At 39.0% G+C, this 144,179-nt stretch overlaps 1 pseudogene; it reads left to right on the top strand.

Annotated features, from left to right (window-relative positions):
• Positions 1-103,707: 103,707 nt before the first annotated feature.
• LOC149211346 (pumilio homolog 12 pseudogene) lies at positions 103,708-104,849 on the top strand (annotated as a pseudogene).
• The last annotated feature ends 39,330 nt before the right edge of the window (positions 104,850-144,179 follow it).

The following is a 144,179-nucleotide window of genomic DNA, read 5'->3' as shown; positions in this document are numbered from 1 at the left end:
AAGGGAAAAGAAAATACATGCATTGTGCATTTTGCATTTGACTGTTTGCTTGACGATTTAGGAAAAATTTGCATTTAGTGTGTGCTCTATGATCTGTGTGAAAAGATTTGCCTTTCTTTTCCCTCAGTAGTTAAGGTTTTCAAAGTTGAAAGATTGAAAAGTTTGCTTCTCATCTTAGACTGCATTCAGGAATTTGTTACATACATCTCGTGGTGATCCTTAAAGGCAAACTGCTAAGCAAGATCAACATTAAAATAAATCCAATTTACATAACAACGCTTTGTAACATAACGCAAACACATAGAGGTCTAGGTAGAGACGTGTTCCGGCGTCGTTAAACATAGTGACTGTCGATCTCTACGAAGGTGGGTGATTCCTCCTGAGAGTCGATGGCACTAATACGGACTTTTGCTCCCACGTACCGTCGCGTATATATTGGGAGACCCCTATAGGCAATTATCCTTTATCCATAGGAAGCCGTGTCGGCCGCCCTACTGATCGCGATGCAGTGAACACAACATTCGCGAAGATCGACCACCCGTACCGTAAAACGTATTCTGTGGTTTCGCGAAAAGTTTGGCACACCCTCTGCCTAGAACTCCAGAGAAGTTTCTTTTGGCCTTTTTCAAACTCTATAACTGAAAAAGTCCATCCGAGCATTTGTCACTTCGGGCTCGTTAAAACATCGAAGGCGACTAGATTCATCTTTAGCTTTTTCTCGACTCTTAAAACATGAAAAAGCAAGTTTGTGTCTAAAAGCGTCGTTAATAAAATTTATTTTAAACGGAACATAATCACCTGTTATTCCCACGTTGATCTTTCAGTTGAAAAGTATGGAGCCCACCAACCAAGGAAGTAACCTTGGTGGAAGTCCAAATCCCTTCTCCTCTTGGGGAGATGTTGGTGCACCTCATATGGCCACATTGTCACTTCCAGGATTGAAAATTGGCCTACCTGTATGGCTCTTTTCAACTAATGTAGTTCAGATCGCCACTAATTCTGAGCAGTCGAATCAACAGTCAGACCAGTCTAGAACTACCCACCAGCCTTCCACTTCTTACAATTCTTCCTCTGATCCTTCATCTTCACAAGGTAGAGCCGGGAAAAGTCAGCCTCCCATGGAGAAGAAGGAAAAGAAGAAAAGAGAAAAGAAGCAGAAGGGGCCTATGGCGAAGGCGACTGGGGGCAAGCAAAAGACAGCTGACAAAAATCCACACACTGCACCGACCGGGCCTAAATCGCCATGTGTCATTTGCAAAGGGGCCCACTTCCATCGTGATTGTCCTTGTATTCCCCGGATACTAAGGGACTGGTCCCCAAGGTTGCACAATCCGGTAGCATCAACCTCTGGTAGTCATGTTGATTGCAGTTCGTAAACTAGCGAGAGTGAAGGACGAAGAGGGAGACCAAGATCACCCTGTATGTTGTGTGAAGGCGATCATGCCATCCACCGATGTCCATTCTTAGATGAGGCAAAGAGAGTTTTGGAAGATCGTCCGGTTTCACCGTTACGACTTCCTCCTGGATACCAAAAACTCGCACCTAATCCCTCGATAGTTGAAAATCCAGCTGACCCGCTCAAGTGGTCGGCTGAAGTGTCGGTCATTGAGAATGAACCTACTGAATCTAGACCAGACGAAAGTCTAAAGGTCGAAACGGCAGTTGACCCGGTTCTTCCTTCAGAGGTTTCATCCTCCAATGACTCCGTCATTGAAGACCCATCTTCAAATGACACCCTCACTGAAGAGGATAAGGATGACACCGTCCATATTCTTTTCATCAACACAGACTCTGATGAGCATCAGGGCAATGCGCCCATTCCTTTATCGCAGGAAGGAACATCGTCAGGGTCGTATCCGGCCGTATATTCGGTCCCACCACCAAGTAACCTAGTTGTATCCTTTGATTGGAATCAACTAGGCAGACCCCGGTTACCAGCCAGTATCCCATTCAGAATCGTAGTCCAAATCTACAGAATGGTGATGGCTGGAACTATCATTGATGAAGGGGCATCTGTGAGTATCCTTTCCTCTATTGCTTGGAAAGCACTGGGTTGCCCGGCGCTTTTACCTGAGATGAGAAATCTATCAGGTTTTGATAAAGGAACCAGTCACCCGTTAGGGATTCTCCCCAATGTACCAATTACATTGAAAGGGAAAACAGTTCATATGAACATCATGGTCGTCCAGGGACCCTTGGTTTATAACTTACTCCTTGGACGAGACTATATATATTGCATGGAGGCAATAGTGTCCTCGCTCTTTAGAGTCATGTGTTTTCCGCACGAAGGAAGAATGGTCAAGCTCGTAGACCAACTTTCATTTCCAGGATCACGCATTGCAAATAGTCAAATACCATCCCTTAACGGTTTATTCACTCAAGGAATGCCTCCAACCCCGGTTCTACTTCCCGATGAATGCGAGTAATTCAGAAAGAAAGAACTGGGACCCAGGGGGCATGCACCCTGGCCTGCCTTGGGCAGAGAAAACCTTGGGTATAAAGTTAATTTCCGCAGAAGAATGGACTAGTCCGTACCCCGTCCGAAAAAGGAAGAGAGGGTTGTTCTAGGATAAAATTCTTTTGTCAAAGTTATGTGAGCGAAAAGATCGACTCCCTTTGTCTAAAAAAGTAGGGGCAGTCTTCAAAGAAAGAGATGAAATTGCTGCAACAAGTAGTCACCATCCTTAGCAACCTAATGATAGACATCGCCGAACGGAGATTTTAGTTTGCGGCAGCAAACAAAACCATTTTTCGGATAATAAGTAAGAGGACAGAATCTCGAAATTATACTTTATACCTGGGGGCATGCGAACCTTTTGGAGTGCAAGCACAAGACGACTATTTATTTTTTAAATTTTTAGGTCCTGCCTTTAAACCTGTAGGTCTAACCCGTTAAACTCATAGGATTAGCCGTTTCCAGCTTGCATAAAGAAAGGATGTGAGGCAAAAGTTAAAACCTGCCGAATTGGAGTAATTAGTGAGGTATCGCTCCTTAAATAAGATTACCTCACCTGAGGCATTCCTTGTATTAAGACTGGTATAATCGAGCAGTTTTAGCAATGTTCATGCTCGTTAAAAAATAAACGCAAGAATCGAGCAGTTTTTGTATAGAGTTCATGCTCGTTAAAAAATAAACATAAGTTGTGAGCAATCTTTCCCTAGCAGTTCAAGCTCACCCAGAAAAAATGAACCGGTACATAACCTTGAGAAATGTAACCTTTGAAAGCCATATTAAAGCCCTTGGTCGTGTTTATATGCCGTCACCTCCATCCGTTCATTTGGCCAATCGTTCATCTCCATATGTTTGTTTACCCATTTTGAGGAACAGCTGCGAAGAGTGATTTCACTTAGCCATCCTTGTGACACTGCCGTGATTGGAAAATTCCAACCTGTACCTGGAATCTGCTGCTATCCCTGTTTATCACTCGTTCCTCAAAAGACGAGTCTTCTTTGAGCTCTTTTCACTGACTCGTAAAATATGAAAAGTTTGCCGAGTTTTGGCCTTCCAGCTCGTTAAAAGGACCGGAAGAGCTATCCCTCTCTAGATTTTAATCTTTTTGGACCTGAGGGATTATTGCACAAAAAGATCGAGTGCTTGTTTTGTTCGGCTCGTTAAAGAAATCGAAAATTCATCCCTTTTGTATTGTTTTATACTTTTTCGGACTTAAGGGATTAGATGACGAAAAAGGAATTTTGGAGTTAACTTTCTGTACCTTTTCAGACTCTATAAAAATGAAAAGGACCGAGTTTTCCTTGTCGTTAGACTCGTTAAAATGATTAAATAGCGACAAACTTGTCTTTAGACGAGAACGAGTTTCCCTATCGCTAGGCTCGTTAAAACATAGCGATGGGCTTGCCCGAAGGGCAGGTTATATAACAAGCATATGTTATCCTCCTCAAGCTTGACAAAAATAAAGAGGTACTGGTCAGCAATGACTGGGTAAAAATTGGGAGAACCTCACAGCATTAATGGTAGCAACTCGCTCTTGAACATGACACTTTGTCCTCCGTATCACATCGGGTTGGGTTGTTTCATTCACCGGTCTCATAGCCATGGTCCTCGCCACACCATCCACATTTGGGGTAATGCTACCAATCCATCACATCAGTGTCGTTATATGTTCAAGAGATGTGGTTCTCCAAAGAGTCAACCGTGTCCCATCCACTGCCATACATTATCCTTCATCCATTTCATGACCGCCACCCTGAATCATACATCACAGTTTGTTTTCACCTCATCACAATCACTAGCTCCGTTCCGTGTCACTGATGTGGGATTCATTAAGGCCCTCCTTTGACGGATCGCTCCTTGTCGACATCAGCTCATTATCCAAGGAGTTGATCTAGGAACACCCCCTTCAGTACTTTGAAGCTTGCATGCCTCAATGGCAAGTTTCTCACTTCCGGCGACAGGTATACATCAATGACCTTCGACCAGAAGATTTTGCATGGTGGTCAACGCCAAGTCCTTTATTCCCACCATGTGAATTGTATTGCCGTACCTTGAGGGTCATCATCATTATCGGTGATTCCTCTCGCGCTTGTTAACGGTTTACATCATTGACCGGTAATCAAGCGATGTCTTTCCATGTTCGACTTCAAGAAATTCTCACATGGATCGACTTGTACATCGAGTGAAGATCGGAAGATATCGAAGACCCCGGATCTAGTTTCATCCATCCGGGCTGCGATATATATTCAGGACATAAAGACATTTGATATGTACATCATTACAACAGATGATCATCCTTCTCAAAGGATGATAATTTCAGCAGAGAATTATCGGTCTACAATCAGACGATCGTCTGTTCTATGTACCAAAATGTATTTATAAAGCTGAGCATGGGAATGCCCGCCTCAGCTAGATCATGAAAATGTATGAAAGATAATGTATTGTATTGTATCTTATTACAGGACACTTCTCAGCAGATTGAATGAACTTCGGATCCTCTCAATAAAGCATTTCACCCGATAAACGACCTCATACTTTAGGGGGCATCTGTTATAGACAATTTTGTGCCTTACAGCAACAGGCATGAATTGTCAATAATCCAAGGGATCCAAAGTTCCCTAAACATGATGTTCCTACCCCTAGAGGAACAAGGTCAGCAAACCAACAGCTCTCAGATCAGTTCTCCACCTGAAAACACTCAAAAACAAGCAATCCTGAAATCAAAGCAGGTGCTCCACTAGGCTTCTGCGCTGAAACTCAGCTGCTCCATGGTGTAACTGCGTTGCAAAGCAAGGGGAACAAAGGCCACCTGTGCTGAGCGAGATGGGACAAGTGGCACAATGAGTCATTGCTCTGGAATCTTCCAAAAATGACACTTGGATCAGGGATTTCACCTTGTGATGAGTCAGAGGCTCTGTTTCTCCAAGTGGAAGCAAGGTTCTCCAAGTGGACTCAAGAACTGAAGATCAACTAAAGATTAACTGAAGAGAGAGAGGACACAAGGCAGCTACACATCAGTTGCAAGCTGACTCATCCTTTCTCAATTCATCTATATATTGAGCTCTCTCCTATGAGCTCAAGAGGCTGGAATTTTGTGCAAAGTAATGATATGCTGTTGGTTTCACTATAGAGCTATTGGGTGATTGCTTGAGGGAGGTGAAGAGGAGAAATTCTTTCTGCTGGGAGGTGTTGCTGGATTGGAGCCTTCAATGGTTGTAACACTCTCAGAACCTTTACTTCTTCATTAATAAAAGCTATTGAGGTTCTTCTATATGCTCTTGTTTCAATGATATATTGTGATAATTGTATATTTGATTTACACTAATCCCTGAATCAGTTATGATTGCATGTTGCTTGTAGTTTCCTTCTTTGCTATTTTGCAGGATCTCATTGTAGCTGGGCCAGCAATAGAGCAAGGCGCTGGGAGCAAGCAGCCATAGAGAAGAGTTTGGATTCGACATTAAGCGCAAGGCAACGGTTAGTGCATCCTTTCATTCTCTTTTGCTTTCATAAAGAAGTAAACCTTCAGTAGTTTCCTTTACAGTTGTTGCTGAGGTACTATCACCCTTAGAGTGGGATAGGGTCATCTGAGTCGGATAATTTTCCCTACAACAAACTGGCGACTCCACTGGGGAATCGTATCCGTTTGATTGTGTTTGTAGTATTTTTCTATTCATTTCCTGAACAAAAGAGTACCAAATCGAAAAGCTTTTGACTATATCAAAAGCGAAGTAGAGGGCAGCTACTCTAGCTCATTTCTGAGCAAGTTCATGATTTGAAGAGCTGATCTACAAGGATCCTTGTAAGCTCTTAGTGATAGATTTTCACCTTCCTTATCATCCCTTTGAGTGTGCTTGACTGATTGCTTCTGATTTGAGCAAAAACTGTGCATTTTTGGGAAAATTGTGACCCAGAAATTGTGAAAACGCAACTTTCGTTTTCCAAAGCAGGTAGTACACAGGCTACCTGCTTTGCAACGCAGGTCCCGAAGGGGCTACCTGCGCTGAGAGGCAGACTGGCTGTGCAGCACCTGCGTTGGCCCAATTTTGCCTAGTGCTGTTGGGGTTTCCTCCTTTTCTCTTGCCTGTTTTCACTATAGATTTGGCAGCCAGTTACCAGTCTTGCACCTGTTCTGAAACCAACATTACTTGCCATCATTCTGCCTCTATTATATAACGAAATTGTACTTGTTATTTTTTATTTCTTACTCATTTACAATTTCCCATAATGAAGAGTAAACTAGTCTTGCTTTTGGCCTCTTAGATCTGAACCTGTGTTAGGCATTTTGCTGGTCTAAAGAGTTAGCTTGTTTGCTGTCCATAGCTGATTAGTCATTTTAATTTCGTCATTATGGTTTGATTTCATGTATTTCCAGTGATTAAACAAGTGAATCTTAAGGTGTCTTTTGATTTTGGACAAGCTTGTTTGTTTTCACTTTAAATCGAAATCAAAGTTATATAACAACTTTCTTTTTGTAACCCATCTACATTAAGAAAGGGAAAAGAAAATACATGCATTGTGCATTTTGCATTTGACTGTTTGCTTGACGATTTAGGAAAAATTTGCATTTAGTGTGTGCTCTATGATCTGTGTGAAAAGATTTGCCTTTCTTTTCCCTCAGTAGTTAAGGTTTTCAAAGTTGAAAGATTGAAAAGTTTGCTTCTCATCTTAGACTGCATTCAGGAATTTGTTACATACATCTCGTGGTGATCCTTAAAGGCAAACTGCTAAGCAAGATCAACATTAAAATAAATCCAATTTACATAACAACGCTTTGTAACATAACGCAAACACATAGAGGTCTAGGTAGAGACGTGTTCCGGCGTCGTTAAACATAGTGACTGTCGATCTCTACGAAGGTGGGTGATTCCTCCTGAGAGTCGGTGGCACTAATACGGACTTGTGCTCCCACGTACCATCGCGTATATATTGGGAGAACCCTATAGGCAATTATCCTTTATCCATAGGAAGCCGTGTCGGCCGCCCTACTGATCGCGATGCAGTGAACACAGCATTCACGAAGATCGACCACCCGTACCGTAAAACGTATTCTGTGGTTTCGCGAAAAGTTTGGCACACCCTCTGCCTAGAACTCCAGAGAAGTTTCTTTTGGCCTTTTTCAAACTCTATAACTGAAAAAGTCCATCCGAGCATTTGTCACTTCGGGCTCGTTAAAACATCGAAGGCGACTAGAGTCATCTTTAGCTTTTTCTCGACTCTTAAAACATGAAAAAGCAAGTTTGTGTCTAAAAGTGTCGTTAATAAAATTTATTTTAAACGGAACATAATCACCTGTTATTCCCACGTTGATCTTTCAGTTGAAAAGTATGGAGCCCACCAACCAAGGAAGTAACCTTGGTGGAAGTCCAAATCCCTTCTCCTCTTGGGGAGATGTTGGTGCGCCTCATAGGCCACATTGTCACTTCCAGGATTGACAATTGGCCTACTTGTATGGCTCTTTTCAACTAATGTAGTTCAGATCGCCACTAATCCTGAGCAGTCGAATCAACAGTCAGACCAGTCTAGAACTACCCACCAGCCTTCCACTTCTTACAATTCTTCCTCTGATCCTTCATCTTCACAAGGTAGAGCCGGCAAAAGTCAGCCTCCCATGGAGAAGAAGGAAAAGAAGAAAAGAGAAAAGAAGCAGAAGGGGCCTATGGCGAAGGCGACTGGGGGCAAGCAAAAGACAGCTGACAAAAATCCACACACTGCACCGACCGGGCCTAAATCGCCATGTGTCATTTGCAAAGGGGCCCACTTCCATCGTGATTGTCCTTGTATTCCCCGGATACTAAGGGACTGGTCCCCAAGGTTGCACAATCCGGTAGCATCAACCTCTGGTAGTCATGTTGATTGTAGTCCGTCAACTAGCGAGAGTGAAGGACGAAGAGGGAGACCAAGATCACCCTGTATGTTGTGTGAAGGTGATCATGCCATCCACCGATGTCCATTCTTAGATGAGGCAAAGAGAGTTTTGGAAGATCGTCCGGTTTCACCGTTACGACTTCCTCCTGGATACCAAAAACTCGCGCCTAATCCCTCGATAGTTGAAAATCCAGCTGACCCGCTCAAGTGGTCGGCTGAAGTGTCGGTCATTGAGAATGAACCTACTGAATCCAGACCAGACGAAAGTCTAAAGGTCAAAACGGCAGTTGACCCGGTTCTTCCTTCAGAGGTTTCATCCTCCAATGACTCCGTCATTGAAGACCCATCTTCAAATGACACCCTCACTGAAGAGGATAAGGATGACACCGTCCATATTCTTTTCATCAACACAGACTCTGATGAGCATCAGGGCAATGCGCCCATTCCTTTATCGCAGGAAGGAACATCGTCAGGGTCGTATCCGGCCGTATATTCGGTCCCACCACCAAGCAACCTAGTTGTATCCTTTGATTGGAATCAACTAGGCAGACCCCGTTACCAGCCAGTATCCCATTCAGAATCGTAGTCCAAATCTACAGAATGGTGATGGCTGGAACTATCATTGATGAAGGGGCATCTGTGAGTATCCTTTCCTCTATTGCTTGGAAAGCACTGGGTTGCCCGGTGCTTTTACCTGAGATGAGAAATCTATCAGGTTTTGATAAAGGAACCAGTCACCCGTTAGGGATTCTCCCCAATGTACCAATTACATTGAAAGGGAAAACAGTTCATATGAACATCATGGTCGTCCAGGGACCCTTGGTTTATAACTTACTCCTTGGACGAGACTATATATATTGCATGGAGGCAATAGTGTCCTCGCTCTTTAGAGTCATGTGTTTTCCGCACGAAGGAAGAATGGTCAAGCTCGTAGACCAACTTTCATTTCCAGGATCACGCATTGCAAATAGTCAAATACCATCCCTTAACGGTTTATTCACTCAAGGAATGCCTCCAACCCCGGTTCTACTTCCCGATGAATGCGAGTAATTCGGAAGGAAAGAACTGGGACCCAGGGGGCATGCACCCTGGCCTGCCTTGGGCAGAGAAAACCTTGGGTATAAAGTTAATTTCCGCAGAAGAATGGACTAGTCCGTACCCCGTCCGAAAAAGGAAGAGAGGGTTGTTCTAGGATAAAATTCTTTTGTCAAAGTTATGTGAGCGAAAAGATCGACTCCCTTTGTCTAAAAAAGTAGGGGCAGTCTTCAAAGAAAGAGATGAAATTGCTGCAACAAGTAGTCACCATCCTTAGCAACCTAATGATAGACATCGCCGAAAGGAGAGTTTAGTTTGCGGCAGCAAACAAAACCATTTTTCGGATAATAAGTAAGAGGACAGAATCTCGAAATTTTACTTTATACCTGGGGGCATGCGAACCTTTTGGAGTGCAACCACGGGACGACTATTTATTTTTTAAATTTTTAGGTCCTCCCTTTAAACCTGTAGGTCTAACCCGTTAAACTCGTAGGATTAGCCGTTTCCAGCTTGCATAAAGAAAGGATGTGAGGCAAAAGTTAAAACCTGCCGAATTGGAGTAATTAGTGAGGTATCGCTCCTTAAATAAGATTACCTCACCTGAGGCATTCCTTGTATTAAGACTGGTATAATCGAGCAGTTTTAGCAATGTTCATGCTCGTTAAAAAATAAACGCAAGAATCGAGCAGTTTTTGTATAGAGTTCATGCTCGTTAAAAAATAAACATAAGTTGTGAGCAATCTTTCCCTAGCAGTTCAAGCTCACCCAGAAAAAATGAACCGGTAAATAACCTTGAGAAATGTAACCTTTGACAGCCATATTAAAGCCCTTGGTCGTGTTTATATGCCGTCACCTCCATCCGTTCATTTGGCCAATCGTTCATCTCCATATGTTTGTTTACCCATTTTGAGGAACAACTGCGAAGAGTGATTTCACTTAGCCATCCTTGTGACACTGCCGTGATTGGAAAATTCCAACCTGTACCTGGAATCTTCTGCTATCCCTGTTTATCACTCGTTCCTCAAAAGACGAGTCTTCTTTGAGCTCTTTTCACTGACTCGTAAAATATGAAAAGTTTGCCGAGTTTTGGCCTTCCAGCTCGTTAAAAGGACCGGAAGAGCTATCCCTCCTCTAGATTTTAATCTTTTTGGACCTGAGGGATTATTGCACAAAAAGATCGAGCGCTTGTTTTGTTCGGCTCGTTAAAGAAATCGAAAATTCATCCCTTCTGTATTGTTTTATACTTTTTCGGACTTAAGGGATTAGATGACGAAAAAGGAATTTTGGAGTTAACTTTCCGTACCTTTTCAGACTCTCTAAAAATGAAAAGGACCGAGTTTTCCTTGTCGTTAGACTCGTTAAAATGATTAAATAGCGACAAACTTGTCTTTAGACGAGAACAAGTTTCCCTATCGCTAGGCTCGTTAAAACATAGCGATGGGCTTGCCCGAAGGGCAGGTTATAGAACAAGCATATGTTATCCTCCTCAAGCTTGACAAAAATAAAGAGGTACTGGTCAGCAATGACTGGGGAAAAATTGGGAGAACCTCACAGCATTAATGGTAGCAAGTTGCTCTTGAACATGACACTTTGTCCTCCGTATCACATCGGGTTGGGTTGTTTCATTCACCGGTCATAGCCATGGTCCTTGCCACACCATCCACATTTGGGGTAATGCTACCAATCCATCACATCAGTGTCATTATATGTTCAAGAGATGTGGTTCTCCAAAGAGTCAACCGTGTCCCATCCACTGCCATACATTATCCTTCATCCATTTCATGGCCGCCACCCTGAATCATACATCACAGTTTGTTTTCACCTCATCACAATCACTAGCTCCGTTCCGTGTCACTAATGTGGGATTCATTAAGGCCCTCCTTTGACGGATCGCTCCTTGTCGACATCAGCTCATTATCCAAGGAGTTGATCTAGGAACACCCCCTTCAGTACTTTGAAGCTTGCATGCCTCAATGGCAAGTTTCTCACTTCCGGCGACAGGTATACATCAATGACCTTCGACCAGAAGATTTTGCATGGTGGTCGACGCCAAGTCCTTTATTCCCACCATGTGAATTGTATTGCCGTACCTTGAGGGTCATCATCCTTATCGGTGATTCCTCTCGCGCTTGTTAACGGTTTACATCATTGACCGGTAATCAAGCGATGTCTTTCCATGTTCGACTTCAAGAAATTCTCACATGGATCGACTTGTACATCGAGTGAAGATCAGAAGATATCGAAGACCCCGGATCTAGTTTCATCCATCCGGGCTGCGATATATATTCAGGACATAAAGACATTTGATATGTACATCATTACAGCAGATGATCATCCTTCTCAAAGGATGATAATTTCAGCAGAGAATTATAGGTCTACAATCAGACGATCGTCTGTTCTATGTACCAAAATGTATTTATAAAGCTGAGCATGGGAATGCCCGCCTCAGCTAGATCATGAAAATGTATGAAAGATAATGTATTGTATTGTATCTTATTACAGGACACTTCTCAGCAGATTGAATGAACTTCGGATCCTCTCAATAAAGCATTTCACCCGATAAACGACCTCATACTTTAGGGGGCATCTGTTATAGACAATTTTGTGCCTTACAGCAACAGGCATGAATTGTCAATAATCCAAGGGATCCAAAGTTCCCTAAACATGATGTTCCTACCCCTAGAGGAACAAGGTCAGCAAACCAACAGCTCTCAGATCAGTTCTCCACCTGAAAACACTCAAAAACAAGCAATCCTGAAATCAAAGCAGGTGCTCCACTAGGCTTCTGCGCTGAAACTCAGCTGCTCCATGGTGTACCTGCATTGCAAAGCAAGTGGAACAAAGGCCACCTGCGCTGAGCGAGATGGGACAAGTGGCACAATGAGTCATTGCTCTGGAATCTTCCAAAAATGACACTTGGATCAGGGATTTCGCCTTGTGATGAGTCAGAGGCTCTGTTTCTCCAAGTGGAAGCAAGGTTCTCCAAGTGGACTCAAGAACTGAAGATCAACTAAAGATTAACTGAAGAGAGAGAGGACACAAGGCAGCTACACATCAGTTGCAAGCTGACTCATCCTTTCTCAATTCATCTATATATTGAGCTCTCTCCTATGAGCTCAAGAGGCTGGAATTTTGTGCAAAGTAATTATATGCTGTTGGTTTCACTATAGAGCTATTGGGTGATTGCTTGAGGGAGGTGAAGAGGAGAAATTCTTTCTGCTGGGAGGTGTTGTTGGATTGGAGCCTTTAATGGTTGTAACACTCTCAGAACCTTTACTTCTTCATTAATAAAAGCTATTGAGGTTCTTCTATATGCTCTTGTTTCAATGATATATTGTGATAATTGTATATTTGATTTACACTAATCCCTGAATCAGTTATGATTGCATGTTGCTTGTAGTTTCCTTCTTTGCTATTTTGCAGGATCTCATTGTAGCTGGGCCAGCAAAAGAGCAAGGAGCTGGGAGCAAGCAACCATAGAGAAGAGTTTGGATTCGACATTAAGCGCAAGGAAACGGTTAGTGCATCCTTTCATTCTCTTTTGCTTTCATAAAGAAGTAAACCTTCAGTAGTTTCCTTTACAGTTGTTGCTGAGGTACTATCACCCTTAGAGTGGGATAGGGTCATCCGAGTCGGATACTTTTCCCTACAACAAACTGGCGACTCCACTGGGGAATCATATCCATTTGATTGTGTTTGTAGTATTTTGCTATTCATTTCCTGAACAAAAGAGTACCAAATCGAAAAGCTTTTGACTATATCAAAAGCGAAGTAGAGGGCAGCTACTCTAGCTCATTTCTGAGCAAGTTCATGATTTGAAGAGCTGATCTACAAGGATCCTTGTAAGCTCTTAGTGATAGCTTTTCACCTTCCTTATCATCCCTTTGAGTGTGCTTGACTGATTGCTTCTGATTTGAGCAAAAACTGTGCATTTTTGAGAAAATTGTGACCCGGAAACTGTGAAAACGCAACTTTCGTTTTCCAAAGCAGGTAGTACACAGGCTACCTGCTTTGCAACGCAGGTCCCGAAGGGGCTACCTGCGCTGAGAGCCAGACTGGCTGTGCAGCACCTGCGTTGGCCCAATTTTGCCTAGTGCTGTTGGGGTTTCCTCCTTTTCTCTTGCCTGTTTTCACTATAGATTTGGCAGCCAGTTACCAGTCTTGCACCTGTTCTGAAACCAACATTACTTGCCATCATTCTGCCTCTGTTATATAACGAAATTGTACTTGTTCTTTTGTATTTCTTACTCATTTACAATTTCCCATAACGAAGAGTAAACTAGTCTTGCTTTTGGCCTCTTAGATCTGAACCTGTGTTAGGCATTTTGCTGGTCTAAAGAGTTAGCTTGTTTGCTGTCCATAGCTGATTAGTCATTTTACTTTCGTCATTATGGTTTGATTTCATGTATTTCCAGTGATTAAACAAGTGAATCTTAAGGTGTCTTTTGATTTTGGACAAGCTTGTTTGTTTTCACTTTAAATCGAAATCAAAGTTATATAACAACTTTCTTTTTGTAACCCATCTACATTAAGAAAGGGAAAAGAAAATACATGCATTGTGCATTTTGCATTTGACTGTTTGCTTGACGATTTAGGAAAAATTTGCATTTAGTGTGTGCTCTATGATCTGTGTGAAAAGATTTGCCTTTCTTTTCCCTCAGTAGTTAAGGTTTTCAAAGTTGAAATATTTAAAAGTTTGCTTCTCATCTTAGACTGCATTCAGGAATTTGTTACATACATCTCGTGGTGATCCTTAAAGGCAAACTGCTAAGCAAGATCAACATTAAAATAAATCCAATTTACATAACAACGCTTTGTAACATAACGCAAACACATAGAGGTCTAGGTAGAGACGTGTTCCGGTGTCGTTAAACATAGTGACTGTCGATCTCTACGAAGGTGGGTGATTCCTCCTGAGAGTCGGTGGCACTAATACGGACTTGTGCTCCCACGTACCATCGCGTATATATTGGGAGACCCCTATAGGAAATTATCCTTTATCCATAGGAAGCCGTGTCGGCCGCCCTACTGATCGCGATGCAGTGAACACAGCATTCACGAAGATCGACCACCCGTACCGTAAAACGTATTCTGTGGTTCTGCGAAAAGTTTGGCACACCCTCTGCCTAGAACTCCAGAGAAGTTTCTTTTGGCCTTTTTCAAACTCTATAACTGAAAAAGTCCATCCGAGCATTTGTCACTTCGGGCTCGTTAAAACATCGAAGGCGACTAGAGTCATCTTTAGCTTTTTCTCGACTCTTAAAACATGAAAAAGCAAGTTTGTGTCTAAAAGCGTCGTTAATAAAATTTATTTTAAACGGAACATAATCACCTGTTATTCCCACATTGATCTTTCAGTTGAAAAGTATGGAGCCCACCAACCAAGGAAGTAACCTTGGTGGAAGTCCAAATCCCTTCTCCTCTTGGGGAGATGTTGGTGCGCCTCATATGGCCACATTGTCACTTCCAGGATTGACAATTGGCCTACCTGTATGGCTCTTTTCAACTAATGTAGTTCAGATCGCCACTAATCCTGAGCAGTCGAATCAACAGTCAGACCAGTCTAGAACTACCCACCAGCCTTCCACTTCTTACAATTCTTCCTCTAATCCTTCATCTTCACAAGGTAGAGCCGGCAAAAGTCAGACTCCCATGGAGAAGAAGGAAAAGAAGAAAAGAGAAAAGAAGCAGAAGGGGCCTATGGCGAAGGCGACTGGGGGCAAGCAAAAGACAGCTGACAAAAATCCACACACTACACCGACCGGGCCTAAATCGCCATGTGTCATTTGCAAAGGGGGCCACTTCCATCGTGATTGTCCTTGTATTCCCCGGATACTAAGGGACTGGTCCCCAAGGTTGCACAATCCGGTAGCATCAACCTCTGGTAGTCATGTTGATTGCAGTCCGTCAACTAGCGAGAGTGAAGGACGAAGAGGGAGACCAAGATCACCATGTATGTTGTGTGAAGGCGATCATGCCATCCACCGATGTCCATTCTTAGATGAGGCGAAGAGAGTTTTGGAAGATCGTCCGGTTTCACCGTTACGACTTCCTCCTGGATACCAAAAACTCGCGCCTAATCCCTCGATAGTTGAAAATCCAGCTGACCCGCTCAAGTGGTCGGCTGAAGTGTCGGTCATTGAGAATGAACCTACTGAATCCAGACCAGACGAAAGTCTAAAGGTCGAAACGGCAGTTGACCCGGTTCTTCCTTCAGAGGTTTCATCCTCCAATGACTCCGTCATTGAAGACCCATCTTCAAATGACACCCTCACTGAAGAGGATAAGGATGACACCGTCCATATTCTTTTCATCAACACAGACTCTGATGAGCATCAGGGCAATGCGCCCATTCCCAGGGAATGGGAATGCAACTATAGAAGCCCAGTTGAATTCAGTGGTTGATGGCCATTCACAATTTCACACCTGGACAGTACCAGCAATCAAAGAAGCCAAGTACATCAGAAGGATCAATATGCAACTGAGAGCTGGGAATAAGGTTATGAAGAAACAAATTGAAGAGCTGAAGGCACAGTTAAGCCAGCTTAAAGGACCTGCTAAATGAGTTTTCATTTCAAGTAAGATTTTGTTTCAAAAATTTTGATAAGTTTGCTTGATCTTATCTTTCTGAAGAAATCTAAATCCCTATTCGGCCTTTGGAAAGTCTAAAGAAGTTTTTGGCAATCAAGCACTCGATTAATAAAGGTCTCAGGTTAAAAACAAGCTGTTTTAAATAACTTAGCAGTTTCGTAGCGCGCTACGAAACTGCTGAAAGTGATGATTTCAACATAAATCAAGCAGTTTTGAAGTTGAAGTGGGAATTTTGAAAAGGAAATATATATAAGGCATATAAGGCATCATCTGAAACTATTAACATTAAACCAGGACAAGACAGGTGGAGAAGATATGTATTTGAATCCAATTTTAAATTTTTTGTCATAAAGTGAACATATTTACCACAGTTCAAGATATTCCATAACAGCTTGGTGCCTTCACACATGAAAAGGGTGGCCAGCACATCATGGACGTGGCAATCTGTTCTATTTGGGTAATCAAAGATAAAAGGCATGCTTCTTTGGATTCAAACATTTTGAGGCAAACCAAGGACCGACAAACAGGGGTAGTTTCCTATGTTTCAGGGCAATGGAAAAGATGTGTCATTAAAGATCAAACATGGAGCCTTGAACATCCATTACAGCCAAACTAAAGGGGAGCAGATGTCAAAGAACGAGAACCACTGTAATCAAGGCTATTATTAACATAACATGGTGTTAGAATCCTACTTGATTTAGATCTCTAAAAACTCCAGTCAACACTTTATTGTATTTATTAAGTAGTTAGAGTTTAAGATTTGTCAGTAATAGAAGTAGTTTTCGAATTCCCCTCATGCTGGAGGAGGAATCTCGATCAGTTAGAATGAGAGCTCTATATATAGCTGAAACAACAATGTAATCAGGGTTGGAAATTTTATGAAAAAGCTGGTATTTGGCCTATGTAAGACTCATTTTCAGTAATATACATGCTGGACTTTACTTCTCAGGATTCATGAAGGATTTTTTATGTTCAGAATATGTGATGTTTTCCTTTTCTTAATTCTTACAGTGGTATGGATGTATAATCACTCAGAATTCACTGAATGTGCTTTGACTTCCTGTATACATTTATAAACTGTGTGGTCCCATATGAGTTTATGTTCTGAATGTTTAAATGCTGAATGCCCTGACTTCCATGTAAGGTTGAGTTCGTTGTTATATTGAGGTGATGTTGACTCCATAAGCCCAATGGATAGTTTTGTTTAATGTGTTTCCACCATTCATATTTTTCACAGTAGTTCTATAAGAGTTATCCATCTTATCTTTAATCAAAATCATTAATCCATCAAGAGAGATCCCTCTCAGGTTGAGGAGGCTAAGCCTCAGTCTAAAGTCGGTTTGAAATAGTTACTTGAAGTCTTCCTGGTCTGCAGCCTTCCAGGGCCTGATTTTGAGATAACAGAGTGCACCTCATCAGGGGTGAGGCCTCAGTACAACTCTCCTCCCGCTCTTTTGCCTCCACCACCTGCTCAACCTCAACCATTACCTCCTGCTCCACCAAGACAACCCAAAATACCTGCTCAACCGAACCTAAACCCCAATGACAGATAGGTCCAGCAGGTATATAGTGGAAAAACATCATGACCAACCTATGCTGTGGAGATTCAGGAGATTAACCTACGATATGGGAAGGTTATCCCAGATAGCCAACCTCCTCCTAAGGAGGATGAGGAAGAAAAATAGGAAAGTGAACCAAAAGTCATTCCACCCTTTCCCGAGAGACTAACTGGAACCACACAACCAACCCCAAAAGAAACTGAACTTCTGCGAGAATTGAAATAGTTATGTGTAAAAATACCACTTATCCAAGCCATAAAGGATGTGCCTATATACAAAAAGATGTTCAAGGAGAAGTGCTTCAGGAACCTAGGTAGGCGTAAGAGAGATGCTCCAACTATCAATGTCATAGGGCAACTGTCTGACCTGATGTTGGGGCAGGTAATCTGTCTGAAATATCTAGACCTTGGGAGTCTTGTAGTTGATGTCCACATCAATGGCACTATAATCCCCCATACCTTGATTGATCTAGGGGCTGCCATTAATGTGATGACCAGGGAAACTATGCTCAAACTCAACCTTCAGGGTTCCCTGAGAAAGACCTCAACAATACTGCAGTTAGCAGACCGCTTCACCGTGATCCCTGAGGGGATTGTGGAAGATGTAATGGTCTCTATTGATTCCTGGGACTACCCTGCTAACTTCTTGGTTCTCCAACCAAAGGCAAATCTCACTGGGTATCCTCTCATCCTGGGAAGACCTTGGTTGGCTACTGTAGATTCCTACATCAGTTGTCAAGCTGGGAACATGACAATCAAGAACGGGAATATGTCTAAGCAGCTAGTCCTATATCTTCCTGCCCAACCTATGTTAGAACATGATTTACCCCTTTGGTTGGAGAAGGAAGATGAGGATGAAGTCTATTTCGCACCATTGTGTACCATAGAGGCTACCATGGGGGGTCCACAAACCAAGGATGATCTTACTGAAAACTTCATTCAGAATCCACCCCCCAATGTGTTGTCATTAGAAGAGTTGGTGGAAGAAACCCAAGCCAATCCTTTATTTGATCTTTGTGTGGTTGATTCGACCTCTCTCTGAGTTAAGAATGTGGAATTCAGCGCAGAAAGAACCTTGAAGATCAACTCATTCCTATGCACCTCTCAGGAGAAAGAACTGTGTAGCTTATTGAAAAATCATATGGATGCTTTTGCTTGGAGATATAAGGAGATGAAGGGAGTTCGCCCTTCAGTCTATACTCATCACATTTACATTAAAGAAGATTGTAAACCAGTCACGAAGCCTCAAAGGAGGATGAATCCAGCCCTTAAGGACATTGTCAAAGAAGAACTGCAAAAGTTGTTGGATACAGGATTCATCTACCCCATCTCTAACAACGACTGGGTCTTTCCTTTGGTGCTAGTGCCAAAGAAAAATGGGAAGTGGAGAATCCGTGTAGATTATCGGGAACTAAACAAGGCCACCAAGAAGAACCATTTCCCTTTGCCTTTCATAGATCAAGTGTTAGATGGCCTGGCAGGGAAGAAGTTCTTCTCCTTCCTAGATGGGTTTAGTGGGTACAACCAGATCCAAATTAGCTCGGAAGACCAAGATAAAACCACTTTCACTTGTGCTTGGGGTACTTTTGCATACTGAGTCCTTCCTTTTGGGTTGTGCAATGCTCCTGCCACTTTCTGGAGAGCAGTACTGAGCATATTTGCTGAACTAGTTTATGATTCAGTGGAAAACTATATGGATGAATTTACCCCTTATGGTTCTAACTTCCATGAAGCTTTGACTAACCTAGGGAAAGTTCTAGCCAACTGTATTGAAATGAACATGTCCCTCAGTCTTGGAAAATACGAATTCCTGATGACTGAAGGGACTGTGCTAGGTCATACAATTTCTCAGCAAGGATTACAGGTGGATCCCAACAAGATTGCTATCATCCAAAGGGTCCCACCTCGTCAAAAGGTAAGAGATGTTTGGAGTTTTCTAAGCTTAGTAGGGTATTATAGAAGATTCATTAAGGATTTTAGTAAGCTAGCCTTTCCATTGTTTGGTCTTTTGAGAAAAGATGATGAGTTTATATGGATTGACAACTGTCAAGAGGCTCTGGATGCCTTGAAAGGTAAACTGATAACTACCCCAATTTTGAGAGGTCCCAACTGGGCCCTACCTTTCCACATTCACACAGATGCCTCGAACAAAGTGATAGGAGAATCCTTAGGGCAAGTTGATGAGAAGTTTCCTTATTCCATATATTTTTTCAATAAAAACTCGTCCAAGGCAGAATTAAACTACACTGTAGCCGAAAAGGAGCTCGTAGCTGTAGTCCATTCCCTAAATAATTTCAGACACTACATCACCGGCTATCAAACATTTGTACACATCGATCATGTTTCAATTAGGTATTTGATGAATAAACCTGATGTAAATTCTTGTATCATTAGATGGTTACTTTTATTGTAGCAATTTGATTTGACCATTGTTGATAAACCGGGTAAGGAAAATGTTGTTGCTGATTTTCTGTCTAGATTAGATATGGATGTAGGTGAAGAAGGAATGCTGGATGATCAAATGCTAGATGAACACCTATTCTCTATTTCAATACTCTCTCCATGGTTTGCTGATATAACAAATTACTTGGTTTCAACACAATTTCCACACCTGTCCTCAAAAGAGAAGAGGAAGATCATGAGGAAATGTGCCCCATTCACCTAGATTGGGGGAAAACTTTTTAAGCTTGGCCCAGATCAGATTTTGAGGCAATGTGTCAGGGAGGAGGAATTTTTTTACATTCTCCTAACCTATCATGATGGGCCCTGTGGGGGCCATTTTGCAAAAAAAAGGACTGCCTTCAAAATTCTGCAAGAAGGTTACTATTGGCCCACTCTTCATCAAGATGTCAGAAAATATATCAGCTAATGTGACCAATGTCAAAGGATGGGGAAACCTACTCCAAGGGATGAGATGCCCCTCCAACCTCAAGTGGCTTTCAAGCCATTTGAGAAGTGGGGCATGGAATTTGTGGGTCCCATCAACCCTCCTTCAAAACAGAAATCTTACATTATTATTTGTACTGATTATTTGACAAAATGGGTAAAAACAAAGGTGATCAAGGCAGCAATAGAAGAAAAGGTAGCTGAGTTTTTGAGGGAAAATATCTTTTACAAGTTTGGCTATCCAAGAGAGTTAGTTACAGATCAAGGGAGTCAGTTTACCCCTTATCTGGTTAAAGACCTGCTCACACATCGCAAGATTAAGCATAGAACTTCCACCCCTTATTATCCACAAGCAAATGAACACGTGAAAGTCACTAACAGAGCTTTGGAAGGGATTTTGACTAAGGCAGTGAGCAGCAACAAAAAGGATTGGGCAGATTGATTGGTTGAGGCCACCTGGGCCTATAAGACTACCTGGAAAACCACCACAGGGTTCACACCCTATGAGCTGGTCTATGGGAAGAAGGCTTTGTTGTCAATAGAATTTGAATATAACACATTAAGGATGGCAGCTCAGCTGGACCTAGATCTCAGCCATGCACAAAAGGAAAGGTTACTTCAGCTAAATGGATTGGATGAACAAAGATTGCAGGCCCTTCTCCACTCACAGGTAGTCCAACTTCAAAGAAAAATATGGCATGACAGACACCTCAAAGAAAAACAATTCCAGCAAGGAGATTGGGTGTTGCTGTATGATTCAAGATATAAAGATTTCAAGGGAAAACTGAGGACAAGATGGTTGGGACCATACACAGTAGAAAAATGCAATGACAATGGTTCAGTCCTGATCCGGACCATCGATGAAGAATCCATCCCCATGCTTGTCAATGGGCATCAGTTGAAGATCTACAGGAAGCGCCTTTCCAAGCAGGAATTCATTGAGAATCTGGGAAAAATAGTGTTGATAGTGGAGCAGGTCTCTGCCTCCACTCCACCCACACCCTGAGCTAAAAAAAAAAAAAACAAACAAACAAACAGAGAGAAAAAGACAGAAAAAGGAATAAAATATCCCTAGGTGAAAACCTCTTGGAGGCACCCAGGGTAGGTAGTGAGGGTGAAAACCTCCTGGAGGTGCCCCAGTTGTCTCGTAAAACAAAAAAAGAAAAAGGTGCTGAAAAAAAGAGAAAAAAATAGAAAAAAACTAACTTCTTTTGAATGCATTGCAGATTGCAGGAGGGTCACAAAAGGAAAAGGACATGACCAGGGTACATACACCCTTCATAGTTCGTTCCTCCATTGCCATTATCTTTTCCCATGCCTTGGTCTCACCTGTCTTGAAGATTTCGCATCCTATGGGAAACTCTATGCATTCTATAGGAGGCTCCTGTAGAAACTATAGAGATCTCAAAATCAAGTTCAGAGAAGAATCTGAGGGCTAAAAAATTTGTCTAGAAGGCCTGTGGACCTCCCTGCCACCATTCATCCACCTAATTCTCCATTCCATCCCTTCACACCCACATTTCCACTTGCCTTTTCTTCCCTGCACACAAAAAACACACAAAATTATGTTTCTTTTGTTTAAAATAATAATAATAATAATAATAAAATAGTAGAATTCTTCACTTGTTCTTACTTGATGCCTTCTAGCTGTTATTCATTTCATTCAGAATCTTCTTCAACTATCTCTTCAGGCCCCTACTCAAGCATCAACCTAAAATTTTAGAGGGAGAAGCAGCTACAAGAAATCCTGCAAGATTCCTGTAGCAACTGATCCCTTTAAAAAACAAACTCCAGAGATAGGGTCGACATAGCCAAGATGTATGCAACATGCAAGGAGCAGTGCCTAATCAAAAAATCACCAGCAGAAGCTACCAGTTCAGAGGCCACGAGCACCAATAGCAGCAGCAAAAAGAAAAAACAAAGTGCCAAGTTTGACCATGCAGAGCACGGTAGTGACTAACAGGTAAGTGGCTAACCCTATTCCTCTGTTGCATGAATATTATTTAAGAACTGCATGAACATTGAGGTGGTCGTGATCAAATGAAATCAGTGGCTAGCTAACTGGCCACCCTCATTCAGTTCAAATAACCCTCGTTGAGTTCAAATCACCTTCGTTGAGTTCAAACAAGCTTCGTTCCATTCAAACAACAATTGAGATACACAGTCAGCATGTGTTTCACATCAACTCGGGAAGAAGAAACTTAGAATTGGTAGTGGTGTAAGTGTAACGGGAATGATGGAAGTGATGGCTGGTAGGCGACATGAAAAACCATAATGACATTGGCATAGGACCAACGGTCCAGATGGGGATAACGTACCCACCCTGCCACCACACCTCATCACCGCAGATTACGCCATCAGCTTAAGTACATTGCGGTCGAAGCCTCCACCACCTTTTTCTTTCATTTGAGTCGACGAGTTCTTGACTGCAGCACTCACCTACCACCTTCAGAGCAGTGAACCGGGCGTTCTCTGCTAGTTTTTCAAAACCGTCCTGCTTATTGGGCTCTACAGGAGCATTATTGCATTCTACAAGAGTAAGAACACCATCTATAGGAGGCTTTCTATAGGAAGTCCAGAGAGCAGCTCTGCAAAGGAAAAATTCAGAACTTTTGCCAAATTCGAGCTTGAAAAGAGGTAGACTCAGAAACCCACTCTGCATGTGATATATCTATATAAGGTGGTGGAATTAGAAGCACAATATTGGGTTGAAAAAGGAAAGAAACGTAAGCACAAAAGCCTGCCTGTGTTTTTCTGAGTTCTATATAGTCTCTCTGTTTTCTTCTCCGCATTCAAAATCTGTCTTTTTCTTCCTTGTATTATTCTATAAAAAAAGAGATGCAACCATAGAAAATCAAGCCCGGGAAAGAAATGAATTTGCAAGTCTGTTTACTCTGTGAGAAGAAAAAAAACATTGTTTTATATATTCTCTGTTTTGTTAAAATATTGAGTTCCTCCAAAAGCCCGAGAAGTAAATTCAGGTTGAAAACAATTTGAAGGGAGGAAAAATTGCAAATTGATGTTGTGAAAAAATAAGAACATGAGAAATTTCCTCTCTGGTTTCAGAAAGACAAACATCAGCTATTCCTCTATTTCTGGTTTTGAAAGTTGTTGCCTTCTTCCTCACTTGAGCATTTTCAGAAGTCACTAAACACCATGCCAGGAGGTTTTATGATAAAGGAGCCTTTGAACTACAACAAATTGCATGACAACCCAGAAGTGGTGGCCCTCTTCACCAGGGAAAACAGGATGTCTTCCTTTAAGAGAATTCATGGATATGATGAAAAGGTGACCGAGGAATTTTTAATGTCCTTAAGACCCCATTCGAGAACACATGCTACAGTCAGTTTTAGGGGCCTAACCCTAGAGCTTACACCAAAAATTATCAGTAGAATCACAGATCTTCCGCTTCGGCTCCCTTGGAGCAAAGAGGAAAAACCACTGGGATAGGTTTCTAAAAAGACATTTTTCTAGCCTGATGAACATCCAGTAGAAGATAAGAATGGGGTCAAAAGGACAAGTTTACCTCATCCATGGGGTGAGGTTAGCTACCAGATCATGAAATATATCTCTTGTGCAGGAAGATTCGGTATAGTCTATGGTTATCACTTCAGGTTATTGCATGAATTGAGATATGGGATGGACCTACCTGTAGCTAGAAAACTTAGTCTCCCATATTTCCTCCTCCAATCTTGGATAGAATGTGGCACCAAGTTGAATGCAAGGGTCCCAGACCAGCTACCCACCATGGCCTCATTAAATTATTGGTAGAGCATGCCCTACACACATACACCATCCATATAGCCTGGGAAATTTTTAGGAACATGTCTAGAGAAGATGACATCAAAACTCTTACTGATGACCTTAACCAATTTGGCAGTGAAGAGGAGGAGCAGAAAGAGGAACTTGAGAAGGAAATTCATGAGGAGGCACAAAATATTCAAATAGAAGAAGAAAAAGAGGAAAAGCATAAAAAAGAGGAGAAATCGGACAAAACCACAGTTGAACCTAAGACAGAAAAGAAAACAACATCAAAAGTAGAAAAGAGAAAGAGGACAAAAGTTGAGAAGAAGAAGCCTAAGAAAGCTCAGAAAAAGATTGCCACGGGAAAGGTAGAGACTCAACAAGAAAAGGAGAAAACACCACCAAATATAGCAGAGACAAAAAAATAAATAGCAGAAATAGGAAAAACTGCAGAGGATGAAGAAGAAGAACAACAAAAAGAAGTGTCCCCAGAGACACTAGCAAGGGAAGTAGCAGTTATCCTTGTTGCATTGAGCACTCTAGCTAAGAAAAAGGGGAAAATAAAAAGACAGACATATATGTATTTCAAAGCCCAGAGGAGCACCAAGATTAAGGTGGGCAAGCCCTAGCCACCATCAAAAGAACCCATTATCATTGAGGATGCACCTACTGTGAAAAAGGAGGAATCTCCCTCCAAAATCTCCATCACCTACGAAAGAGGGAGTTTGAAGACCTCCACCTAGAAGGAAAGGATCAAATTGATGGACTCCAAAGCAGTCCTACAGGAGGCACAAATCTCTCTACAGGAGACACTGGCCAAGCTCAAAGAAATTGAAAAACTGAAAAGGAAGGCAGAGGAACAGTCCCAAGAGGACTCAGCCTAATTTATCCTCCTATTACAATCTTCTAGAAGGTGGGAATATCATCCCACAAAAATTCATTGTGCCTCTTTTCTTCGAACTAGAAAAAGAAAGAGTCAGGACCCACACCTGGATGCAAATTGCTAAATCTAAAGGAGTTGAAGATATAGGGCACATGGAAGATAACTTGAGAGAGCTGAGTAGGGAGTTGGGCATGGTAAGGCACACAGAGAGCATCAGAAGAGCTCAACTATAGGGAGAAAACGAACTGTTGAAAAAGAAGTTACAAGAATGGGAACCTCAAAGGGGAAATAAGCTGCCAATCTTGGAAGGACCACAACAAAAAGAGGAAACCCAGGTAGATAGTGAGGTAGCAGAGAAATAGCAACAAGAAGGAGAACCACAAACAGATAGTGAAACAGTGATGGAATAGCAGAAATAAAAAGAATCTCAGGTGGAAACTAAAGTGTTTATTTTGAAAAGGCAGCTGCAGGAAAAGGAAGCCCAGATGGCCTGCATGGCCAGCTGGGAAATGGAGGCCTTGCAGTGCAAACAACCAACTATATCCTATGCACTGTATCTTAAAGACCAGTGGCTCCAATTCTAGATTAAGACATTGACCCAGAGGGGCACAATCCCATTCCAAGATTATGGTCATTTTATGCATTTATGTGATCATAGTTCAGCCGAAGATAAAGCAAAACTAGCCGAATTTTACCTACACAACATGGCACTTCCTGACATGAATTTATGGGATCCAAATGTTGCATATCTATGGCTTCTTGGATGAGCCATGAGGAAAAGAGAGCAATGGAAATTCAAAAGATAATGGCAAAAGAGCTAAGTGAGCCCATGATGATAAGGGCCGAACCAAAAGACCCCTTAGCTCTCATCTATGCCCATCAACACCTTGTAGCCAATCCTCAAGTTCTCCTTGATTATGTTGACAGGCAAGCACAAGCTATTGCTCATTTTGAAGATATAGAGAGATTGTTTGGCGATGACTACTTTCATGCATGCATGAGAACGTGGAATGTATTTCCACATAGCTTAAGGATTAGGGAGTATCACACCCCAAATAGAATGAGGGAGGCCATGAGGAGAGTACCCCTATACAAACACTCAATGCAAAACTTGAAATCCAACTGGATTGGTCTTAAGTTCAGTCCTCCACTACTATTAGGTCTATTGGAAGGAGTTAAGGAGCAGGAAGAATAGAAACAATGGGAGGAAGTGGACAGGAAAGCAGGTTTCCATGAAAGGGAGGAGGACATCACATTATAGGCTTTGGATGTCAGGGAATCTATTAGAGCTATTAAAGATGAAGAACTAGATTAGTTGCTCAAAGGATGAGCAACCCATTCAGCAAGGGGTGATGATGAGCCCCATAAATGGGTAACTATATGGGCTCATTCTACCTATTATTTTCATTTAATCCACCATTCTCAATAGTTTTGTGCATTTTTTTGAATATATTTATGTCAGTAGAGTGAATGTGGATAGTCACTTTGCCATGGAGTCTAATGAATATTTATTACAGATTTTTTGGACAATTTTGCACAAAGACGAGGCAATTATGAGCAAAATGGCAGTCAAACTCCAGGAAGCAGGGATGAGAACTTGTAGGAGGGGTGTCTCATTCATTAAATACCCCTTCCTTGAATTATCCATTAGCATATCGGAGTACAAAGGCCCACATTGATGATTCCAAGGGGCAACCGAGCAAGTCAAGGAGGGCTACTGTTAACTTCAGTTCTAGGCAGCCGAGTTCCTTAAGTTTAGGAGGACTGTTGGGAGTCCCCATTTGTATAAGAAGGCTTCAAGCCTCAATAGGTTAGCCATTTATTAGTCTATTTTTTCACTTTGGTGCGGCATTGTACTCAGCTCATTTTCGAGCTCTTTTTGAGACAATTTTTATGTGATGTAATTGCTATATTTTATAATGAAGATGAATGAAGTTTTGAGCTAGCACTGATTTTTTCCTGAGGGCTGAAGCTCTTGGGTTAGGACCGAACCCATGTTGCCTAGCACCTCCTTTGTGTACTTATATGTTTTTTTTTCCATTCATGAGTTAATTTCTGTTGCATATACTCATTTTACTTCATTAGATTAGGTTGTTTTTGATGGTTAGAATAGTTGTTTTTGCTTCAAGTTGCTTAAGTAAGTTGCTGTAGTGATAGAAAAAGATCCAAAAAGGCCAACAACAGGTCTTGATCTCCTTTCTCCCTCCTTGGGACCATGATTTGAGGTCAAGGCACTACTGCTGCCACCAAAAACACAATTTTTGCTCTTCCAATGCAATTGCTAGTGTGATATTTCGAGTTGGAGAAGTTGATATTAGTTTGGATTCACATGCTTAGATCATTTCATGTTCATTTACCATGGTTTCCTCACATGATTTCTGTTCATAAAGTATTGTTCAACATTTTTCTGGTTTTAGGTCAGAATTTAGGTTAAAATAGACAAAACTCTGTTTTTCGGTTCTTGCTTTGGTCAGTTTTGAGAAGTAAGTGTGTAGCTCTCTTGTAGAACATTCCAGCTCATCATTCCTCCATTAAATAGCCAACACCAACTCACTTCTCCAAGATTTCCCCACTCATTCGCCACATTTCACCAATCTGCCCTAATTTCTGCGTTTTTCCATAAAGTTGCTCTTTTGCCCTTTGAACAAATCCAACCATCTCCTTCATTCCTGATCTTCCTTGACAAGTTCTAGACCCCTCAACACCTTCATACAGCCTTAATTTCCCCTTTCCCATCATTTTTCCACCTTCAAATTTCTAAAAACCACTTTCGGCCTCCTCTTGTAGAACCTCTTGTAGATCCCTTGCAGTCTCCTGTAGAACTTCCTGTGAGTGATTTTTCGAAGTCTGATCGCAATGAAAGTCTTCAGAAGGGTACTAGGGGATTCTTAGGACCTCACCATACCTTTCTCACCATCTTCAAAAGCCAACTCCATCTTCCTTTGCCACCGAACCTCTGCATAGTCACAACCAGTCAAATCATAAGCACAATAACTCCACATAAAAATACTCAAAAGTACAAAAGATGATTTCTTCTCATTTCTCTTCAGAATTTGTTTGAATAAATGCAATTTACCTTTTCAATAGTCAATGGCACCCATTTCAATAGTTTCCATCTCTTTTCTTGCAAGTAGGGTTAGTGGGTAAATTAGGGCTTGCTAGGGATTACTAGGGTTTGTGTTTCATTTCAGTTTTCCTTCTCTTTTTGCAAGTAGAATAGTCCCTGTAGAGTTATTTTCCTTTCATCATAGTTAAAGCTTCTTCTGAGAACTCATATAAGTTTTCTTAAGCTCCTAGCGAACTTGCGCCAGCTGATCACGTGACAGCCTACAGTAAGAGCTAGTACTTGTGCATGCAACACCATCGCTTCCATGTTTGTTACAAACTAGCAGGTTGATAAAAGTAATGAAGGAAGCCTCAGGAGTTGTAGCATTATTGTTGTAATATTGGAGCTCACCAAAACCTTAATCTGTTGAAAAAATTAAATGATAGAGAAATGAACCTAGTCAAGTTGCCTAAAGTAAAAAAAAATGAAATCAACCCTATATTCATGCATCCAAAGTAAATCCTATTCTAATTTCAAGCTCCATCAAATGCTTCAAGAAATATCAATGTAACTAGCTCTGTGCTATTGAATTGATGTTTAGGAAATCTAACCCTAATTAGAAAATCAAAATTTCAATGAAAGGAAGGGTTAGAAACGGTCTATGATCTTCCTCAATCTTGTTTCCAAGGCCTAGAATACATTGTGGAGGGTTAAGAACCAAAAGTGAGGCTTAAAGAGAAATTCTAGTAAAGTTCTAGTGGATTTTGTGAGGTGCTACCAAATGCCCTATATTGTTACAAGATTGCATCTAAAATCATTCAAAAGGCTCTAAAAAGGATTTGAAGGTGGGGAAAGATGGTAGAAGGTTGGATAAGGATATGGGAAACCTTTCCAAGATTAATACTTGACCAGGGGGCATCTTGCACAAGGGGATAATGCAAACCAATAGCCTTTAGTAAATATGTGATGCAATTTATGTGTGTAGATAATGTAGAAGAATGGGTGAGAATAGAAGGAAGGTGCTAGGGAATATGGTGGATATACAAATTACAATTATGCTTCTTTTCCTTGCAAGCTAATAGGTATCACCTACACACAAGAGATTTATTCAACTAGCAAACTATCAATATCTAAGGGATGCCAAAATACTAATTGCAAAAAATCAAATTGTAAAGGAAAGGATGAGTTGAATTTTAACCAAGATATAACTATTTCATGAAGAGAAAAAATATATTTTTGTTCTTTCCATTGCAAAACCTACAACCACACCTTCCAATTAAACTAAGTGAAGAAAATAAAATGCATATAAAAAATGTACAAGGGAGAGAGACTGGAATTCTTGGGTTGGACCCTAACCCAAGGGAACTTAGCTATCTTGAAACACACAAATATTGAAGACAACAAAATTCTTTTCTTTTATCGTATAAAGTGTTTAAATACATGACATGGAAATTGAAATGACAAGTAACAAGCTCTAGCTCTAGCAGTCTCTATGATCCTCTAAAAAGTTGAATCCTACTAAGCTCTCGGGATCCTTTATTTATAAAAAAATAAGAGAGAGGGAAACCATCTTGGAGGGAGGTATTTTTTCCCTCCAAAATCCCTGTAAAAATGGATCTAGTCTCTTGAGATCCTTGTAGCCACTGAGTGCAGTAACTACCCAATAGTCAACTGAGTTGTTGGTGAGTTAATGCAAGGAACGAGCCTCCTACATTTCCTCCAGCTGGTCTCCAACATACTTTTCCATGGTAAATGTTCCTTTTCCTGCACATTCAACATGTTAGGCTACATGATATGAAAAGTATTTCTTAATCTCCCTAATGAACATATTATAGACTTCCAAAAATATGTCATCAAATGAAAAGAGAGAGGTAAAAGTATGTTGAAGGATGGCTAGTTGGGCCTTGATTTATACCTATTTAGGAGCCCCATCATTACCCCTACAGAAATTGTTTCTCACCCTCTAAGAAACTTAGTCACTTAATTTCATTTCATTCATGGCCTTGGTGGCCTCCCTGACATCCCAAGGTACCTCAATGGAATTCCTTCTTTGGGGTGGAAACTTGCATTATCTTCTATTTATTCCCATTGTCATTTATTTCCTTCCATGTAGTCCCAATAGTAAAGGAAGGCTAATTTAAGCCCAATCCAATTTATTTTCAACCTCTAAACCATTCTCTTGTACAAGGGTGTCATTTCCAAGGAATTTCTTAGTCTTTTTGGAGAGTGGTACTCCCTAATTCTTAGGTAATGTGGTAAAGAGTGCCACCTTATTTGAAAAGCCTATAAATTCTCACTTCCTAGTAGTTTGAAAATATGTTTCAAAAGTGCAATATATCTCGTTCTTGTTTCTCTATGTAAGATGGTTTCAGTATATAGTCTTCAACAATGTGTCTATGATTGCAAGTGACAAGATGAGGTTCCCTTAGTTCTGCCCTAATCCGTAAAGGTTCATTTGCCTCCCTAGTCATGACCCTTTTGATGTCCTCAACCCTTGCTTCTTCACGAGTAAGCCAAAAGGCTAATGCCAGTAACTATACATCTCACATTCTTGAGTTAGGATCCCAAAATTTCATATTAGTTAGTATCACATTATGCATATATAATTCAACCATTTTAGCTTTGTCCACAACATTGGATTTTTGAAAAAAATCAATGAACTTCTAGTAATATTGAAAAGGGAGAGAGCCATGCTAGGCTAAAATTTTGATCTGGAACTGGGACCATGGTTCCTTCAGGAACATTGAATAATTCTTTGATGGATTCCTGCATTGAATGACATCCATGGCCATGTTTTCCATGGTGGAAAGTTGCTTATATTTCTCCTGCAGTTGGTCCCTTAGTATCGCACTTTCTATTTGTATATGCTCCCTCATATTTGCTTCTATGAATCTCAAATAATCCATCTCCTCTCCCATTTTCTTCATTTTCTCCTCCATTTTCCCTACATCTTCCACTCCTTTGGATCTTGCAATTTTCATCCACCGATGGGTTTTATCTCTTTCTTTTTCCATCTCAAATAGGAGTGGAACTACAAATTTGGAAGGAATTATTTTCCCTGCCTCAAAAAATTTGTATTAGGACCCAAGGCTAGGTTGTGATTCTAGCTCTTGTAGGGTTGGACCTTGCTCTTGTAATCCCTCAGCTCCTTCTCTTAGTTGTGCAACACCTTCCTGCAACATTTATTTTTTGTAGCATTGTTATGCCTTCTTGTAACATGGTAGATTCTTCTTTTAGCTTAAGGTTTTGTTTACTCTTAGTTCCCTTGGTGCTTGGTTTTTTATATGAGGTCTGAGGATACTTTCCTTTGGCTTTGTGGGAGGTTATCTCTTCATATTGTATTATATAGTAATTTGTTGCACTCCCTTTCTCATACCCTGAGTTATCAAAATGTTCCCAAAATGTCGCAAAGCGACAAAAGCTGTCAATGAATTCACCATGAAAAACATTGATCAGAGCATCACTGAAGAAAAGAAGAAGAAATTCCTTGAAGTAATTCTGGAAGAGCTAGTAAAAAAACAAAATTCTCAAGCCCATCACTACTTTTAACAGGCATACTCGTGTTGGTACCCTTTGGTATAACTAGTGGCTAGCACCGATAATGCGACTTTGGATAGGAAAATCCACATTGAACCTCTTCAAGTAGTTTCTCCAAAAATGGAGTAGAAGCTTCTCTTACTAGAAGCCTTGAGAATGACAAGTTGGTTATTGTTGTATAAGGATATGGTCAATTTCTCCTATTTTGAGTTCTTAATCCTACCTTTAGGGATATTCCCCTTAAGATGTGGACCTTCTTTCCCCTTTTTTGGATCCCTAGCTCTCTCTCCTTCCCTATAAAATGCATTCCCTTACACCCTCAAATGGTGGTCAGACTAGATTGGTCATGCTACTGCTAAATTTTGCCTAATTGCTGCCAATTTGTGAAGTAGAAAGGAGAGCTTGAGAAGTCTTAGCTTGGACTGGGAAACCCATCCAGAAGGAGGCTTCGAACATCAAGGTAGTGTTTGTATGTTTTCCTCTTGTTTTTATTATTAATACAATGCATGTTTACTTTCCATAAGTGTGTAAACGATTACTTTCTTAGTATGATGCTCCATGATCTGGCTTATGGTTTACATTAGAATGCATATGCTATGTTTTTCCTTTTTTGTCTTTGTTTGATCTATCTTGCAAGTATTCGTTTGCAATAGAATAGTGAGGATCGAGCTTGGAAGTGAGGAGATCGAGATTGACACCGAAAATAAACCACATAGGAGTGAGGTAGGCCATCTTTCCTTTGTTATGTCATTTAGATTTAAACTAGGATAGTTTTTCATGTATTTGTTTCGATTGTTACTAGATCCACTCATTGGACTAGAGGGATCACTTCTATCCATAGAAGGGATTGCCTATATAACAAATTGGCGACTCCATTGGGGAGCCTATAGCCCTTTCAACCCTCCTTTTACATTTGGCCTTTTTTATTAGTTTGGCCAACCTTTCAATGATCCTTGGTTTTGATTTCCTTTGAGTTTGTACTCTGAGTAGTCGGTCATTTAGGGTATCAGGTCTAGAGTTTTTCTCAAGATCTACTTTTTTTTTCCTAAAATTTCCTCACTCAACACATTTTTATTAGTTACAGTCACACTGACAGCATGGATTTTTCCCAATATAGCTGCCCTGGAAACCCTGTCTGCCACTATCTGCTCGCACTAATCTATTTTGTCATCCAACATGGAATTTTTTGTGTAAACTAGTGTTGCTATCATGGATTTTTCAATGTAAAGTGGAGTTTATGACCCTGTTAGCGCATATTTTCTATGTAAAGTAGTGTTGATCCTTGACATTGAGAATTTTTAGGGTTTTTGCTAAAAATCCTAGTGTGTCCTGATCTTTGAGGTCATCCTCCTACTCCGTGTGCATTGAATTTCCTTTGTTTTGTGTTAGTTCCTTTGTGGTGTGCAAAATTCCCTCCCATTGTTTGAAGTGGTGAAAGTAAATTTTGGTTGAGTCTTTGATTCTTTTAGTCAATTCAAATTGTTGTTTACTGCTTGTAGGTTTGGAAGGAATATTGATTTGCTTTTGTTTGAGAATTAATAGTTCTTTTGAGACCATAAAGAAATTTATTTTGCATTCATTTAGTTTTCATCTCATAATTTACTTTTCGTAAAGTGCATTACATCACATTGAATTGAAAAGTAATTTTTTGAGATTTACCATTGGACATAGGTTATATTGTTTAGTGATTGAAAGTTAAAAGTGCATCGAGTGCATTCTCATTCACTAAAAGAAAAGTTGAAATCATTTCACTTTTGGTGGTTTTATTTGGAAAATGAAAGCAAAATATCTAGGTAGGAAAGCTTTGTTTGCTGCATTCTTCATTGTCTCATTAGTGTTTGAATCTCTTCCCTTACTAGATTAACTTTCATCAAAATGGAAAGAATCATTTTGTCATGATAGTTGCATCATAGGTGTTCAGGTGACATCGTTTTGAGCCTTAAAATTGAAACTTAATTGAAGATCAACTTAAAATTTACCTCAATTAGCCTAAGGAGAATTTGTCATTAATGAAAAACATTTAGAGGTCTAGGCTAGAGACGTGTTCCAGTGTTGTTAAATGTAGAAGATGTCGCTATTTTACAACATTATATCCCGAGGGTGAAATACCTTTCCAGGTATGGAAGTGTATAGGATCGTTCTCCAGTACTTTCGAGTATATAGGAGGCACTCCACGCATGGTAAGTATATGGGAATGTTCTCATCAAAGGGTTATGCATTAGACAACACTACTACAGATTGTACTCCCACATACCATTTCGTATATTTTGGGAACCCCCTATAGGATTCTATCCATCTATAGGTAACCGAGTGTGTTGCCTTGTATACTGTGATACACCAAAAACAATATTCGGGGAGATTATTTGTCATACGTTAAGTCCTTGTTTCACCAAGGTGTATATTGCAGTTCACAGTTGCTTGGTAAACATTTATGCCTAGTTACCCCTTTTTTATTTATTTGCTGTTAATTTCTAAAATTAATTGATTGCGAAGTAAATCCTTCCTGTGGAAATACTCCTTAGTAGATCTTAGGTTGAGACTAATGGAAACAGTTCCTGAGTCTACAAACCAAGGAAACCCCTCTAATGGGAATCCTAGTCCTTTTCCTTCTTTTGGAAATGTTGGTGCTCCCTATATGGAAACGTTGTCTCTTCCTGGATTTACCATTGGTCTGCTGGTTTGGTTATTTTTGACCCCTATAGTTCCAAATGTCCAAACTGATCCTCAACCGGGCTCTCCTCCATCTGAATAGTGTCAAACTTTGGTTGATCCTAAATTTAACTCTTTTCCTTATTCACTTGTTCAATCTTCTTCCTCTTCGTCTAGTGAAAACCTGCAAGCTAGAAACTAGGTGGATAAGAAAAAGAAAAGGAATATTAAGAAGAAGAAAAATAAACAAAGGGCCAACCAAGCGGCCATTGCTACAGAGGCAATTGATGTTGAGAAATATTCCAATCAACCCCGTAAAGTGAAATTCCCTTGCAAGCTTTGTAAGGGTGACCACCTTCTTCGAGATTTCCCTGGTATTCCCAAGGTATTAGAACTATTGTCCATTGGATAAAAACATCATTTGTCATCAGCCTCTGGAGATCATGCTGGTGACCAACCTTCAACTAGTGATAGTAAAGCCCATGGGAAAATGGGAAACGTTAAATTTCCCTATAGGTTATGTGAAGGGAATAATCCTATTCACCTTTGTCATTATATGGATGAATCCTAGAAAGTATTGGGTAACCTTATCACTTCTCAACCTCGTCTTCTGACTATTTATCAGAAGTTTTCCCTTGACCCTCCACTAGTTAATCAAGTGATTGATGAGAGCTCATCTCTGGTCAATCTCACTCTCTCTGAAAGTGAATCCAATGGGTCTGTTCCCAACCAACCATTGGTCAAGAAAGTGGTTGACCCTATTTCTCTTTCGGTTGATCATATCTATCCTATAGAGAGTGAAGTTCATACTGCTCAAGTTCTTCTAGTTTCTTCATATTCCAAAGAATTAGGGGGAAATCCCATTGTTCCCATGGTACAAGGGGGAAATCTTCCTATTCCCATGGTATAGGGGGGTGATCCTCCTATTATTGTAATGCACGAGGGTAGTCCTTCCATTCCGATGGCTCCCTCTGCAAGTAGTTTAGTCAATTTATTTGATTGGAGTCGATTGGAAAGATATAATTTTCCTTCTTATGTTATTTTTCATATCACATTACAGGATTATAATATACCTGTGCCTGGAACAATCATAGATGAAGGCGCATCTATTAGTGTTATGTAAACTACTTGGAAAGCTTTAGGTTCTCGACAGCTTGTGCTCATTGCCGAGAATCTGTTAGCTTTTAACAAAGGAACCATTCAACCCTTATGGATCCTTCTGAAGTTGCCTATTACTTTGGGAGGGTAAAACGTCTATCTCAATGTGATGGTTGTCCAAGGACCTTTGGATTTTAATTTACTCCTTGGTCATGACAATGTTTATGTCATGGGAGCTCTTGTCTCTTCTCTCTTTCGTGCCATATGCTTCTTGCATGAAGGAAGAGTTGTGGCCATTGATCAACTTTCATTTGTTGGTCCTAATTTGACTCCCAATCAACCATCTTCCCTAAATGGTCCATATATGCAATTGGTATCACCCCCGCCACAGGTTAATTATGTGGCCACCCGTTCCATGCCCACATCTATTGATCTAGTTAGTGATATAGTGCAACATGTATTGGGGACATTGGAACCCGATCTCTCTATTAGATCCCTAGACCTGTATCCCTTCCAGAATGTTGTTCTCCCATTTGATGAGAACATATTGGAAGCCATGGTCTCTTATAGTCCATAATCAAGGTGTCACGAGGATAATTATTTTACTATGTCAACCTCGTTAAAAGATGAAATAGGTCCCCATGAGTATAGTTATTTTACTATGCTAACCTCGTTAAAAAATGAAATAGGTGTCATAAGAATAGTTGTTTTACTATGTCAACCTTGTTAAAAAATGAAATAGGTGTCATGAGGATAGTTCTTTTACTATATAAGCCTTGTTAAAAAATGAAATAGGTCCCCATGAGGATAGTTCTTTTACTATGTCAACCTCGTTAAAAAATGAAATAGGTGTCATGAGGATAGTTCTTTTACTATGCCAACCTCGTTAAAAAATGAAATAGGTGTCATAAGGATAGTTCTTTTACTATGTCAACCTCATTAAAAAATGAAATAGGTCCCCATGAGGATAATTATTTTACTATGTCAACCTCGTTAAAAAATGAAATAGGTCCCCATGATGATAGTTCTTTTACTATGTCAACCTTGTTAAAAAATGAAATAGGTGTCATGAGGATAGTTCTTTTACTATGTCAACCTTGTTAAAAAATGAAATAGGTCCCCATGAGGATAGTTATTTTACTATGTCAACCTCGTTAAAAAATGAAATAGGTCCCCATGAGAATGGTTCTTTTACTTGTGTCAAGCTCATTAAAAAATGAAACAAGGTATCATGAGCATGGTTCTTTTCCTGTGTCAAGCTCAGTAAAAAAATGAAACAAGGTGTCATGAGAATGGTTATTTTCTTGTGTAAATCTCATTAAAAATGAAACAAATCCCCTTCCAATCTGAGTCTTTGATTAGATCTTGTAAAATCCCAGTCGAGTATTTCACTTGATCTCGTAAGTGAACCTTCATTCCATCCACTTGTTAGTAACTATTAGTCTGCTTCGGTGAATGAAATGAAGCTTGGGGGGCATGTACCTTGAATTGAGTCATTATATTGGGGGCATGCAAACTCATCTCAAGCATAGTTTATATTTGTTTCAAGCTTGTTTAAACATGAAACCAAACCCAAAAATAGTTTGTTTCTGTTTCAAGCTTGTGTGAAAATGAAACCAAATCCAATCATAGTTTTTTCTCATGTTTAAAGCTTGTGAAAAAACGAAACCATCTTCAAGTATCCTCAATCATAGTTTCCCATGTTTAAATCTTGTGTAAAAATGAAACCATTCCCACTTTACCTCTTGTGATTTTCATCTCTATCAGCATGTTTTTGCTAGATGAGCCTTGGTTTTTTCATTCCATCGTCACCATCTCTTTGGTTGATCATATGCTTTCACTTGGTTATTTTACCTTTTCTTGAGGAACATCTGGGATGAGTGGTCTTATTTTCCAGCCTCTTGACATATACATGTTTTGAGCAGTTCCATCATAACCAGAACTAGGTTTTATCCTTTTATACCACTCGTTCCTCCAGGCGGATTCATCTTTCAACACTTTTCAGACTCCAAAAATATGAAAATATTACCAAGTACTTGTATTTTTGGACTCGTTAAAGTAAATGAAATGACATCTACTCATTATAAGTGGAACCCTTTTCTGGACTGAGATTGACTATTTTATGAAAAAGGATTACCTTGGTCACACATGGCTAAGAGGTTCTCTTGAATATTTTTTTCTATGCTTTCGTATTTGAAAGACTATTTATGAAAAGGGACCTTTTGAGTTTCCTTTTTCCCTCTTTTTCAAACTTTATAAACATGAAAAAGATGTCGAGTTACCCCTTTGTTGGACTCGTAAAACTTAAACGATCTAGGACTTGTCACATTGATGAGACAGGCTACTCCTTCCTAGGGCTCATTAAAGTTACTAGGATGGATTCATCTGAATGATTAACTTATACAATAAGAATATGGTATCCTCTTCAAGCTTGTGATTAAAAATAAAGAGGTTCTTGTCAAAAATAGTGGGGGCGAAATTGAAGTAAATGTGTCTTGTATTCTATATGAAAGGCAACATGTCGATCTTGAACATGAAACTAATTTGAATTTCATGTCAAGTTTGTGATATCCTCACTTAGTCATTTGCTTTCCTGGGTTTGGGAAATCCATTTGCTTCTCATTTGATCGTTACCTATCATCATCATGACCATTGGTCCCATTTTGAGTAAAATGCTACCAAACTTCAGAGTCATGTCGCTAATATGTTCAAGAGAATTTCTATCTACAAATTCAAACCTCTTATACCCCATTTGACCTTCTCTGCTACAAACTTGAATCACTGTCACCAAATTTACAAAGTCCTTTGTTTCATGTCGATGATGTGGGAAAAATTATGGTCCTCCTTCAACGAATCACTTCCTGTTGACTTCAGCTCATTATCTAGGAAGATGATCTAGAAACTCCCTTTCATTACCTTGGAGCTTGCATGCATCAAACCCCCTGTGACCCCCTCCCACTACATAATCGGCGCCAACGAAGGGGGGCTCCACTCCCCCTCTAACCCCCGGTTAACTACGTGGGCTAATCTTGGAAAGAATATAACGCAACCCAACATTCTCCCACTTGTTGTTTTCTTTCTATAGGGGGCCACAAGAGAGCTTAGTCATTTTTCCAGCCCTGAAACGCCCATTGTCTCTCTACACCAAGAGAACTTCTCAGAGCTCACAGATTTTGTTAATGCATCTACAATATTCTTCAAAGTGTCCACCTTTACTAGCAACGCCTTTTTGTCTTCTATCATATCCCTCACAGTATATCCTTATAGCTCCCTATACTACCCCATACTTGAACACAATCTCTGCAAGCAAACTGCTTCCGTGCTTGCATGAGTGGCTGCCATGTATTCTACCTCTGTAGTTGATAGTGCCACTACAAATTGTTTCTTACTCATCCAACTGACTGCACCTCCAAATATGTTAAATACATACCCACTTATAGATATTGTCTGATCTAGATCTCCAACCCAGTCTACATCAACAAAGCCACAAATATCCAAAATTCTATCCAATCCTAATCTTCCTTGGTAGCACAAACCATAATCACTAGTGCCACAGAAATACCTAAAAACCCTCTTCACTGCTGTCTAGTGCTCTTTCCCTGGTTTTGACATAGACCTGCTCAATACTCCCACTGCATGTGCAATGTCTGGTCTAGTACAGACCATTGCATACATCAGGCCACCGACTGCACTTGCATATGTAACACAGTTCATGTCCTCTTCCTCTTCTTGTCTCTTGGGACACTGTTCATCAGATAACCTCACACCTACAAGAATAGGAACCTTCACCAGTTTACTATCCTGCATATTAAACCGCTACAGTATTGTCTCAACATACTTCCTCTAGTTTAACCAGAGCTTCCTCTTTTCCCAATATCTTTTAATTTCCATGCCCAAAATATAGTTTGCAGCACCAAGGTCTTTCATGTCGAATTTGGAGGACAATTGGGTCTTCAAATCCTGGATAATTTCATTGTCATTTCCAATCAGCAACATATCATCCACATACAAGACCAGAGAAATAACACGGTCACCAATTAATTTAAAATACACACAGTGATCTGCTTTGCTTCTGGTGAAGCCAAGTCCCTATACAAATGTATCAAATTTCTGATACCACATCCTTGGTGATTGTTTTAACCCATACAGAGACTTCTTTAACTTGCATACCAGTTCTTTCTTACCCTTTACCGCAAAGCCTTCAGGTTTCTTCATGTATATTTCCTCTTCCATATCCCCATGAAGAAATGTTGTATTCACATCCATCTATTCTACCTCAAAATCAAAAGTAGCAACAACAGATAAAAGTAATCTAATAGAATTTACCTTGGCAACAAGAGAAAAAATATCACCAAAATCAATTCCCAGCACCTGGGAATAACCTTTTGCTACCAACTGAGATTTGTATTTCTCCACCTTTCCTTCTGCATTTGTCTTCTTCCTTAACACCCATTTGCTGCCAATGGGTTTCCTTCCAGCCAGAAACTCCACCAGATCCCAAACCTCATTTTTGTGCAAATATGCCATTTCATCAACCATGGCCTCTTTCCAGAGTTTTCCATCCTCTGAATCTACTGCTTCCTTCACAGTTCTGGGATCATCAGCAGTAATAGATAAAGAAAAATTTGAACAGAAGGTAGATGGAGTACACCTTTCTGGTTGCCTTCTTTCTCGAAATGATCTTCTCACACCTCGAGTTTGTGGCTCTTCATCTTCTGATTCCTACTCTGCTATAGAGTTTGATTCTTCCTCCTTAAGCTCAAACTCTATCTTCTTAGGTTCCTTTGGTTGGACTTCATGTTTAATAACATATTTTACATCTCTGAACACCACATCTCGGTTATACACAACCTTCCGTGTGACTGGGTTCCAAAGCTTATAATCCTTTAAACCATCCTTATACCCAATAAAGATGCACTTTTCAGATTTACTATCCAACTTGGTTCGTTTCTCCTTTGGAACATGTACATATGCATCACATCCAAATACCCTCAGATGTGAAAGAGAGGGTTTCTTACTAGTCCATACCTCTTGTGGAGTCTTATCCTCCAACGCTAATGAAGGTGACCTATTGACTAGGTAACATGCAGTATCCACCGCCTCTGTCTAGAATTCCTGTCCTAAACTGGTACCACTGAGCATGCTTCTTTCCCTTTCCATCAATGTATTATTCATTCTTTATGTAACTCCATTTTGCTGAGGTGTATATGGAGTAGTCTTCTATCGTACTATACCACACTTCTTACAAAATTCTTCAAATTCCTTGCTCCAAAACAATCTACCATTATTTTTCCTCAGCACCTTTATCCTCTTCTCTATCTGATTTTGCACGAGAGCCCTAAATTCTTTAAACCTGTCAAAGGCTTTAGATTTCTTCTTAAGGAAATATATCCATGTATTCCTTGAGAAGTCATCTATAAATGATACATAGTACACAGACTTACCTGGTGATGGAACCTTCACAGGTCCAAACACATCACTGTGCACAAGCTCTAATATTTGTTTCGCCCTCTTACTACTAGAGGGGAAACTCACCTGATTCTGCTTCCCCTATACACTATTTTCACAGAAATCAAAATACAAAGAGCTATTACTCTTACCTTCTACTATACCTTTACCATGAAGTATTCGAAGGCCCTTCTCTCCAATATGTCCAAGCCTTGATGGCACAACATGGACTTTTCTCCATATACCATTAGATTTTCTGCTCCACTTTCAGGAACCACAAAACTGTTGCACCCATCAATAACAATGCTACCTTGCAGCTTGTACAGAGTTCCAATCGGAACTCCCCCGATAAATACCAGTGCTCCCTGAACCATTTTATAGGTATCCTTCTCAAACACTCTTTTTACACCTGCATCATCTAGCTTGCTTACAGAAATCAGATTTCTAGCCAATGCAGGGATATGCAGAACACCCGTAAGTGTTCTAACCCTTCAACCTTGCAACTTCAACTTTAAGTTCCCGCGACCAATGATTCTAGCCTTCCTGTCATCCCCCAAGAAGACGTCACTACCATCGTATTTCTCATACTCGAAGAACCACTCTTTATGGGGAGTGAAGTGAAAGGATGCACCTGAGTCAATCAACCATGCCTCATGATCTACATGTGTACTTGAAGAAGCCAAGTACACATCCCCCCCTTCATCTGAGGTGGTTTTCGCCTCTACAGAAGGAGCACCATTAGATCCCTTTCCTTTATCAGGAGCTTTAGATTTACAGTCCCTTTTGAAGTGCCCTTCCAATCCGCATTTCCCACACACCACCTTTACAGGTTTTCCTGGAGATTTAGATCTCCCTCCTGATGCACTTATCTTCATCTGAAATTTTAATATCAATAGATGCTAACTGACTTACCACAGTACTAAATGCATTCATATGCTCTGTCACCGAGTCTCCATCTTTCATCCTCAGGTTATACAAGATTTTCCACATGAACAGTTTATTCACCAGAGACTTAGATTGGTACAAAGTCCCTAACTTGTCCCACAAATCCTTCGTTGTATCTTCCCCTAATACATTCAGTAATACTGAATCTGAGACACACAATCATATTGCGCTCTTTGCCTTCTGATCCAACTTCTTCCATTCTTAATTGGACACTCTCGTTGGTTTGGTACTCGGATCTACCGCAATCCATTGATCTTTATCCACCAATAAATCCTCCATCTTGAGTTTCCACAACTCAAAACTCTGACCATTAAATTTCTCAATCTCTATATTTCCACTACTCGCCATCTTCTTTCACCACCAGACTTGATCTCGCAGATCTCCCACTAAACAGGGTCTACCACAGGCCTGCACGAAACCCCTTAGCAATAAAGGCCTCCCCTTGAAGCCAAAACTGCTCTAATAGTAAAATTTTCTAGCGTGCTGTCCCAGATCCCATAAAGTGGGGTTATGGGTAAGCTTGAAACCCCCTGTGACCCCCCCCCCCCCCCAATACACAATCGACACAACGAAGGGGGGCTCTGCCCCCTCCTCTAACCCCCCAGTTAACTACATGGGCTAGTCGTGGCCCAACAACTTAAGAGTCGTGTTGTTGATATGTTCAAGAGAATTTCTATCTGCAAATTCAAACCACTTATACCCCATTTGACCTTCTCTGCTACAATCCTGAATCACTCTCACCAAATTTACAAATTCATTTGTTTTGTGTCGATGATGTGGGAAAAATTATGGCCCTCCTTCAACGAATCACTTCCTATTGACTTCAACTCATTATCTAGGAAGATGATCTAGAAACTCCCTTTCATTACCTTGGAGCTTGCATGCCTCAATGGTAGGTTCTTCGTATTCAATGATAGGTTCACATCACTAGCCTTCGATTGAATGATTCTGCGAGTGTTCGACTTCAACTTCCTTGTTCACACTCATGGATTGTGTTGTTGTACCTTGAGAGCCATTGTCACTATTGGTGGTTTCTCTCATACCTATTAATTGTTTACATTATTGATAAATAATCAGGTGGTTTCTACCATGTTCGACTATGACACGTTGATTCACATGGTTATATTCATTCTTTGGTTGGATCAGGACAGAGATGAAGGCCCTGTATTTCATCTAATAAATCCAAGCTGCACGGAGTTATTTAGTATTCATGATTGTATACATGATTCTTTCTAGTTGGATGGGTGCATCCATGTTGTGGATCCATACATATGATCCTTTCTAGTCGGATGGTTGCATCCATGTCGTGGATCCATACATATGATCCTTTTTAGTCAGATGGGTCCATCCATGTTGTGGATCCATACACATGATCCTTTCTAGTCAGAGGGTTTTTCCCATGCCGTGGATTCATGTATTGTTAAATGCCTACGCAAAGATGTCATATATGTTGTATTATGTTTGATTTGTAGGTCTCCTAACAGTAGTTCTCCAAAGCGCTTGCCTTGACTTGTAAAGCATTTCAACCATCACTTCCCATTATGAATTCATGATTTAGGGGGAATTTGTTATACAGTAATTGTTGGAAATAATACTGAGGGGGGGGGGTGAATTAGTATTATAATATCAATAATTTTATTTCCCAAACAGGTTTGTATATGCTACTTTAGCTAAGTGAACTAGTGTGTACACAAGACTGTACTTAAAGCAACCAACGTATATGCATGAAAATTTTGATTTAACCAATTTATCATGCATTTAACTTTAACCAGTATGTTAGATATTTATTAGATAGTGCAGTAAAAGAAGAATAAAGAACCACACATAAGAAACACACATGAACACCAAGATATAAGGTGGAAACCCAATGTGGGTAAAAACCACCTACTGTTGTCGTCTCTATCTTCTTTCAATAATAAGAAAAAAAATTTACAATCTTGTATTGGTGCAGCCACATACCAGTACGCAGGGTTCTACCTGTAGAAGGTTACAACCTTCTCTCGTTCTCTGGCATCTACTGGAAGCGAGCTACATCCCCCTAGCTCTTGTACTAGCCGATATGTTTACTAGTACATAGACGACGATCGATAGAAGGCTACGACCTTCTTTCTTCCTCCAAGGACAACGTTTCATAAATTTTCAGACTGGATCCATCAACAACATCATGACTGCAATACAATCATCAAATACGTCTGCATCTACCAATCATTGAAACTAAATCATCACTTTTTCAATCAACCACAACTAAGTCAATCAATCACTTTGACAACCCATCTTCAAATCAAAATCAATCTAATTATTCAGAATACTGTCACCAGAATAGAGTCACCAGAACCCAAACCAAAACCCAGAACTCTGTGACAACAAACAGAAACAACTAAAACATACTTTATAAGGTATACACTACTTCCATGTGTCGAACCAGCGTGCATATGTGCTTTTATCAAAGCCAGCTAGCGTACACATCTGCAAATATTAATTCATAATTTTGCAGCTATTACAGACTTTAGTTATACCTAGATCATAATGTTTACATAATAACACATGCATCAGTATTCAGATTTAGACTATATATGATCAAACCACATAATGATAATTCATTTCAAGCCTTAAGATCCCAATCCATCACTAGATCTTATCCCTCATCAACCGCTAAGGTTCATTCTTGGTTCAGATCAAGCACAACACCATAAGCCCATAACTTGCATACTATATCTCACACTTTATCAGATATTCGATACTTCACCCTTGGCCTAATGGTATTCTCCTCCTTATATAGTTTTAGGCCTTTCTCAATACCATGGACCAAAACCACTTAGGACGAATACCTTGGACCAAATACCTAGGGTCAATATCTCAGACCAAATACTTTGGACTAATACCTTGGATCAAAATACCTTGGACCCAATACTTAGTTTTCCAAGATATACGCGCTTTTCCTTCTGTTAAAGTGTGTGTGTACTTATATGTGACTTGTGTTCAGTGAACCTGCGTGTATACACAACTTGGTCAATGTGAACCTGTGTATACCTCTTTTTCTTCATTCTTTGTAGTATGAACTGTAATTATTTGCTGCTGACACGTTGCACTGTGATCTTTCATCTGAGTGAGTTGCCATCAAGGACAACACCGGTATCATAATGCCAATAATCTCCCCCTTTGGACTTGATGGCAACAACAACACCAAGTTACTCTCCCCCTTTGACATCAATGGCAAAGGATGGACCAAGATAATTTCTCCCTTTGACATACATTATGATGTTCATGCTCCCCTTGAGTACATACTAAATCCTCTGATTTGAGCTCCCCTTTTGTACATGCTGATATGCATTGAAACCGTCCATTCTCCCTCTGAGCACAAGCAAAGTCTACAAAAAGATTTTCTAAAAGAATAACAAGACTCTATAACTCAACTATGTGAGGATGACCTTCTTATCACCAATGACTCTTACACACATCCATCTCCCAACCAAGTGGGGATATACCAAATTTGAATCATCCACCCAAAAAAGTGGGGATATACCAATTGTTTATACATGACAAAAACAAGAAATATTACATCATACATCCCATGTAAAGTGGGGATACAAATTACATCATTTTTCCAAGAGGACTCATTCAAGACATATCACACCCTATACTTTTACATGACTTGAGTAACAAATGGAAAAAATATCTGAAGCCATAGCTAGAATCGGCAACCATAATGCCAACAATCCTAAATGTACGTGAAGGCTAATGCTCCCCCTGAACCTGTGCTACCTGTGCATTGTTAACAGGTCAATGATCAAGACATCTTTTTCAGTCAGATAAAATTAATGAATAGAGAATATAGACATTAATCATCAATATCGGTCAAAGCACCCATATCAGAGCTTGCCCCACTATTTTTCTTGTCTGAAACACATATACGATCCTTGATCCATAGAAACCCGCATGTGTACGTGACTATAATTCATGAAACCTGCGTATAATAAGATTTCTTTGAAAAAATGGACTCAACAGTAGGATGATGCAGAAACTACTCCCAACTTTTGTCTGAGATATTCAAATGTCTCTATGGGTAGTGGTTTAGTGAATATATCAGCAACCTACTCTTTGGAGGGAACATACTCCAATTTGATCTTTTGTTCAAGCACTTGTTCATGTAGAAAATGGTATTTGATGGGTATGTGCTTAGTCTTGGAGTGCATGATTGGATTCTTTGAAATATTGATGGCACTTGTATTATCACACAAAATGGAGATTGGTGGAGTACATGTGATTTGAACGTCTTACAAGGTTTTCATCATCCAAATTTGTTGTGTGCAACAGTATGTAGCAGCCACATATTCTGCTTCAGCTGTAGATGACGCAATTGAACTTTGTTTCTTGTTGAACCAAGACACTAACCTCGAACCCATATAGAATGCACCACCACTAGTGCTTTTTCTGGCATCAACACTTCCTGCCCAATCTGCATCTGTATATGCATGAAGAGTAAGATATGTATCTATAGGATACCATAAACCAAAGTTCTGTGTTCCTTCAGATATTTGAAAATTATTTTGACTGCCTGAAGCTGTGATTTCTTTGGATTCGCTTGGAATCTTCCAACTATTCCTACTGCATGCTTGATGTCAGGTCGGCTACTTGTTAGATAAAGTAGACTACCAATCATGGATATGTAAGTTGGTTGATGTTCCACTGCTTATTCATCATTTGAGCTGAGATGACATCCTATTATCATTCAGGTACATACAAGTTTAGAATCTTCCATGCTGTACCTTTGTAGGATCTGTTTGAGATATTTGGTTTGTGAAAGAAAAATACCATCTTTATTTTGTTGAACTTGTAGACCAAGAAAATAGGTAAGTTCACCAAGAAATGACATTTCAAATTCTTGCTACGTTACTAAAGCAAAATTATGACTCATGGATTCTCCATTGCTACCAAAAATGATATCATCAACATAAACAACAATAATTAGAAATTTATTAGTGTCAATCTTTGTATTAAATTGCTATTTGTTGACCCTCTTGAAAAACACTGTTAGTGTAGATATTTGTCAAGGCGGTAATACCATGCCCTTGGAGCCTGTTTCAGACCATAGAGAGCCTTTTTGAGTCTGCATACAAGTTTTGCATCATTTCCAAGAATGAATCCTTCTGGTTGTTCAATATAAAATTCTTCTTCTAAATCTCCATTAAGGAAAGCAGATTTTACATCCATTTGGTATACTTTGAATTTCTGAAAGCTGGAGAGAGCAAGAAACATCCTTTTGGCTTCAAGTCTAGCAACAAGTGCAAACGTTAATTCAAAATCTATACCTTTTTGTTGAGCATACCCTTTACAAACAAGTCTACCCTTGCTTCTAATGACTTCTCCATTTTCATTTAGCTTGATTTTGAATATCTATTTAGTTCCTATAATATTTTTATCATGAGGTCTAGGAACTAATTCCCAAGTATTATTCTTTTCAATTTGTTCAAGTTCTTCATTCATGGCCTTGATCCAACATTCATCTTTGCATGCTTCATTTACATTTTGAGGTCCAGTGGAGGATAGTAATGCTAGATAGTATGAGGTTTCTGTAATAATTCTTCTTGTCTGTACACCTGCCTCTTTTTCCCATAAATTTTGAGTTTCTGGATGATTTCTCTTAACATACCTGGACGAAGTCTTTTCTTCTACCGTTATCTCTTCTTCTGGTGCTTCATTAGTTTCTTCTTCAGAATCATTGTGATTTGATGTGGGAAAATAATCCCCATCTTCTTCACTGTCATAATCTTCGGTTTTTATTTGTTTTGGATTTTTTCATGCTTCATCAACTACAACATCATTACTTTCAACAATTTTCCTAGGTCTTTTATTATAACATTTATATCTTTTACTTCGGCAAGAGTAACCAAGAAGAATACATTCATCTGCTCTGGGATCAAACTTACCAAGTTTTTCATCAGTCCTTTTGATATAACATTTGCTTCCAAAAACTTTAAAGTATTTTATAGTAGGAGTCTGACCATACCAAAGTTCATGTGGAGTTTGAGTGTTGTTTACTTGAACATTTGCTTGGTTAAGAATAATTATAGTGGCGAATGCAACTTCACCCTAGAAGGTTGCAGGAGTTCCAGATTCATTTAGCATAGCTCGATCCAGTTGTTGAACAATTCTGTTCATTCTTTCTACCACTCCATTTTGCTGAGGAGTCCTTTTGGCAGAGAATTGGCTTTTTATTTGATGCTGTTCACAAAAGTCAAAGAATTCATCCAAGGTAAATTCCCCTCCTCAATCAGATCTGAGGCATTTGATTTTGCAATCTGATTCTTTTTCAACAAAAGATTTGAAGGCTTGGAACTTTTCAAATTCTTCATCTTTATGCTTTAGAAGACCTATCCAACACATTTTGGAAAAATCATCAATGAACAAAATAAAGTATTCTTTTGCACGAGGTGACTTTTTCCTTGATGGTCCACATAAATCAGTATGGACAAGTTCAAGAGGCTTACTAGCTGACCCTTGTTTTCCAATGAAGTGAGCTCTGGTTAGCTTACCGAATTGACATGGATTTCATATTGTACTTTTATGGATGCTGATATTTGGAATATCACGAACAACCTTGAATCTGCATGCTTTTCTTATTTGAGAAAAGCTTAGATGTCCCAATCTTCTATGCCACTGTTAGTTTTCATCATTTCTGCTTAGATAGAACTATTGTTGTCCTCCATTGAGTATGTATAATTTGTTTGGAGTTCTTGTACCTTTGATCACAGTTTCTCTTGTATCAAGCTCACGAACAACACATCTGTTATAGACATTTTTGGGCCCTACAACCCCAAGCATGAAATGTCCATAAACCAAGGGCTCCTAAGTCCCAAAAAGTGTTGTTCTAACCCCTAAAGGAGCAAGGTCAACAGATTATAGCTTCTCCCAGAAGTTCTCCATGAGAAACTGCTAAGAATTGGTCAAAACAAGATCATTGCAGCTGCTCCACTGGCTAAGTGCGTTGCATCTCACCCAAATACATTGTGAGGGTGTGTTGCATTTCAAAATTCCCTTCTGTGGGGTGCGATGGGTGGGAAATGACAAATGGTAGTGTCATTCCACAAGGTGGAGAGGCAATGGAAGCTTCCATAATCTTCTCCTGTGACACTTGCCTCACTGAATTCGACCAAGGATGAGTAAGAGGCCATTAGTCTCCAAGTGGAAGCAAGAACTATCAAAGAGAAGACACTAATCAAATCACAAGCTGACTCATCCCCCTTACATATATCTATATATGGATCCCTCATCCCAGAGATCCAGGGGCTGGAATTTTGCATATTGTAAGGAATTGTTGTTAGTTTCTTGAGACAAACATCAGATTGTTGGGTGATCTAAGATTTGTTTGAGGTGAAGAGGGGCTTCTTTGTTGGGAGGTTGATGCTGGGTCAGAAAAACTGGTTGTAACTCCTCCTGGCTCTTTTCTTGTTTATCAATAAAAGCTATTTGAGTTTTCCTCCATGCTTTTGTATCATTGATGCTTGTTACATTTGTATGGTTAATTTACATCTGATCCTAGATTTTTTATGATTATAGATCCATGTCTTTGTATAGTGCTATGCTTCTGTGATCTTACAGGTACTTTGTGAAGCTGGGCATGCAAGGGAGTAGGTAGCAAGGGAGCAGGTAGCCGAAGACTATCAAAGAAGAGAGGGATCGAATCAAGAGATTAGCGCAAGATAGAGGTTGGTCTTTCTGTTCCTCTCTATCTATAATTCATAAAGGAAAAACAAAAGTAGTTTTTCTCTGTTTGTTTCTAAGGAAACTGTCACACCTTAGTGAAATAGAGCAGTTCTAAATAGACACTTTTCCCTGTAACAAAATGGTGACTCCACTGGGGAGCTAATTAGTTTGTTTGTTTATCATTCTTTGTTGTCTATTTCATAAACTTACAAGTAGCATTCGAACTGCGTTTTCCATAACAAATGCAAAGTAGACAACTACTACTTCAATCCATCTACTGGATCTGTTTATGATTTAAACAACTGATTCACAAACTATCTGATTTCCTTTGTGATAGCTCTTAGATCCTCCTTAGATCTACCCCTGATTGTTGCATTACTGATTTCTTTTTTCTCGGCCAAAACCCAAGAACTGAACTGCAAACTGTGACCCGGAACCCGAACAGAGTCTCGTTTCTAGCCCAGCGCAGGTACTGTTCAGAGATTCTGAATTTCAGCGCACTTCCCGAGTGGACAACCTGCGCTGCATTTCAGATTCTCCGTGTTATAGGTGCGCTGATCAGACTAGCTCTGTGTAGTTGTGGCTTCTGTGACTCATTCTTTCCAGTTCTATTCCTGAATTTTGCTGCATGTGATCAGTATATGTCTGTTTGAAACCCCTTTTCCTTACTGTTATTCCGCCTCCTTTGTACAAAAGAACTGTAGATGATTTTGTGTGTTTGTTGAGTCATTTACAATTCTCCTTTGCAAAAGTAGCGTAATCGTACTATCGCCCTTTGATTTGAAACTGTCGCAAGTGTCGATTTCAATCGTAGGAAAAAGTTTAATTGTTGTTGATGGTCGATTATCCTGTTACTATTGCTTTTGGTCTGAATTTGTAATTTTCTAGTGTCGAGAACAAGTATTCATTTCAAAATTGTAAGGTGTTGTAATCGTCTCCATTTTTTTGATTTCGAAAAGAAACTTGTTGATATTTGTCGCTTGAAAAGAAATTCAGATTTGTACATCAAATTTCTTTTTAGCATTCATATACTAAGAAAGTCGAAAACAAATACATGCATGTGCATTTGCATATAGACAATCTGATTGGCTTGATTTAGGAAAGTGCATTTAGAGTGTGCTCTTTGCTCTTTGTGAAAAGATCTGTCTTTCTTTACCCTAGTAGCTAGGATTTTCATTGCATAAAGGAGATAAAAAGTTTGTTTATCATCTTAGATTGCATTTTAGGATTTACATCTACATCTCGTAGTGAACCTGAAAGGCAAACTTAATAAACAAGATCAACTTAAAATAAATTCAATGAATCTAACAACGCTTTGGAACTTAACGCACAACATTTAGAAGTCTAGGCTAGAGACGTATTCTGGCGTCGTAAAGCCTGGTAACTGTTGTTCTCACCGATGGTTGGGTGATTCCTCCACTTTGAGATGATAAGTGCCAGTACGGACTTGTGCTCCCACGTACCGTCAAGTATATTTTGGGAGACCCCAATAGGCTTAATCCTTTGTCCATAGGAAGCCGTGTCTGCCGCCCTATCGATCACAATGCACTGAACACCACATTAGGGAAGATTGATTTTCATACTGTAAAAAGTATTCTATAGTTTTGTGATTGATTTGGTAATCCCTCTACCTAGATTTCCAGAGAAGTCCCTTTCGTTCCTTTTCAGACTCCTTAACAGAAAAGGTCCATTTGAGCACTTGTCACTTCAGGCTCATTAAAAATCGAAGGAGACTAGAGTCATCTTTTGTTTTTTCTCGACTCTTAAAAACTGAAAAAACAAGTTGTGTCAAAGCGTCTAAAATTTATTTTAAACGGAATATTCATTACCCTTTCCTACATTGATCTTGGGTTGAGAAAATGGAGTCCACCAACCAAGGAATTCCCCTTGGAGGAAATCCTAGTCCCTTCTCCTCTTGGGGAGATGTTGGTGCACCCCATATGGCCACATTGTCGCTTCCAGGACTGACAATCGGTTTTCCTGTATGGATCTTCTCAACCTCTGTCGTTCAGAACACCACAATTCCTGAACAATCGAATCAACAGTTAGACGAGTCCAGAGTTACCCACCAACCTTCTACTTCCTCTAATTCTTCCTCTCCTCCTTCCTCTTCGCTTGATGGGGCTGGTAAAGCCAAAAGTCAAGTACCTAAGGAGAATAAGGAAAAGAAGAAGAAAGAGAAGAAGAAGAAGGAGCCAAAAGAAAATGGGGGCAAACGAGTGTCGTCTAGCGAAAACCCACACACTGCACCGACCAGGCCTAAATCGCCATGTGTCATTTGCAAAGGAGAACACTATCAGAGAGATTGTCCTTACATCCCTCGGATCTTAAGGGACTGGTCTCCTCGTTTGCACAACCCGGTGTCGTCAACCTCTGATGATCATGTTGAAAACACACCATCAACTAGTGAAAGTGAAGCCCTAGGACAAAAAGGAAAATATAGATTTCCTTGTAAACTGTGCAAAGGCGATCATGCCATCCACCGTTGTCCCTTCTTAGACAAAGCTAAAAGAGTTTTGGATGATCGTCCAGTTTCATCGTTACGACTTCCTCCTGGATATAAAATACTCTTGCCGAGTCCGTCACTAGTTGAAAATCCGGCTGGACAGCTCAGGTGGTCGGCCGAAGCATCTATCATTGAAGATAAACCATCTGAATCCATACCAGGTGAAAGTCAAAAGGTCGAGGCGGTAGTTGACCCGGTCTTGCCTTCAGAGGTTCCATCTTCAGATGATACAGTCACTGAAGAGAACAAGGATGACATCATCCAAATTCTTTTCATAAGCACAGACTCCAACGAACATGGGGGCAATTTACCCGTTCATTTATCGCAGGAAGGAAGTTTGTCAGAGTCGTACCCAATCTTCTATTTCGGTCCCACCTCCAAGCAACCTAGTTGTCTCCTTCGACTGGAATCAACTAGGCAGACCCTGTTTACCAGCTAGTATACCATTCTGAATCATTGTTCAAATATATAGAATGGTTATGGCTAGTACCATCATAGATGAAGGGGCTTCTGTGAGTATCCTTTCCTCAACTGCTTGGAAATCGCTTGGTTCGCCATCACTTTTGCCTGAGATGAGAAATATAACAGGATTTGATAAAGAAACCAGTCGACCGTTAGGGATCCTTCCTGATGTGCCCATAACATTGAGAGGGAAAACCGTTCACATGAACGTAATGGTAGTCCAAGGACCCCTGGATTACAATCTACTCCTTGGACGAGACTATATTTATTGCATGGGAGCAATTGTATCCTCACTCTTTAGAGTAATTTGTTTTCCGCACGAAGGAAGAGTGGTAAAGCTCGTAGACCAGCTTTCATTTCCAGAATCATACAGAGCAAATAGTCATATACCATCCCTGAATGGTCTTTTCACGCAAGAAATGTCTCAATCTCCAATCCGTCCTCCCGATGAGTGCAAGTGATTCGGGGAGACATGAATGAAACCCAGGGGGCATGCACCTTGGCCTGCTTTGGCAGGAAAACTTTGGGTATAAGGTAGGTTTCCGAGAGAGAATATGACTAGTCTGTACCTCCGTCCATGATTGGAAGAGGGGGTTATTCTAGAACAAGATTCTCTTGTCAAATTTATGTTAGTGGAGTAGCATCCTTCACTCATCTTTGTCTATTTCGGTAGACATCGCTGAAGAAGTGTTTTGTTTGCGTTGTAAATGAACAATCTTTGGTAACCTGTAAGACGTAGGCCTCTCTCGGTAAAACAAATGTTTTAACGGACTAAAGAAGGGGTAACCTTGAAACTCTGTTTTATACTTGGGGGCATGCAAGCCTTTTGGCGTGCAAGCGAAGAGCGACTATTTATTTTTTTAAATTTGTAGGACCTCTAACCCTTTAAACTCGTAGGATTGGTTGTCTCCTAACTTGCATAAAGAAAGGATGTGGGGCAAAACTCTAAAAGTTTCCGTTTTATATGAGACATTCTTATCACACAACTGGATTAATCGAGCCGTTTTAGCACATAGTTCAAGCTCGTTAAAAAATAAACATAAGACATGAGCAAATGTTTCCCCCCGCGTTTAAGCTCGTTAAAAAATGAACTATTCCCTGGTAAATAACCATCGTGAATGTAGTACTTCAGTCGTTAAAGCCTTGGTCGTGTTTGCACCGTCACCTCCACTTTTTCATTGGCCGATCATTCACCTCCATTTGATTGTTTACCCATTTTGAGGAATAGTTGCGAAGAGTGATTTCACTAGCCATCCTTGTGACACTGCCGTGATTGGAAAATTCGAAACCTTACCTAGAATCAGCTGCTACCCATTTTATCACTCGTTCCTCAAAAGACGAGTCTCCTTTAAGCTCTTTTCAACTAACTCGTAAAATATGAAAATATTGCCGAGCCATTGGCCTCTCCAGCTCGTTAAAGGGACAGGAAGTGCCATCCCTCCTCTAGATTTTAATCTTTTTGGACCTGAGGGATTATTACACAAAACGATCGAGTGCTTGTTTTGTTCGGCTCGTTAAAAGTATCGAAAATCCATCCCTTCTGTATTGTTTTATACTTTTTCGGACTTAAGGGATTAGATGACGAAAAAGGAATTTTGGAGTTACCTTTACGTTCCTTTTCAGACTCTCTAAAATTGAAAAGGACCAAGTTATCTTTGTCGTTAAACTCGTTAAAAAGATTAATAGCGACAAACTTGTCTATAGACGAGAACGAGTTTCACTATCGCTAGGCTCATTAAAACATAACGATGGGTTTGCCCGAAGGGAAAATTATAGAACAAGCATATGTTATCCTTCTCAAGCTTGAAAAAAATAAAGAGGTACTGGTCAGCAATGACTCGGGAAAATTGGGAAGCAAACTTGAAGAAACTTTGTTCGTAGCAAGTCGCTCTTGAACATGACACTTCCACTCCATTTCCGAGTCGGGTTGGGTTGTTTCATTCACCGGTCACATCACCATGGTCACGGTATACCATCCACATTTTGGGTCAATGCTACCAATCCATCACATCAGTGTCACCGATATGTTCAAGAGAAGTCATTCAGAGAATTCACTTGTGTCTCACCCACTACCATACATTATACTCCATTCTTTCATGACCGCCACCCTGAACCTTATATCACCAGATTGTTTTCATCTCCATTAAAATCATTTGCTCCGTTCCGTGTCATTGATGTGGGATTCATTAAGGCCCTCCTATGACATATCACTTCTTGTCGACGTTAGCTCATTATCCAAGAAGTTGATCTAGGAACACCCCATTCAGTACTTTGAATCTTGCATGCCTCAATGGCAAGTTTCTCACTTCCGGTGACAGGTTTACATCAATGGTCTTCGACCGAAAGATTTTGCGTGGTGTTCGATGCCAAGTCCTTTATTCACACTGCGTGAATTGTACTGCATTACCTTGAGGGTCACTATCATTATCGGTGATTCCTCTCACGCTTGTTAATAGTTTACATCATTGACTGGTAATCAAGCGATGTCTTTCCATGTTCGACTTCAGAACATTTCTCACATGGATCGACTTGTACTTCGACTGAAGATCAGACGAGATTGAAGACCCTGGATCTAGTTTCATCCATCTGGGCTGCGATATATATTCAGGGAAATAAAGACATTAAATGTACATCATTTCTACACAGATAATCATCCACTCAAAAGGATGATGGCTCTATCAGAATCATCAGTCTACACTCAGACGATTGTCTGTCCTATGTACATGAAAATGAATTTATAAAGCTGAGCATGGGAATGGCCACCTCAGCTAGATCATGAAAATAGTATGAAGATAATGTATTGTATTGTATCTTATTACAGGTCTCCTCCTGGCATTGAAAGAACTTCGGATCCTCATAATAAAGCATTTCACTCGACACCAAAAGATTAACGGCCTCATACTTTAGGGGGCAACTATTATAGATATTTTTGGGCCCTACAACCCCAAGCATTAAATGTCCATAAACCAAGGGCTCCTAAGTCCCTAAAAGTGTAACTTGTTCTAACCCCTAAAGGAACAAGGTCAACAGATTACAGATTGTCCCAGAAGTTCTCCATGAGAAACTGCTAAGAATTGGTCAAAACAGGATCATTGCAGCTGCTCCACTGGCTAAGTGCATTGCATCTCACCCAAATACACTGTGAGGGTGCGTTGCATTTCAAAATTCCCTTCTGTGGGGTGCGATGGGCGAGAAATGACAAATGGTAGTGTCATTCTGCGAGGTGGAGAGGCAATGGAAGCTTCCAGAATCTTCTCCTGTGACACTTGCCTCACTGAATTCGACCAAGGATGAGTAAGAGGGCATCAGTCTCCAAGTGGAAACAAGAACTATCAGAGAGAAGACACTAATCAAATCACAAGCTGATTCATCCCCTTACAGATATCTATATATGGATCCCTCATCCTAGAGATCCAGGGGCTGGAATTTTGCATATTGTAAGGAATTGTTGTTGTTTTCTTGAGACAAACATCAGCTTGTTGGGTGATCTAAGCTTTGTTTGAGGTGAAGAGGGGCTTCTTTGCTGGCAGGTTGATGTTGGGTCAGAACAACTGGTTGTAACTCCTCCTGGCTCTTTTCTTGTTTATCAATAAAAGCTATTTGAGTTTTCCTCCATGATTTTGTATCATTGCCGCTTGTTACATTTGTATGGTCAATTTACATCTGATCCTAGATTGTTTATGATTATAGATCCATGTCTTTGTATAGTGCTATGCTTCTGTGATCTTACAGGTACTTTGTGAAGCTGGGCATGCAATGGAGCAGGTAGCTGAAGACTATCAAAGAAGAGAGGGATCGAATCAAGAGATTAGCACAAGACAGAGGTTGGCCTTTCTGTTCCTCTCTATCTATAATTCATAAAGGAAAAACAAAAGTAGTTTTTCTCTATTTGTTTCTAAGGCAGCTGTCACACCTTAGTGGGATAGAGCATTTCTAAATAGACACTTTTCCCTGTAACAACATCCATTTGATCGAAACACCACTTCATTTCCTTGATCACACATTTGACTAACACTAAATAGGTTGAGCATTAGACTGTCATTCCCAGCTTTAACCTTTTCTTTCAAGAAAACAAATCCTTTATCTTTTATGAAAGCAGGAGTGTCATTTCCAAATGAGAAATTCTTTTCCTTTTCTAAGACATTATATGAGTGAATTTTTTCTTTGTCACCTGTCATGTGTTTTGAGCATCCATTGTTGATGTACCATTGATTTTCTTGTCTTTCTGCATATAAGGTTATACCACATCTCTATGTTTGAGGTTCTTTCCTTCTCCATATCTTGGGATTTAATGGAGTCTGCTCCTTTTGAGATGTTTGCAGAATTTTTCTCCTGCATTCAGATTCTTCATGGCCAAATTTGTTACAGATTGAGCATTCTATTTCATTTTCAAGAAGAGAAAAGTTATTATAGGAAATTTTATTTATCCCTATCACATTTGTTTGATTTCGTGCTTCTCTAGTCATGATGGTTTTTTAAGCAACACATTGAGCAGATTTTTGTCCAAAATTATGACATTAGAAAGATTGCTCATTAAAGAAGTTTCTGTGACTATCGAAACTATTGACCTGGTGATTATAGCTTCTATTGAGATTCATCTTTGTAACAAATTGAGTGTGATTTACCTGAGGTTGGTTGTGGCTTCTATTCATCCTTGAAGCAAATTGAATTTGATTTACTTGGTGATCTGCTTGATGCCTTTGCTAGCGATTGTCACACTGTTCGTTGTTCTTTACTGCATCTAGATAGATTTTATTGGAGGTTGATGGCTTTTGTGATTGAGCTGCTTCTTCAATATATCCAAGACCTATCTTTATCAGAGGAGAACACTATACTTTGATAATTTCATTTAATGTTTCTGATCATTTAGAAAATCTAATATTGAGAGATTTCGTTTTCTCAAGCTCCTTTCTTAGACCCACAATTTCACATTTTAGTTTTTCATTGTGTTTTTCTTTTTCAACAAGTTGGTATGTCAAGGTATCTATAATGATATTCTTTTCTTCTAAACATATTTTGAGTTTAGATGTTTCTTCATGGAGGTAATTTTCTTCTAAATCATCCCAAAACTTATCATTGTCATAAGCCACTAGAAGTCTATAGTCATTACTATTTTCATCTTCATCACTATTTGATAAATCATCGCTATCTTCATGAGTATAGTAACTCCTTTTATTTACAACTTGTTTTCTATTCAATTTTTTATATTCCTTCCCTTTTTCATATTTATCTTTATGAGGACATTTGGCAGCATAATGACTGACTCTGCCATAGGAAAAGCAATTGAAGGGTAGCTTACCTCTAAATCTTCTGGAACCCCGTTGAAGCTTCTTGACAAAGTGTTACAGGGAAAAGTGTCTACACAGAACTGCTTATCCCACTAAGGTGTGATAGCTACCTTAGAAACAAGCAAAGCAAAGCTACTTTCGTTTTTCCTTTATGAAGTATAGATGAGAGAAGAACAAAGAAGACCAACCTCTGTCTTGCACTAATCTCCTAGTTCAATTCCTCTCTCCCTTGATAGTCTTTCGCTACTTGTTTCCTTGCACGCCCAGCTTCACAGAGTACCTGTAAGATCATAGTAGCATAGCACTATACAAGAATTAGGATCTATAGTCATAAACAATCTAGGATCAGATGTAAATTGACCATACAAATGCAGCAAACATGAATGACACAAGAGTATGGAGGAAAACTTGAATAGCTTTTATTGATAAACAAGAAAGAGCCAAGGGGAGTTACAACTAGTTGTTATGACCCATCATCATCCTCTCAGAAAGGAAGCCCCTCTTCACCTCATACAAAGCTTAGATCACCCAACAATTTGATGTTGTCTCAAGAAACCAACAACAATTCCTTACAATATGCAAAATTCCAGCCTCTGGATCTCTGGAATGAGGGATCCATATATAGATATCTGTAAGGGAGATGAGTCAGCTTGTGATTTTATTAGTGTCTTCCCTCTGATAGTTCTTTCTTCCACTTGGAGATTGATGATCTCTTACTCATCTTTGGTTGAATTCAGAGAGGCAAGTGTCACAGGAGAAGTTTCTGGAAGTTTCCACGCCACTCCACCTCGCGGAATGGCACTACCATTTGTCACTTCTCGCCCATCACACCCCATAGAAGGGCTTTTTGAAATGCAACGCACCCACACAGTGTGTTTAGGTGAGATGCAACGCACTTTCCCTATGGGGCAGCTGAAATCATCCTGATTTGACCAATTCTGAGTATTTTTTCATGGAGAACTTCTGGGAGAAGCTATAATCAGTTGACCATATTCCTTTAGGGGTTAGAACAACACTTTTAGGGACTTAGGAGCCCTTGGTTTATGGACATTTCATGCTTGGGGTTGTAGTGCCCAAAAATGTCTATAACAGTTGCCCCCTAAAGCATGAAGTCGTTAATCTTTTGATGTCGAGTGAAATGCTTTATTATGAGGATCCAAAGTTCTTTCAAGCTGGGAGGAGACCTGTAAGAAGATACAATACAATACATTATCTTCATAATATTTTCATGATCTAGCTGAGGCGGGCATTCCCATGCTCAGCTTTATAAATTTATCTTTATATACATAGGATAGACAATCGTCTGAGTGTAGATTGATGATTCTGGTAGAGCCATCATCCCTTTGATTGGATGATTACCTGTGCAGCAATGATGTACATTTGATGTCTTTATTTCCCTAAATATATATCGCATCTCGGATGGATGAAACTAGATCCGGGGTCTTCAATCTCGTTCGATCTTCACTCGAAGTACAAGTCGATCCATGTGAGAGATGTTCTGGAGTCGAACATGGAAAGACATCACCTGATTAGCAGCAAATGATGTAAGCTGTTAACAGGCACGAGAGGAATCACCGATAATGATAATGACCCTCAAGGTACTGCAGTACAATTCACGTGGTGTGAATAAAGGACTTGGCATCGAACACCATGAAAAATCTTTCAGTCGAAGGTCATTAATGTAAACCTGTCGCTGGAAGTGAGAAACTTGCCATTGGCGCATGCAAGCTTCAAAGTACTAAATGGCGTGTTCCTAGATCAACTTCTTGGATAATGAGCTGATGTCGACAAGAAGTGATCAGTCATAGGAGGGCCTTAATGAATCCCACATCAATGACACGGAACACAGCAAATGATTTTAATGGTGGTGAAAACAATCTGGTGATATAAGGTTCAGGGTGGCAGTCATGAACGAATGGAGCGCAAATGTATTGTAGCAGGTAAGACACAGGTGAATTCTCTAAATGACTTCTCTTGAACATATCGGTGACACTGACGTGATGGATTGGTAGCATTAACCCCAAATGTGGATGGTGTAATGGGACCATGGTGATGTGACCGGTGAATGAAACAACCCAACCCGACTTGGATGCAGAGTGAAAGTGTCATGTTCAAGAGCGACTTGATACCAACAAAGTTTCTTCAAGTTTTCTTCCCAATTTTTCCCCAGTCATTTCTGATCAGTACCTCTTTATTTTTGTCAATCTTGAGGAGGATAACATATGCTTGTTCTATAATTTTCCCTTCGGGCAAACCCATCGCTATGTTTTAACGAGCCTAGCGATAGTGAAACTCGTTCTCGTCTATAGACAAGTTTGTCGCTATTAAGTTTTAACGAGTTTAACGACAAAGATAACTTAGTCCTTTTCAATTTTAGAGAGTCTGAAAAGGAACGTAAAGGAGACTCCAAAATTCCTTTTTCGTCATCTAATCCCTTAAGTCCGAAAAATTATAAAACAATACAAAAGGGATGAATTTTCGATCCTTTTAATGAGCCGAACAAAACAAGCACTCGATCTTTTTGTGTAATAATCCCTCAGGTCCAAAAAGATTAAAATTTAGAGGAGGGATAACACTTCTGGTCCCTTTAACAAGCTGGAGAGGCCAATGGCTCGCCAATCTTTTCATATTTTATGAGTCAGTTGAAAAGAGCTTAAAGGAGACTCATCTTTTGAGGAACGAGTGATAAAATGGGTAGCAGCTGATTCCAGGTAACGTTTGGAATTTTCCAATCACGGCAGTGTTACAAGGATGGCTAGTGAGATCACTCTTCGCAGTTGTTCCTCAAAAGGGGTAAACAATCAAATGGAGGTGAATGATCGGCCAATACAGAGTGGAGGTGATGGTGAGAACACGACCAAGGATTTTAAAGGCTGAAGTACTACATTCACGATGGTGATTTACCGGGAAATAGTTCATTTTTTAATGAGCTTAAATGCAGGGGGAAACATTTGCTCATGGCTTATGTTTATTTTTTAACAAGCTTGAACTATGCACTAAAACTGCTCGATTAATCCAGTGGTATAATAAGAATGTCCCATTTTAAAAACGGCAATTTTTAGATTTTTGCCCCACATCCTTTCTTTATGCAAGTTAGGAAACGACCAATCCTACGAGTTTAAATGGTTAGGGGACCTACAAATTTAAAACATAAATAGTCTCTCTTCGCTTTCATGCCAAAAGGTTTGCATGCCCCCAGGTATAAAACAGAGTTTCAAGGTCACCTTTCAAATCACCAACAAAACATTTGTTTTATCAGGAAAGGTATACCTCTTTCAGGTTACCAAAGATTGTTCTATTCACACCGCAAACAAAACACTTCTTCGGCGATGTCTACCGAAATAGTCAAAGGTGAGACAATCCACTCACATAGCTTTGACAAAAGAATCTTATTCCAGAATAACCCCCTCTTCCAATCACGGACGGGAGTACAGACTAGTCATATTTCTCTCGTGGAAACCTACCCTATTCCCGAAGTTTTCCTACCGAAGCAGACCAGGGTGCATGCCCCCTGGGATTCAATCATGTCCCCCGAATCACTCGCGCTCATCAGGTGGATGGACTGGGGATTGATGAGACATTCCTTGTGTGAAAAGACCATTCAGGGATGGCATATGACTATTTTCTCTGTGTGATCTGAGAAATGAAAGCTGGTCTACAAGCTTGACCACTCTTCCTTCGTGCGGAGAACACATTACTCTAAAGAGTGAGGAGACAATTGCTCCCATGCAATAAATATAGTCTCATCCAAGGAGTAGATTATAATCCAGGGGTCCTTGAACATTACGTTGATTTGAACTGCTTTCCCTCTCAATGTTATGGGCACATTAGGAAGGATCCCTAACGGTCGACTGGTTCCTTTGTCAAAACCTGTTAGATTTCTCATTTCAGGCAAAAGCGATGGCAAACCAAGCGCTTTGCAAGTAATCGAGGAAAGGATACTCACAGAAGCCCCTTCATCTATGATGGTACCGTCCATAACCATTCTATATATTTGAACAATGATGCAGAATGGTACACTAGCCGGTAAACGGGGTCTGCCTAGTTGATTCCAATCGAAGGAGACAACTAGGTTGCTTGGAGGTGGGACCGAATAGACGGTCGGGTACGACTCTGACAAACTTCCCTCCTGCGGTAAAGGAATGGGTAAATTGTCCCCATGTTCATCGGAGTCTGTGCTTACGAAAAGAATTTGGATGGTGTCATGCCTATTCTCTTCTGTGATTGTATCATCTGAAGACGGAACCTCTGAAGGCAAGACCAGGTCAACTGCCGCCTTGACCTTTTGACTTTCGTCTGGTATGGGTTTAGATGGTTTGTCTTCAACGATAGATGCTTCAGCCAACCATCTGGGCGGGTCAGCTAGTTTTTCAACTAGTGATGGACTCGGAAAGAGTTTTTTACATCCAGGAGGAAGTCGTAATGGTGAAACTGAAAGATCGTCCAAAACTCTTTTTGCCTCATCTAAGAAGGGACAACGGTGGACGGCATGGTCGCCTTCGCACAATTTACAAGGAAATATATATTTTCCTTTTTGTCCTGGGGCTTCACTTTCACTAGTCGACGGTGTGTTTTCAACATGATCATCAGAGGTTGACGACACCGGGTTGTGCAAACGAGGAGACCAGTCCCTTAAGATCCGAGGGATGCAAGGACAATCTCTATGATAGTGGTCTCCTTTGCAAATGACACATGGAAATTTAGGCCTGGTCGGTGCAGTGTGTGGATTTTCGCTAGACGACGCTTGGTTGCCCCCTTTCACTTTTGGCTCCTTCTTCTTCTTCTCTTTCTTCTTCTTTTCCTTCTTCTTCTCAGGTACTTTATTTTTGGCTTTACCAACCCCATCATGTGAAGAAGAAGGAGGAGAGGAAGAATTGGAGGAAGTAGAAGTTTGGTGGGTAACTCTAGATTCGTCTAGTTGTTAACTTGACCGTTCAGGAATTGCGGTGTTCTGAACGACAAAGGTTGAGAAGAGCCATACGGGCAAGCTGATTTTCAGTCCTGGAAGCGACAATGTGGCCATATGTGCTGCACCAACATCTCCCCAAGAGGAGAAGGGACTAGGATTTCCTCCAAGGGGAACTCCTTGGTTGGTGGACTCCATTTTCTTCAACCTAAGATCAACGTAGGAAAGGGTGATGATTATTCCGTTTAAAATAAATTTTAGACTCTTTGACACAACTTGTTTTTTCAATTTTTAAGAGTCGAGAAAAAACAAAAGATGACTCTAGTCGCCTTCGATTTTTAATGAGCCTGAAGTGACAAGTGCTCAGATGGACCTTTTCCGTTAAAGAGTTTGAAAAGGAACGAAAGGGACTGCTCTGGAAATCTAGGTAGAGGGATTACCAAACCAATCGCAAAGCTGCAGAATACTTTTTACGGTACGGTAGTCAGTCTTCCTGAATGCTGTGTTCAGTGCATTGCGATCAATAGGGTAGCAGACATGGCTTCCTATGGATAAAGGATTAAGCCTATTGTGGTCTCCCAAAATATACTCGATGGTACGTGGGAGCACAAGTCCATATTGGCACTTATCATCTCAAAGTGGGGGAATCACCCAACCATCAGTGAGAACAACAGTTACCAGGCTTTACGACGTCGGATTACGTCTCTAACCTAGACTTCTAAATGTTGCGCGTTAGGTTCAAAGCGTTGTTAGATTCATTGAATTTATTTTATAGTTGATCTTGTTTATGAAGTTTGCCTTTCAGGTTCACCGCGAGATGTAGTATAATTCCTAAAATGAAATCTAAGATGATAAACAATATTTTATATTCTTTGTTCAATGAGAATCCTAGCTACTAAGGAAAGAAAGACAGAATTCTTTCACAAAGAGTAAAGAGCACACTCTAAATGAACTTTCCTAAATCAAACCAATCAGACAGTCTAAATGCAAATGCACTGCATGTATTTGTTTTCGACTTTCTTAGTATGTAAATGATAAAAGGAAAGTTGATGCACAAATCTGAATTACTTTTCAAGCGACAGTTATCAACAAGTTTCTTTTCGAAATAAAAAATGGAGGCAATCACAACACCTTACGATTTGGAAATGAATACTTGTTTTCGACACTAGAACAATTACAAACTCAGACCAAAAACAATAGTAACAGGATAATCGACTATCTACAGCAATCAAACTCTTTCCTATGCCTGAAAACGACACTTGCGACACTTGCGGAATAACAGCAAAGAAAAGGAGTTTCAAATAGAGGTATACTGATCACAAGCAGCAAAATTCATGAATATAACTGGAAAGAATGAACCATAGAAACCAAAACTGAACAATTCCTAGTCTGATTAGCGCACCTGTAACACATGGAATTTGAAATGCAGTGCACCTACTACTCTCGGGAAGTGCGCTGAATTTCAGATTCTCAGAACAGTACCTGCGTTGGGCCAGAGACGAGACTTTGCTTGGGTTCCGGGTCACAGTTTGCAGTTCAGTTCATGGGTTTTGGTCGGGCAAATGGTAATCAGTAATGCAACAATCAGGGGTAGATCTAAGGAGGATCTAAGAGCTATCACAAAGGGCAATCAGAGAGTTTGTGAATCAGTTGTTTAAGTTATAAACAAATCCCGGAGATTGACTGAAGCGGCATTTATCTACTTTGCATTTGCATAACAAATGCAGTTCGAAAGCTACCTGGCTCGACTTTAGGCTCCGTCTGTAAGTTTATAAAATAGACAACAAGGAAGATAAACAAAAAAACTAATTCGTCCCCAGCGGAGTCTCCATTTTGTTACAGGGAAAAGTGTCTACACAGAACTGCTTATCGCACTAAGGTGTGATAGCTACCTTAGAAACAAAAAAAGCAAAGCTACTTTCATTTTTCCTTTATGAAGTATAGATGAGAGAAGAACAAAGAAGACCAACCTTTGTCTTGCGCTAATCTCCTGGTTCGATTCTTCTCTCTCTTGATAGTCTTTCGCTACTTGTTTCCTTGCACACCCAGCTTCATAGAGTACCTGTAAGATCACATTAGCATAGCACTATACAAGAACGAGGATCTATAATCATAAACAATATAGGATCAAATGTAAATTGACCATACAAATGCAGCAAACATGAATGACACAAGAGTATGGAGGAAAACGTGAATAGCTTTTATTGATAAACAAGAAAGAGCCAAGGGGAGTTACAACTAGTTGTTCTGACCTAGCATCATCCTCTCAGCAAGGAAGCCCCTCTTCACCTCATACAAAGCTTAGATCACCCAACAATCTGATGTTGTCTCAAGAAACCAACAACAATTCCTTACAATATGCAAAATTCCAGCCTCTGGATCTCTGGGTTGAGGGATCCATATATAGATATCTGTAAGGGAGATGAGTCAGCTTGTGATTTGATTAGTGTCTTCCCTCTGATAATTCTTTCTTCCACTTGGAGATTGATGATCTCTTACTCATCCTTGGTCGAATTCAGAGAGGCAAGTGTCACAGGAGAAGTTTCTGGAAGTTTCCATGCCTCTCCACCTCGCAGAATGACAATGCCATTTGTAACTTCTCGCCCATCGCACCTCATAGAAGGGCTTTTTGAAATGCAACGCACCCACACAGTGTGTTTAGGTGAGATGCAACGCACTTCGCCTATGGGGCAGCTGAAATGATCCTTTTTTGAACAATTCTGAGTATTTTTTCATGGAGAACTTCTAGGAGAAGCTGTAATCAGTTGACCTTGTTCCTTTAGGGGTTAGAACAACACTTTTAGGGACTTAGGAGCCCTTGGTTTATGGACATTTCATGCTTGGGGTTGTAGTGCCCAAAAATGTCTATAACACAAAGTTTACCTCATCTTCTTCTTTTGAAATATGTCCTGATTCATTGTGTTCTTCCTTTCCTTTTGTTGAAGATTTAAATGTAGCTTCTCTCATATATGATGGACCTCATTTTCTCATCTCAAAGCAAGTTAAAATTCCATGACACTGTGTCATAGTGATAGTTTGTAGATCCTGTTTTTCTTTTATGGCAGACACTTTTGATTCAAATTTAGTAGACAAGGATCTCAAAACTTTCTCAACTAAGGTAACTTCCTTCATATCTTCACCCAGATTCTTCATACAATTAATAAACCTCATCTATATTATGTAAGAAGTAACTAGCTATACTTTCATCACTATGCATCTTAAGAGTTTCATACTGAATTCTGAAAGTTTGAAGTTTAGCACGTTTTACCTGAGAGTCTCCTTCGTAGCTCATAATGATTTTGTCCATTATTTCTTTGGTTGATTTGATCTGCATGAATTTGACAAACTCTGATTGTGCAGAATTCCCAATAAAGTATTGACAGCCCTGACATTGGTTTTATATTTCGTTTTACCTACCGTATTTGTAGGAATTGTTGTTGGAAATGTGTATTCTCCTTCCACAATTTCCTAGACATCCGTTCCAGGTAATTGTAGATAGGATGTGGTTCTTATTTTCTAATAAACAAAGTTTCCCCCATCAAATATTGGTGGTCTGATGGATCCCATGCTTTCTTGATTACTCATGATGATGGATCTCCCTTCAAGCGATCAAGCTTCTTCTGAAGGACTTGCTCTGATACCAATTTTTGGAAATAATACTGAGAGGGAGGTTGAATCAGTATTATCAGATCAATAATATTATTTCTGAAACATATTTGTATATGCTACTTCAGCTAAGTGAACTAGCATGTACATGCGATTGTACTTAAAGCAACTAACATATATGAAGAGAACTTTTGATTTAACCAATTTATCATGCATTGAACTTTAACCAGTATATCAGAGATTACAGAGCAGTAAAAGCAGAATAAAGCATCACACATAAGTAACACACATGAACACCAAGATATAATGTGGAAACCCAATGTGGGTAAAAATCACCTACTTCTGTCGTCTTTGTCTTCTTTTAATAATAAGAAAATCTGTTTACAATCTTGTACTAGTGCAGATTCATACCAGTATGCAAGCTTCTAACTGCAAAAGGTTAAAACCTTCTCTCATTCTCCAACTTCTACTAGAAGGGAGCTACAACCCCCTAGCTCTTGTACTAGCTGATATGTTTACAAGTATGTAGGCGACAACCTACTGAAGGCTATGAATTTCTTTCTTCCTCCAAGGATCACGTTTCACAAATTTTCAGACTGGATCCATCAACAATATCATAACTCTAATACAATCATCAAATACATCTGCATCTACCAATCACTAAAACTCAATCATTACCTTTTGAATCAACCACAACTGAATCAATCAATCACTTTGACAACCCATCATAAAATCACCATCAATCTGATCATTTAAAATACTGTCACCAAAATACAGTCACCAGAATCCAAAACTCTACAACAACAAATAGAAACAACTAAAACATACTTTATAAGGTATACGCTACTTCCATGTGTCAAACTAGTGTGTATACGTGCTTTTATCAAAGCCAACCAGTGTACACATTTGCAAATATTAATTCATAATTCTGCAGCTATTCCAGACTTCAGTTATATCCAGATCATAATATTTATAGAATAACGCATGCGTCAATATTCAGACCTAGGCTATATATAATCATACCACATAATGATAATTCATTTCAAGCCTTAAGATCCTGATCCATAATTAGATCTTATCCCTCATCAACCGCTAAGGTTCATCCTTGGTTCAGATCAAACACAACACCACAAGCCCATAACCTGCATACTAGATCTCACACTTTATCATATATTTGATACTTGCACCCTTGACCTAATGATCTTCTCCTCCTTATATAGTTTTAGGTTTTTCTCAATACCAAGGACCAAAATCACTTAGGACCAATACCTTGGACCAAATACCTAGGTTCAATACCTCAGACCAAATACCTTGGACCAATACCTTAGATCAAATACGTAGTTTTCCAAGATATACAGAGTTTTCCTTTTGTGAAAGTGCGTGTGTACGTATACGCGACTTGTGTTCAGTGAAACTGTGTGTATACACAACTTGGTCAATGTGAACATGCGTATACCTCTCTTTCTTCATTCTTTGTAGTATGAACTGTAATTCTTTGTTGTTGACATGATGTACTATGTTCTTTCATCTGAGTAAGATGCCATCAAGGAAAACACCTGTATCATTATGCCAACAATATCCTCCTTTGGACTTGATGGCAATAACAACACCAAGTCACTCTCCCCCTTTGACATCAATGGCAAACGATGGACCAAGATAATTTCTCCCTTTGACATACATTATGTTGTTCATGCTCCCCCTCAGTACATGCTGAATTATCTGATTTGAGCTCCCCTTTTGTACATGCTGAGATGGACTGAAACTATCCATGCTCCCTCTGAGCACAAGCAAAGTCTACATAAAGATTTTCTAAAAGAATAAAATGACTCTATAACTCAACTATGTGATGATGACCAATGACTCTTACATACATCCATATCCCAACCAAGTGGGGATATACCAAATTTGACTCATCCACCCAACTAAGTGGGGACATACCAATTGTTTATACATGACAAAAACAAGAAATATTACATCGTCCATCCCATGTAAAGTGGGGATACAAATTACATCATTTGTCCAAGAGGACTCATTCAAGACATATCACCCCCTAAACTTTTACATGACTTGAGCAACAAATGGTAGAAATATCTGAAGCCATAGCTGGACTCCATGACCATAATGCCAACAATGCTGAATGTACGTGAAGGCTAATGCTCCCTCTAAACCTGTGCTACCTCTGCACTGTTAACAGGTCAATGATTAAGACATACTTTTCGGTCAGATAAAATTAATGGATAGAGGATATAAACATTAATCATCAATATAGGTCAGAGCACCCATTTAGAGCCTTCCCCACTATTTTTTCTTGTCTAAAACTCATATACGCTCCTTGATCCACAAAAACCCACATGTGTATGCAACTATACTTCATGAAACCCGCATATAATAACCTTTCTTTGAAAAAATAGTTTTAACAACAGGATGATGCAAGGACTACTCCCATCTTGTGTCTGAGATATTCAAATGTCTCTCTAGGTAGTGGTTTAGTGAATATATCAGCAACCTATTCTTTGGAGGGAAGATACTCCAATTTGACCTTTTTTTCAAGCACTTGTTCACGTAGAAAATGGTATTTGATGGGTATGTGCTTGGTCTTAGAGTGCATGATTAGATTCTTTGAAATACTTATGGCACTTGTATTATCACATAGAATGGATATTGGTGGAGTACATGTGATTTGAATGGCTTGCAAGGTTTGCATCATCCAAAGTAGTTGTGCGTAGCAGGATGCAACAACCACATATTCTGCCTCATCTCTAGATAACACAATTGAACTTTGTTTCTTGTTGAACCAAGACACTAACTTCAAACCCATATAGAATGCACCACCACTAGTGATATTTTTGTCATCAACACTTCCTGTGCAATCTACATATGTATATGCATAAAGAGTAAGATCTGTATCTCTAGGATACCATAAACCAAAGTTCTATGTTCCTTGAAGATATTTGAAAATTCTTTTGACTGCCTGAAGGTGTGATTTCTTTGGATTCGCTTGGAATCTTCCAACTATTCCTACTACATGCATGATGTCAGGTTGGGTACTTGTTAGATTAAGAAGACTAGCAATCACAGATTTGTAAGTTAGTTGATGTACTATTGTTGATTCATCATTTGAGTTGAGACTGCATCCTGTTATCATTGGGGTACATACAGGTTTAGAATCTTCCATGCCGTACCTTTTTAGTCTCTGTTTCAGATATTTTGTTTGTGAAAGAAAATTACCATCTTTATTTTGTTGAACTTGTAGACCAAGAAAATAGGTAAGTTCACCAAGCAATGATATTTCAAATTCTTGCTGCATTACTGAAGAAAATTTTTGACTCATGGATTCTTCATTGCTACCAAAAATGATATCATCAACATAAACAACAATAATTAGCAAGTTATCAGTGTCAATCTTTGTATATAAATTGCTATTTGCTGACCCTTTTGAAAAACCCTGTTGGTGTAGACATTTGTCAAGGTAGTAATACTAGGCCCTTGGAGCCTATTTCAGACCATAGAAAGCCTTTTTGAGTCTGCTTACAAGTTTTGCATCATTTCTAAAAATTAATCCTTTTGGTTGTTCAATATAAACTTCTTCTTCTAATCTCCATTAAAGAAAGCAGATTTTACATCCATTTGGTATACTTTGAATTTCTGAAAGCTAGAAAGAGAAAGAAACATCCTTATGGCTTCAAGTCTAGCAACAGGTGCAAAAGTTCTTCAAAATCTATACCTTCTTGTTGAGCATACCCTTTAGAAACAAGTCTATCCTTGTTTCTAAATACTTCTCCATTTTCATTCAGCTTGTTTTTGAATATCCATTTAGCTAATATAATATTTTTATCATGAGGTTCAGGAACTAATTCCCAAGTATTAGTCTTTTCAATTTGCTCAAATTCCTCATTCATGGCCTTGACCCAACATTCATCTTTGCATGCCCCATTTACATTTTGAGGTTCGGTGTAGAATAGTAATGCTAGATAGCTTGACGTTTCTATAATAGTTCTTCTTGTCTGTACACCTGCCTCTTTTTCCCATAAAATTTGAGTTGCTAGATGAATTTTCTTAACATCCCTAGACAAAGTATTTTCTTCTACCATTATCTCTTCTTTTGGTGCTTCATTGGTTTCTTCTTCAGAATAATTGTGATTTGATGTGGGAAAATAATCCCCATCTTCTTCATTGTCATAATCTTTGGTTTTTATCTGTTCTGGATTTTTGCATGCTTCATCAACTACAACATCAATACTTTCAACAATTTTCCCAAGTATTTTATTATAGCATTTATATCCTTTACTTTGAGAAGAGTAAGCAAGAAGAGTACCTTCATCTGCTCTGGGCTCAAACTTACCAAGTTTTTCATCAGTGTTTTTGATATAACATTTGCTTCCAAAAACTTTAAAGTATTTTACATTAGGAGTCTTACCATACCAAAGATCATGTGGAGTTTGAGTGCTACTTACCCGAACATTTTCTTGGTTGAGAATAGTTATGGTGACGAATGCAGCTTCACCCTAGAAGGTTGCAGGAGTTCCAGATTCATCTAGCATAGCTCGCGCCATTTGTTGAACAATTCTCTTCATTCTTTCTACCACTCCATTTTGATGAGGAGTCCTTGCGGTGGAGAACTGTCGTTTTATTCTATGTTGTTCACAAAAGTCAAAGAATTCATCCGAGGTAAATTCCCCTCCTTGATCATATCTGAGCCATTTGATTTTGCGATCTGATTCATTTTCAACCAAAGCTTTGAAGGCTTGGAACTTTTCAAATGCTTCATATTTATGCTTTAGAAGACCTATCCAACACATTTTGGAAAAATCATCAATGAACAAAATAAATTATTCTTCTCCACGAGGTGAATTTTTCCTTGATGGTCCACATAAATCAGTATGGACAAGTTCAATAGGCTTACTAGCTTACGCTTCTTTTTCAATGAAGTGAGCTCTGGTTTTCTTACCGAATTGACATGGTTTTCATATTGTATTTTCAGGGATGCTGATATCTGGAAGATCATGAACAACCTTGAATCTGCATGCTTGTCTTATTTGAGAAAAGCTTAGATGTCCCGATCTTCTATGCCACAGCCACCTTTCAGCATTTTCTCTTAGATAGCACTATTATTGTCCTCCCTTGAGTATGTATAAGCTGTTTAGAGTTCTTTTACCTTTGATCACGATTTATCTTGTATCAAGCTCATGAACAATAGATCTGTTTAATCGAAACACCACTTCATTTCCTTGATCACACATTTGACTGACACTCAACAGGTTATGCTTTAGACCATCTACATACATAACATTCCCATATTTAACCTTTTATTCCAAGAAAGTAGAGCCTTCACCTTTTATAACAACAGGAGTGTTGTTTCCAGATGAGACATTATTTTCCTTTTCTAAGGCATTATATGAGTGAAGTTTTTCTTTGTCACCTATCATGTGTTTTGAGCATCCACTATTGATGTACCACTGATTTTCTTGTCCTTCTGAATACAAGGCTATACCACATCTTTTTGTTTGATATTCTTTCCTTCTCCATATCTTGGGATTTAATGGAGTTTGCTCCTTTTGAGATGTTTTCCGAAATTTGCTCCTGTTCAGATTCTTCATGGCCAAAGTTGTTACAGATTGAGAATTCTATCTCATTTTCAAGAAGAGAAAAGTTATTATAGGAAATTTTCTTGATCCCTGTCACATTCCTTTGATTTCGTGATTCTCTAGTCATTATGGTTTTGTAAGAAACACATTGACCAACATTATGTCGAAAATTATGACATGAGAAACCTTTCCCCTTAAAGAAGTTCCTACGACTATTGAATATATTAACCTGGTGATTTTAGTTTCTATTGATATTCATATTTGGAGAAAATTTAGTATGATTTACCTGAGGTTGGTTGCGGCAAATGTTATTCCTTGAAGCAAATGAGTCTGATTTACTTGGTGATCTGCTTTATGCCTTTCCTAACGATTTTCATATTGTTCACTGTTCTTTGCTGCATCAAGACAACGTTTAGTGGAGGTTGACGGTTTCTCTGATTGAGATGCTTCTTTAGTATATCTAAGACCTATCTTTATCAGAGGAGAATGCTACACTTTGATAATTTCATTTAAGGTTTCTGATCCTTTAGCAAATCTAAGATTGATAGATTTCGTTTTCTCAAGATCCTTTCTTAGACCCACAATTTCACATTCTAGTTTTTCATTGTGTTTTTCTTTTTTAGCAAGTTGGTATGTCAAGGTATCTATAATCATATTCTTTTCTTATAAACAGATTTTGAGTTTAGAGATTTCTTCATGGAGGTAATCTTCTTCTGAAGCATCCAAAAAGTATCATTGTCATAAGCTATTTCAAGTCCATAGTCATTAATACTTTTATCTTCATCACTATTTGATAAACCATCGCTATCTTCATGAGTATAGTAACTCCTTTAATTTACAACTTGTTTTCTATTCCATTTTGCATATTCCTTCCCTTTTTCATATTTATCTTTATGAGTACATTTGGTAGCATAATGACCGACTCTACCATAGGCAAAGCATTTGAAGGGTAGCTTACCTCTAAATCTTCCAGAACCTCGTTGAAGCTTCTTGACAAAGTTTGCCTCATCTTCTTCTTCTGAAATATGTCCTAATTCATTGTGTTCTTCCTTTCCTTTTGCTGGAGCTTTAAATGATGCTTCTCTCATATCTAATGGACCTTCTTTTCTCATCTCAAAGGTAGTTAAGATTCCATGAAGCTGTGTCATAGCGATAATTTTCAGATCCTGTTTATCTTCTATGGCAGACACTTCTGATTCAAATTTAACAGACACGGATCTCAAAACTTTCTCAACTAAGGTAACTTCCTTCATATATTCTCCCAAATTCTTCATACAATTAACAACCACATCTATACATAAGAAGTAACTATCTATACTTTCGTCGTTGTGCATCTTAAGAGTTTCATACTGAAATATGAGAGTTTGAAGTTTAGCAGGTTTTACCTGAAATTCTCCTTCGTAGCTCAGAACCATTTTGTCCCATATTTCTTTGGTTGATTTGAGCTGAATAAATTTGACAAACTCTAATTGTGACAGACTTCCCAATAAAGTATTGAAAACCATGGCATTGGTTTCATTTTTTTTTTTACATACCGTATTTGCACGAATTGCTGTTGGAAATGTGTATTCTCCTTCCACAATTTCCCAGACATCCATTCCAAGTGATTGTAGATAGGATGTGGTTCTTATTTTCCAATAAACAAAGTTTCTCCCATCAAAGATTGGTAGTCTAATGGATCCCACACTTTCTTTATTACTCATGATGATGGATCTCCTTTCAAGCGATCAAGCTTATTCCGAAGGAACTGCTTGGATACCAATTGTTGGAAATAATACTAAGAGTGGGGGTGAATCAGTATTATCAGATCAATAATTTTATTTCCCAAATAGATTTGTATACACTACTTCAACTAAGTGAACTAGCGTGTACACGAGACTGTACTTAAAGCAACCATCATATATGTAGAGAAATTTTGATTTAACCAATATATCATGCATTGAAATTTAACTAGTATATCAAAGATTTATTAGACAGTGTAGTAAAAGCAGAATAAAGCATCACACATAAGCAACGCACATGAAAAACAAGATATAAGGTGGAAACCCAATGTGGGTAAAAACCACTTGCTGCTGTCGTCTTTGTCTTCTTTTAATAATAAGAAAATCTATTTACAATCCTGTACAGGTGCAGACTCATACCAGTACACAGGCTTCTACCTGCAGAGGGTTACAACCTTCTCTCATTCTCCAGCTTCTACTGGAAGGGAGCTAGAACCCCCTAGCTCTTGTACTAGCTGATATGTTTACTAGTACATAGGTGGTGACCTACAAAAGGCTACAACCTTGTTTCTTCCTCCAAGGACCACATTTCATAAATTTTCAGACTAGATCCATCAATAACATCATAACTTCAATACAATCATCAAATACATCTGCATCTACCAATCATTGAAACTCAATCATGATTTTTGAATCAACCACAATTGAACAAATCAATCACTTTGACAACCCATCATCAAATCACAAACAATCTGATCATTCAAAACACTATCACCAGAATACAATCACCAGAATCCAGAACTCTACAACAACAAACAGAAATAATTGAAACATACTTTATAAGGTATACGCTACTTCCATGTGTCGAACCAACCTGTATATGCGCTTTTATCAAAGCCAACCTGCGTACACATCTGCAAAAATTAATTCATAATTCTTTAGCTATTTCAGACTACAGTTATACCTAGGTCATAATATTTACAGAATAACACATGTGTCAGTATTCAGATCTATATTGTATATGATCAAACCACATAATGATAATTCATTTCAAGCCTTAAGATCCTGGTACATCATTAGATCTTATCCCTCATCAACCGTTAAGGTTCATCCTTGGTTCAGATCAAGCACAACACCATAATCCCATAACTTGCATGCTAGATCTCACACTTTATCAGATATTCGATACTTGCACCCTTGGCCTAATGATCTTCTCCTCCTTATATATTTTTAGGCCTTTCTCAATATCATGGACCAAAACCACTTAGGACCAATACCTTGGAACAAATACCTAAGGTCAATGCCTCAAATTAAATGCCTTGGACCAAATACTTAGTTTTCCAAGATATATGTGCTTTTCCTTCTATGAAAGTGCATGTGTACCTATATGCAACTTGTGTTCAGTGAACCTACATGTATATGTAGCTTGGTCAATGTGAACTTGCATATACCTCTCTTTCTTCATTCTTTGTAGTTTGAACTGTAATTCTTTGTTGTTGACATGTTGCACTGTGATCTTTCATTTGAGTGAGTTGCCATCATGGACAACACCTGTATCATAATGCCAACAATAATTTTTCGCACTCCCTCTCTCATACCCCAAGCGGTCAAACTTTGCCCAAAATTTCGCAAAGTGACAAAATTTGTCAATGAATTCACCATGAAAAATATTGATTAGAGAATCCTTGAAGAAAAGAAGAATAAATGCATTAAAGTAATTCTAGAAGAGCTTAATAGCTATTATATTAAAAGACATTGAGATAAATCTTAGTTTAGATAAATGATTTACATAAACAAGTTGAAACTAATGGACATGGTCGACATGGAGTATGTATCAATGACAATCTACAAAATTTTATCCTTTAAGCTTTTGAACAAAATTCTACAATATTTATAGTATTCCACTTGTACATTTTCCAATACCGACGTAACAAAAACCAAAATTTACAAAGCATCCTCCCCTTTTTTCCCCTGCCACCAAAGCTCACCTTGATTTAGCCTTGACCCTAAATTAGCCATGTGATCACCCTTGGAGTTGTTTGATCTGAGAACATGGAGATATTTCTTCTTGGGGATAAACTAATACAGTTGATAAATCCACTTGAAAATATTAATTAACTTTGTATCTAAGGGGAGGGATCTTAAATATAAATGATGAGTTATATTCAAGGAATCACCGAAATAATAACCTCCTAAATTTCGTGATTCACAATTTTACTCAAACCCTAATATAAACCATATACATCGAAAACATTGTTGAAAGTGTGACCTAAACCCCAAGCATACCTATGTTCTTCTTGATTCTTAGGGGAAAAAAATTACACATGCCTCTCTATCTCTTGCCACCCTGGGGTTTTTTTTTATTGCTCCATCAAAGCATAAGAAGAAATGTTTATGCTCCAAGAGCCACTAATAAAATTCCTCCTTAGATACTCTTACTTTTCAAATCTCATTGAGGTGTGTTTTCTCCTTGGTGGCCCACTTTGGATCAAAATCTTTAATCCATTATGATTAGGGGGAAATCCTATTGTTCCCATGGTACAGGGGGGAAATCTTCCTATTCCCATGGTATAGGGGGTTGATCCTCCTATTCTCATAATGCACGAGGGTAGTCCTCCCATTCCGATGGCTCCCTCTCCAAGTAGTTTAGTCAATTTCTTTGATTGGAGTCGATTGGAAGGATATAATTTTCCTTCTTATGTTATTTTTCATATCACATTACAGGCTTATAATATACCTGTACCTGGAACAATCATAGATGAAGGTGCATCTATTAGTGTTATGTCAACTACTTGGAAAGCTTTAGGTTCTCTACAGCTTCTGCTCATTACCGAGAATCTGTTAGATTTTAACAAAGGAACAATTCAACCCTTAGGGATCCTTCTGAAGTTGCCTATTACTTTGGGAGGATAAAACGTCTATCTTGATGTGATGGTTGTCCACGGACATTTGGATTTTAATTTACTCCTTGGTCATGACTACATTTATGTCATGGGAGCTCTTGTCTCTTCTCTCTTTCATGTCATATGCTTCCCGCATGAAGGAAGAGTTGTGGCCATTGATAAACTTTCATTTTTTGGTCCTAATTTGACTCCTGATCAACCATATTCCCTAAATGGTCCATACATGAGATTTGTATCACCCCCGCCACAGGTTAATTATGTGTCCACTTGTTCCATGCCCACATCTATTGATCTATTTAGTGATATAGTGCATCATGTATTGGGGACATTGGAACCCGATCTCTCTATTAGATCCCTTTACTTTTATCCCTTCCAGAATGTTGTTCTCCCATCTGATGAGAACATCTTGGAAGCCATGGTCTCTTATAGTATATAATCAAGTTCTCATGAGGATAATTATTTTACTATGTCAACCTCGTTAAAAGATGAAATAGGTCTCCATGAGGATAGTTATTTTACTATGCTAACCTCGTTAAAAAATGAAATAGGTGTCATAAGGATAGTTGTTTTACTATGTCAACCTTGTTAAAAAATGAAATAGGTGTCATGAGGATAGTTATTTTACTATATAAGCCTTGTTAAAAAATGAAATAGGTCCCCATGAGGATAGTTCTTTTACTATGTCAACCTCATTAAAAAATGAAATAGGTGTCATGAGGATAGTTCTTTTACTATGCCAACCTCGTTAAAAAATGAAATAGGTCCCCATGAGGATAGTTCTTTTACTATGTCAGCCTCAGTAAAGAAAATGAAAAAAGGTGTCATGAGAATGGTTATTTTCTTGTGTAAATCTCATTAAAAATGAAACAAATCCCCTTCCAATCCAAGTCTTTGATTAGATCTCGTAAATTCCCAGTCGAGTCTTTCACTTGATCTCGTAAGTGAACCTTCATTCCATCCACCTGTTAGTAACTATTCGTCTGCTTTGGTGAATAAAATGAAGCTTGGGGGGCATGTACCTCAAATTGATTCATTATGTTGGAGGCATGCAAACTCATCTCATGCATAGTTTATATTTGTCTCAAGCTTGTTTAAAAATGAAACCAAACCCAAAAATAGTTTGTTTCTGTTCCAAGCTTGTGTAAAAATGAAACCAAATCCAATCATAGTTTTTTCTCATGTTTCAAGCTTGTGAAAAAATGAAATCATATTCAATTATCCTCAATCATAGTTTCCCATGTTTAAATCTTGTGTAAAAATGAAACCATTCCCAATTTACCTCTTGTGATTTCCATCTCTATCAGCATGTTTTTGCTAGATGAGCATTGGTTTTTTCATTCCATTGTCACCATCTCTTTGGCTGATCATACGCTTTCACTTGGTTATTTTACCTTTTCTTGAGGAACATCTAGGGTGAGTGGTCTTATTAGCCAGCCTCTTGACCTATACATGTTTTGAGCAGTTTCATCATAACTAGAACTAGGTTTTATCCTTTTATACCACTCATTCCTCCAGGCGGATTCATCTTTCAACACTTTTCAGACTCCAAAATAATGAAAATATTATGAAGTACTTTTCTTTTTGGACTTTTTAAAGTAAATGAAATGACATCTACTCATTATAAGCGTAAACCTTTTCTGGACTGAGATTGACTATTTTATGAAAAAGGATTACCTTGGTCACACATGGCTAAGAGGTTCTCTTAAATATTTTTTCTATATTTTTATATTCAAGAGACTATCTATGAAAAGGGACCTCTGGAGTTTCCTTTTCTCCTCTTTTTCAAACTCTATAAACATGAAAAATATTTCGAGTTACCCCTTTGTCAGAATCGTAAAACTTAAACGATCCAAGACTTGTCACCATGATGAGACAGGCTACTCCTTCCTAGGGCTCGTTAAAATTAGTAGGATGGATTCATTTGAATGATGAACTTATATGATAAGCATATGGTATCCTCTTCAAGCTTGTGATTAAAAATAAAGAGGTACTTGTCAGAAATAGCGGGGGGGAAATTGAAGTAAATGTGTTTTGTATTCTATATTAAAGGCAACATGTCGCTCTTGAACATGAAACGCATTTTCATTTCATGTCGAGTTTGTGATATCCTCACTTAGTGATTTGCTTTCCTGGGTTTCGGAAATACATTTGCTTCTCATTTGATCATTACCTATCATCATCATGACCATTGGTCTCATTTTGAGTAAAATGCTACCAAACTTTAGAGTCGTGTCGCTAATATGTTCAAGATAATTTCTATCTGCAAATTCAAATCTCTTATACCCCATTTGAACTTCTTTGCTACAATCTTGAATCACTCTCACCAAATTTACAAATTCCTTTGTTTTGTGTCGATGATGTGGGAAAAATTATGGCCCTCCTTCAACGAATCACTTCCTGTTGACTTCCGCTCATTATCTAGGAAGATGTTCTAGAAAATCCCTTTCATTACCTTGGAGCTTGCATGCCTCAAACCCCCTGTGACCGCCTCCCGCTACATAATCAGTGCCAATGAAGGGGGGCTCTGCCACCCATCTAACCCCCTGGTTAACTACGTGGGCTAGTCATGTAAATAATATAACACAACCCAACATTCTCCCACTTGTTGTTTTCTTTCCACAGGGGGCCACATGAGAGCTTAGTCATTTTTCAAGCCCTGAAACACCCATTGTCTCTCTACACCAAGAGAACTTCTCAGAACTCACATATTTTGTTAATGCATCTGCAATATTCTTCAAAGTGTCCACCTTTACCAGCAAAACCTTTTTGTCTTCTATCATATCCCTCACAAAGTGATACTAAACATCAATGTGCTTTGTCTTCGAATGATATGCAGGGTTATTTGCCAAGAAAATTGCACTTTGGCTATCACAGTATATCCTTATAGCTCCCTATACTAACCCCATACTTGAACACAATCTTTGCAACCAAACTGCTTCCTTACTTGCATGAGTGGTTGCCATGTATTCTGCCTCTGTAGTTGATAGTGCCACTACAGATTATTTCTTACTCATCCAACTGACTGCACCTCCAAATAGTTTAAATACATACCCACTTGTGGATCTTCTCCGATCCAGATCTCCAGCCTAGTCTACATCAACAAAGCCATGAATATCCAACTTTCTATCCAATCCTAATCTTCCTTGGTAGCACAAACCATAATCACTAGTGCCACAGAAATACCTAAAAACCTACTTCACTATCGTCCAGTGCTGCTTCCTTGGTTTTGACATAAACCTGCTCAATACCCCCATTGCATGTGAAATGTCTGGTCTAGTACAGACCATTGCATACATCAGGCTACTGCCTGCACTTTCATATGTAACATAGGACATGTCTTCTTCCTCTTCTTGTGTCTTGGGACACTGTTCAGTAGATAACCTCACACCTACAGGAATAGGAACCTTCACCAGTTTACTATCCTGCATATTAAGCCTCTGCAGTATTGTCTCAACATACTTCCTCTGGTTTAACCAAAGCTTCCTCTTTTCCAAATCTCTTCTAATTTCCATGCCCAAAATATAGTTTGCAGCACTAAGATCTTTCATGTCGAATTTGGAGGACAATTGGGTCTTCAAATCCTGGATAATTTCTTTGTCATTTCCAAAGAACAACATATCATCCACATACAAGATCAGTTAAATAACACAATCACCAATTAATTTAAAATACACACAGTGATCTTCTTTGATTATCGTGAAGCCAAGTCCCCATATAAATGTATCAAATTTCTGATACCACATCCTTGGTGACTGTTTTAACCCATACAGAGACTTCTTTAACTTGAATACCAGTTATTTCTTACCCTTTACCACAAAGCCTTTAGGTTGCTTCATGTATATTTCCTCTTCTAGATCCACGTGAAGAAACGTTGTCTTCACATCCATTTGTTCTACCTCAAAATCAAAAGCAGCAACAATAGATAAAAGTAATCTAATAGAATTTACCTTGGCAATAGGAGAAAAAATATCACCAAAATCAATTCCTAGCACGTACGAATAACCTTTTGCTACCAACCGAGCTTTTTATTTCTCCACCTTTCCTTCTGCATTTGTCTTCTTCTTGAACACCCATCTGCTGCCAATGGGTTTCCTTCCAGCCGGCAACTCCACTAGATCCCAAACCTCATTTTTGTGCAAAGATGCCATTTCATCAACCATGGCCTCTTTCTAGAGTTTTCCATCCTCTGAATCTACTACTTCCTTCACAGTTCTGGGATCATTGTCAATAATAGATAAAGCAAAATTTGAATAGAAAGCAAATGGAATATACCTTTCTGGCTACCTTCTTTCTTGAAATGATCTTCTCACACCTCGAGTTTGTGGCTCTTCATCTTCTGATTCCTCCTCTACTATAGAGTCTGATTCTTCCTTCCTAAGCTCAAACTCTATCTTCTTAGGTTCCTTTGGTTGGACTTCATGTTTAATAACATCTTTTACATCTCTGAACACCACATCTCGGCTATACACAACCTTCCATGTGACTGGGTTCCAAAGCTTATAACCCTTTGAACCATCCTTATACCCAATAAAGATGCACTTTTCAGATTTACTATCCAACTTGGTTCATTTCTCCTTTGGAACATGTACATATGCATCACATCCAAATACCCTCAGATGTGAAAGAGAGGGTTTCTTACCAGTCCATACCTCTTATGGAGTCTTATCTTCCAACGCTGATGAAGGTGACCTGTTGACCAGGTAACATGCAGTATCCACTGCCTCTGCCCAGAATTCCTGTCCTAACCTGGTACCGCTGAGCATGCTTCTTTCCCTTTCCATCAATGTCTTATTCATTCTTTCTGTAACTCCATTTTGCTGAGGTGTATATAGAGTAGTCTTCTATCGTGCTATACCACACTTCTTATGGAATTCTTCAAATTCCTTGCTACAAAACTCTCTACCATTATCTGTCCTCAACACCTTTATCTTCTTCTTTGTCTGATTTTCCACGAGAGCCTTAAATTCTTTAAACTTGTCAAAGGCTTTAGATTTCTTCTTAAGGAAATATATCCATGTATTCCTTGAGAAGTCATCTATAAATGATACATAGTACACAGACTTACCTAGTGATGGAACCTTCACAGGTCCAAACATGTCACTGTGCACAAGCTCTAATATCTGTTTTGCCCTCTTACTATCAGAGGGGAAACTCACCCGATTCTGCTTCCCATAAACACAATTTTCATAGAAATAAAAATCTAGAGAGCTATTACTCATACCTTCTACCATACCTTTACCATGAAGTATTCGAAGGCCCTTCTCTCCAATATGTTAAAGCCTTTGATGCCACAACATGGTCTTTTCTCCAGAGACCATTAGATTTTCTGCTCCACTTTTAGGAACCACAGAACTATTGCACCCATCAATAATAGTGCTACCTTGTAGCTTGTACAAAGTTCAAATCCGAACTCCCTGCATCAATACCAGTGCTTCCCAAACCATTTTGTAGGTATCCTTCTCGAACACTATTTTTACACCTGCATCATCCAGCTTGCTTATAGAAATCATATTTCTGGCCAATGCAGGAATATACAGAACACCCAGAATTGTTCTAACCCTTCCACCTTGTAACTTCAAATTTACTTTCCCACGACCAATGATTCTAGCCTTCCTGTCATCCCCTAAGAAGACATCACCACCATCATATTTCTCATACTCCCAGAACCACTCTCTATGGGGAGTAAAGTGAAAGGATGCATATGAGTCAATCAACCATGCCTCATGATTTACATGTGTACTTGAAGAAGCCAAGTACACATCCCCACCTTCATCTGAGGTGGTTTTCGCCTCTACAAAAGGAGCACCATCAGATCCCTTTCCTTTATCAGGAGCTTTAGATTTACAGTCCCTTTTGAAGTGCCTTTCCTTTCCGCATTTCCAACACACCACCTTTATAGGTTTTCTTGGAGATTTAGATCTCCCACTCAATGACATATTTTTGTTTTTGTTATGGGACTGTCCTTGTACAGACAAGGAATCACCATTCTGGCTCTCCATATTTTTTTGTCTCATCTCCTCCGTCAGCAAGGATGAGACTATTTCATCAAACTGCAAGGCAGTTGCATTGCTACCTATTGCAATAACCATACTATCCCACAAATCTAGTAGAGAGCACAACACACTGATGCACTTATCTTCATCTGAAATTTTAATATCAACAGATGCTAACTAACTTACCATAGTAATAAATGCATTCAGATGCTCTGTCACTAAGTCTCCATCTTTCATCCTCAGGTTATACAACGTTTCCACAGGAACAGTTTATTCACCAGAGACTTAGATTGGTACAAAGTCCCTAACTTGTCCCACAAAGCCTTCACTGTAGCTTCCCCTGATACATTCAACAATACTAAATCTCAGACACACAATTGTATTGTGCTCTTTTCCTTCCGATGCAGCTTCTTCCATTCTTCATTGGACACTCCCGTTGGTTTAGTACCGAGATCTACCGCGATCCATTGATCTTTATCCACCAATAAATCCTTCATCTTGATTTTCCACAACTCAAAACTCAGACCATTAAATTTCTCGATCTCTATATTTCCACTACTCGCCATCTTCTTTCACCACCAGAATTTATTTTGTAGATCTCCCACTGAAAACGGTCTAGCACAGGGCCGAGAAAAACCCCTTAGCAACAAAGCCGTCCCCTTGAAGCCAAAATTGCTCTGGTAACAAAATTTTCTGGCATGCTGTCCCGGACCCCATAAAGTGAGGTTACAGGTAAGCCTCAAACCCCTTGTGACCCCCACCCCCCGCGTGCGCTACACAATCGACAGAACGAAGAGGGGTTCTGCCCCCCCCCCCCCCCCCCCAATCCCCCAGTTAACTACGTGGGCTAGTCGTGGAAAGAATATAACACAACTGAACAACTTCAGAGTCGTGTCCCTGATATGTTCAAGAGAATTTCTATTTGCAAATTAAAACCTCTTATACCCCATTTTACCTTTTCTGCTACAATCCTGAATCACTCTCACCAAATTTTAAAAGTCCTTTGTTTTGTGTCGATGATGTGGGAAAAATTATGGCCCTCCTTCAACGAATCACTTCCTGTTGACTTCAGCTCATTATCTAGGAAGGTGATCTAGAAACTCCCTTTCATTACCTTGGATCTTGCATGCTTCAATGGTATGTTCTTCGTATTCGATGATAGGTTCACATCACTGGCCTTCAATTGAATGATTCTGCAAGTGTTCAACTTCAACTTCCTTGTTCACACTTGTGGATTGTGTTGTTGTACCTTGAGAGCCATTGTCACTATTGGTGGTTTCTCTCATACATATTAATTTTTTACATTATTGATAAATAATTAGGTGGTTTCTACCATGTTCGACTATGACATGTTGATTCACATGGTTAGATTCATAGTTTGGTTGGATCAGGATAGAGATGAAGGTCCTGTATTTCATATAATAAATCCAAGCTACGTGGAGTTATTTAGTATTCATGATTGTATAGATGATTCTTTCTAGTTGGATGGTTGCATCCATGTCGTGGATCCATACATATGATCCTTTCTAGTCGGATGGTTGTGTCCATGTTGTGGATCCATACATATGATCCTTTTTAGTCAGATGGGTCCATCCATGTTGTGGATCCATACACATGATCGTTTCTAGTCAGAGGGGTTTTCCTATGCCGTGGATTCATGTATTGTTAAATTCCTACTCAAAGATGTCATATATGTTGTATTATGTTTGATTTGCAGGTCTCCTGATGGTAGTTCTCCAAAGTGCTTGCCTTGACTTGTAAAGAACTTCAACCATCACTTCCCATTCTAAATTCATGCTTTAGGGGGAATTTGTTATACAATAATTGTTGGAAATAATACTAAGAGGTGGGTGAATCAGTATTATCATATCAATAATTTTAATACACTACTTTAGCTAAGTGAACTAGCGTGTACACACAACTGTACTTAAAGAAACCAACGTATATGCAGAAACCTTTTGATTTAACCAATCTATCATGCATTGAACTTTAACCAGTATATAAGAGATTTATTAAACAGTGCAGTAAAAGAAGAATAAAGAATCACACATAAGAAACACACATGAACACCAAGATATAAGGTGGAAACCCAATGTGGGTAAAAACCACCTACTGTTGTCGTCTCTGTCTTCTTTTAATAATAAGAAAATTTGTTTACAATCTTGTACTGGTGCAAACACATACCAGTATGCAGGCTTCTACATGCAGAAGGTTACAACTTTCTCTCATTGTCCGACATCTACTGGAAGGGAGCTACATCACCCTAGCTCTTGTACTAGCCGATATGTTTACTAGTATGTAGGCGGAGATCTACAGAAGGCTATGACCTTCTTTCTTCCTCCAAGGACCACGTTTCATAAGTTTTTAGACTGGATCAATCAACAACATCATGACTACAATACAATCATCAAATACATCTACATCTACCAATAACTGAAACTGAATCATCTTTTGAATCAACCAAAACTGAATCAATCAGTCACTTTGACAACCCATCATCAAATCACAATCAATCTCATCATTCAGAATACTGTCACCAGAATACAGTCACCAGAACCCAAACCAAAACCCAGAACTCTGCAACAGCAAATAGAAACAATTGAAACATACTATATAAGTTATACGCTACTTCCATGTGTCGAACCAGCGTGTATACGCGCTTTTAACAAAGCGAGCCAGCGTACACATCTGAAAATATTAATTCATAATTCTGCAGCTATTACGGACTTCAGTTATACCCAGATCATAATATTTACATAATAACACATGTGTCAGTATTCAAATTTAGACTATATATGATTAGACCACATAATGATAATTCATTTCAAGCCTTAAGATATCAATCCATCATCAGAATTTATCCCTCATGAACCGCTGAGGTTCATCCTTGGTTCAGATCAAACACAACACCATAAGCCCATAAAATGCATGCTAGATCTCACACTTTATCAGATATTCGATACTTGCACCCTTGGCCTAATGATATTCTCCTCATTAAATAGTTTTAGGCCTTTCTCAATACCATGGACCAAAACCACTTAGGACCAATACCTTGGACAAATACCTCGGGTCAATACCTCGGACCAATACCTTGGATCAAAATACCTTGGACCAAATACTTAGTTTTCCAAGATATACACGCTTTTCCTTCTGTGAAAGTGCGTGTGTACGTATATGCGACTTGTGTTCAGTGAACCTGCGTGTATACACAACTTGGTCAATGTGAACCTGCGTATACCTCTTTTTCTTCATTCTTTGTAGTATGAACTGTAATTCATTGCTACTGACATGTTTCACTGTGATCTTTCATCTGAGTGAGTTCCCATCAAGGAAAACACTTGTATCATAATGCCAATAATCTCCCCCTTTGGACTTAATAGCAACAACAACACCAAGTCACTCTCCCCCTTTGACATCAATGGCAAAGGGTGGACCAAGATAATTTCTCCCTTTGACATACATTATGTTGTTCATGCTCCCCCTAAGTACATACTAAATTCTTTGATTTGAGCTCCCCTTTTGTACATGTCACATGGAATGAGTCATTCTTGCGGACAAGATTGACCTACCTAGTATCTAAAGATATCTAGTGACAAGCAAGCCAATCAAATCTTATCTTTCCCTAAATATGCAATTTATAAACAAAGGCAAACAAGTGTTTTAGGCCTACCTTGGGTCCAATGCAAGTTTGTGGAAGCCTCGCTCCGTTGATCCAAATGAGCTCCCTTTGGCGAGAATATGCAAACACAAACAAGCACAGAAATTAAATAGCACCTAAAAAGCCAATACCATAAAGCATACCTATCATGATGATCAAGGAATTCATGAAACAAATTACATAAGACAATTTGTTGAGAAAAATGAATCCGATTGTATTAATTTAAATCAAAGAAGAACTTTACAACCTATGCCTTGATGTTGTACAAGATCCTCCCATGGTCCAACAAGAAGTCTCCTCTACTTTGACAAGTTTCACTCTCTTCCCAATGAAGCCAAAAGGTATGTGATATCTCCTCTCAAGCTTAACTAGGAAGTCTCAATTCCACCAGCATTTACCCTAAAAAATGTTCAGCTTCTAACCTCCTTAGCAACCAGCCCAATGCCTTAATTTATAGTGCAATGGAGGGAAGTTACTAGGTCCTCCTTCAAAGGGATAACTCCTCTCATCAAGGGATTAGCTCCTTCTCTTTTGGGACGCATGAACCACCTAAGAGCGAACCATCCACATCAAAATTCCTTCTAGAATCATCTAGAATTAACCCAAAGTGAGTTTTTTAGAATAAACTTGCGCATTTTTGACATTCAAAGGGGTCTGCACCCACTCCTTTAGAGACAGAGTGGGCAGGTCCGCAGGTAATATGAACAGGGGGCGCGGGACCGTAGGTAAGAGTGAGAGAAACTGCAGAACCAGAGCTTTCTTTATTTTTAAAGTCTTTCTCTCATTTTCGAAGCTTGACATGAAGAGCTGAGGTTTGAGACTTGCTTAGGAGGACAGTATGAATGATGAGAGACCCATACTGACTGCAAATAGTCATGGTAACAATATTTTGTGTAATAGATTGCCCCCTAAAGTGCGAAGTCTGTAGTAGATGAGGATTTCATTTATTATCTATGAAGAGTGAAGTACTTGATCATTTCAAGGATCATCTTGTGGAGAGCCCCGTTGGAACCTGTAAAAACATTCAATGCAATATATATATATATATATATATATATATATATATATATATATATATATATGAGATCATATCATCGCTGAGGTAGGCATTCCCATACTCAGATCAAAACTGACTAGAAAACTAACTACTGCTCTGATATAGGAATGATCTTGACACATGTAGACAGAGTATGGATGCAACCATCTGTTTATGAATAGTCCACTGTATAATGAATACAAAATTCCTCGCAGCCTGGATGGAGGAAACTAGATCCAGGGTCTTCATTTCTACTTCCCGAAATAGTACGATTCTATCCATGTGAATGAATGTGTCGAAACCGAACATGGTAGAAACCACTTGATTACCAGTCAATGATGTAAACTGTTAACAAGTGTGAGAGAAACCGTCAGTAATGTCAATGGCTCTCAAAGTACTTAGTACAACCCATGAGATGTGAATAGATGTGTTGATGTCGAACATGTCACAGAATCCTTTGACCGAAGGTCAATGATGCAACCTATCGTCAAAGGCGAGAAACCTACCATTGACGCATGCGGATTGCAAGGTACTGACGATTTCTAGATCATCTTTCTAGATAATGAGCTGAAGTCGATAGAAAGCGATCTGTCGTAGGCAAGCCCATAACACGAAATCATAGATCAAATTTGAAGAAATTTAGTTGCAAGGACCGACTCAGGGATGGTCAAGATGGATGACAGATATTTTGCAGATGAATGGCTTATTTTCACTGACCTCTTGAACACATAACGACATAGCAGATGGTTTGGTGACAAATGACCCAAAGTTAATACCCAGAAACCGACTGAAGACTTTCAATATGGTTTGATCAACTTTTAGGCAAAGGATTTCCCAACCCAGGTGAATAAAAGTGTCGTGTTCAAGAGTGGTTACAAAGTATGAAAAACAGGCTCATTTTTCTCTCTTTTCCCCCACCATTTCTGGCAAGTACCTCTTTATTTTTGACAAGCTTGAGGAGGATAACATTTTCTTGATTATAAGCTCATCCTTCGGATGAGTCCAACTTAGTTTAAATTCGAACCCTAAGAAGGAGTGATCCGTTCCTGTTTGTAATTGAACAGGTCCTTTACTGTTAAATTTTAACGAGTCTAGTATAGGAGGAACTCGGCGTTTTTCAATTTTAGAGAGTCTGAAAAAACTTAAGAAAACTCCATGGTTGTCCTTTTTCATAAATTTGTGTCTCCCAAGCCTAAAAAAGTATAAAATAATACCTGAGAGAACCGCTTGATCATTACGACCAAGGAGTACTTTTCGTAATTAGTGCCTCTGATCTGAAAAAGTAAAAAAGTGATCAATGACACGTCGTTTTATAACCAATATTGAATTTGAAACGACAAAAATCCGGAAAACTTTTCATGTTTTTACGGTCAGAAAACGAGTTGTAAGTGGATCGTCTTTTTAGTTCTGTTTTAACAAGTTTAAAAAGAAAAACTCAGCGATCTTTTCATGTTTTAGGAGTCAGAAAAGAGCTTAAAGGTGACTCTAATGTTTTTTCGTTGAAATGACCGATTTTGCCTGAAAAATCCGTTATCCTGAACAAAAACTCAAATATTACTCATACCTATTTAAAATAGATAAAAAAGATGCAAAAGTTACCTCTTTAAAGTGAAACATAAACAAATTGAAAACTCATTTATTGAAAAAAGTTATAAAAAGGGCTTTTGTAAATTCAGTTTTACAGTTTGAGTTCTGGATGAGAAAATAGAGCTTTTGGTTAGAAACTTCCCGTGAAGATTGCGGAAATCCATCCATTGGAATCAAACACCGTCTCCTCCAGGTAATCCACATCATCCTACTCTTTGATTTCATCCATTTCAAATTTATTTTTAGGGTTCCATTTAATTTTTAAGGAGCTTTTAGGTCAAAAAACCCACGCGTGGGGGTCCGCAGGTATAACACAGGGGACCTAGGGACCTCGACGTTTTCGCACAAGGAAAAAAGTCGGGGGTTCGCAGCTGCCCTTAAGGCAACGTGTGGACCCACACATTGTTTCTAATAGAGAGGGTGCATATCCCGCACAAAGGTTTTTAAAACATAACAAACTCAAAATTTACCCAAAAATTTTGCTTTTAGATATTCTAACTTGCCTTTTTGTTGAATTTAGAGTATACATCATGCTTGATTGGCGAGAACGGGAGCATGAGGATGTTCATCTTGCCATGATAAATCATCAACCTTCGATTGATCCATTGAAGGTGTTAGCCACCTATACCAATAGGTTTCATATTTCATGATTGGCAAAGAAAGTTCCAAATATGCTCTGCTTTGATGATGCAAAGATCCCATATTTCCAAGAGAAGACAATATGTGTATATAGTTTGATATTGTCCCACTTTTGATGGATGGTCCAACAGCCTAATCTGGATCATGCCATGTTTAAATTTTCTGTTGTAGAATAGAGCAAGAAGTCTGTCCAAACTGTTTAATCTTGGCAGACCAGTAGCTTAGGTAGAGAATTAAGGTTCCCAATTACTTAATCTGGGACCTTAGAAGCAATAAAGGTAGCCTTGGATAGAAAATCAAGAGGAAAAAGCCAAAGAAAAGAAAAGGCACATAAGGGTCTGCAAGTCTAAGTGCACCCTCCATGAAGAAACAAAAAATGCTAGGCAAATAGATGGGTAGGTAGATGGGGTTGCAGAAATGTCATTCCTTTCAATTGAGTGTTTGATAACCTGGTCACAAAGGCAAATCATGTTGGCATTATGATGCATGTGTTGTACTTGATGGCAACCCTCTCATAGAAGAATATCTCACTTATGTATAACTAGGTGAATTTTCAGAAGAGATATCACATGTGACCGATGGAGGACAACTCAAAGGAATCAGATGATGAATCTTCAGAAGAGATATCAGATGTGATTGATGGCAACCCTCTCATAGAAGAATATCTCACTTATGTATAACTGGGTGAATCTTCAAAAGAGATATCACATGTGACTGATGGAGGACAGCTCAAAGAAATCAGATGATGAATCTTCAGAAAAGATATCAGATGTGACTGATGGAGGACAGCTCAAAGGAATCAGATGATAGTTCTAAGTGTGACAAGTTAGCTTTGCCATCAAGTCCAAAGGGGGAGATTGTTGGCATTATGAGATAAGTGTTGTCCTTGATGGCAAACCTCACTGATGACAAATCATAGTACAGAAGGTCAGCAGCAAGGAATTGATGATCAGACTATAAGAAGAAGAGAAAGTTCATACACGCAGGTTCGTTAAGCCCAAGTCGCGTGTACACGCAGGTTGGCTTCAGCAAAAGCGCGTGTATGTGGAAAAGTACCTTTGGTCCATGGCGGTTATTCCTTGGAAGTTGTGCATATGATTTTGGACCTTGGCGTCTCGGCGGACGTGTTGATCCCTAGTTTTGAAGTTGATGGTATTGTGTTACTATGGTTTTTGGCTCTTGGTATTGAACAAGGCCTAAGGCTATATAAGGAGAAGGAAATCATTAGGCAAGTGCATCTGAAATGTCTTGAATATCTAACGAAGCATTAGATCCAATATACAGGGTTATGGGTTGATGATGCATTGCTTGATCTGAGCTAAGGAGAGATCTCACCGGTTGATGGAGAACTAGATCTAAGGAGAGATCGGGATCAAATGGTTTGAAATGAACTATCTTTATGATGCTTATTCTAGATCTACATACTGACGCATGTATAGTTCTATAAGTGTTATGAGTATGACTGATGTCTGGTACAGCTGCAAGTTATGAGAAATTATTTTTAGATCTGTACGCGGGTTGTCTTTGGTAAAAGCGCGTATACACGCGGGTTTGATTCATCGAAGTAGCGTATACATTGTAAAGCTTGATATTTGAAGTTGCAGATGGATCTGATGGTTATTACAGAGTTCTGTGTCTGCTCTGTGTTCTGGTGACTGTTGTTAACAGGGTTTCAGTGATTCAGGGTTTAATGATTGTTTTGAGCTTCAATGATAGTTATGGGTCCAGTATGAAAATTGGATGAAAAGTGGCCTTTCAAATTATGTGTTGTGCTTCAGTGTATCCAGTCTGAAAATTGATGAAACGTGGTACCTGGAGGTGAGAAGATTGTAGGCAAGCACCTACGTACTAGTATCTAAGCTAGTACAAAAGCTAAAGGAGATCTTTGGAGCATTGTAGCAGGTAGCAGCCTGCGTACTAGTAAATGGATCGGCTAGTACAAGAGCAAAGGGGGTTGTAGCTCCCGTACTGGTATAAGACTGCACCAGTACAAATATTGTAAAAGGATTTTCTTATTAAGAAGAAGATTGAGATGACTTGCAGCAGGTGGTTTTCACCCACATTGGGTTTCCACCTTATATCTTTGTGTTCATGTGTGTGGCTCTTGTGTGATGTTCTGTTCTGTTTTTCTGCACCTGTTTACTGTTAATATGCTTAATAATGATCTGATGCATTTACTGAAGATTAAGCTAACTGAATTATAAGATCTCTGGATATACGCGAGTTTCATTAGACACAGTAGCGTGTACACGCGGGTTCACTTAATTGAAGTAGCGTATATGTTTCTGAGTATGAAATTGAAAAGTTTGATTGATCTGATAATACTGATTCACCCCCCCCTCTCAGTATTATTTCCAACAATTGGTATCAGAGCAGGTCCTTTGGTAGAAGCTTGATCGCTTGAAGGAGATCCGTGGAACAATGGGAAAGAAGCTTAAGAAGAAAGCTCATAAGAAGAAGAAGACATCTCAGAAGGACTATGACAGTGGGAGAGTCGATTGGGGATTAGGTATAAGAAGCTCTTCAGATTCAGAATCAGATTCAGAATCATTATCAGGTATGAATGTGTTATCCTCTGATGTTCCAGCCATATTTCCTTGTGAGACAGATGGAAGTGATAGTGAAACTACTGAACTTGCTCTTATGGGTGAACAAGAAGGAAATGAGATAGAAGCAGAATTTAGAAGACTAAGAAGCAAAATTAGAACTCAAGAAGATCTTCTAAACATAAAGGATAATACTGCTAAGGATCAACGAGAGTTATTCAAGGAGAAATATCAAAAGTTGCAGGTTGAAGCAACTTCTCTAAGAAATGAAGTCAATGACAAAAACACAACCATCAAGAAACTTAAAGATAGATCCAGCTACTATGAAAATCTTGAAGCTACAATCCTCTCACTAAAAGGAGATCTTGAAGAATCAAAGAAGCAGAATACAGATCTACTCCAAGCTACTGCAAAACAAGAAAACGAAGTCACCAGCTTAAAATCTCAACTAGAATGTGCCTTCCGAGTTCATCAAATGCAGTAGGATCTGAATGAAGAACAAGAAAAGGAGATTCTCAAACTAAGGCATCAGTTGGAAGAAGGAAGAAAAGATGGAGAAGACATGAAGAAGCAATGTCTAGAAAAGGAGGAACAACTTCAAGTTGAGGTAAATATCTTGAAAGGTAAATTAAAAGAAAAGGATGAACTTTTGAGATTTCAAGATAGTACTAAAGCCTTGGATGATATTCTTAGTAGTCAAAGGTCTCCTGCAATCAAGACTGGTCTTGGTTTCCATGAATCTGTTGAAGGTGAATCTAGTTCACAAGGTGAGGCAAGGAACTCTAAAGAGAAATCCAAAATGATCAACAAGGAGATGAAAGGTCAATCTCATCATCAACCAAGGAAAGAAAGTCTTCAAAGAAAATCTTTTACTCCTCCTATGAATAATGTTGAATGTTATGTATGTCATAATCTTGGACATGTTGCAGCTAGATGTAGAAGAAGAAGAGTTCAAGACTATTATGCGGACAGGTCATCTCAATCAAGGTACTTTAATGGATATTGCTTTGCTTGCAATATGTATGGTCACAAAGCTGCTGATTGCTACAGGAGGAATATGAAACATGTAAGATGTTATACATGTAACAAGCCTGGACATATAGCAAAGGAATGCAGGAACAAAGGATGGACATCACACCAAAAGGAGAAAACCTCATCACACTTGAAGATATGGAGGAAGAAGGAAGTACAGTCAGCACAATGTACTGAGACACAGCACAGCACAGACATATCAGACTCAGGGGGAGCTGAAGGTGTAAAACTTCAGTGTTCTGAATCTCATACGCAAGTTCCTTAAATGGAAGTCGCGTGTATACGCGAGTTAGACACTGAAAAGCCGCGTATATGTCAGTCTGAGGAAAAGCAGTGGGGACAGGATCAGAAAAAGGATCTGATATGATTCAGTCTATTATTTGCTCTATTGGTTACAGTCTGCCGAGGATGTGTGGAAATGTTTTGTTACTTGTATGATGTCTAGAAGTGCTTTTGATCCTAACTTGAGGATGATGATGTTTTGATGCTTATTGCTGATATATACATGATCAGATCTAACAGATGGCACTGGTTGAGGGGGAGCATATGCCTTTAGTAATTCATTGTTGGCATTATGGTTAATAATCCTTGGTGATGATTCTTATATGGCTAAATGATATATCTTGCTATGATGTGGTTGTGAGTTGTCTATGATAAACTCCCATATGATTCTTGAAGTTACATAGTTGATGTTCAGATCAGATTTATCGATGATTCTTTGATGATGCATATATGGTGCTTACATGGTGATCTTCATAAGGACAAGAAGAAGTACAAAGCTTGAATATACATCTTCCTCACTTGATGATGGGTCACTCATATACTGTTGTTGTCATATGCATAAAAATCATACAGTTATGATGCAGGCACTCTTGTGGATAAGGATTGTTGCTGTTAATGATATCAAGAAGTTTTGTCAAATGAGCTTGAGCTCAAGATACATAGTGCTGATACATGGATGACTACTCAAAGTTGCTTTATTGAAGACATGGTGATGAGTTCTTATCTATATGATGATAGGTTGATCCTTACATATGTTAATTGATGCAGATGTTCCCAAGTAATGATACTTGGATCATGTAGAGCTTGATGAAATGGCTATGGTGGTTTCACACATGATACAATGTGAATGACTCTGAATTCTGTTCAAAGGGATGAATTGATGCAGACATACCTTGTTGATGACCTATTCTCTACAGGTTGCTGATATGGAAATTTGTGTACGCGTGTTGTTTAAAGGATATCCGCGTGCATACGCCGTTTTACAAGGGGATAGTCGCGTATATTGTGTACGTGTGTTTCGTAAGGGATATCTGCGTATATACGCTTGTTTATGTGTATACAGACGCGTATATGGAGATTTGAAGGAAATCAGCAGGGACAGATGTTGGTTGCAGAAAGTATGATATAGGTCTGACAGAGATCATCTGGCATAGGTTCAGGGGGAGCAGATAATCTTCCAATGATGCATTGTTGGCATTATCTTAAAGCTTTTGGTTCTAGTTCACATTTGGTGTTGATTTCAGGAGGAACAAAGGCGAAAGGAGAACAGAAGGATCTCTTGGTTGCTGATCTGAATGGTGATTATCAGATGCTGCTGGTGACTTTCATAAGTCTTGGTCTAGTTATTTCGTCTCTATGTCATATATCTCTTTTGTGGTATCTCTTTCATGGTGTCAAGGTCATGTAACGGCCTATTTTGGTTTCCCCACTATGCCTGGGATGATTGATGCAATATGATTGGTTGTCATATGTAAACTTTTGATGTATCCCCACTTGGTTGGGTGGATGAGTCAATTTTTGTATATCCTCACTTAGTTGAGAGATGGATGTATGTATGAGTCCTAAGTGATAGGAAGGTCCTTTATGATGTATAGAGTCATGTTCTTCTTGAAGAACATCTTTTGTAGACCTTGCTTACAGTCAGGGAGAGCATGATCAGCACACTTCAGCAAGAACAGAGATTCAGCATGTACTCAGAGGGAGCATGGACAGATTGGTACACCTTGGCATATACAAAGGGGGAGATTATTCAGAGATTTCAGCAGGTACTCAGGGGGAGTATGGACAGTGGAATGATTCAGCAAAGGAAGAGAATATCTTGGTCCACCCTTTGCCCTTGATGTCAAAGGGGGAGAGTGATTTGGTGTTGTTGCCATCAAGTCCAAAGGGGGAGATTGTTGGCATTATGATGCATGTGTTGTACTTGATGGCAACCCTCTCATAGAAGAATATCTCACTTATGTATAACTAGGTGAATTTTCAGAAGAGATATCAGATGTGACTGATGGAGGACAGCTCAAAGGAATCAGATGATGAATCTTCAGAAGAGATATCAGATGTGACTGATGGAGGACAGCCTCATAGAAGAATATCTCACTTATGTATAACTGGGTGAATCTTCAGAAGAGATATCAGATGTGACTGATGGAGGACAGCTCAAAGGAATCAGATGATGAATCTTCAGAAAAGATATCAGATGTGACTGATGGAGGACAGCTCAAAGGAATCAGATGATAGTTCTAAGTGTGACAAGTTAGCTTTGCCATCAAGTCCAAAGGGGGAGATTGTTGGCATTATGAGATAAGTGTTGTCCTTGATGGCAAACCTCACTGATGACAAATCATAGTACAGAAGGTCAGCAGCAAGGAATTGATGATCAGACTATAAGAAGAAGAGAAAGTTCATACACGCAGGTTCGTTAAGCCCAAGTCGCGTGTACACGCAGGTTGGCTTCAGCAAAAGCGCATGTATGTGGAAAAGTACCTTTGGTCCATGGCGGTTATTCCTTGGAAGTTGTGCCTATGATTTTGGACCTTGGCGTCTCGGCGGACGTGTTGATCCCTAGTTTTGAAGTTGATGGTATTGTGTTACTATGGTTTTTGGCTCTTGGTATTGAACAAGGCCTAAGGCTATATAAGGAGAAGGAAATCATTAGGCAAGTGCATCTGAAATGTCTTGAATATCTGACGAAGCATTAGATCCAATATACAGGGTTATGGGTTGATGATGCATTGCTTGATCTGAGCTAAGGAGAGATCTCACCGGTTGATGGAGAACTAGATCTAAGGAGAGATCGGGATCAAATGGTTTGAAATGAACTATCTTTATGATGCTTATTCTAGATCTACATACTGACGCATGTATAGTTCTATAAGTGTTATGAGTATGACTGATGTCTGGTACAGCTGCAAGTTATGAGAAATTATTTTTAGATCTGTACGCGGGTTGTCTTTGGTAAAAGCGCGTATACACGCGGGTTTGATTCATCGAAGTAGCGTATACATTGTAAAGCTTGATATTTGAAGTTGCAGATGGATCTGATGGTTATTACAGAGTTCTGTGTCTGCTCTGTGTTCTGGTGACTGTTGTTAACAGGGTTTCAGTGATTCAGGGTTTAATGATTGTTTTGAGCTTCAATGATAGTTATGGGTCCAGTATGAAAATTGGATGAAAAGTGGCCTTTCAAATTATGTGTTGTGCTTCAGTGTATCCAGTCTGAAAATTGATGAAACGTGGTACCTGGAGGTGAGAAGATTGTAGGCAAGCACCTACGTACTAGTATCTAAGCTAGTACAAAAGCTAAAGGAGATCTTTGGAGCATTGTAGCAGGTAGCAGCCTGCGTACTAGTAAATGGATCGGCTAGTACAAGAGCAAAGGGGGTTGTAGCTCCCGTACTGGTATAAGACTGCACCAGTACAAATATTGTAAAAGGATTTTCTTATTAAGAAGAAGATTGAGATGACTTGCAGCAGGTGGTTTTCACCCACATTGGGTTTCCACCTTATATCTTTGTGTTCATGTGTGTGGCTCTTGTGTGATGTTCTGTTCTGTTTTTCTGCACCTGTTTACTGTTAATATGCTTAATAATGATCTGATGCATTTACTGAAGATTAAGCTAACTGAATTATAAGATCTCTGGATATACGCGAGTTTCATTAGACACAGTAGTGTGTACACGCGGGTTCACTTAATTGAAGTAGCGTATATGTTTCTGAGTATGAAATTGAAAAGTTTGATTGATCTGATAATACTGATTCACCCCCCCCTCTCAGTATTATTTCCAACAATTGGTATCCGAGCAGGTCCTTTGGTAGAAGCTTGATCGCTTGAAGGAGATCCGTGGAACAATGGGAAAGAAGCTTAAGAAGAAAGCTCATAAGAAGAAGAAGACATCTCAGAAGGACTATGACAGTGGGAGAGTCGATTGGGGATTAGGTATAAGAAGCTCTTCAGATTCAGAATCAGATTCAGAATCATTATCAGGTATGAATGTGTTATCCTCTGATGTTCCAGCCATATTTCCTTGTGAGACAGATGGAAGTGATAGTGAAACTACTGAACTTGCTCTTATGGGTGAACAAGAAGGAAATGAGATAGAAGCAGAATTTAGAAGACTAAGAAGCAAAATTAGAACTCAAGAAGATCTTCTGAACATAAAGGATAATACTGCTAAGGATCAATGAGAGTTATTCAAGGAGAAATATCAAAAGTTGCAGGTTGAAGCAACTTCTCTAAGAAATGAAGTCAATGACAAAAACACAACCATCAAGAAACTCAAAGATAGATCCAGCTACTATGAAAATCTTGAAGCTACAATCCTCTCACTAAAAGGAGATCTTGAAGAATCAAAGAAGCAGAATACAGATCTACTCCAAGCTACTGCAAAACAAGAAAACGAAGTCACCAGCTTGGGACGCGTGGCAGGTGGTGGGGTTGTTCGGAGCCCCCCTCCCCGATACCGCCTTTGCCCAAAGGTGGTGTGGGGAAACCGCTTACCACCCGTCCCGTTACCACCTTCTGTCCTACGTCACCATTACGTCATCATGACGTCGGGCCATCTCCTGCCCCGCGCTGCGTGGCCCTCCACGTAGCCCTGCCACCTTATCCGCCCGCCACTATGTCCGGCCACGCTGGCCTCCACCTCAGTGCCCGCGTCACACTCCGTACTCGGGCCCGCCATGATGTCATGCTGACGTCATCGGCGGAAAAGCGCCAATAGCCCGTTTTTGCCAAAATTGTCGTTATAAACGTCCAAAATAGCCGTTTTGTGTCATTTTCGAGCGAAATACACGGGCTCTTGTTGCTGCTTCGCGCCAGATTGTTCCCGAACCTTCAAATCCGAATTTACGACCGTCCAAGCTTGTCAACTCAGCTACATTGAGCCTTTACAGTTCGGCCCGCAGGCTTTTCAAGCGATTTTATCCAGGTATTCACCGTAATTCCCCCATTTCGCCCATACATACCATTTCTCTGCTAATTCACCATTAAAGCACTTGTCAAATTCCAATTAAACTCTGTCTGCTACCTAAAAGTGAGCTAAGATAACCTGCATTGCTCCAAGCACCATAATTCAACATTAAAACAGACAATTCGCGGACCAAAACTGTAAATTTGTCCTCGAGGTGCCCAGCATTGTTCCCTTTTGCCGGGTGTAGACCAGCTGCAGCTTCTTGCCAAAGTAAAACTCACATACCCTCCGCAATGTATCCCTAGCAATTCACAACCCCTATGAATTTACAAAAAAACTGCAGAAACAAGCCTGCCTTCCCACTGTGAAAAACATTTCAAACATTGTCTACAGTGAGCCTATCACTTAAGCTCTGAGGAACCTTGCAAACCATTGCATTCACCTTGTTCAAAATCAGACTATACAATGGCTGCCCCTGCACCTTCAGCTCTCAGTGTAGCTCCATTAAATCCACCAAATAAAGACTTGGAGGCCTTGCCCTTTGCTGACAAGGACTACCTTATTGAAGACTTTGTGGGTAACAGGGACTTTCTGCAGAGTTTCAGGCAATTGAGAGAGGACTACCTGAATGGTCATGACACATATGGGATATGGGAGTCAAACCTGCCATACTATTGTCTTCCCTCTGTCAATGTCTTTCCTGAGATCATTCGCCTATGTGCTGAAAAATATGATGTGTAGCACAGAGCTATTAGCTCTCCATCTGGGAGGATCCTCTATTACATTAATCCAGAATCCATCAATAAAATGGTCCATTTTGATCAGACAGAGCTGCTATTCCCATTCTCCATGAACTATATGCTGGACACTGGTGCCAAGATGACTAGTGAGGAGATTCAAAAGGTCACCAGGACATTCATGAGACCTGAGTGCCGGCCTACAGGGCCACCTCCTTATTTGGATGTATACTTCACTGAAGTAGGCAGATTACTGCTGGACATGATTGCTTATGTGCCTTCCTATTATTTTTTGAAAAGAAAATCATTAGTGCTGTCACTTTGAAAGAAGAAATAATTTAGAGTTGTACTTAACATTCTTTTTGTCATTCACACATTAAGAAAGTGGAAAACAAATACATGCACGTGCATTTGCATTTAGACTTCTTGTTGATTTTGATTTAGGATAGTGCATCTAGTATGTGATCTTTGCTCTATGTTGAAAGGATTTCGTTTCTCTTTCCTTAGTAGCTAGGATTTTCATTGCAAAAAGAATATTAAACGACTGTTTATCATCTTAGATTGCATTTTAAGACTTGTATATCTACATCACGTGGTGAACCTTAAAGGAAAACTTCTCAAGAAAGATCAACTGTAAAATAAATTCAATGAAAATAAAAACGCTTTGGAACCTAATGCACAACATCTAGAAGTCTAGGCTAGAGATGCATTTCGGCGTCGTAAAGCTTGGTAACTGTTGCTTTCATTGTAGGTTGGGTGATTCCTCCTCTTTGAGACGATAAGTGCCAGTATGGACTTATGCTCCCACACACCGTCGAGTATATATTGGGAGACCGCAATAGGCTATATCCTTTATCCTTAGAAAGCCGTGTCTACCGCCCTATCGATCGCAATGCACTGATCACAACATTCGGGAAGATTGACTACCGTACCATAAAAAGTATTCTGTATTTTTGCGATTGGTTTGGTAATCCCTCTATCTAGATTTCCAGAGTAGTCTCTTTCGTTCCTTTTCAGACTCCTTAAAGGAAAAGGTCCATCTGAGCACTTGTCACTTCTGGCTCATTAAAAATCGAAGGCGACTAGAGTCAGCTTTAGATTTTTCTCAACTCTTAAAAAGTGAAAAATCAAGTTGTTCAAAGCATCTAAAATTCATTTAATACGGAATAAAATTTTCCCCTCTTATTTTGAGTTGATCAAATAAATCTGCAATCGTGGAAGAAAGTCAATCAAAACGCCATTGTTCATGAAGACTGACGAGTCAACCATATTTGACTCCAAAAACCAAACCATTCCAGGTCAAGCGAACTCGTTTAACTGGGTCAAAGTCTCCTGGTTTGTTTGAAACTTGTGTTTCAACATCCTCTAAGACTCTAGTTACTCCAACCATTTCTGGTATCCCTGCCTCTACAGAAGAATTTTCGCAGTTACAAGAGGACATTAGAACTGATCCTAGTGTAACAGTAAACACTTCTATTCCTGAACCAGCTCCATCCAGGGTTTATTCAGAAGGTGTTACTCTTCCAACATCTGTCGCTACAGAATCTATACCTTCTTCGTCACCAGAAATATTTTATGGACCTGACGGTATGCCTCTTCCACCTGGATTGATTGTTATAGAAGAGATTATGGAGAATTTTCCATCTAGTACTCCATCGCATTTTGGGACTGAGATCCACCTATATCCTTCTACTTCAGAAGTTAATAACCCTTCATTGCAAGTTCCTGTAGAAGCGCTGGGAAGTATTTTGGATAGACTTGATATTTCTGGACAACCATCAACATCTAGGACTGCCTCGTCCGATACAACGGTAGCAGAACCTCCTGCCACCACTCCAATGATGTTCGTTGGTATACCATCTGTCCCAATGAGCTCTCAACTGCTAGGAGTCCACCCAGGGACTATTTCGACAATATGGTCTATTCCCGTTTGTTCATCCGGAATAGTATCCGGAATCTCTTATGTTGGACCTCAACAAGTTGATCCTTCACAACATCAATTTGGGCAGTCTAGTCTCCAAAGGCCAATCATTCCCTTGAGCACTGGGTTGCCACCATATGCGATTTCACAAACGAATTCAGGTCAAATTGGAATCACATCCAGTAGTTGGGTGCCAATACTTCCTCAACAACCAAGAGTTGTATACTCAATGCAACTGAGTCTCCCTGTGTCGAACATCCCCACTACACCAGCTATTTGTGACGATGTTGCAAGTACAAGCATTGCCTGTTATATGCCAACCTCAAGTTTCTCAGGTTGTTGTACAACAGCCTCTTGTCTCTATGACACAACCGCAATCGCCAGTTAGTGGCTCCTTAACTGGAGCAACTCAGGCTCAAACGGGTACTATTACCCCTCATCTTGGTCAAATTTCCAGTATTGGGCAACAGCAAATGGTTTCAAAACAATGGCTGGTGCAATATCAACAACTTCAATTCCAACAAGCTTACCAAGGTCCTGAGTAGAAAAACGTTGCAGGTAATGGGCACCCGTATATTCAAAATAGTTATAACCAATGGTCTCAAATTGGTTATGCCCAACCACCTTACCAAATTTATCAGTATCAAATGCATTATGTTGGTATGCAAAGACCCACTGCTCAGGCGATCCTATATTATCCTAGGTACGCTTCATCGAACCTGAATCAATAGTTTCCCTTTGTGGCGACTCTAGAGTTACCAGATCTAAATCGGCTAATGAACGATCCAATCGCTTATGCCCCTTGGTGGCCAGTGATTCCTCATAAACTTCCATTAGATATTCCTAAATTTAATGGAAATCCGAGTGAAGACCCATCGAATCATGTGATGACCTTTCATCTGTGGTGTTTGTCCAACACTCTTGTTGGGCTCCAAAAATGGCACTCATTACCATACATTTTTCACCTATGCTTCCATTATTTTGCTCACTATTCATCACCTTGTCACTCCATTTTCCTTACTATTCACCATTAATGGGTCTCATTTATATTTTCCAAATATTGTTCATTTTTAAGCATTTTTGAGAGAAATTCTTGATTAAATATTAGAAAATAATATATTTTACTTTATATATGGAAAGTGAGTTGTTTTGGTGACATGTGTAGGTTCCAAGGAAGCTTCCAAGACACCTTTATGTGGCCTTGAATGATCAAATTCGAATTTGATAAGATAAACCTCATGGAAAAGATCATGGAGAAGATCATGGACCTCATGGAGGAAATCATGGAGGATAGGGTTATGTGTCTAGATGGTTGAGAAATGTATGGAACTAAAAGAGAGATTAATGGATCATCATTATGAGTTTGTTATCTCCTCTCATTGTATAAATAGGAGTACCTCCTCCATTCGAAAGGGGGACTCTTAGAGCATTGTATCCAACTTATGATGGAATAGAATAAAGTTTTGTTTTACATATATTTCCATTTAGTAAGTTATAGAAATAGTTTTCCATTATGTAGTTTTAGATAAAAGTTATCTTAATGTAGTATATGGAATGGCTTGTCACTTTGTTCTTAGGAGAATTGAGCTCACTCTAGAAGGAGCAAAGGAACTTGTTGTTTCATATTAGATCTTATTTAATTGCTTAGATGTTAATGTTTGAGGATTGGTTTGATGAATGAATTTTCAATTAGAATCTTATCAACATATGAGGGGACAACAAAGAGTCTAAGTTAGGCTCTCTCTCTCTATTTGATTTGTAATTGGAATTCATCTTTTTGCTTTTATGTTTCAAGTTATTTCATTTAGTTTACACTTATGGATGAATTTTAGTCTAGTCTTGATTAGTACAAGAGAGGACAATCAAGAGACTAAGTTAGTCTTTCTCTCTTTGAATCTAAACAACAATTAAAGTTCATCCTCTCGTTTGCATTTTAAGTTTCTAGTTTTATTATTTCTCTATGATACTGTAGGGAAGGACAACCAGGATCTCCTTAGTTATGAGCCTCTTCCCTTGCATATTATATTGAATCATAGGTAATTTAATTAGACATAGAATTAGTCGCCTACTCCTGCACATATAGTGTTGGCATCATGAAAAGCTTACGAGTTTCCCTGGTCGATATTTAATGCAGCAATTTAAGCACAATAAATTGCCCAACATTTTGGCGCCGTTGCCGGGGATTGGTGCTAAGGGAGTAGGCATTAGAATTTAATTCAGTATTTATTTTTCTTTAGACAGAATAATTTGTGAACCCTGGTGACAGCAGGATCTTCACAAAGGAGGTTAAGTTCAAGTTTTTTTTATGTTTTAGTGTTTAGCTAGCTTTAAATTTCGTCTTTCAAACAAACCCCCCCTGCATAAATAAACACAAATCAATCGATAAGTATGCTCTCTTCCTGCGCTTCGTGCGATTAAGAAGATCAGAAAGTCCATTGATTTTGTTCAAATAAAAAAAACTCTTGCTGAAGAATTAATCTGCAATGCGAAAATAAAGAATTTTGTGAATGAGAAAAAGATCATCTTCAAAACGCAACCCTTAAAAACGTCAGTTTTTAAAAGCAGTTTGTGATCAAACCAAGGCAGATCTAGACAAACGAAGACATGGGTTTTTTCTATAATAGAATGAATTATATAACCCAGAAATAGTTTGCTGAAATTCTTAACGGTCTAAGCGTAAATCGTGGTTCTTGGGGACCCTATTTTAGTAACTGCGTGAATAAAAAACGGTTTTTTTCTACTCCACATTCATTTCATGTTCATTACCCCTAAGTATGCATTTTCATTTTCACATCTTCAAGAGACTGATATGAATCTCTCCAAATAATCTCGGTTCATAATCACGAAAGGCTTGAACAAACTCATCAAGAGTGAATGGCCAGATACAAAGAGTTGTTAATGGTAGAACCTTGAAACCTAGTTCTGTTCCATTTAAGGATCCTCAGATGGGAGGAATTTTGGAATGCGAACAGAAACCTGCTTTTCCAGAAAAGATTTTGACAAGAAATCATTCCCGAGGTATAAACTCTATTACAACCATCAATCCAGTTCCTTCAGGAAGCGAAAAGGAGGCTTCAAGCAATGGACGATGCAATGGAAAGACGTTGCCAAACGGACATTTACTTTCTGAGCCATTTAATTTGGACATTCATTGTCCTTATAGAAGCATTTCACCTCAGATTACAGAATCTGAAATCCCTCTCAGATCCTTAGTGACTTCTCAGCAGCAGCTTAAGTATACTTCTTTGGATGAAATAAAAGGACAGATCTATTCCACAGCAATGGACCAGAATGGCTGTCGTTTTCTGCAGAGGAAGTTTGATGAAGGATCTCCTGAAGATGTGGAGAAGATATTTTTGGAGATTATTGATCACATAATAGAATTGATGACAGATCAATTTGGTAACTATCTCGTGCAAAAACTTCTAGAAGTTTGTACTGAAGATCAGAGAATGCGAATTCTTCATGCAGTGACTAAGGAAACAGGCGAACTTGTTAATATATCTCTCAATACACATGAGCTGTACAGAAACTGGCAGAGATTATTAAGACTCCACAGGAGGTTTCTATGGTTGTATCCTCGCTTAAGCCTGGTGTTGTGACTCTCATAAAGGACTCAAATGGAAATCATGTCGTGCAGCGTTGCTTGCAACGGCTTCACAGTGCAGACAACCAGTTCCTTTTTGATGCTGCAGTAGAACATTGCATTGAGATTGCAACACATAAGCATGGGTGTTGTGTCCTTCAGCGATGCATTGATCATTCAATTGGAGCACAGCAGCCGCGTTTGGTTGCTGAAATAGCCGCAAATGCATTTTCCCTCTCTCAAGATGCTTATGGCAACTATGTGGTGCAGTATATCTTGGCTTTGGAAATGCCATGGGTGATTGAAGATGTAATAAATCACCTCGAGAGTGAATATGCCAGGCTTTCAATGCAAAAATACAGCAGTAATGTAATTGAAACTTGCCTGAAAAATTCTGGACCCTTCACGGGAATGGGCATCGTGAGAGCTGGATTCCTTCATTTGCTATTCCTTTCACTTGCCAATATTAATGTTTTGTTTGGATTTCTTTTCTATTTTTAGTTTAAATTTGTTGTAAAATATCATATTTATTTTTATTTTTTTTATATTTGGGATTTGTTTTGTATATATTTAGATATAATTTATTGATGATTGATATGTTCTGATTTATATATTTAGTTAATACTTGATTTATCTTAATCTATATATTATGATTGTATTAATATATTATCTTTTGTTTTAATATATTAATTATATTAATATATTAATATGATTGTATAACTAATTTAATATATTACTATATTAATATAATTGTATTAATATATTAATAATATATTATCTTTTTTTATTAAATTTAAAAAAAAAACAATAAAAAAATAATAATAATAATAATAAAAGTTAGTAATTGTTGTATTGTTGTTTAGAAGGATTTTTCAAAAAAAAAAAAAAAAACATTGGCATGTGAAAGGCACTGGCATAAACAAAACTTTGGGGGCATGAAAATTGAGAGAATCATGAAAGTTACAGAAATTGATTGAAAGTGCAACAGTTGGTACAAGGGCAAAATTAGAAGAAAAAAGACAAAAACTTTTCACAAAATTCATGCAGGCTTGAAAATAAAGAATGGAACATTTGGAAGCATATTTTAAAAGAACATTTGGTGGATTATTTAAATGCTGACTAACTTGTTTAAGAGTTGGCAAATTGATATTGTTGAATGCTTTTATAACGCACTAATCTGCAGGACACAACAAATCTACGATGCCAAACTTTTCGCCATGCACAGAAGTCAGCTGACACAAACAAGGAATATTACTCTTCATGGTCATTTTCACAAATGGATTGATATTAATATCATGATTAAGTCAATTTTAACACTTTGTTTGTCCTTAATTTGTTTTATTTGGTATGAAATTTTTGCGTAAGAATCATGAAGCAACTGGCCATTTCTTCATGAGCACACTTATGTTTTCTTTGTACCAAGTTTTTTACAGGTTACAGGATAATCAAGTGATCATAAGGAGATTACATTGTGCGCACAATTGGTCTTCCAACGACTAATTTCATGAAACATTCTAAAGACAAATCCATGTCCAGAACCATTATTTTGCACTCCCATTTTGCAAAAGATTTTCCACCAATTGTCCATGTCCATAAAGCATCCCATCTCCATATCCATTTTTCACAGCAAGAGTTCTTATTCATACACCATGCATTTCCTTATTGTCATTTTCCATGTCATTACCATTCCCCTTCATTTCCGCCAATAAAACCCTGCTTGAGTCAAAGTCCTAGAGTCTAAATATCATTGAAAGAACACCTAGAGGCTTGCATGCCTTAATGGCAAGTACTCTTGCCAATGAACAATGGGAGTACATTAATATCCCTTGTTCGTTGGATCTTGTAGGTGACTCGACTACGACAAATTTATTCGTACCTACCAAGATGTGTTAGGCATCCCGATTCCCATTGGAATCAATGGTGGGAGCTCTTGTGTTGGCTAGGGGCGTTCATTAACGACCACTAAGTCAACAACTTCTTGCTATGTTCGACATCGACACATTTAATCACATAGCAAGATTTGTGCCATCGAGCGTTGAAGACTTGAAGACCCATATTTTGTAGCAGATGAAGCCAATTTCCATTCATTGTATACATTGTATTTCACTTGAGGACAAGTCAATAAATAAGGCTGGGAGGAAAATGTAACTTCTATATTTTGTATATCTTCCAAGCCTTATAGATTTTCAGCCATATACAGCAGACTCATCATATTCATCATCCAGCAGCAGATACAATTTTCAGCCATGTTCAGCAGACTCCTCGGATTCATCATCTAGTAGCAGAGGATCCAACAACCGATACGACAACACAGACCCATCTTTCATCCACAACTTGAAGAAGAAGCTTCAGATCAGAATTGTGGCAGCTGAACATGCATGATTCATCCACTTCCTTAGGTAAGTAAGGTATGATGTTTTCTAACCTTTAATCTTGAAATTCTTTTTAGATGCTAAAATGATGATATTTGGAAAATATTCCACTATTTCACTATTTCCTTTCTCATTTAAAATTGCAAAAAAAACCATCAGTTGGGGAGGGGGGAATTTCACACTTCATTCTTTTTCCTCATTCATATTACATCTTAACCCACATAGTCTTCTCACAATAAAAACTACTACAAAATGATGAGCATATGATTGATCTCAACAAAGTAAATAATGATTGTAAACACAAGAACCAATCATTAAAAAGAGATCTCAACAAAGTAAATAATGATTGTAAACACAAGAACCAATCATTAAAAAGAGATCAAAGTAAATAATGATTGTAACACAAGAACCAATCATTAAGAAGAGATCAAAGTAAATAATGATTGTAACACAAGAACCAATCATTAAAATATGTCAATGCTTTGCAAACAAATAAAAGTTATCCAAAGATGTGCAAAGTTAAAAGGAAGTCCATGATTGAAAGATGTTTGTTACACAAGAACCAAACATCTTGTAAAAGGAAGCTCATTTAAGAATCGAATCAAATAAGTCATTGTAGTAGCTTGCATGAGGACATGCAAGAACTTCAGTTGGGGAGTATGTTGGGCTCCAAAAATGGCACTCATTACCATACATTTTTCACCTATGCTTCCATTATTTTGCTCACTATTCATCACCTTGTCACTCCATTTTCCTTACTATTCACCATTAATGGGTCTCATTTATATTTTCCAAATATTGTTCATTTTTAAGCATTTTTGAGAGAAATTCTTGATTAAATATTAGAAAATAATATATTTTACTTTATATATGGAAAGTGGGTTGTTTTGTTGACATGTGTAGGTTCCAAGGAAGCTTCCAAGACACCTTTATGTGGCCTTGAATGATCAAATTCGAATTTGATAAGATAAACCTCATGGAAAAGATCATGGAGAAGATCATGGACCTCATGGAGGAAATCATGGAGGATAGGGTTATGTGTCTAGATGGTTGAGAAATGTATGGAACTAAAAGAGAGATTAATGGATCATCATTATGAGTTTGTTATCTCCTCTCATTGTATAAATAGGAGTACCTCCTCCATTCGAAAGGGGGACTCTTAGAGCATTGTATCCAACTTATGATGGAATAGAATAAAGTTTTGTTTTACATATATTTCCATTTAGTAAGTTATAGAAATAGTTTTCCATTATGTAGTTTTAGATAAAAGTTATCTTAATGTAGTATATGGAATGGCTTGTCACTTTGTTCTTAGGAGAATTGAGCTCACTCTAGAAGGAGCAAAGGAACTTGTTGTTTCATATTAGATCTTATTTAATTGCTTAGATGTTAATGTTTGAGGATTGGTTTGATGAATGAATTTTCAATTAGAATCTTATCAACATATGAGAGGACAACAAAGAGTCTAAGTTAGGCTCTCTCTCTCTATTTGATTTGTAATTGGAATTCATCTTTTTGCTTTTATGTTTCAAGTTATTTCATTTAGTTTACACTTATGGATGAATTTTAGTCTAGTCTGGATTAGTACAAGAGAGGACAATCAAGAGACTAAGTTAGTCTTTCTCTCTTTGAATCTAAACAACAATTAAAGTTCATCCTCTCGTTTGCATTTTAAGTTTCTAGTTTTATTATTTCTCTATGATACTGTAGGGAAGGACAACCAGGATCTCCTTAGTTAGGAGCCTCTTCCCTTGCATATTATATTGAATCATAGGTAATTTAATTAGACATAGAATTAGTCGCCTACTCCTGCACATATAGTGTTGGCATCATGAAAAGCTTACGAGTTTCCCTGGTCGATATTTTGTTATGAAACCAGCTCACAAAAAGATAGAAAAGAGAGATCCACGACTTAGAATTCAGCCTCTTCGAGGGGGCAACCTCCTTTACATTACATAAATGAACAATTCTTGGATGATACAAATGAAAAACCTCCTTTCTATATATAGGAGTCTAAGGGTCCCAATACAATCAAAGCCTACATAAAAATAATATAGTAGGGCACAACAATAACAATAGAGGGATTCTATGGGCACAATAATAACAATATGGGTAATACATGGGCACAACAATATAAATAAGGGGTATAACTACAATAGTAATGGGGTAATCACTAGTATTATAGGGACCCAACATGCCCCTCTCCTTCAAAAAAGTGTTGTCCTCAACGCTTGAGTAGTTCTGGATACTTCTGCATAAAATTCTCATCCTCCCATGTGGAATCTTCAGCGGATAAGTTCTTCCACTTGATAAGATACTCTGAAATTGATCGATTTCGTAGCTGTCGAGTTCTTGTTTCTGTGACTGCTTCCGGTTCCAATATAATTTTTCCTTCCTCGTCAAGTTCTGGCAATATTGTTTGAACTGGGAGCTTGTCGCCTATAACCTTCTTTAAACATGAAACATGGAAAACTGGGTGCAATCGAGAAGCTGCAGGAAGCTCCAATTTGTATGCCATAGTACCAATCTTTTGCAACACCTTGTACGGACCATAATACTTTGGTGATAATTTATTATCCTTCTTAGCTTGCTTGAGGGACATTTGCTTATATGGTTGTAGCCGTAGGAATACCCAATCACCTACATCAAAACTTCTTTCACTGCGATGTTGATCTGCCTGTTGTTTCATTCTATTCTGTGCCAACACGAGGTTATCCTTTAAGAGTTGGAGGACTTGTTGTTGATGTTCGATGTGATGTTCCACTGCCTGAACCTTAGAATTTTCTCTTAAATATGATGTGATGGATGGTGGTTGATACCCATAAAGTGCCATAAATGGGGTCATTTTTGTTGCTGTATGAAGGAAGTGTTATACCACCATTCAGCCAGAGGCAACCATTTGACCCATTGTGTCTGTTTATCAGATACAAAGCAACGAAGATATCCTTCCAAACATTTGTTTACTATCTCAGTTTGCCCATCAGATTGAGGATGATAAGATGAGCTATGAGCTAACTGAGTACCAAGACAAGAAAATAATTCTGTCCAAAAATTTCCAGTGAAAATGGGATCTCTGTCACTTACAATAATCTTTGGGTTTCCATGTAGCTTTTGAATTGTTTCCATAAATGCAGTAGAAACTGTACTGGCTTTAAATGGATGTGATAATGCACAAAAGTGTGCATACTTGGTAAGTCTGTCAACTACCACCATGATGACACTCTTTCCCTCAGACTTGGGTAAACCTGTGATAAAATCCATTGAAACCTCCTCCCAACGTTGGCTTGGAATGGATAAAGGTTGTAATAGACCCGGTGTCTTAATTGTTTCAACTTTATTTTGTTGGCAAACCAAACATTCTGCCACAAACTTTTGAATATCTGATTTAAGGCCATCCCAAAAAAATTCCTTCTTAACCCTGTGGTAAGTTTTTAAAAATCCTGAGTGCCCTCCTAAGGGAGAAGTGTGCAATTCCATAAGAATCTTTTGTTTTAGCTGGGAATTCTTACAGAGGTATAAGCGATCTTTGTACCATAACGAATCATTTTTCCAGCTAAATGTATCAGACGTACTGGAATCTTGTTGTAGCTTTCGAATAAGTGCCCACACTTCTTCGTCATTCTTCCATTCCTCCCTTGCTTCGTTTATCCAATCTGGTTGGATAATAGAAATGGCACACAACAATGCTTCCACATCCTCATCCTTTCTTGAGAGTGCATCTGCCACCACATTTTGCTTCCCTTTTTGTAGATGATTTCAAAGTCATAACCCAACATCTTTGTGACCCACTTTTGTTGCTCTTCAGAGGATAATCTTTGTTCTAAAAAGTATTTAAGGCTATCATGATCTGTTTTTACCTTGAAGTGTCTTCCCATTAGGTAGGGTCGCCATTTCTTAAGTGCATGGAGTATTGCCAACATTTCCTTCTCATAAATAGCTTTGCTTAAAAACTTTCCCTTGATTGGACGACTTTCAAAAGCAATGGGTCTTTCATCTTGCATTAGAACAACACCAATTCCATTTCCTGAAGCATCACATTCCACAATAAAGGTTTTTGTGAAGTCCGGTGTAGCTAAGACCGGTGCTTGGCACATTGCCTCTTTAAGATGTTCAAAGGCCTTTGTTGCTTCCGGAGTCCATGAAAATGCATCTTTCTTCAATAATGTTGTTAGAGGTGCTGCTATTCTCCCATAATTCTTAACAAACTTGCGATAATACCCTGTCAACCCAAGAAATCCTCGCAGATGCTTTATGGATGTGGGGATTTTCCATTCCTTAATGGCTTTAATTTTGCTAGGGTCTACCTTAACTCCTTCATGAGATACAATATGACCCAAATATTCCACCTCCTGGACTCCAAAGAAACATTTGGATCTTTTTGCATATAATTGTTTCTCCTCCAATAGTTGTAGCACCCTGTCAACATGTTCAACATGATCCTTCCAAGACTTGCTGTAGATTAGTATATCATCAAAAAATACTAACACAAATTTTCTAAGGAATGGTTTGAAAATTGAATTCATCAAACCTTGAAATGTTGAAGGTGCATTGGTAAGGCCAAAAGGCATGACCAAAAATTCATAATGACCCTCATGAGTTCTAAATGTCGTTTTCGGAATGTCTTCAATCTTCATTCTGATTTGATGATATCCTGAACGAAGATCCAACTTGGTGAAGTAAATTGATCCATGCAATTCATCCAGTAATTCATCAATGACAGGAATGGGGAACTTATCTTTAATAGTGAGCTTGTTGAGCTCCCTATAATCCGGACACATGCGCCATGATCCATCCTTCTTGTGCACCAATACTACTGGAGCAGAGAAAGAACTTTGACTCGGTTGAATTATACCAGCCTCTAGCATTTCTGCAACCATACGTTCAATTTCACTTTTTTGGACATAGGGATATCTGTACGGCCTGATGTTTGGAGGAACACTTCCTGGAATCAGATGAATAGCATGATCATGATCACGCATAGGTGGGAGACCTTTGGGAGTCTCAAATACCTTGGAATGATTGTCCAGGACTTTTTGGAGATCTGGAGAAATAGATGATTCCAATGTGGAAACATCTAGCGAACATAATTGTGCAATTACACCTCTTTGCTCCTTTTTTAGAAGCTTTGTCATACCATTAGAGCTGATTATCTTTCCTGGTTTCCCTGCAATACCCCTTAATTCAACTTCCTTTCCTTCCACAGAAAATTTCATGAAAAGTTCTTGAAAATTAAAAGCTATTGTACCCAAGGATTGTAGCCATTGGACTCCTAGTACAACATCAGCACCTCCCATTGGAATGGAAAGCATTGGGCTAGTCAATACATATTCTCCCATGGATAGCTTGATATTATGGCACTTTCCAGAGCAATTTATTGTTCCTCCATTTGCAATCATCACTTGACACTCTGGTGCTGGATATAGGAAGCAATTCAATTCTTTTGCTACCCTACAATGAATAAAATTGTGGGTGCTTCCTGAATCAATCAACACTATTACCTTTTTCTTCTTGATTTGTCCTTCTATCTTGATGGTTTGAGGAGTGGTAATTCCCGCCAATGCATTACAAGATATGGTCGGATTTATTTGTTCTTCATCTAGGCTTTGTTCCTGGAATATATCCTCTTCTTTTGACCTTTCTTGCTCCTTTTCTTCTTCCTCTTCACAATCTATGTAGAATAATTTCTTCTCAGCACACTTATGACCTTTTGTGTATTTGCTATCACAATTGTAACAAAGCCCTTTTGCTCTTTTTTCTTCCAATTTTTGTGGTGTCAACCTTGTAGGTTGTGGAAGACTATGGGCAACAACACTTCCGTCTTTATAGTTGTGAATGGTATGCTTCCTAGTTGCCATAATTTTGCTTTCCATTTTTCTTGCTAACCTGAATGCCTTCTCTAATGAATCAGGTTCCCAAAGGCGCACATCATGTTGGATATTATCCTTTAAAGACCCTATGAACACATCAATCCTATGCTCCTCTGGAATATCTTTTACCCTTATGTTCAATTTTTGGAACTCCTCAATGTGCTCCATTATTGAACCCTTTTGTTTGAGACTTATCAATTGGCTAAAAAAAGTGTTGCTTTTTGTATCCTCATAATGTGCTATCAATTCTTCCGTAAAAATTGCCCAAGTGATAAATTGTTTACGAGAACAAAGCCATTGATACCATACAAACTGATTTGGTTCCAAATATAAAGTTGCCATACGTACCTTTTGTGTGTTTTGCACATTATTGAGATCGAAGAATTGCTCCATCTGTAATATCCATGTGGCGGGATCCTTGCCATCAAACTTCCTCATATCGATTTTTGGAATGGTGAGTCTTCGATCCAACATTAGAGTCTATGGAATCATGATTAACATTTCTTTTGTTCTCATCATGAGTTTCCTTTACTACCTTTTCACCATTAGTGACCCTTTCTTGTAGCAACTTCTTCAATTCATTCATCTTATCATCCATGCCATCAAATTTAGCGTCAATCTTAGCTTCCATGCCATCCATCTTAGCTTCCATGCCCTTTATCTTAGATTCCACGCCATTTACCTTAGATTCCACGCCATTTATCTTAGATTCCACGCCACTTATCTTAGCTTCTGTTAGCTTTTGTGAGCGTGACATTTGTTGCACTTGTTCTTGTAATTTTGATATATCATGTAGCATTTCTTCCTCTTCTTCATGAGTCATGCTAGAGCTTTCAGGTTCCTTACTAGGTGTTTGCATTTTCTTTCCTCGGGGCATCAGTTATCGATAATAATGCTTTACTATGCCCTTTGAATTCCGTTAAACCAAACTTACACAAAAATTTAAAAAAAAACTACACACCTTTTTTCACTTTATAGAAGCCTGATATTGAATCTGATGTATCTCTGTAATTTCATATCATCCAGTTCTGAAATTGCTATCTGTAGTAGCCTTCTGCGTCCTCTTTCCAATGCCACAAGTCTGAGCCAAATTGGATTCTCCAAGGAAGAGTTATGTGAAATCTCCCACAGTGACTTGCTTTTAGACTGGTTCAGTAGAGCTAACTTGTACGACGTGCCACGAGTCACTGTTTCAACCTTTGAATCTGAAACACACCCACAAGAAACTACAGTCCGTCCTCTTTCTGTACCTTTTTACGAAATTTCAATCCGATCCTCAGAGAGAGAGTTATGACGATTTTCCCCAGGTCACCTGTTTTGAATGTAATTCAGGAGTCTGCAAAAAGACCAACTTCCTCAGATCATATCTCCGAAAATATCACGCGAAAAGCTCTGAAATTCGGACCCAAGGTTCAGCGCCAATTCTTCTCAAATGGGTTTTTTTTGTGACTTCTGAAATGTCACATAAAAAAAGTTATAGCGAAAATGCCACGATGACCTGTTTGGAGCAGCGAAACCCTAGAATCCAAAGCTCTGATACCAAATGTTATGAAACCAGCTCACAAAAAGATAGAAAAGAGAGATCCACGCCTTAGAATTCAGCCTCTTCGAGGGGGCAACCTCCTTTACATTACATAAATGAACAATTCTTGGATGATACAAATGAAAATACCTCCTTTCTATATATAGGAGTCTAAGTGGTCCCAATACAATCAAGCCTACATAACAATAATATTGTAGGGCACAACAATAACAATAGTGGGCTTCTATGGGGCACAATAGTAACAATATGGGTACTACATGGGTACAACAATATAAATAAGGGGTATAACTACAATAGTAATGGGGTAATCACTAGTATTATAGGGACCCAACATATTTAATGCAACAATTTAAGCACAATAAATTGCCCAACAACTCTCAATGATGATTCGATTCGGCTTCGCCTTTTTCAGAAAACGTTGACTGGTCTGGCAGCAAAATGGTATATCAAGTTGCCTAGAGCTTCATTTGATAACTTTAGTGCCCTTGCCACAACCTTTTTAAACCATTTTCAATTACCAATAAGGTATGAAACAGGAACAGAGTTTCTTACCAATTTCAACCAAACGACAGCCACTCACATATCCGATCATATTCATGAATGGCGACGTCATCGTAGAATGGTGAAAACATATGTTCCAGATCAGCTGCTAGCTGAATGGTTTATTAAGTCATTGTTACCTTCTATTACAAAAGATGTGGCAAAGGGAGGGGTCGTCACTGAAGAGCAGGTTATTGCTTGTGTGCAATATCTAGACTTGAACTATACTCAGTCTGGAATGCTCTACGAGAAAATCCCTGATGCTCCCAGACCAGAGTTTTCCGTTCCTCCTCCTCCTAAATAAAATAAAGACTCTCACGCCAGCGACGACATGATAGGTACGACGAGCACGAAATTAATAAAGGCTACATCTAAGAAAGCCCGTAAGATTTCTGATCAAAATGCAATCAAAATGCAAATGAAGAAATTCTATCCTCAGAGGTTAATGTCATGTCGACTGACAAAGGCAAAGAGCCGAAGCAACCAGGGGGCAAGAAGAAAGGGAAGAGCAAAAAGAAGAAACAGGGTGATTCGTCTCTTGAAAAATGTTCTGCAAACCCCTATGGGAAAAAGAAACCCACTTAGCCATGCCTCATATGCGATGAGGATCATTGGACGAGAGATTGTCCATATAAAGCTGAAGTTAAGAAATTATTTAAGAATTCAAAAACCTCAGTAGTATTGACTAATCTGTTTCCAAACCCAGGAACCAATCTGGTTTCTAGTGAAAATGCTTCCCCATCCCAAGTCCTTATGTTGTCCATTTCAAAATAGCAAAATGATGCTTTGATATCGACAAGGAATAAATATTATGGGAATCCACAGCTGTCGAACAACAAGGCTACTAATGAACCTAGTAGTTCGACAACAACTTTGACCCAAGTTGTGCCACCCATCATTCCTGAGCTAACAATAAAGCCACCAAAGGAAGGTGTACACAAATCGACATTTAATCCTCATGCCATAGTGGCACTAAATTATAATATAGTAGAGGACCTGGCCCAATCGTTATCCGCTATGTCGACACTTGAAGTACCGCAAAATTGCCCCTCCTAAAAGCAAGCTCTATTATTAGTAATAGGTGGGATTGACCCAGCAGATTCCAATCTTGTGGCCTTCAAGCATAAAGGATACGAACCTTAGTTACTAGCTCAACTCACTTTCCTCATCCAAGTGAAAGCCTTCAACAAAACTATTCATCGAACGATTATTGATGAGGGGGCATCAACATGTATTATTTCGATGAGTTGCTAGAAAACTTTAGGCTCACCACCCTTTTCGCGATCGTCGATGAAATTAAAAGCATTTTGTGGACAAACATACACTCCATACGGGATTTTAAGTAACTTACAAGTTGAAATGTGGGGCAAAATAGTAGAAATTGATGTGGAAGTTATCGATGGAAACCTCGATTACAACATCCTATTGGGAAGGCTTGGATTTATGCTATGGCTGTCATTGTGTCGACATACTTCAGAAAGATTGCATTTCCCTTCCAAGGGGGAACTAAAATCTTCGATCAAAATACATTCATCCCCAACAGTTCGCAAGTTACGGGAAGCATTCCGATGATCCACAAAAGCTCTCACTTGCTTCAAAATATCAAAGTAGGCCTACTAAAAGACCCTACATTAATGGGTACTTTTGCCCTACCACCTCCAAACAACATGGCAGAAGTGGCAATGGTGGGAACCTGCAATATGGTATCTTCCATTCAGAATATTTCCGAAAACGGTATTAGCATGGATCATCACTAGGTGTTGTGCTATGAAACAAGCTCACAAAAAGATAGAAAAGAGAGATCTGCGCATTAGAATTCAGCCTCTTCGAGGGGGCAACCTCCTTGACATTACATAAATGAGTAATTCTTCGATGATACAAATGAAAAAACCTCCTTTCTATATATAGGAGTCTAAGGAGTCACAATATAACCCATCCGACCTAAAAATATTAATATAAAGCCACAAAATAACTATAGAGGGATTCCATGGGGCATAGCAATAACAATATGGGGGAAATAGGGGCACAACAATATTAATAAGGGATACAAATACAATAGTAATGGGGTAATCACTAGTATTATAGGGACCCAACATGCCCCTCTCTTTCAAAAAAGTGTTGTCCTCAATGCTTCAGTAGTTTTGGATGCTTCTGTATAAAATTCTCATCCTCCCATGTGGAATGTTCAAAGAATAAGTTCTTCCACTTGATAAGATACTCCGAAATTGATCAATTTCATAACTGTCAAGTTCTTGTTTCTATGACTGCTTCTGGTTCCAATATAATTTTTCCTTCCTCGTTAAGTTCTGGAAATATTGTTTGAACTGGGAGCTTGTCGCCCATAACCTTCTTTGAACATGAAACATGGAAAACTGGGTGCAATCGAGAAGCTGCAGGAAGCTCCAATTTGTATGTCATAGTACCAATCTTTTGCAACACCTTGTATGGACCATGATACTTTGGTGATAATTTATTATCCTTCTTAGCTTGCTTGAGGGGCATTTGCTTATATGGTTGTAGCCGTAGGAATACCCAATCGCCTACATCAAAAATTCTTTCTCTGCGATGTTGATCTACCTGTTGTTTCATTCTATTCTGTGCCAACACGAGGTTATCCTTTAAGAGTTGGAGGACATTTTGTTGATGTTGGATGTTATGTTCCACTGCTTTAACCTTAGAATTTTCTCTTAAATATGATGTGATGGATGGTGGTTGATATCCATAAAGTGCCATAAATGGGGTCATTTTCGTTGCTGTATGGAAGGAAGTGTTATACCACCATTCAGCTAGAGGCAACCATTTGACCCATTGTGTCTATTTATCAGATACAAAGCAACGAAGATATCCTTCAAAACATCTGTTTTCTATCTAAGTTTGCCCATCAGATTGAGGATGATAAGATGAGCTATGAGCTAACTGAGTACCAAGACAAGAAAATAATTTTGTCCAAAAATTTCCAATGAAAATGGGATCTCTGCCACTTACAATAATCTTTGGGTTTCCATGTAGCTTTTGAATTGTTTCCATAAATGCAATAGAAACTGTACTAGATTTAAATGGATGTGATAATGCAAATAAGTGTGCATACTTGGTAAGTCTGTCAAATACCACGATGATGACACTCTTTCCCTCAGACTTGGGTAAACCTGTTATAAAATCCATTGAAACCTCCTCCCAACGTTGGCTTGGAATGGATAAAGGTTGTAATAGACCCGGTGTCTTAATTGTTTCAACTTTATTTTGTTGGAAAACCAAACATTCCGCCACAAACTTTTGAATATCTGATTTAAGGCCCTCCCAAAAAAATTCCTTCTTAACCCTGTGATAAATTTTTAAAAATATTGAGTGCCCTCCTAAGGGAGAAGTGTGCAATTCCATAAGAATTTTTTGTTTTAGCAGGGAATTCTTACAGAGGTATAAGCGATCTTTGTACCATAATCAATCATTTTTCCAGCTAAATGTATCAGATGTACTGTAGTCTTGTTGTAACTTTCGAATAAGTGCCTACACTTCTTCGTCATTCTTCCATTCTTCCCTTGCTTCGTTTATCCAATCTAGTTGGATAATAGAAATGGCACACAACAATGCTTCCACATCCTCATCCATTCTTGAGAGTGCATCTGCCACCACATTTTGCTTCCCTTTTTTGTAGATGATTTCAAAGTCATAACCCAACATCTTTGTGACCCATTTTTGTTGCTCTGCAAAGGATAATCTTTGTTCTAAAAAGTATTTAAGGCTATCATGATCCATTTTTACCTTGAAGCGTCTTCCCATTAGGTAGGGTCGCCATTTCTTAAGTGCATGGTGTTTTGCCAACATTTCCTTCTCAGAAATAGCTTTGTGTAAAAACTTTCCCATGATTAGACGATTTTCGAAAGCAATGGGTCTTTCATCTTACATTAAAAAAACACCAATTCCATTTCCTGAAGCATCACATTCCACAGTAAAGGTTTTTGTGAAGTTTCGTGTAGCTAAGACCGGTGCTTGGCACATTGCCTCTTTAAGATGCTCGAAGGCCTTTGTTGCTTCTGGAGTCCATGAAAATGCATATTTCTTCAATAATGTTGTTAGAGGTGCTGCTATTCTCCCATAATTCTTAACAAACTTGTGATAGTACCCTGTCAACCCGAGAAATCCTCGTAGATGCTTTATGGATGTGGGGATTTTCTATTCCTTAATGGCTTTAATTTTTCTAGGGTCTACCTTAACTCCTTCATGAGATACAATATGACCCAGATATTCCACCTATTGTACTCCAAAGAAACATTTGGATCTTTTTGCATATAATTGTTTCTCCTCCAATAATTGTAGCACCATGTCAACATGTTCAACATGATCCTTCCAAGACTTTCTATAGATTAGTATATCATCAAAAAATACTAACACAAATTTTCTAAGGAATCGTTTGAAAATGGAATTCATCAAACCTTGAAATGTTGAAGGTGCATTGGTAAGGCCAAAAGGCATGACCAAGAATTCATAATGACCCTCATGACTCCTAAATGCTGTTTTCGGAATGTCTTCAGTCTTCATTCTGATTTGATGATATCTTGAACGAAGATCCAACTTGGTGAAGTAAATTGGTCCATGCAATTCATTCAGTAATTCATCAATGACTGGAATGGGAAACTTATCTTTAATAGTGAGCTTGTTGAGCTCCCTATAATATTGACACATGTGCCATGATCCATCCTTCTTGTGCACCAATACTATTGGAGCAGAGAAAGAACTTTGACTCGGTTGAATTATACCCGACTCTAGCATTTTTGTAACCATGCGTTCAATTTCACTCTTTTGGGCATAGGGATATCTATATGGCCTCATGTTTGGAGGAGCACTTCCTGGAATCAAATGAATAGCATGATCATGATCATGAATAGGTAGGAGACCTTTGGGAGTCTCAAATACCTTAGAATGATTGTCGAAGACATTTTGGAGATCTGGAGAAATAGATGATTCCAATGTGGAAACATCTAGCGAACATAATTGTGCAATTACACCTATTTTTTCCTTTTTTAGAAGCTTTGTCACAGCGTTAGAGATGATTATCTTTCCCGGTTTCCCTGCAATACCCCTTAATTCAACTTCCTTTCCTTCCACAGAAAGTTTCCAAAAAAGTTCTTGAAAATTAAAAGCTATTGTACCCAAGGATTGTAGCCATTGGACTCCTAGTACAACATCAGCACCTCCCATTGGAATGGAAAGCATTGGGCTAGTCAATACATATTCTCCCATGGATAGCTTGATATTATGGCACTTTCCAGAGCAATTTATTATTCCTACATTTGCAACCATCACTTGAAACTCTGGTGCTGGATATAAGAGGCAATTCAATTCTTTTGCTACCTTACAATGAATAAAATTGTGGGTACTTCCTGAATCAATCAACACTATTACCTTTTTCTTCTTGATTTGTCCTTCTATCTTGATGGTTTGAGGAGTGGTAATTCCTGCCAATGCATTACAAGATATGTTTGGATTCATTTCTTCTTTATCTAGGCTTTGTTCCTAGAGTATATCCTCTTCTTTTGACCTTTCTTACTCCTTTTCTTCTTCCTCTTCACAATCTATGTAGAATAATTTCTTCTCACCACACTTATGACCTATAGTGTATTCGCTATCACAACTGTAACAAAGCCCTTTTGCTCTTTTTTCTTCCAATTGTTGTGGTGTTAACCTTATAGGTTGTGGAAGACTAGTGGCAACAACACTTCCATCTTTATAGTTGTGAGTGGTATGCTTCCTGGTTTCCATAATTTTGCTTTCCATTTTTCTTGCTAACCTGAATGCCTTCTCTAATGAGCCAGGTTCCCAAAGGTGAACATCATGTTGGATATTATCCTTTAAATTCCCTATGAACACATCAATCCTATGCTCCTCTGGAATATTTTTTACTTTTATATTCAATTTTTGGAACTCCTCAATGTGCTCCATTATTGAACCCTTTTGTTTGAGACTTATCAATTGGCTACAAAAAGTGTTGCTTTTTGTATCCTCATAATGTGCTGTCAGTTCTTCCACAAAAATTGCCCAAGTTATAATTTGTTTACGAGACCAAAGCCATTGATACCATACAAACTGATTTGGTTCCAAACATAAAGTTGCAATACATACCTTTTGTGTATTTTGCACATTATTGAGATCAAAAAATTACTCCATCTGTAATATCCATGTTGTGGGATCTTTGCCATCAAACTTCCTCATATCAATTTTTGGAATATGGTGGGTCTTCGATCCAACATTAGAGTCTATGGAATCATGATTAACATTTCTTTTGTTCTCATCATGAGTTTCCTATACTACCCTTTCACCATTAGTGACCATTTCTTGTAGCAACTTATTCATATTTATCTTCAATTCTTCCATCTTATCATCCATGCCATCAATTTTAGCGTCCATGTCATTCATCTTAGCTTCCATGCGATCCATCTTAGATTCTGCACCTTTATTTAAACAATCCATCTTAGCTTCTACACCTTTCTTTAAACCATCCATATTAGCTTCTACATCTTTCCTTAAACCATCCATCTTAGATTCTGTTGCTTTTTGTGCAAGTGACACTTGTTGCACTTGGTCTTGTAATTTTGATATATCATGTTGCATTTCTTCCTCTTCTTCATAAGTCATGCTAGAGCTTTTAGGTTGCTTACTAGGTGTTTTCATTTTCTTTCCTTGGGGCATCAATTACTGATTCAAACTAATTTTTCAAACCAAGCTTATGCAAAAATTTTAAAAACACTACACACATTTTTTCACTTTGTAGAAGTTTGATATTGAATCTAATGTATCTTTGCAATTTCAGATCATCCAGTTCTAAAATTACGACTTGTAGTAGCCCTATGTGTCCTCTTTCCAATTCCACTAGTCTGATCGAAGTTGGATTCTCCAAGGAAGAGTTAATGCACAATCTCCCAAGATGACCTGATTATAGAATAGTTCAATAGAGCGAGCTTGTACGATGTGCCACGAGTCACTGTTTTGACCTTTGGATCTAAAAAAGATATAAAAGAAACTAAAATCTATCCTCTTTCTGTACCTTCTTATGAAATTTCAATCCGATGCTCAGAGAGAAAGTTATGACGATTTTCCCCAGGTCACCTGTTTGGAATGTAATTCAGGAGTCTACAAAAATACCAACTTCCTAAGATCATATCTTTGCAAATATAGTGCGAAAGGATCTGAAATTCGGACCCGAGATTCAACACGATTTCTTCTCAAATGGGTTTTTTTTTAGCTTCTGAAACATCACAGAAAAAATCTATAGTGAAAATGCAACGATGACCTATTTGGAGGAGCGAAAGCCTAGAATCCAAAGCTCTGATACCAAATGTTATGAAACCAGCTCACAAAAAGATAGAAAAGAGAGATCCACACCTTAGAATTCAGCCTCTTCGAGGGGGAAACCTACTTGAAATTACATAAATGAGTAATTCTTCGATGATACAAATGACAAAACCTCATTTCTATATATAGGAGTCTAAGGAGTCACAATACCCAGCCCACCTAACAATAATAATATAAAGCCACAAAAATAACAATATGGGGGCAATAGGGGCACACCAATATTAATAAGGGATACAACTACAATAGTAATGGGGTAATCACTAGTATTATAGGGACCCAACATGTTGCCTCCAAGCCCAATAGAAATATTGTAGCAATCAATGTTCTCGGCATGGGAGGAAAACCCCAATGAATGCTCGTCAAGCGTTTGGGTAGATCGGCCTAAGGAGTATGGTACCTCTTCAGATCCTTGGTCACATGTGCATTCTACAGACGAAGTAATTGTTCAGTCAATGAACATACAAGGGGCACCTTGGGAAGATTGCCACCATCGTTCCCATCTTCCAGATTACAACGAAGATTACTCCAACGTCCTTAATCATCCATCAATTTTTGATTTTCTATCAAATACTATAAATACGGTGGATTCCGAGTGAAATCTGTCCAATATTGAAGAAACTATTGCTATAAATATCTCGACTAAACCAGATATTGTAGAGAATATTCATGTTGGAAAATATTGTTCTTCTTCAGAGCTTGAGATATATTACACTCTCTTTCACGAGTTCAGAGATGTCTTTGCATGGTCATATGAAGAAATGCCAGGCATTGACTCGAGCATAGTTGAACACGAAATTAAGATGTATCCAGATGTCAAACCAGTAAGACAACAGCTACGCCAAGTGCACCCAAAGAAAGTTGCTCGCATCAAGGCAGAAGTTGAAAAACTTCTTCGTGCTGGTTTCATTTACCCGGTTCCTTTAATTGATTGGGTATCGAACATTGTTCTTGTGATGAAAAAGCAAGGGACAATTAGAGTGTGCGTCAATTACAGGGATGTAAATCAAGCTTGTCCAAAGGATAACTACCCTACACCCTTCATCGACCAGATAATTGATGAATGTGCCGGATGCGAAATATTTTTGTTTATGGATGGATTTTATAGGTATAATCAAATAAATATCTGCCCACAGGACCAGTCAAAGACTGCATTTATTTGTCTGTGGGGCACATTCGCGCACCGTAAGCTACCTTTCAGTTTAAAGAACGCAAGGGCAACTTTTCAGAGGGAAATGAATTACACCTTCCATAACATCAAGAACATCGTTAAACCATACCTCGATGATCTTTCGGCTCACTCGTGAAAGTGGACAGATCATCCGCAGCATTTGAGAGCAATATTTCTACGTTGCCGACACTACAAAATAAGACTCAATCTGCATAAATGTGTGTTTTTCGTCGGTCTGGTAATTTACTTTGCTTTGTAGTTTCAAAGGATGGAATTCGTCTCGACCCGTGCAAGGTTCAGGCAATCATCGATTTGCCTCCACCTTCAAATTTGCTTCAGATTCAGAAACTCCAAGGGAAAGCAAACTTTCTAAGGAGGTTCATTTTGAATTACACTGAACTTGCTAAAGGTTATACACATCTTTTGAAAAAAGAAGTACCCTTCAACTGGGATCAGGTCGCGCAAGCTTCCTTTTATGCTCTAGAGGAATCCCTAATAAAAGCATCATTAATGTACCCTCTTGATTATCAAAGAGACTTTAACCTGTATCTGGCTGTAGCAGATACAACCATCGTAATGGTTTTAGTTCAAGAAGACAATGGAATCGAACAACCTATTTATTATTTAAGTTGAAACTTAAATGATACAGAAAGCAAGTACTCATATGTTGAAAATCTAGCTCTCGCAGCTGTTCAAGCAATACAAAGATTTTGACACTATGTTCTCTTTTGAAAAACTATCGTTTTGTCAGACTGCAACCCCATGACTTACATCTTGTCGCGACAGTTGCTTGGGGGAAAATATTCAAAATGGATAGCAATTTTGCAAGAGTTTGATTTGGAATTTGTAAAATCCAAATCAAAGAAAGCTTTATTATTTGCAGAGTTACTATGTGATTTCCCATCATTGTCCAACGATTCAACATATAAAGAAAAAATCGTGGATGAATTTTTTTTTTTGATGTCTTGAAGCATTCCATGGTGTGGAGATATAATCATTTTTCTCCAAACCCAAACGTATAGGTCTAATACCTCTCACTCAGAATGGTGATGTACTCGATACCAAGCAAAAGACTACATAATCGTCGGTGATACACTCTACCATCGTGGTGTCGATACTGTTCTGCGAAGGTGCCTCACCCATGAGGAGGCCAAAAAAGTCTTGAATGGTTGTCATTTAGGCGCATGTGGGGGGCACAAAATCTTTTATGAGCAGGATACTTCTGGCCAACAATGTTCAAAGATTGCATAACCACAGCCAGAAGTTGCCATTCTTGTCAAATCTTGGACTGCAAAACCAGAGTACCACCGACACCTCTGCAGCCAGTAGTTTCTGTTGGGCCATTCGCCAAATGGGGAATAGATTTCATTCAATGTAACCCCACCTCAGCCAGGGGGCATGGGTATATCATAGTTGCAATTGATTATTTTACGAAATGGCCCGAGGCGCTGCCTACATTAAATAACAGCTGCGAAATGGACGCTCTTTTCATTTTCAATCATGTAGTCGCCAGGTTCAGCATTCCGCAAGCTATAGTCACAGATCATGGATCACATTTCTGCAATCACATGATGGTTGAATTGGCCGCCAAATTAGGACTATCCCATAACAGCTCTACACGGTATTATCCGCAAGCGAGCAAGCAAGTTGAAGCGATCAACAAAGTCCTCAAACACATGTTGCAAAGGATGATTGGAGTCCATAAACGGAGTTGGCACCTAATCCTATACTCAGCCTTGTGGGCATACCGAACATCGGTGAGAAATGCGACCAGGTTTACACCCTTTCAACTGATGTATGGCTTGGAAGTAATCTTACCAGTTCAGTGTGAGATTTCGTCTCTCAAGCTCGTAGTTGACCTTCCCCCCAGAAATTCAGAGGAAGTAGCTCGTTTCTTAGAATTAATCCAATTGGATGAAACTCGTTGTGATGCCACCTTGGCTAACGGAGTGCATAAGAAACGAGTCAAAGCACAATTTGACAAGAATGTCAAACCCCACATTTTCTCAGAAGGTGACTTGGTCTTGCTCTAGGATCAGGAATCCGACAAATTGGGAGGAGGTAAGTTCTAGTCTTTATGGATGTGTCCCTATATTTTTAAGCATGTATTAGCAAAAGGAGCCTACAAGCTAGTAGATTATGATGGGATTCCACTGTCGCAACCCCGAAACGGGTTGTACCTTAAGTGTTAGTATGCTTGACTCAGCATGGTAACGTCGTCATATGCTTTTGTTACATTTTTGTTTTCGTTAAGAGTGATCGTTTTGGTTAGGTAATCCAATTTTACATTTTGTTTTAGTTTTCGAGCCCATTGGAATCATTTATTGGATATGCCGATGGGGCGAGTCGTAGTACGTGGAACTTATCTTCTGTAGCTTGGGTCATCTTTGATCCAATCAGTGAGTTAGTGAGTTTCAGGGGGGTTTGTATTGGTCAATCGATGAACAACATCGTTGAATATAGCGCGTTGATAGAACTCCTCTCTGATGCCATCGCACATGGCATACGCTGACTTGTTGTTAGGCTAGACTCACAGCTCATCATTCTACAGCTTACAGGCATCTATTCTATTCGGAATCCAGCTATCTATCATATGTTCCTAAGGGTCAAGATTTTAGAAAGATAGTTCGATTCTATTCAATTTCAACATATTTCCATAAACTTAAACAAATTAACTAATTCATTAGCAAATTATGTGTTAGATAGACATTTGCAACATCTGTGAAAGAAAAGCATTTTATCAATAAACTGCATTAGGACAATATAACTTAACCAAAATTGAGCTCCGAAAATCAAAAATATATATATATAACTGTTAATAGTTTGTACATAGTGATCTGTGTCTAGGACAAAATCAGTCACATGAGCCAAAAACTCAAAATGCAAGAGGGCACCTAATCTAATGGTGCTCATGATAACTAGTCACCGCTTGTGCAATCATGCGTAAGAGCTTGGTCCATCGGCTCGGCATGCCTATAGTATGGCATTATAATCTCAAAGGAAGGTCATCGCTCCTCACATCCAGAATACCAAGGTTGGGACCCTCGATCTCCTCCTGCAACACTGCAAGGGTCTCGGATACATCTAGGTCGCGAAGAATGGCCCTCCCTATAGCGTCTCCTACTGGAAAGACAGGTGCTCCTCTCAAATGCGTTGCTGGTCGCACTAGCCCAATATTTGCATAATCACATGAGTTTTGATTAGTCTTGATAAAAATTTAAAAAGCACAAGAACATTATGAAAGCAATAAACAGAGATATGGTCAGAAATTTTTACCTATGACACCCCACTGCTCGCCAGCCGGCAGCACCAAATCTGAGTCACCCCGGAAATCCATCCCAGCATATGGATACTCCGCATAAACCATCTGCTGATGGTTGAACCACTCAAAGAAGGCAACCTGCAGTTGACCAGCATGTCTATCCATAAGGTCGACCCATCTCTCCATCTGTGGCTCGACCGGTGGTGGTAGGCCAAGTGAAGTGCACTGTGGCTGCATCAGTGGGATCTTCTCCAAGGAGAAAGCAGTCAGAATAGAACCATAGCCAAAGTTCTTGGATTTTTCACTTTTCACCTTGGTGCGTTGTTCTTTGATAACTGGAAGTACTGCATCACACCAATTGAATACCTTAGGTTCGAGGCATTTCAAGGCGTACTGCATATATGACCTATTGGCCAAGTGAAGGGCTGTGCTTCCAGCAAATCTAGCTAAGGTGAATAAAATAGTCCTCAAAGGCCGGTCAGTGACATCTCGGATGCTGACCTTACCATCCCTGCTCAGCTGAGATCCTTCCCTACAGTATCGGCGAATATAATCCCTCACGGATTCACCCCCATGGGCAGAACCTGAAAGTGAGAGAGGGGCACCACGCCTCGATACACCAGTCAAAAATTTGATGTCCTCAATAGTCATGGGGATGGATTTGCCTCTTATCTGGAACACTTGGTTGGTAGGGTCCCATGCATGGAGGAAATATTGTAACAAGTTGATTTGTTGCCTCATGCTAGAAATGCAGAAGAACTTGAGCAAGCCACGGTTCCGCAATGCAGTTACCGTACCTAGATCATGTAGGGAAAACATGTCCTCTTCCTCATGCTCCTGTTCATGCCATGTAACAACCATTTTTCTCTGATGAATCTCTGAAAAACAAACAAGAGAAGAATCATGGTCCTGATTTGGCAAAAAACAGGCAAAATTTCCATGAAAAATGAGTGCAAATGTTTTCCTCCTTGTGCCCATCGCACCCTGGCTAGGTACACAGTGTGATGCATGCAGTCTGGCTAGTGGATAGCTTATGATGCATCTCACCTTTCGATATACACTAAGTGTGATGGGGTAGAACAAAATGTTCAAACCCCAGGGGCCCAGAAAAGTAGGAAAACATGCTCCAAAGCTCCAACAGTCACAACTCTGAATGAAATGGTAAAATGAGGGGTAAAAATCTATTTTTAAGTTACTTTTCACGTAATTTAAGTAGGATATTAGATTTTTAACTCATTTTTCAAGAATATGTCCTCATTTCTAATCATTTTGATGGAGCAAATGAATAGGTAGTACGACCGTCAAAATAACACAGTGTCAACGGTAAATCAAATATCAATGACCATTATCACGAGCAATTTTACATGAAGTTCAAGCTCGTTAAAAATTAAACCTAGCAATGAGCATATGTTCCACCAGAGTTTAAGCTCATTAACAAATGAACCCACCTCCGGTAAATAACCATTGTGAATGTATCTTCGTCAGCTTTTGAGCCTTGGTCATGTTCTTACCATCACATCCACTCTATTGTTGCCATTCATTCGCCTCCATTTGATTGTTTACCCCTTTTGAGGAACAACTACGATGAGTGATCCTATTAGCCACCTTTTTACACTATCGTGATTGGAAAGTTCCAAACCTTACCTGTAACCAGATGTTATCTGAAAACATCACTCGTTCCTCAAAAAACGAGTCTCCTTTAAGCTCTTTTCATCTGACTCGTAAAATATGAAAAGATTGTTGAGCGATTGGCCTCTCCAGCTCGTTAAAGTGATTGGAAGTGCTATCCCTCTAGATTTTAATCTTTTTAGACCTGAGGGATTATTACACAAAAATATCGAGAATTTGTCTTGTTCAGCTTGTTAAAACTATCGAAAAGTCATCCCTTTTGCATTGTTTTATACTTTTTCAGACTTAAGGGATTATGTTATGAAAAAGGAATATTGGAGTTTTCTTTCTGTCTCTTTTTAGACTCTCTAAAATTGAAAAAGACCGAGTTATCTTTGTCATCAAACTTGTTAAAACAATAGCGACAAACTTGTCCATTCGAACAAGAGCGAGTTTCACTGTTGGTAGGCTCGTTAAAACATAGCGACGGGTTTGCCCGAAGGGCAAATTATAGAACAAGCATATGTTGTCCTCCACAAGCTTGACAAAAATAAAGAGTTACTAATAAAAAATGACTGGGGAAATTGGGAAGAAAACTTGAAGAAACTTTATTGGTAGCAGGTCGCTATTGAACATGACACTTTCACTCCATCACCATGATTGAGTCAAATTGGGTTATTCCATTCACCGGTCATATCACCATTGCTCCACCGCACCATCCACTTTTGGGGTTAACGCTACCAATCCATTTCAGTGTCGCCGATATGTTCAAGAGAAGTCACTCAGAGAATTCACCTACCTAGCTTGTGTCTCATCCGCTACAATACCTTCACGCCTCATTCTTTCATGACCACCATTCTGAACTTGTATCATTAGATCTTTTTCACCTTTACAATATCATTTGCTCCATTCCATGTCATAGATGTGGGATCCAATAATGCCCTCCTATGATGGGTCACTTCTTGTTGACATCAACCCATTATCTAAGAAGGCAACCTAGGGACAACCCTTCCAGTACTTTGAAGCTTGCATGCCTCAATGGCAAGTTTCTCACTTCTGGCAACAGGTTTACACTAATGGCCTTCAACCAAAATATTTTGCATGGTGTTCAACATGAACTCATGCATCCACACCACGCGAATTGTATTGCAGTACCTTGAGGGTCATCATCATCATCAGTGATTCCTCTCGTGCCTATTAATAGTTTACATCATTGACTAGTAATCAGGCGATGTCTTTCCATGTTCGACATCAAAACTTCTTTTCACATGGATCGAATTGTACTTCAGGAAAAGATTGAACAAGTTTTGAATACCTTGGATCTAGTTTCATCCATGCGGGCATCGATATAATCAGCAAAATAAAGGCATCGAATGTACATCATTTCTGCACATACAATCATCCAAAACTAAGGGATGATGTCTCTACCAGAATCATCAGTCTGCACACAGATGGTTGTCTGTCCTATGTACATGAAAATGAATTTATCAAGATGAGCATGGGAATGCCTGCCTCAGCTAGATCATGAAAATATTATGAAGATAATGTATTGTATTGTATCTTATTACAAGTCACCTTCAAGTGTGAAAAACCTCGGATCCTCATTATAATGCATTTCACCCGACATCAAAAGATTTACGACCTCATGCTTTAGGGGGCAACTGTTATATACATATTTGGGTACTGCAATCCCAGTCAAATATGTCCATAAACCAAGGGCTTCTAAGTCCCTAAAAGTGTTGTTTCATACACTAAAGGAGCAAGGTCAGCTGATTACATCATCTCCCATAAGTTCTCCATGAAAAGCTACTCAGAACTAGTCAAAGCAGGACCATACAGACTGCCCAGTGCTAAAGGTGCGATGCATCTCACCTACCACATGCAAAAAGTGTGATGCATACTGAAAAGCCCTTCTATAGGGTGCGATGAGCGAGAGTAGACAAATGGCACAAGGAGTTTGCTAGGTGGAAACCCAGAGAATCTTCTAGAAGCTACTCTTTTGACACTTGCCTCTCTGAGTTTACCTAGGGATGAGTAAGAGATCTAAAATATCCATGTGGAACCAAGAACTATCAGAGAGATGACACTAATCAAAATCCCAGAAGCTGACTCACCCCCCTGCATATATCTATAAATGGATCCCTCATCCAAGAGATCCAGAGGTTGGAATTTGGTAATTTGCAAAGAGGTCTTGTTGGTTTCTCTTTGAAGACATTGTTGGGTGATCTTGCTTTGTGTGAGGTGAAGAGGGCTTTCAAGATGGGAGGATGGTGCTGGGTCAGACCAAGTGGTTGTAATCCTCTCTTCTATGACTTCTACTAATATAGTTATTTGATTTTTCCTCCATATTCTTGTGTAACTATGAATAATGTGTTTGTTATATGCATTTGTATGGTCAATATATATTTGATCCTATATTGTTTACAATGAAAGATATCTATGCTTTGATGGTATTATGCTGCTGTGAATCTACAAGTGCTCTTTGAAGCTGGACAAGTAATGAAGCGGTGCCGAGATTCTGTCAAAGGGGAAAGGAAACAAGCAAGGAGCCAAGTGGAAGACTGAGGTTGGTACTCTCTGCTTCTTTCTCATCTCTCTCTTGTAAAGGAAAAAACAAGTGACTTTAATCTGTTTGTTTCTAAGATAGCTACCCATCTTAGTGGGACTAGCAGCTCTGAATAAACACTAGATTTCTCGATAACAGTGTAGCATGAGGGTAAAGAGTAAGCTTCTTGGATTCAAATCCATTAGAAAGTGTCATTGAACCTGATCTACAGCTGATAAGGGCATCTACTGTAGCCAGCCAGGGTCTCCCCAAAATCAGAGGATGTCCCCCCAACTTTGTTTTAGTCTGTAATACGACAAAGTCATTTGGGTAATTCCAGGACTCAACTGAAATGATCAGGTCTTCAATAACCCCTTCTGGTTTGATTGTGGAACTATCAGCTAATTCCATGATGGTTGGTGTCTCTCTGATTACACTTTTCAGTTGTAACAGTTGTGGAGTTTCAAGGGTCATAATATTTATAGCAGCACCTAAGTGTACAAAAACTCGTGAAACAATAGTTTTTCCAACCTGTACTGTGATCGTAGGATGGCCTGGATCACCATATTTTACAGGAGGAGTTTTTCCTGACATTAAAGAAGCTAGATCACCCATCACATGAACTATAAGGGGGTCTTTAACTTTCCTACCAGGTTTCTTGATGCAAATGTCTCTGACAGTTCTGGCATAAATTGGTACATCCCTGAGTGCTTGTAAAAGTGGAATTTTAACATAAAGATTCTGCAATTCCCCTAGAAGATTAAAAGCAGGCAGCTCAGGTGTCTTAGTGAGAGCTAGCCACTCAGGGAATGGTGGCTCTACTGTTTCAGCAATTTTATTAGAGGGTGGCTCAACTGTTTCAGCACCCTTATTAGGTAAATTATTCTTTTCTGTCTCTTCTTTGTCAGAGTCAGAAGAGGTAATATCATCAATAATCGGCTCAACTACTCTCCCGGATCGTAAATGAATATCATTACACTTCACAGGAGATGTAGGCAGGTTCTGAATATCGATGACTTGCACAGCTTTATTATTATTAGGGTTAGGGTTCGGTTGTATAGGGAACTAGGGTCTCATTGTCTGATTGTTCGGTGGAGCACTTGATGGGAGAGAGTTGTTGCTGAAACTGAGGGAATTGGTTTGGGAATGGAATTTGTTGAGCTCTCCAGTTTGGGTTCCACTGATTAAAATAAGATTGTTGTGGAGGCCAAGGAGTCCACATTGCAGAGTCTACAAAGGTAGGGTTTGTTTGTTTCGTGTGTGGGAAATTCATTTGATTAAAGGGTGGGTATTGCATTTGGTTGAAGGGTGGGTAGTTTGCTTGATTAAAAGAAGGATAATTATACCAAAGATTAAATGGCATACTAGAGTTCGTACCTTGTCCCCGTGGTTTCCATTGCCTCCTTTGTGTCAGCAAATAAACTGCTTCAGCTTCCTCCTTAGTTGGTTGCAATCCTGCTTTTATCCCTGGTAAAGAAGGGCATTGTTGAGTTTCATGGTCCTTCTCACAAACGGTGCAAATTGGTACCTTGTCCAATGGGTGTTCCCTTAGTGGATGTTTTTCTTGGCATTTAGGATAGAAGACAGCCAAAGCAGCTTTTGCCTCTACCTGTTTTCTCTTAACCTGCAAGGTATCAATCTATGAAGCAAAAGAGCTTAACATTTCAGTTTTAAATTCTTCAGGTATATTACCTATTTCAGATCTTGTTGCTCCCCCATTGGCTAATTTTTGGACTCTTGAATATGTATTGTCCCTGCTTTTTGATCTATTTGCAGCTCCTCTTTAACATCTCTTGCAGAGGTTGACAATTTCATCATACGATTCTTTAGATATGTCCCCTTTACCAAGCATATTTAGCATGTCTAAACAATCATCCCTTATCCCTTTCAATAATATTGTCTTAAGAATATCTTTACTTACATTAGGGTGATCGGATCTCTGCAGATTATATTGGAGTCCTTCCACAAAGTCCTCCAGATTTTTGTCCTCCTTCTGAACCATCTTGAATAATTCCTTCCTTTTATCTCTCGTCTAGCAATAGTCTTGATATTTGTCCAGAAACTTCTCCTTCATCTGTTCCCATGTTGTGATCACATGACCTCCCAAGATCATAAACCATCTTAGTGCATTTCCTTTCAAATTTGTTGGAAATAACTTTAACTTTTGAGCATTAGTAACATAATCATAACTTCTACACAATATATCAAACTCGAAAAGAAACTCATCAGGGTCTTCAAAGGATAAACCATGGAAGTTAGGTAAGGCTGAGAGTGGGATGTTCTTCATAGGAGTTTCTCCTCTGGGAAGTTCACCAATAGGGAATTCCAAGGTGTGGAGAGAGTTCTCACCTCTTCCTTCTCCTCCTCCATGTCCCCCACCAAAGAGTCCTTCATTGTTTCCATCCATTGGTTGTTCCCCTATTGCACTTGCCCGGTCTTCAGGGCTTCCTGTTGGACTCTCAATGTCCTGAACTAGTTCCTCAACTTCAATATCTTATATTGGTCCTTCAATGTCTTCTACTAGTTCCTCAGTATGTTCTACTACCTCTTCAACCCTTTCAGGTCCGCTTCGTAGTCCATTTGGAGAGAGTGCAGAGTCTGTGGCCTCCAAGAGCTTAGCCTCTGAGAAGTTTCAACTTTTGAAATAATCTCATCAATAAAAGTTTTTCTTCCTCCTATTCTTTTGCCCTTGCCACCTGTAGGATTAGTTTTCTTTTGTCCTCTCATGCATCCTGCACATATAAAAGAAAATCACCAGTGCTTTTAAAATCTATGATTGCCTTCCCCGGCAATAGTGCCAAAATGTTGGCCACTTTAATTGCTTATTAATTCAAACAACCAAGTGCTACATAAATTGTCAACCCAGGGAAGTCTGTTTGTTTCAAAGGGAACTACGTACTATATGTACTCAATCTTAAAAGCAATAAAAGTTTTAGTAAAAACTAGTCACACCTTACTTAACAAAACTGAAGCTCCACTCTAAGTTACACCAAAAACAATCTATTGCAGACAACTACCAAAGAATGTTTAATTTAATTAAAGGAGTAATCTAATGAAAAAGAATCAATTTGCAAAGAAAGGCACTAGTTATGCTGTAACAGAGAATAGGACCCTATTCCCACAGTGGGAATCTTTAGCACCTATTTCTGATTACCACGCTGCCAACTTACTCTGAGAAATCAATTGCCAATGAAACACTCATGAATGAACTGTGGATAAACTAAATAATGCAGCAATCAATTGGAAAGAAAATAGAGTTTCAGCAATAATGTGAAAGTAATATTCAGTAAACAGTACTGTTAACAAGGCATGGATAAAAGACACACTTAACACACTTTAAACATATAATGGGTGAATCTTGGGATGAAGGTGGGCCCTGTCCTTCTCACAAGACTCCCCAGGAGACAAGACCTAGAAAGAAATGTTCAGAACAAGATTTTATTCATCCATCAATATGTCATGTTACAAAAAGATTCTAGTTCCATTCCTTCTACTAAACCTTCTCTTGTAGTTTGTTCATCCCCTCTAATGTAGATGTCTCCTCTTTTTAAAGAGGAGACATCTATTACAACAGATTACATTGTAAGTCCTATTTTAACCCTTTATACAAAAATAGGGAAATCAGTTTTCCAATCAACAAAATGTTGTTACAATCATGTTGTGTTTAGATCATGGTCGTTACATCCAGTGTAGCAGCTCCTTCGGTGATCTTCTTCTATTGCTGTCAAATCTAGACTGCAAATCACAACTTCAGGCACGATATTTGTGCGTCGTTCCTACTCTTTCAGCAACTGTAGAAGTAATCTTGCAATCTCCAAGTAGTTTCAACAACGTGGAATGCACATCGTTCTTTAACCATTCAGCAACTATCAATTCAATGATTAACAAATGAAGATAGTGTAATTATATCTAAAATAATTAAACGTATAGTGATGAGAAGAAATATTGTGTACCTTTGGAATAATTGGGTTAAAACAATAACAAGGACTTTAAATATAAGTTGAAAAAGGATGACATCCTAGAAAAATGTATGGTCAAAAAGAGACAAGATGAGGTCCTAACAAACTCGAATATGGAAAAGCTCGTGTCCTTTTCTCTCATTTTCTTCATCAATAACAAATTGAGTAGAATTACTAGTAGATGCCTCATAATTCTTACCTTTTATACCTGTGGCTGCAATGGCTATTTCATCTCCCAAGTCTGACCCCAAATCTTTTTGAATAGCTGCAGAAGTCTTCTTCTTCTTACCCTTGAACTTCTTAGGTCTCAGCTCTAGCTACAGAATCCAACAATGCTTATCATCATGCCCATCCTTTTTACAATGAGTGCATGAAGCTTTGCTTTCCTGTGCACTTTTAGCCTTCCTTGCTTTCCACTTCTACTTTATTTTCTCCTTTCTCTTGCTTGCAGTGGGTTGGGATTGTCCCCAAAATTTTGGATTTATATTCTTTCCTCTAGCTTCTAGATGAGTAGCTTGCATAGATACCTCATCTATACTAGTAAGATTAAACATGAGGATGGTATGCCTCATGTAGCTATGTAGACCACCAATGTACTTCAAAAGAGTCTCTAGTGAGTCTAGTGAGATTCCTAGAATCAATGCTCTCTTTCTAAATTCTTGAGTGTACCCTTGCACACTTTGCCCTTTCAACTGTCGAAGAGTTTGCCAACTCATCATGGCTTGTTGTATGTAGGCCAATGGATAGAACTGCTTTCTGATTGCAGAAAAAAATTCAATCTAGAAAGAGATGGTTTTACCATGTCATTTCATGTCGGCTTGGGTTTTTCCTTCCCACCAAACCAAGGCAATGCCTCCTAGGCGTAGGCTTGCCAGTTGAATCTTTCTCTTGTCTGAATCAATGTTCTATACTTTGTAATAAACATCAATCTGTCTAATCCAATTGTCCAACGTTTCAGCATTTAATTCTCCATCATACATAGGCAAATCAAATTTTACATCTAGCTTGATCAAAGATGCCTTATTGTTATGCACAGGGCTATTAGGAGGGGTTAGAAAGCTTTCCTCTTTCCCTTTTCCTTTGGAGTTTTCATAGAGGTGAGACTCATCTTCTTTCTGCCTTGTTTAGAACCTAATGAATCTTCAACCTTATGCTTTCTAAAGTCCCTATACATTTCTTCTACCACGGACTTTATGGCTAGGAAACGTTCTATGAATTGAGGGTCTGGCCCCACAGAACCTTCCTCTGACATTGTCTTCTAAGGATAAACTCTACCGATTTCAGGATTAGTTTCAACCAACTCTCCTTCTCCTAATTTGAGCTTTGATCAGGTGAGCATTCAACAACTAAACCAACACAAGCTTGTCTAACCTTAACAACCTAAAGCTCTGATACATCTTGATCTGAAAATCACCCTATGAGTGATATTAGTTAAAGAATTATTAAATGAAGGCATTACAAACTCATGTGTTGGTGTGTGTCTATGTTATTTAGGCAACGAATCGATCAAATTGCAAATACACAGGCACTTGAAATGGAAAATAGAAGAGAAATACAATATGCAAATATAAGAACACAAGCATTTAATAAGGAGTTCACCCTATCCTCCATGGCTACATCTCCAGTCCACCTCTCAGTGGTGGCCTTATTTTATTGTGTCTTAAAGCAGAGAATTACAATGAATGAGCTCAATATGAGTCTCATAAAACAGAATTTGCTTGGCAGGGTGGTTCTTGGATGCCCCAACCACTAGAGTGAACAGACTCTTTTCCTTACCAACTCTCTAACCTCTCTGGTCTTTAATGGAAGGAGCCCAGTATGGTGCTCAGTCCTAACAGATCCTCTTAGGGATGGCTTGAATCTCTCAAGATCTCTGGTGCTCGATGCTACCTTTGGTCATCTCGACCCTCTGGTTTTCTTTCTGCTTTCTTTTTGCTTCACTGTCTTTTCTTCGGTTTCTCTACCTTCTTTCCTCTCTTCTCTTTCTCCATCTTCTTCCTTGTCTATGCATGGATTTAAAGCCATTCATTCTCATGGATGTTCAATTCCCATTCCACTTCCGTCAAATGGCCTGCTACAGCTTCGCTTGGAGTTCCCTTTCTTGGCGTCATCATCAGACTCGCAAGGAGTGGCCACTTGTCCTCCTACAAACTGCACCAGCTTGCTTCGTCGGTTCGGTTTTTTAGTTACGTCATGGAATGAGTGATCTGCCACCTTAGCAGTCAAATCGAACGTCAAATTCTTATAGATCACGGCTTAATCCCCTATTGATTTTGGCTTAACTATCGGACGCGATCTCAGCCGTTAGATCTGGATCCCCCAGATCCAATGCCATTCTCTCATTTCGTGCGGTTGACTTGCTCGACCATTAGCACACGATGAGCATCATTTTTCTCTCTCCTCTGCTTGCCATGCATTGGGCACTGACTGGAATCATTCTGTTTTCGCCAAATCTACTTACCGCCCAAGGGTGCCCCCAATAAATATCGCCGGTTTTTGGAGCGTAAGTCCCACCTTTACGTTTTGCCTTTCCCCATGGTTTTCCCGACTCTCATGTGACCAAGTGCTTGGTGCCCCTCCTTCTCAAGGGGTTTTTCCCAGCGATGTGTGATGCTAATCGCACATCAAAAACTACCTCCTTTTCTCGATCCAGACTTCCCAAGGGATAGTTTCGCCTCTTGCACAATCTCCATGGGCCTTAGGCAATGCACTTTGACCGAGGTCCTCATCGTTCCACGCTAGCTGCTAACTGCCACTATTTAGAGGTGTTTCTGATCGTTGCTCTTAATTCTTTGAATCCTATCTCAACCCTATATAGTCATGGTTCTCTGATAACTCTCCTTGGATCCAATTCAGATCAGTGCATAAAGCTAAAAAAGCCCCAAATCATTTGTTTTATCATTTTTCAACTAAAGAAATCCGTGAACGCACCTGCGAACATATAATTTGTCAACCTATGCCCAATTGCACCCTAAAGATGCCACAGAGCAACAGGTTTTCTCTCCAGCCTACTTCGAAACTTTTCAACTATTTTCAGTTGCCAGTTTCCCTGTTCAGAGCCAGTTCTCCTTAATTCCAGGTATTTAAGCCATAATTCAATCGAAAACCTTTCAATTTTAGAACCAATTACTGAGATTGTTAGTTAAAGTAAAAACTTAATTAAAGAAACTCAGGTGACTTAAGCTTACTCTAACTCAACCACCATTGCCCTAAAAAAATGAAAATCACCTCCCCCATTCTCAAATCCACAAGAACTAAGAATGATTTCTCCAATTGCCATGGATGTGAGACGTATTTCCACTCCTCATCTAGACCTAGACCATCTCCCCCTGGGAGACAAGGATTTTCAGATAAAGGACACCTCTGTAAATGAATCCCTTCTCAAAATCTACTATTGATATAGAGACCAATACCTGAACCATGATGATAAAATTGGTTTTCGGGAGTCCAATTTTCCCAAGTACCAATTCGCTGAAGTTCAAATTTTCCCAGAAATTGTCCATTACTGCCATGCAAACTATATCCCCAGCCAAAGAGCAGTGATGTCCCCTAACTAGGCTGTACTTTTCACCATCACTGTTGAATCAATAAATGAGATACTGCAACTTCAACCTGGCCAAAACTTGACTCCCCTCTCCATTGGAGATCTATTGGACTTATTTCCCAAGCTTAGCCTACAAAATTGCCCCAAATAATCCAAACCTACATTGTAGAAGAGAAGTATACCCCCAAAGATCCTCCTCCATATGTGTATACCATATTTTCCCCATTTGGCCAAGACATTGTAGGAATGATATCTAGCGTCCTAGGTTATACCACAAGTGAGTATATAGATGAGATCATCTTGGATTTCATGTCCATATACACTCTAGGACAGCCTCCTGCTATTATTTATGATTATGCCAAGTTTATAGCTGATAAGATGCATGATTAGTTCCTTAGGATGAGTAATGAGTGAGTCTTCAAGTAATACTTTGTTTTGTATCACTTCTTTCTATACTACCAAGTTGATAAGTTCCCATTTACTCTTCAGAAGCTTGACACAAAAGGTCACCCTAGGTCAGTAATTTTTTGGACTCCATTGATCCATAAATATGACTCCCCATATTCATATACAGACTTCATAGAGCTATTTTTACATCCAATTATGACAATGCTAATAGGCAACCCTGCTCCAAGAACCAGTTCAGATATAAGGAGGATCCTACAACTCTCAGAAGAGTCCAAAATGGTGGATTGGTACTTGTACCAAAACCACACTAAGATTAGAATTTATGGCTATGATTTGGCCCCATATAAGCTACCCAAATACCTCCCAATTAGGTTATTTGCTCTGGATTACTACAGGAAGATAATCAATTCAAATGAGGTACATTTTGTAAGAGCCAAAAAGAAGGCCCAACTTAGGATCAAAGATTGGTTATGTCCCTTCATTTGTAATAACCGAGAAGCCAGAAAGGAGGCAAACCAAATCCTTCAAAGATTAAATTTAAAATAGAGCTTCATATGGAGATATGATCCCTTGGATTTCATCTACAACAAAAGACAAAAAAACAAGATGGCTCCTTATATTCATCATCGAATCCTTGAAATAGAAAAGTATGTCATGTAATTGGAGTGGGTGGAAAACAATTTAAAGGATAGGGATAATACTAAAGTTGCTATCGAAAACACACTAATTGATCTAGAGAAATAGCTTGATGAGGGTTCTTTCTTGTAGGTATCAGGAGGATCACAGGTCTAGGAAGAATCACAGGTACAAGAAGGATCAGAAGTACGAGAAGAATCAGAAGCAGCAGAAAAATTAGAGAAAATAGATAGACCAGAGGTTACCATGAGTACCCCCAGTCTTATAGACTCCTCTAAATGAGGAGAAAAGTCTCAAGAGAAATAGGGAAGGGGTCACTCCTTCATAAAGAACAACATCACAAGCCTATGCAGAGACAAGCCAAGCTAAAAGACAAAGAATAAATCATATCTTTGAACATGAATATATAGAGGAGACAACTAAGGTTACCAGCACAAAAAGAGATGGGAGCAGGCATGCCACTCCATCTAGAGGCATCCTGGGACCTTCCATATCACACAAGCAGATGATGGAAAGACAACAAAGTGTCGAACTATCCTCTTTCAGAATACCAATGGATAATGACCAAGAGATCAAAGAGATATAAAAAGAGATAAATGCTAGAAATGAGAGGCTGAAATCCCAGACCTATGCACTGTACCTAAAAAATGACACCTATCAATCAAATAAGCCTCATGTCATCCTATGATGTCAAATAGGGGAAGATGCAAATGACCTTCAGCAAGCCGACCACTCAGCAGCCAAGGACAACAATAGATTTGAAAAGAGTGGATTTTGAAGTACTAGCAAGGGATATTCATCCCATTGACTAGATTGAGCTACATAAAGAAACAGGTGAGATGATTTATTGTACATTGATAGGGAAAGCCATGACAACCCACCAATTGCAAAACTCTTTAAATAATATGTCAGCTCAGTTTCAGTTGGAGAAGGCCTCTTCGTAGGTCAAGGATACAAGAATCAAGTCCTTAGAGGACTTAGTGATAGGATTGGGACATGGTCCCAAGGATGTGAAAGCAACAGAGCAGTTAATTAAAAATAATTATGATGACATTTCTACCCTAAATAAGTAGCTTAAATTTCCTTAGCTGCATCACCCTCAAACAATGGAAGTCCTAGAAGCATAAAAAGGACATGAAGAGCTTATGGACCTAAAGCTAAATGATCAGCTTAAACAAACAGAGAAGGAGTTGGACATTTTTGTTCAGTCCAAGCAAGGTGACATAGCCAAAACTTCCACAACTGCCATCCCTACAGTGACAACATCAGTTCCTTCCACATTGGCAGCATCATTGGCACCTATAGCTCCACCTACCACAGCACTGCCAATTACAACTGAAACCACTATAGCAGCAAGTAATTCAACTGAAAAAAAAAAACAAAACTGGTAAAAGCTATGGAGGAGATGTCCATCCAAGCTACAAAGCTCAAAATATTAAAGGAGAAAGTGGCAAGTTTATAAATTGACTGTAAACTTTTCCAAATACAGCAAAGAGAAGAAACATAGAAATCCCTAAGGATGGGTGAGAAAATCAAAGTCCTAGAGAGAGATTTGACACTATAGAATCCACTAGGACAGAATAAAGAGATGCTCTGGACCAATATCATTAACTCTATCAATGATATTTGGCCATCAATTCAAGTTATATTTGAACAAACTGAATTGGTGAAGGTAGCTATTGAAGCTATCCAGGAAGTAAGGGAAGAATTAGGAGACCAACCGGAGGATGCAAATCGACTCGTCCACCTCCTAAATATTAAGAATAGATATGAGCTCCATGAGCTTGGTGTAGAGGATAGTACTAAAGCCATCCTAGAGATTAAAAAGGTTATTTCCAAAAGAAACCTCATGCTCAACTTAGAAGAAAATTGCCACAACATGTAGGTGGCCATTGACAAGTTTATGGCCAAATTTCAAATTTTGAGTGACAAAGGCCTTCCTAGTCCTATCATCATCAATGCTAAACTCATGACCCAATTAGACTATAGTGACAGACTCAGAAAATTGACCAAGGAACAAACTAGCTCTTCAGGCATTAAACCTTTGCCAACTGGGAAAGTACTGTATGATATATTAGAGAACCTCTTTTTCCTAGAACATGAGGTGAAGCATTTGTTTCTCACCAAGCCTAATTTTGCAAAATACATAGAGACGGACAAAATTTACAGAAGAATGTTAAAGGTGAGATTGCCTGAGGCAGAATGGTGGGAAAAAATGACAAATTTACTATGAAAAAGTTTCACATCAAAAAGTTACCACAGTATATCTAAAGGCAGCCAGGTGAAAGATAGATAAGCAGGGTCAAAGAGTAGTAGAGTCAAAGAGTATCAGTGAAAATTCAATGTAAAGAATATTCCAGCGCAGAAAATACCACAGCTATGAGCCAGCTTAAAAGGCTCAAAACTCAACAAAAAAAGCCAACAACACCATAATAAAAGGGACAACAAGAAGCAGTTTCACATCTATCTCTATCTTCATGCATGAAGATATTTTATTCCCTAGATTAAATCTCAAACTGTTATGAGAATTATTTTGTAATTATTTTTTGTATAAATACTTCACATTTCGAGTATGTAGGGTGGATTACAAGACAATTTTATAGGCGTTTTCTCTCAAATCAAAATTATATTTTATTAATGACTGGATTGGCTTGTTGGATCAAGGAATAAAGATCAAATATTTTACAAGATACTTGTGTAAAGCGAAATACAAATAAGTATTCTCCCATTTTTACTATTTTTTCTCTTATTGTTCTTCATAATCTTGTTTCTTTCTCTAAAATCTAAATGTATAACATGGAATGATATTTCAGAAATTGCTTGAATGCACTCTGTCTTGATTGTTTTACATTTTGAATGTTTTCTGTACACCTACCTTAGTTAGGGAATTCTTAATTGCTCCTTAGCTTCCATAGTTTCTCCCCTGGTCTATAACAAAGGATTCTTAATTGCCCTTTGTTCACGATCGCCCCATTTTCTTCATGTTGATCCCGGTCCAAGGATTCTTAACTACACTTTCAACCTCATTAGAATCATTTCATCCATTAGACCTGAAGATTTTCCTTTTGCTTTGGTAGCCTGCCTTGTGAACATTCCATTTAACAATCTGGTCTAATTATGCTATCCATTGATTGACTACATATCCTAATGGCTTGAAGACCTAGCTCTATCCATTTTCTCCAAGAATTCCAACACTCAACCTTCAATCTAAAGTCAAAACCCCCATGAACACTATAAGCTAGACTAAAATCTTATAAAAACAAAGCTAAATCTTAAAGAGAGAGCCCTCTATGGACTAGGTTGGCTAGAACCTAAGCCTAAAAGATTGGTTTGTGGTTACCTCCGATGATTCCTTCTTTTGATAACTTCTAGGAAAAACTTCTTAGTGATAACATAGTGGCGACCATAATGGGGAATGAAATCCTTAGTCTTAATATACCTTTGAGAAAATTTCAAATCTCTATTTCAAGCCTCTCGAAGGGTTTATTAGAAGTTATTTACAAAATTTCACAAAAACAAAGTAACTAGAAAACTTTGAAACTCTGGCTTCAAGGAGAACTCACTATACTAGGGCCAATCCAGATGAAAACCCTACCCCAGTAGTGGATAACCCCAACCTGATTTCAAGAACATCCAAAAGAAAAGAAAGTTCAGCAAGTCCAACACCATCAATCAATGTCGATTCATTCCTTGATGATTTGTTGTTTTTAGAAGACCTCCCCTTTGATCAGTCATTTGACCTTTCCCTATTTAGAATGAGGTCTGAAAGTGCACTTGATGACATAGTTCTAGATCCAGAGTTTATTGCGGATCTTGAAGTCCAAAAGGAAAACCAGTTAATTGATGAGCATGTTCTAAATTCCCCTCAGTCATCCCTTACTATTGTTAAGATCCCTAAGCTTTCTAAACCAGTGTCAACTACCCTTAGTTCACCATTATTCCCTTCCAGCTCTAAAGTTCATTCGTCACTTCCATTTATACCTTCACTTCCCTACCAACCTATCATTACACATCAATTACCTATTACTCCCAGTTCTCCATCAACTACTGTATCATCTCCTGGTACCCCTACCCCACTTCTTAGCCCTACCCAACTTAGAGACATGGCAAATAGATATGCTCCTCTTGTGTTACCTACCCCACTCAGTTCCATGCCACAATATTACCAAAACAAAATTGTCCAGTTTGATGGCATATGACCTTATACAGCACAACATCATGGAAACAAAATGACAGATTACTTTGAATTACATGAAATTGATATTGGAGATGTTCAAATGAGACTTTTTTCATAGACTTTAGTTGGAAATGTTAGGATATGGTTTAGAGCTTTACCTGCTAATAACATAGATAGTTTAGATATATTTTATCAGCAATTTTTAAATTGATGGGAAAAGAAAAAGAACCCTCTGCATATCCTTTCAGAATATGAAAACATCAGAACAAGACCAAATGAAACAGTCCAGGATTACTATACTAGATTTAACAATATATACAATGCAATACCAATCAATCTTAGTCCCCCACCTAACTTAGCTCTGATAAAGTTTCCTTATGGGTTTGATATTGATATGGCATTTCAACTCAGAGAGAGAAATCCCCCAACTTTAGAAGACATGCAGAGTGTAGTAGTTAGTGTATAAGCTAACTTGCTAGCAAAAAGAGCTAGGGTTAGGAATGACAGGAAAGGATCTGCCAGAGATGAAGCCTCACCCTCTGACCTTAAAATAGATGTTCTAAACAAGGGTATGGAAAAACGGATGGATAGGGTAGAGAACATTAAGAGGAAACCTCACTGGGATAATTAATAGGCACCTCTAGTGAGAAATCCAAACTTTAGAAAGAATCAAAATCAAAACATTGGAAAGAATGGACCTGATCAGAATATTAGGCCTCCTTTTCAAGAAAACTATGCTGAAACATCCCATTCAGAAGACCCTGAACAAGACAAACAAATTAACTGGGATTAGATGATGAGGAAATTGTCTTCTTAACCCAAGATGAGCAGGAATTGCATATGCTGCAACACTTG

The sequence above is a fragment of the Pinus tabuliformis genome, chromosome 1_1 (assembly GCF_031772625.1).
Source record: "Pinus tabuliformis cultivar Carrire ecotype Pingquan chromosome 1_1, CPIR1, whole genome shotgun sequence".
In the NCBI taxonomy this organism is placed as follows: domain Eukaryota; kingdom Viridiplantae; phylum Streptophyta; class Pinopsida; order Pinales; family Pinaceae; genus Pinus; species Pinus tabuliformis.
Note: the sequence above shows the minus strand (reverse complement) of the source record. Positions and strands in the feature narration are given on the sequence as shown.